Source organism: Mirounga leonina, unplaced genomic scaffold (assembly GCF_011800145.1).
Source record: "Mirounga leonina isolate KUSES-001 unplaced genomic scaffold, KU_Mleo_1.0 Mir_353, whole genome shotgun sequence".
Taxonomy (NCBI): domain Eukaryota; kingdom Metazoa; phylum Chordata; class Mammalia; order Carnivora; family Phocidae; genus Mirounga; species Mirounga leonina.
In genome coordinates this window covers 773,859-893,937 of record NW_023270699.1, presented here as the reverse complement: position 1 = coordinate 893,937, position 120,079 = coordinate 773,859, and the positions used below count along the sequence as shown (strand labels likewise).

Genomic DNA, 120,079 nt, shown 5'->3' with positions numbered 1-120,079 from the left:
CAAGTAACAGCCGGAGTAGCAGCAGTAGCAGCAGGAGTAACAGCAGGGGTAACAGCAGGGGTAACAGCAGTAGCAGTAGGAGCAGAGGCAGCAGTAGGAGCAGCAGTCACAGCAGTGGTAGTAGAGGTTGTAGCAGCAGGACTGGCAATCGTAGTAGCATTAACAGTAGTGGTAGTAACCGTAGTAACAGTCGCAGTCGCAGTAGCAGTTTGAGTCTGTGCAGTTTTATCCCCCGCACAGATTTGCATAACCACCCCCACAATCTAAGATACAGAACTGCCCCCTTCATCACCTGTAAGGAGCTGCCTTGTGATGCCCTTGAATACTCACCCTCCACCCACTCCCGTCTCCCTCCTGGAAACCAGTCTTTGTAATTACGTCATTTCAAAAATGTTACAGAAATGGAGTCATACAGTTTGCAGGCTTTTCCTTTGGCTTTTATCGCTCCACGTAAGGCCCTGCAGATCCGCCCCAGTTGCCGTGCTTGTCAGTCGTCTGTTCCTTTTTCTGCTGTGTTGCGTTCCATGTGTTGGATGACCACAGTCAAACCACTCACCCACTGAGGGACACTGGGGTTGTTTCCCATTTTTGCCTAGTGTAAATAAAGCTGCAGTGTAAGGTCAAGCACAGGTTTTCATGTTGGCATGTTTTTATTTCTCTGGCATAAATGCTCAAAAGTACAATTGCTAGGTTCTATAGTAAGGACATGTTTCATTTTATAATAAATGATTTTCCCAGAGTGGCTGTACCATTTTACATTTCTACCAAAATATATGGGAGATCTGATTTCTACGTGGCCTCACCAATATTTGGTATTATCACTATTTTTCAAAGCTGTTCTAATAGGTATGTAGTGATACTTCATTGTGGTCTTAATTTGCATATCACTAATAGCTAATCATGTTGAACAATATTTTCATGTGCTTATTTTCCATCCATATGTTTTCTTTGGGGAAATGTCTGTTTGTGACTTTGTCTCATTTTCTTTTCTTTTTTTTTTTTTAGTATTTTATTTATTTGTCAGAGAGAGAGAGAGAGAGAGAGAGCACAAGCAGGGGGAGCGGCAGGCAGAGGGAAAAGCAGGCTCCCTGCTGCGGGGCTCGATCCCAGGACCCTGAGACAATGACCTGAGCTGAAGGCAGATGCTTAACCGACTGAGCCACCCAGGTGCCCCTTTTTTCTCATTTTCTAATTGATTTATTTAAACCCCATCACCTATTTCCCCCATCCTCCCACCCACCTCCCCTCTGGTGACCATTAGTTTGTTCTCTATAGTTAAGAGTCTGTTTCTTGCTTTGTCTATTTTTTCCCCTTTGCTTTTTTATTTTGCTCCTTAAATTCCAAATATGAGTGAGATCATACGGTGTTTATCGTTCTCAGACTAACTTATTTCACTTAGCATAATACTCTCCAGCTCCATCCATGTCATTGCAAATGGCAAGATTTCATTCTTTTTTATACCAGTAATATCCCACTGTGTATATACCACATCTTCTTTATCCATTCATCAGTCGATAGACATTTGGGCTGTTTCCATATCTTGGCTATTGTGGACATTGCTGCTATAAACATCGGGATGCACGTCCTCTTCGAATCAGAATTCTTATATCATTTGGGTAAATACCTCATAGTGCAATTGCTGGATTATGGGGTAGCTCTATTTTTAACTTTTTGAGGACCCTCCATACTGTTTTCCATAGTGGCTGCACCAGTTTGCATTCCTACCAACAATATAAGAGGGTTCTCCTTTCTCTGTATCCTCGCCAGCATCTGTTGTTTCTTGTCTTGTTGATTTTAGCCATTCTGACTGGTGTGAGGTGGTATCTCATGGTGGTTTTGATTTGGATTTCCCTGATGATGAGTGATGTTGAGCATCTTTTCATGTGTCTGTTGGCCATCTGGATGTCTTCTTTAGAAAAATGTTCATGTCTTCTGTGCATGTTTTAATTAAATTATTTGTTTTTTGGGGGTTGAGTTGTATCAGTTCTTTATATATTTTGGATACTAACCTTTTACTGAATATGTCATTTGCAAATATCTTCTCCCATTCTGTAGGTTGCCTTTTAGTTTTGTTGATTGTTTCCTGCACTGTGCAGAAGCTTTTTATTTTGATATGGTCCTAATAGTTTATTTTTGCTTTTATTTCCCTTGTCTCAGGAGACATCTAGAAAAATGTTGTTACGGCTGATATCAGAGAAGTTACTGCCTATGTTCTCTTCTGGGATTTTTGTGGTTTCAGGTTTCATATTTAGGTCTTTAATCCATTTTGAATTTATTTTTTTGAGTTGGTGTAAGAAAGTGGTCCAGTTTCATTCTTCTGCATGCTGCTGTCCAGTTTTCTCAACACCATTTGTGGAAAAGACTGTCCTTTTCCCATTGAATATTCTTTCCTGCTTGGTCGAAGATTAATTGTGGGTTCATTTCTGGGTTTTCTATTCTGTTCTGTTGATCTGTGTGTCTATTTTTGTGCCAGTACCATACTGTTTTGATTATTACAGCTTTGTAATGTAACTTGAAATCCAGAATTATGATGCCTCTTTCTTTTCTTTTTCAAGATTACTTTGGTTATTTAGGGTCTTTTGTGTTTCCATACAAATTTTAGGATTGTTCTAGTTCTGTGAAAAATGCAGTTGGTATTTTGACAGGGATTGCATTAAATGTGGAGATTGCTTTGGATAGTATAGACATTTTAATGTTATTTGTTCTTCCAATCCATGAGCATGGAATGTCTTTCCATTTCTTTGTGGCCTCTTCAGTTTTTTCCTCAGCATTTTATAGTTTTCAGGGTACAGGTCTTTCACCTCTTTGGTTAGGGTTATTCCTAGGTATCTTACTATTTTTGATGCAATTGTAAATGGGATTATTTTCTTAATTTCTCTTTTTCCTGCTTCATTACTGATGTATAGAAATGCAATAGATTTCTGTATGTTGATTTTGTATCCTGCAATTTTACTGAACTCGTTTATCAGTTCTAGCAGTTTTTTGGTGGCGTCATTCAGGTTTTCCATATAGAGTATCATGTCATCTGAAAATAGTGAAAATTTTTTATTTCTTCCTTACTGATCTGGATGCCTTTTATTTCTTTTTGTTGTCTGATTATGGAGGCTAGGACTTCCAGTATTATGTTGAACAACAGTGGTGAGAGTGGACATCCCTGTCATCTTCCTGACCTTAGGAGGAAAGCTCTCAGTTTTTCCCCATTGAGTATGGTGTTCACTGTAGGGTTTTCATATATGGCCTTTATTATGTTGAGGTATGTTCCTTCTATTCCTACTTTGTTGAGGGCTTTTATCATGAATAGATGTTGTGCTTTGTCAAATGCTTTTTCTGTGTCTATTAAAGTGACCATATGGTCCTTATCCTTTCTCTTGTTGATGTGCTGTATCACACTGGTTGATTTGTGAATATGGAACCACTCTTGCAACACAGGAATAAATCCCACTTGAGGGGCGCCTGGGTGGCTCAGTCGGTGAAGCGTCTGCCTTCCGCTCAGGTTATGATCTCAAGGTCCTGGGATTGAGCCCCACCTCAGGCTCCCTGCTCAGCGGGGAGTCTGCTTGTCCCTTTACCCCTCCCCCCACTCATGCTCATGCTCTCTCTCTCTCAAATAAATAAAGAATATCTTTTTAAAAATCCCACTTGATTGCAATAAATGACTTTTTAAGTGAACTGTTGGATTCTATTTGCTACTTCTTGTTGAGAATTTTTCATCCATGTTCATCAGGAATATTGGCCTATGGTTTTCTTTTTTAGTGGAGTCTTTGTCTGGTTTTGGAATCAGGGTAATGCTGGCCTCATAGAATGAATTTGGAAGTTTTCCTTCCTTTTCTGTTTTTTGGAACAGTTTGAGAAGAATAGGTATTACCTCCTTAAATGTTTGGTAGAGTTCGCCTGTGTAGCCATCTGGTCCTGGACTTCTGTTTGTTGGGAGATTTTTGATTATTGATTCAATTTCTTTGCTGGTTATTGATCTGTTCAAATTTTCTCTTTCTTCCTGTTTCAGTTTTGGTAGTTGGTATGTTTCTAGGAATTTATCCATTTCTTTTAGGTTGTTAATTTGTTGGCATATAGTCTTTCATAGTATTCTCCTATTTCTGTGGTGTTGGTTGTTATTTCTTTGCTCTCATTTGTGATTTTATTTATTTGAACCTATTCTCTTTTTTTCTTGGTATGTTTGGCTAGAGGTTTATCACTTTTATTGATTTTTTTCAAAGAACCAGCTCTTGGTTTCATTGATCTGTTTTACTGTATTTTTAGTTTCTATACCATTTACTTCTGCCCTAATCTTAATTATTTCCTTCCTTCTGCTGGTTTTGTTTTATTTGTTGTTCTTTTTCTAACTCTTTTAGGTGCAAGGTTAGGTTTTTTATTTGAGACTCTTTATGCTTCTTGAGGTAGGCCTATATTGCCATTTTCTTTCTTTTTTTAAAGATTTATTTATGTTTTTTAAAGCTTTTATTTATTTATTTGTCAGAGAGAGAGAGAGAGCATAAGCAGGGGTAACGGCAGGCAGAGGGAGAAGCAGGCTCCCTGCCGAGGAAGGAGCCCTATGCAGGACTAGATCCCAGGACCTTGGGATCATGACCTGAGCTAAAGTCAGACGCTTAACCGACTGAGCCACGCAGGCATTCCATAAAGATTTATTTTAGGGGGGGGAGGGCAGAAAGAGAAGGAGTGAGAATCATCAGGCAGACTCCCCATTGAGTGCAGAGCCCAACGCAAGACTGGATCACAGGACCCTGAGATTATGACCTGAGCTGAAATCAAGAGTCAGACACTTAACTGACTGAGCCACCCAGGTGCTACAGTATTGCCGTATTCTAATTGATCTTTGAAAAAAGTTTATTGTTCAGTTTTGAGTATGCTTTATATATTCTATATGCTAGTCTTTTGTTGGATATGTGGTTTGCAAATGTTTTTTCCCAGTTTATAGCTTGTCTTTTCATTCTTTTTTTTTTTAAAGATTTTATTTATTTATTTGACAGAGAGAAAGCGAGAGAGGGAACACAGCAGGGGGAGTGGGAGAGGGAGAAGCAGACTTCCTGCTGAGCAGGGAGCCTGATGCAGGCTCGATCCCAGGACCCCGGATCATGACCTGAGCCAAAGTCAGACGCTTAACAAGTGAGCCAGCCAGGCGCCCCTTTTCATTCTCTTAACAGGGGATTTTGCATAGCAAAAGTTTTTAATTTTCATTAAATCCAATCTATTGATTTTTCCTTTCACAGATTATGCTTTCTGTGTTAAGTCTAAGAACTCTTGTTTACCCTAGATTCTGAAGACTTTTCTCCTGTGCTTTTTTCCTAAAAGCTTGTTTCTTGTTTTATATCTAAGTCTGTGATCCATTTTGAGTTTTAATGTGTGTGTAAGGTGTGAGACCTAGATCAAGGTTCATTTTGTTGCCTAACCTATTGTCCCAAAACTGTTTGTTGAAAAGACTACTTTTTCTCCATTGAATTTTTTTTCCACCTTGTCAAAAATCAATTGGGCATATTTGGGTGGGTTTATTTCTAGGTTCTCTATTCTATTCTATTCTATTGGTCCATACTATCTTGAAAACTGTAGTTACAAAGTAAGACTTATTATCGCATTGTATGATTCTTTTTGCTTTATTCTTTTTTTCTTCCCAAGATTTTTAAAGCTACTCTAGGGTCTGCACCTTTCTGTATAGATTTTAGAATAAGCTTATTTATGTCTACAAAAAAAATGTTACTGGGATTTTTTTTTTTAATTTTAATTTTTTAAGTAGGCTCCATGCCCAGCATGGAGCCCAAAGCAGGGCTTGAACTCATGACCCTGAGATCCAGACCTGAGCTGAAATCAAGAGTCAGATGCTTAATGGACTGAGCCACCCAGGCGCCTCTACATTGCTGGGATTTTTATAGGACTTGCATTGAGCCTTTAGATCACTTTGGAGAGAACTGATATTTTTATATGTTAAGTTTTCCAAACCATGGATATGATATGTCTCCATTTATTTAGATTTTTAAAATTTATTTTATCAGCATTTTACAGTTTTCAGCATACAGATCCTATATATATTAAGTGTATAAGTATTTCATTTTATTTTGAATGATTTTAAATGATACTGTGTTTTAAATTTTGGTTTATGTGTGTTCACTGTTAATATCTAGAAATGCAGTTAATTTTTGTGTATTACTCTTATATTCTGCCTTTCTGAACTCACTTATCAGGGCTAGGAGTTTTGTTTTATAGGTTCCTTGGGATTTTCTAGGTAGAAAATTATCATCTGCAAATAGAGATAGTTTTATTTCTTCTTTTCCAGTCTGTATGTCTCTGGTTTATTTTTCTTGCCTGTGACAGTGCTGAAACTCCCGGTGTCCTAAGAATGGTGACCGTGGACAGCTTTGCCTTGTTCCCAGCTGTGGGATAAAGCATTCAGCCTGTCACCACTAGGTATGATGTTAGTTACAGGCTTTGTAGATGCTGTTTATCAAGTTGTAACTTTCTTGTGTCCTTAATTCACTGGTATTTTTTATCACAAATAAGTGTTGAATTTTATTAAATGCTTTTTATGCATCAATTTATGTGATCATATGATTTTTATGCTTTAGTTTATATATATGGTGGACTATATTGATTGATTTTTCAATATGGAGCCAGCTTTGCGTACCTGGATAAACCCTACTTGGTCATGGTGTGTAAATCTTCTATACATTGCTGGATTTATTTGCCAATTAAAAGTTGTTTTAGTTTATTTGTGTCTATGTTCATAAGGCAAATTGCTGTGGTTTTGGTATCAGGGTGATAGTGGCCTCACAAAATGAGTTGGGAAGAATTCTCCATCTGTTTTCTCTAAAAGATTGTCTAAGGTTGGTGTTCATCTTCTTTGAATATTAAAATTCTCTGGTGAAACCAGCTGGTCCTGGAGATTTCTTTTTCTATATCTTTTTATTATAAATTCAATTTCTTTAATGGTTATAGGGATATTGAGATTGATGATTTCATTTTGACTGATTTCTGGTAGTTTGTTGTTCTTCACAGCTTCTGTTTCTTTGTGAGTTTTTAGAGATGTGCTTTAAGCATGTTCCTAAATACTCACTAAAGCGTTCTTACGATGGCTGCTTTAAGATCCTTGTCAGGGGCTCACACATACCTGTCATCTCAGTGTTCAGCTTTTGTTGATTTTCTTTTCTTGTTCATGTTGAGATTTTCTTAGGTTTTGGCACAGTAAGTGATTTTCGTTTGTATCCTGGAAATTTTGGTTACAGTGTTCTGCTATTCTGTGTCTGCTGTAAATCTCCTATCTTAGCAGGCCTCTGCCAACCCCATGTGGGGGCACCTTGTTCACATCAGACTGGGGTGGAGGTCCAGGCCCTGCCCTCAGGCTCCCTGACACCTGGGTGGGGGGTGGGGGGTGCCTTGGTTCTGCCAGGTGGGGGTAGGAGGCTGGGCTCCGCGTGGGGCAGGTAGGGGTGTGTGTGTGTGTTTCCTGTGGGCGCCGCCTGCAGGAGGGCAGTCACTGTCAGAAGCCGTCTGGCTGCCTAGGCTTCCTGTTCCCAGTCCTTGGCCTAGAAAGAGAGCAGACTTCTCTTGAGACTTGTTTTTCTGGGTCCTGCAGCATTTTTAGGCTGCAGGTTTCTCCAGTGACCAATCTGGAATATATAGGAGGGAAATGAGACGAAACAAAACAAAGTGGTGAGCTCATTCCTATGTCATTCTTCAAATCCTGAGCACCGTAGCCAGTCGGCCTCTCTCTGCTTCCCCAAGTTTTCCCTTGTTTGTTTCATGTTTAATGTCCAGTTCGTGTGCGTAGCAGGAAGAATGGGAGGACTGTGTCTACTTGACTGTGTCCACAACCAGAGGCTCTGGTCTTCCAGCCACTAACACCGTCTGTGCCTCTTGATTATTTCCCTCTATCAGTGTCACCAGAGGTTTGTGTATTTCTAGACCTTTGTTAAAGAACTAAATTTTATATCTGTTCATTTTCTCAGTTGGCTCATGTCTTTTCTTCTGATCTGTTCTTTATTATTACCTTCTCTTTATTTTCTGTGGATATTTTCTAAATCCTTAAGTTGCATTTTTTTACTCACTAATTTTTGGCCTCCCTTTATTCTTAATACAGGCTTTTAATTCTGTAAATTCTTTTTTTTTTTTTTAAAGATTTTATTTATTTATTTGACAGAGAGATAGACAGAAGAGCACAAGCAGAGGGAGTGGCAGAGGGAGAGGGAGAAGCAGGCACTGCACTGAGCAGGGAACCCGATGCGGGACTCGATCCCAGGACCCTGAGATCATGACCCGAGCCGAAGGCAGACGCTTAACCATCTGAGCCACCCAGGCGCCCTAATTCTGTAAATTCTACCGTAGCCACTTGCCACAAAGTTTGGTGGGTCGCAAGTTTACTGGTCTAGTTATTTTCTAATTTCATTATGTCATTCCATCCATTTCTTATTTAGAAGCTTTTGTTGTTGGGGCGCCTGGGTGGCTCAGTCATTAAGCGTCTGCCTTCGGCTCAGGTCATGATCCCAGGGTCCTGGGATCGAGCCCCGCATCGGGCTCCCTGCTCGGCGGGAAGCCTGCTTCTCCCTCGCCCACTCCCCCTGCCTGTGTTCCCTCTCTCACTGTGTCTCTCTCTGTCAAATAAATAAATAAAATCTTAAAAAAAAAAAAAGAAATCCAGACTGTGCTGAAGAGGTCAACCTTCATGGATGGGTTAGGAGATAAAATTCAGGGGCACCTGGGTGGCTCAGTCGTTAAGCATCTGCCTTCGGCTCAGGTCATGATCCCAGGGTCCTGGGATCGAGCCCCGCATCGGGCTCCCTGCTCAGCGGGAAGCCTGCCTCTCCCTCTCCCACTCCCCCTGCCTGTGTTCCCTCTCTCGCTGTGTCTCTCTCTGTCAAATAAATAAATAAAATCTTTAAAAAAAAAAAAAAGAAGCTTTTGTTGTTATTATTATTATTATTATTGAGAGAGAGAGAGTGAGCACACTAGCAGGGTGGAGAGGGGCAGAAGGGGAGGGAGAGAGTCTTAAGCAGGCCCACACCCAGCACGGAGCCCCATGTGGGGCTCCATCTCACGACCTTGAGATCACGATCTGAGCCTAAATCAAGAGTCGAACACTTAACCAACTGTGCCACCCAGACACCCCCAGAAGCTTTTTAAAAATGTTATGTTCAGGGGGATTATAAAGTTATCCTTTTGCTAATGATGTCTAATTTAATTGCCTAGTGGGTGGAGAGCACAGTCTGTTGATTTCATGTCTTCAAAATTTGTTGAAACTTGCACTGTGAGTTAGAACATTGCCAATTTTTGTTTTGTTCTCTGAGAGCTTTAGGGGGGCGTGCACCTCCAAGTGTCGGGTGCAGAGTTTCACGACACACAGTGCCGTGTCTGTGGTGTCCCTCGCGTGTTCTGCATCTTTACTCCAATTTCACTACACTTGTATGGGCTGTTCTGAGAGGTATGTTGGCGTCTCCGCCCAGATGGACAGTGTGTTGACCCGGCCTGGGTTCCCTCCTCAGACTGAATCCCTGGTGATGGGCCCTCACAGCATCTGTGTTCTTCCTCACTGCCCATGGACAGTTACGTTATCTCTGGGCTGGATTATGGCTTAGCCTCCTAAATTTTCTCTGGGCTTTTCCCCTGTACCTCTTCACCTTCGGTCTGTTTTCCACCCCAGAGCCAGATTGTTTGTATTAAAATATCAGGATTTATCATTTTTGTCTGACTTGTGTCTTTTTGTCTCAAAGCCCCCACACAGCTCTGTCTTCCACGGACTCACCTGCCCCCATTCTTGCAGAGGCCTAAACACCCTCCTGAGCTGGTTCCTGGTCTGTTCTCCACACCCACCCCCACCTCCTCTCTCCTCCTCACCCTCTTCTATACTCACGCTCCTGGCAAGAGGAGAGCGTGGAGGAAGCCCAGCAAACAGCAGGTGGGATAGCACTTGGCCTTGTAGTTGTCTGACATTTCAAACCTTCTGGTGAAGCCCCAGCCCTTTACTGAGCTCAGATAACAGTGTGCGCTGCTTATGCCCCATGCACACGTGTGTGTGAGTGTGTGTGCACATGTGTAGTGTGCAGCTGAATGGGCTTCTTTTGTCTCGACTGTGCCAGAAGGGGCAGTGGCATCCCTGGGGACTCATCCTTTGAAGCTGATTTGTTGTGGCGGCCTGTTCAGCAAGACGTTGAAACCATTGCTTCTGTTGTTGCTAAGTGGGTCGTACAGCGAGGGAAGGCCGTGGAGGTGAAGAAAGGATCATGTCCCTAACTTCATCTCCGTCTCCTTCCCTTCCTAACACCAACTGTGTTTGAAAAGAGAACAGCGGCGTTATTTCCTCTCTGGGATTCTCCTCATAACTCATGTCTAACTCCACAGAATGCTTGGTGTCCCCGGCTCCCGAAACATGCTGGTGATGTTGGAAGAAGTGGGTCATTGCATGAATAGGTCTGTTTGTCACACCACTTTAAAGATTTCTGGTCTCATTGTGTTTCCCGCCAGTTTAGTGACATGTCAGGGCTGTATGTGTTAAGTAAACTAGTTCCCTTTAGATGTTTCTAAAATGACATGAATTGCAAATAGAATGTCCTTTGGTTAAAGTTCATTAATTTCTGGTTTTATTGCATTGTTATCAAAGACCGCTGTCTACTGTTCTATTTTATGTAACTTGTTGAGATAATAATCCTGCCTGCTAGAATTCTGAGAGCCTCTTGGGAGAGGGGGCAGGAGTTCTCATTGTTCCATTTGTTTTCTCCCGGGTTACACTCCCGTTTTAATTTTGGCATTTCACTGTCTGCAGAACCACTTGTCATTGAGTCTGTATCCTGAATGAGTCACCCTCTGCAGAGGCGAAACCTCCTGTTATCCAGGGAAGAAAAGAGCCAGAGGATTTCTGGGGCCAAATGCCTTACAGAAAATTCTAATTACTACCCCCATCTTTACTCACCTGCCTCCGGCTCTTCCCTTTGCAGCCATTCTGGAAGATGTGCAAGAATTGGCTGGTTTCCTGTTGGCCTCTCCCCTTATAGGCGTGGGTTTCAGCTTTCCGGGCTTTGCCAAATTATTTACCACGTTTTCATCCACTTTTCAGAGTCTAGTATTGTGCTGACAACTCATGTTGGTTGTTCCGTCTTCTCCTGACCTTTTAGTACTTGTGAGTTTGTGCCTTTTTATTTTGTGTGATTTAAGTGCACCTTCTGTGAGAGTGGAGGTAAGCACATGTTAGTTCTGCATGTTTCATGGGAGGTTTCTTTCATTACTTTTTTTTTTAACTTTTAAGTATTGATTACCTTTGTTTTCTTTTAAAGATCTTATTTATTTATTTATTTATTTATTTATTTATTTATTTGAGAGAGCACACAAGCCGGGGAGCGGGGAGGGGGGCAGAGGGAGAGGGAAAAGGGGAAGCAGGCTCTCTGCCGAGCAGGGAGCCCAACGCAGGGCTCGATCCCAGGACCCCAGGATCATGACCTGAGCTGAAGGCAGACGCTTCACTGACTAAGCCACCCAGGTCCCCTGCCTTTGTTTTTTTTTAAGTTGAGTATAATTCACATAACATAAACTCCACACTTTTAAAGCATACATTTTAGCGGTTTCTAGTATATTCACAAAGGTGTGCAGCTGTCACCACTGTCTAACTACAGACTAGGACATTTCGTCGGCCCAAAGGAAGCCCCATGCACATCACTAGTCACATCACTAACCCCGTTCACCTTTCCTCAGCCCTGGGGTCCACGAGTCTACTTCCTGTCTCTGTGGATGCACCTCTCCGTGCATCTCATCTACATGGGATTACAGTGTGTGTCTTTCTGTGTCTGGCTTCTCTCACTCAGCATCAGTGTTTCCCAGGTTCATCCATGTTGCATTTTGAAGGCTCATTCCTTTTTCATGTGGCCAAATCATATTCCATTGTGTGGACAGACCACACTTTGTCTATCCCTTCATTAAGCGATAGGCATTTGGGTTTTTCCACTCGTTGGCTGCTATGAATATTGCTGCCATGAACATTCATGTGCAAGTTTTTGTGGAACATATGTCTTCATTTCTCATGTGTAGACCCTTAGGAGTGGAACTGCTAAGTCATAAGGTAACTCTATGTTTAACTTTTTGACAAACTGCGAGACTGTTTAACAGAATGGCTATGCAATTTTGTATTTCCACCAGCAGTGTACAAGGGTTCCAGTTTCTCCACATCCTGGCTGACACTTGTAATTTTCTGTTTTTCTTCTCCTGTCTCCTTCCCCTCCTCCTCATTATTTTCAATATCACAGTTGTACTATTATTACTATTATTGCCATCCTAAGTGGGTGCAAAGTGGTATCTCATTGTGGTTTTCATTTGCATTGTTCTAATGACTAATGATGTTGAGCATCTTTTTCATGTGCTTTAGCCATTTGCCCATCTTCTTTGGAGAAATACGTATTCAAATCTTTTGCACATTTAAAATTTTTTTTTATTATTGAGTTGCAGGAGTTCTCTATGTGGTCTGGATATTAATCCCTCTCAGGGATTAATACATGATTTGCAAGTGTTTTCTCCTATTCTGCTGGTTGTGTTTTCTCTCTCTTGTTAGTGCTCTTTGATGCACAGAAGTTCTTAATTTTGATGAAGTCTACTTATGTGTTTTGCTGTCGTTGCCTGTGCTTTTTGGTGCTGTATCCATGAAATCCTCATTGCCAAATCCAGTGTCATAATGATTTTTCCCAATGTTTTCTATAAGCGTTTGTAGTCTTAGCTCCTAAGTCTAGGTCTTTGGTCCTTTTTGACTTAATGTTTGTATGTGTTGTAAGGTTCACTTTGCATGTGGATGTCCAGTTTTCCCAGCACCATATGTTGCAAAGACTATTCTTTCCCCCATTGAATTGTCATGGCATCCCTCTTTAAAATACTTCCAGTGCTTTCTGATGAATTCCCACTGACTGACCTTAAGACCCAGCTCAACAGCTTTGGCCTCTCTCATCCTCCAGTCAGTAACACATTCATCCTTTTCCTGCACTCGTGTGTGACTATCATCCCAGCCGAGGCACTGTTTACCCATATGAAAGATGGAGGGTCTTACTCAACAGTACCTTTCCTGGAATTTCCTTGAATTTGGTGTTTTCCAATTAGTTTCACTTTGAATCGCAATGTATTACACGGACAAGACATTTTAGCTTGGAACAAAGCCAGTCAGTGCTGTGGTTTATTGACTAAAATGGTTACCTGAGTGACTTGGAGAAAAGCAAAGACATTGGACATAGGTTTCTAATTATTTTTGGTGCCATGACCTCACAATTCCAAGTGTTGGATGCTGTCGTAGATGAGCCTTTTAAGGTGTCTGTAACCATAATTCACGGGGAGATCATAAATACACGCTTACAGAGTAGAATTATAACACAGTAAAAAGGATAATGTATGAAAACAGGTACTTGTGACCAGGGATTAAATTTCCAGTTTGCACAACCAATGTGAATTCAAGACGTAAAACATCAGGAAACTTAGATCCAGGCAAAACTGACACTCTCTGGAGAAACACCAGGCAGCATGGAAAGCAGGTCTGCCCGGATGAGAGTGTATGCCAAGACACGGGGTGGGGTATGATGGATGGCGTGGTTACCTTTCCTGCCGGAGTGGCAAACCAGCAATGCATTTGCGTTAATATGTAACTTCATGACTGTTACTCTTAAATTAGTGGAGGGGGGAGGGAGAGGGAGAGAATGGGACTAAATATTGTCAGTAGCAGGTTGACTCTTCATTTACATTCTCAAAAGTTGATATAGTTTCATCAAAAAACTTCTTTTGGGCTTCTCATTTATGAAATGGAAGCCTTCTCATGTTTAGAGCTGCCTCATTTGGGGCATATTGGGCAGTATTCCCAGGACAAGTTCTCCCTGGCATTTCGTCTCCATATCCTGCACGTGCCTCATACATGAATGCTTAAGACATGTCTACTTCTCTGTCGAATGCAAGAAACAGTTCTGCGGGAGCTCAGTCCTAATGGACAAGGTCATGAACGTGCACACTCACATACCCTGTGTTCTGTTTTAGGTAGGTGAGCCGTGGGACAAAGTCAGCCCTGTCAGTCACCACTTCCAGCTATGATGCTCTAAGTCACAATAGTCTGAACACTTGCTGTCTATGGATCTGCTCTGACTCTTAGAGCCTGCTTATGGGGGAAGGTGAGTGACTGTAAATACCTTTTGTTTGTTTGTCTGTTTACCAGGAATGTAGGTGACAAAGTCAGCCTGAGAACAATGAGGCAGTATGTGTTTGACCCTCTTCTGTCCATGATGTGGTATCACTGGGGCGCAGTGCCAGGACATGGACGCCGGGCATGATCATGTAGGAGTAGCTTTCCGGGCTGGCTCTAGAGTTGAGGTGGAGTTTGAAGAAGCAGGTCTAAGCTGAGACAGAACGTTTATCCACGGCTTTTTCCCTTGAATGTTTGAGGAGGATGGGAACCCTTAGAACTGTTTTCCCTAAATATTCCCTGCTTTTACCCCTCCTGGCCCTCCTCCCACCATTTTCTAAAGAATGCTGGGTGAGGACTCTGAAGAGCTGGGTCTGTTGTCACCTTGTTTGTTGGGCCCTCCATAAATGAGCGCCAGCCTGCTATCCTGGCCCTCCCGACAGTCCTCCCATGTGTGCAACGGTGCAGCATCGTGTGTGTGGGTGTGCTGGGAAGGAGCGTACACGTACAGATGTAGGAGCATGTTTGTGCATGGGTCCAGGATCATGCGTGGCCAGCGTGTGTGTGCGTGCATATAGGAGCACATGTGCAGAGTGGGGGGGGGGGGGGGCCGGGGGGCGGGGGGGGGGGGGGGGGGCGGGGGACGGGGGGGGGGGGGGGGGGTGTGCGCGGGGGGGGTGTGGGGGGGGTGCACGTGTGCGGGGGGGGGGGGTGCACGTGTGCAGAGCGTGTGTGTTCTGTGAGCTCCTGGACCCTGAGGTCCAGACTCTCTCCCCGAGCCTGCAGAACCCACTTCCTCTGGCCTCAGATTGAGACCTTGAGTTCCTTCCATGGCGCACACGCCTTGCTCATTCCCAGGCCAGTTGTAGTTTACTCATCTGTGTCTTTATGTTGCACAGGCTTTGCTCAGGCCTTGAGAATACATTCTAGGGTGCTTTACTCACCCGGAGACACAAAGGTAGCCACTGAGAACGTTTAAGCCGTGTAGTTCATCAATCCAGATTCACAACACAAATACTATATAGGTTCTGAGTTAACATACCCCCCAGGTGGCTGTCAAAGAAACGTGCATCTTTTAAAAGTCACAGAACTTAATAATAAGGGACACTGGGCTCCTCACTGCCTTTCCAGATGTTTTCATTGTTCTCAGGAGCAGCTTCTCTTCTGCCGGCATATTGTCTGTCTGGGTTTGTTTGTTTGTTAATTGCAGCTCAACATTTTAATCCTGTGGTGCTTGACCCAGTTCCGTAAGCCTGTGGCCTGTGTTGTTTTGCTCTTGTCTTTGTTCTTCCCATTGAGGATGGTTAAAACCATCTCAACTTCCAGGTGTCTGTTTGGGCTGAATGTCCATGACTGGTCACAGTGGACTTGAACTCTGCTGGATTTGGATGGGAGCCAAATGGGAAGGCTCCTTTGTCATGACTGGCGTGTCCCAGGCTGTGGTCGAGAGTGAGGCCAGCTATGTAAACCAGAGCCAGGGCTGACCGGGGTTCTTCAGGCCCCCCTGGAGCCCAGGCCCGGCTGCGGCTCACCAAAGCTGGGAGCCGAGGGGACCCCACACAGGGCTTTCTGCCTCTTTTCCAGTCCAGGCGGATGCCTGCTGGGGAGCCCTGCACTGCTTGTCAGCCTGCCCTCTTCCTGGCTGCATTTGCCAGGTACCCATGTGCTCAATGGTCTGGGCATCTAACCCCATGTCGGGCATGGGACATGGCTGCAGAAGCAATGGGTGGAACCCATGAGAACAGGAAACCCACAGCCATCCAGGAGGTGACTGGCCACTGAGCCTGACACGCATCCCGATGACCCTGAAGCCCCTGAGTGCCCCCAGCTGGCCAACCCCTGGGTGGTGTGGTGCTTGCAGGAGGGGATCCCCCCACCCCATTTGCAATGCGCCCTCTACCCTGAAACTGCCCAAGGTCACATCCTCAGTTCTCACCTGGCCTGGTTTCTCTTGGCTGCCCCTGACACCCGGGGTGCCCCCGTCCCTTGATTTCTCTGGACCTCCGGGCTGCACCCCCTCTTCTCTTATGTGGCCCCCACACCCTCAGCCACTACCCTTTGGCTTGTGACTCTGGTCCTTCATGTCCCTCCTTCGTACCACTTCCTTTCCGTCTAGGCTCTCTCTGCTTCCCACCTGCACAGAACAGGCTGGCGTGCCCCGGGCAGTTCATCTGCTTGTGGTGACCCCCTGGATGGCTAGCCCCGCTGTCACCACTTGCTTACCTTGCACCAGACCTGCCTGTCGAGGGCCGAGGCCTGTGCTGGCCAGACCCAGCAGCCAGCGTCCGGTCCTCCCCAGGCCCTCAGCTGCACTTGGTGCTGTCGGCCGCCCCGTGGGCAAGGGCCGGGTTTCCATGGCCCGAGCTCTGTGACCCGGAGCAAGCCTGCTGCTCCTTCCCTCGCCTCCCTGCGGATCCTCCACAGACACCTGCTGCAAGGTGGGAAGTAGCCGCCGGGGCCAGACACACGGCAGGGCTCTCTGCGGGCCGGCTCGCAGCACCCTCCTGCTTGCTTGGCCACTAGCGGCTGACGTCCCCGGGACTCAGGGCTCAGTCGGGCACTGAGGACAGAGCTGCCCAGGCTGCGGGGCGCCCAGGGAGCAGCCCTCATCACGCAGTGTCACTGACTGAGCCAGTTTGTCACTTTGTGCCGAGCTTCAAGCACGTGTATCCTTCCACCCAGGAATGATATCTGTAAATATGTGCTTTGAGGGAACAAGAGAGGGGCAGGAAGAGGTCCACCCAAAGAGGACTGTGGAAACATTCTTTGATATAACCACTCAGGGCGCCTGGCTGGCTCCGTCAGTAAAGCGTCTGCCTTCGGCTCAGGTCATGATCCCGGGGTCCTGGGATCGAGTCCTGCATCGGGCCCCCTGCTCAGCGGGGAGCCTGCTTCTCCCTCTCCCTCTGCCCCCTCCCCTGGCTCATGCTCTCTCTCTCAAATAAATAAAATCTTTAAAACATATATAACAAATCAAAAATCTGGAAATACAAGCATTACAGATTGGTTACATTTTTCTACATAAAAATGCATAAAATTTTATGCATAAGAATAGAAAAATACCATGGAGAATTTGATCATTGTTATGTAGATTTAAATATGTTTACATAGAAAAATATTTCATAAGTCATGTTAAATGAGAAAAACAGGACAAATGTGGGCGGTTTGGTCCTAGTTTTGTTAAAAAATATAATGACACACACCTCTTAGTCTGACTAGGTGGACCTCAAAATACCCCACTATCACTGGTGGTCTTTCTGAGTCATGATATTACAGGTTATTTTTTGCATAAATGCACTTCTTTTTTCTGTAATGAGCATCCAATATTTGTGCTATTTTAGATTTTTTCCTGTAATGAACAACCAGGCTGACTTTGGTCAGTAGGGCCTGCATGCCCCCACTTTCTGTGCCCCTTTGCTGACTCCAGAAAGCCAGAGCCTGTCCTCACGGGCAGCGATTCTTCTCTGCATCCACGTTTCCGCCTCTGCCTGTTACGGGTTTTATCGATTATCTGCATCTGATTTCATGTGAGCTGGTGAGCTAACGGTGCCAAGTAGAAGGTGGACTGAGGGCGACTTTCTCCTGCTCGGTGGCAGACGTGCCTTTCCCACCACCTCTCACGGGGCCCCGTCAGCCCTCCGGTCAGCACTGCCCACACCAGAGCCCTGCATCGGGATGGCTGTCAAGGACACACAGTGCTCACGCGTTTCTAAGCTTAAGTATGCGGTTTGCTTCTAGGCCTGGACCTAGCAGCTCTAGATCGCCAAAAAAAAAAAAAGGAAAGGAGAGAATTTGCAATTGGTGCTGCTACAAGCGCCTCATCCTGCAGCTTCAGGACCAAGTACATCAACAGGACCAGCTTTGTGTGAGGCCCGGCCGCACAGACCGCTGCCAGCAGCAGTGACCGCTCCGGCCCTAGGAGCTGCGTTTCCATCACTGGGGCCCACCCGCACTTTCCTTTCCGAGGGCTGAGCTGCCGTAGCCCGTGTCCTGCAGGCATGCCCATGTGTGCGCTGGCCCCTGTTTGGGGGAAGGAGTCATTGAAATGACAGCACATCCGTGCCGGGTGCACCCCTCCAACGGAATGAGGGGAGTTGGGCGAAAAGTAGGTCACATGTGCCCGGTCCCATGTCACGAGGTTTCCAACCTGAGGCCAATGGGATTTGTAGCCTCCTTTGGTTAGGACAAAACCCACTCTGATTTTTCTCCTTTAGCATTTCATCTTCTCTAGACAAGGAGGGTGGCCATCTGTCTGATAGCCGCATCCAGCCAGCCCTTCCCGACCTCCCAGAGCCGCTTTGTTCTGAGGTAAGGGGTACTGGGGCTGGGGGAGGCTGCTCTGGCCAGGAGAACAGGCTGTGTGTCGAGCAGGGTGCACACAGGTCCTCGGGAGCTGTTAGCAGGGCCTGCTGCGGCAGGCACAGCACTTTCCCTGTGACATTCAGAGGAAGAGCCTCACATTAGGTTCTATTTTAATATGGCTCCTTTGTAGGGATCACGGTCAACTGTTACCACTCTCATGTTAAAGTGTTAGTGTGTAGAAAAGTGAGAGTGCAGTCTTACAGCTGTCCATTGGTGACACTGGGGGGAGGGGTGGGAACAGGTCTCCCCCTAAGACACACTGGCCACCCCGCGGTCCAGGGCCCTGTGCTCTCAGTGCGGCCAGCGCCTTTGTGTGGGTCGTCAGCCTCTGCGCCGAACAGGTGAGCTCCTGGCTTCCATTGGTACAGAAGCCCCGTGGAATCCACGTATCAGAGCCAGGTTAATACACGTATGGTATTTGCACTATCGGAGCTTGTTACTTCTACTGAGAAATAACGTGGTTCTCTTACGTATGGGAAGACCAGCAAATGTGATTCCTCCATGACCAAGCAGATGCGGAATGTGTATAAATAACAAACATTGATTGACTGATTGATTTTGCTGTCCCATAAATGAACTAAGATACCCGTTAGCTCAGGATCCTTCTGACAGACCTGTTCTGGCAGGTAATGAATGGGCTATAAAATGTTTGCAATGTTTGTATGATGGGCACCACTGGTGCTGTATTTAGACAAAGAGGCGCTCCTCTCTGGGTGTGCCGGGGGAGGGTGCCTCCAGAATAGTCTTCCAGAAGCGAAGTCATAATGGTATTTGATTGGAGGATGTTCTACAGAAGAAAAGCTTTTTGCCTTTCTGAGATAAAATATTTAAAATTTGTATTTTAAGTAGCTTTCCAAGAAACACGGGCCCATGGCTATGTTCACAGAAGTAGGTGTAAACACATGTGGATTACGAATTACTTGACGTTTTAGATGTAAAACAGCAGTTGTACCCATGGTAGCAAAAGAAGGGTGCTCCCCATCTCCTTCCACCTGCAGCCTCTGAGCGAATCGCATGTAATATTTCTAAAAGGCTCTTATCCATTTTACCGTCTGGAAGAAAGAGAGGTTTTTTTTGCTTTTTCATTAAGATAGGGCAGAAAATTCCAAAGTTGTTATTATTTGTGGTTATAAACGCTTCTGTTATGTCTGTGGAAAGCCGCACATACTTCGGTGCCGTGTTTAACAGCTCGTTTTCCTACCTTGCCTAGCGTGCATCCCCAAGGCCAGGATAACGTGCACATACGGTCATCCTGGGTGCGAGCAAGACTAAGACATGCGAGAAAGACAAGCATGTGTGTTCATGTGAAATTATACAATCATAAACCCCCCCTCAGTTTGTTGCCGTTGGGGGAAAATGAGAACTGTTGTCTCGAGAAATAAAACCAGCATTCCGTCAAGTGTTATGGGATGTTTATTTTCCCTTACTTACCGGAGGAGTAGATAATTTTTTTCCCCAGAAATAGCATAGGTATAACATTGCAGAGGCAATGGCTACATCCCTTCGTACTTCTCAAAAGAGTGTCCTAACACAACGCAAGAGGGTGTGGAGCTCTGAACTCGTCCCCGAAGTCCCGCACTGTACACGGCCTTCTCTTTCCTGCCCACCCGGGCAGAGAACACACAGCGGGCAAGGGGATGTCTCTGAACAGCACACTCAGCGCTTTGGCATTGACTCACCTGGGAACTGAAAGGGCCACGCTGGTGTTGGGCCTGGCTGGCTGGCCTGCCGTGCTTGGCTTGCCCGGGGCGTGTGCCGTCTCTGTGAGGCCCCGGCTCTGCCTAAGAAGGCAGACGCCCACCACCAAGAAGCAAGGAAGCCTCAGGAAGATTTGGGGTCCTGCACGCCCCACAGCTGGAGCCTCTGAAAGACATCTTCATTCTGGCTGAGGTCGGGGCATGGGCAGAGCTGGTGTGTGTGGGTGCCTGTTGGGAGAGCCCTGGGTTGCCTTCTCCCTGAGCACCGGCTGCGTGCAGGTCAGTGGTTCTCGGAGAGGGTCGTAGACCGCCATCACCATCACCCGAGAACTCTCTGGGAGAGGCAGGTTCTCAGTTACCCCCGGCCACCTGTCAGAACCCTGGGTGAGCCCGGTCAGTGATTTGTCAAACCTTCCGGTGATGCTGACGTCCATGTAGGTGTGGAGCCACCGGGGCCGACCACACAGGAGCGAACGTGTGGATGGTGGTCACACACGACCCGGCAGTGAGCGTGTGGTCTGTGGATGCAGCCAGATCAGAGGCGACCGTGTCCTAGCTGAGCACGAGTCAGGCTCCAGAGCACAGGGGTCCAGTGATCTGTCGGGTCAGATGGGAACCAGACCCACCTGTGGGGAGCCCCTCGGTGTGGTTCCGTGTTTTATATGGTGGGCGACCCTGGTGTGCAGGTCAGGCCTTCCCGTGCTGGAGTCTTACAGCCTGTCCTGCCTCTGCCTTTGCTGTGCAGCAGACCCCCCTACCCAGCAGTGCTCCATCTGCCCCGCTGCTGAGCAGAGACCCCTGGAAAAGCAGGAAAGAAGGGACCCTCGCCTGGGAAGGGGGTGAGCTTGGGCAGTCTGCTGGCTGGCCAGGGGACCCCAGGAGCCACTGTGCTGTCCAGCATCTCTGGGGTGCTGGCTGTGGGCAGGGGACGAGCCCCAGAGAGACGGGACCGCCAGCTCCTAAGCCAGCCGTGCACATCCTCTCCCGGCCTGGGGCCCCTCCCCTGAGCAGGCAGCCCCCACGCGAGCGGGTGTGGGGGGGGAGGGGCAGCATTAAAAACATCCAGAACCCAGAAGGGAAAAGAAGACGCGTCTGTGTAAAAAGCATACTACTGGGTGCGGGAGATGGAATTCCCGGGTGGGGGACAGAGCTGCAGGGAGGTGGGCTTGCTTTGTTTTAGTGAAAGTGGCATTTGAATCAAAAGGAATGGGTAGACTAGTCAATAAATGCTGTTGGGTTAATTGGGTAGCTATTTAAAAAACACCAAATTTAGACTTTACCTGACACCCAGCACAAGTGTAGTTGAGAGGGAGTAACAAGCTAAAGGTAACAAAACTACAGAAGATTCATAGAAAATGCATGTCGGGCTTTTTAAAACAGTCTTTTCTGGGGAAGGGCATCCTCAGCAAGGCACACATCGCGTTAGGCGCCGACGGAGGGACCAAGCTCACACACCTGCGCGGAACGGCCGGCCAGGGCCCAGGAGCGGCTCAGTAAAGGTGATCGCTCAGGATGGGGGCAGCAGCCGCCGAGCAGTGACCGTGCAGTTCTTATGAAACGCAGACCGGGCCCACGCTGAGCGCCTGGGATGGCAGCGTCCCCAGGAGGCCCGCCTGGAGGGCAGTGAGGTCTGCGCCGGCCCCGCCAGGCAGGCGTCTATGCAGACAGACCCCGCAGCTTTCCCTCCAGGAGTCCGTCTCCCTGCAGAGGTGTGCGCAGTGTTGAGGAGGTGCCTGCTGTCAGGACGGCGGGAGCTGTGAAGCTGGGAAAGTGAGTGGACTGTCCTGCATGGAGACCTTGGGGGAGGACGGCCAGGCCCCCGGCAGGGCCCGTGTCTCCACACAGACGTGTGCACCATGCACCGACTTTGTTCCTCAGCCCCAAACTGGAGAAGGGCCAGCACAAGTGCCCATGTTCACGCCCGGAGTCCCAGAGAGAACCCGACTGCCGCTCACAGCACACGGACGGCTCTCGGGAACATGGCTCTGTGTGAGGGACGCCGCACACAAGAGCGTGGGGATTGTTGGGGTTGCAGAACAGGGCAGGCACCGCGGGGACGGCAGCCAGCAGGGCTGGGTGGGCTGGTGGGGTCGCAGCACTGGGCCAGAGGCACCTCTCTGCAGGTCTGGAATGTTCCGTGCCGAGAACTGCTGGTCAGATGGGTGAGTGCAACGTGTGAAAATCAAGCTGTGCCTTTTCATGCCTGTGAATTACACCCAGTCACAGGGCACACATCGTGTGAGATTTACGCACAACAAAAAGGCAGCGTGTGAATGCAAATGCTAAGGGGAGGGTCAGGTGAGAGCGTCCCCCTCGGTGGGTGGGGTGTTCAGGGTGCTCTGTTTCCCCGTCTGCCTGTCTCCGAGCCCCTGGGGCCTGCTCTCTCATGCCCACTCACACCTTACCTGGACCAGCTCTGCTTGTTTGCCTTCTTATTTTGTTCTTTTTACTGGTTTTGAAAAGAGGTCTGCTGCTTTATAATCAAATCTTTAAAAAGCCACTGGCCCTGGTGACTGAGAGATGTGTATCTTTGACCTTCGTGTCTGTTCCTGAGCTCCTCCCTCAGGCTGGGTGGGGGGAGGAGGGAGGACGCAGGGCTGGGAGGCATTCCTGCTGACCTGTCCCGGGCAACACCAGCGCCCCCTCCCCCTCCCCGTCCCCTGACCCCCAGGTGTGCAGAGACCGTGGCTGAGCGGGAAGGAAGCTGGGGCCGTGTGTCCTGCCAGGGGGCCCGTGGGGGCCGGGTCAGCCCTGTCGGCCAGCTCAGAACCTCCCCTGCATCAGGTGACAGGCTCTGCTCTAGCAGAGTCCCTGCTTCCGAGCTCGTGGGACACAGACCCGAGACTCTGGGCGGCCCGCTCCGCTTGCTCCGTCAGGTTCACCTGTGCACGGATTCATAAATCTGCCCTTGAGTGTTGACAAGGGGGAAAGGGCAGAGGTCGCCCGTGTGCCCATCTTTCTCTGACACACCCTGAAATGATAAACAGTCAAAGCCGCAGGCTGCTGCAGGTTTGCAGGATTAAGGGGCCGTCAGGGATTGAAGTCAGAGGATTAGAGCTCATCAGGAGCATCAGCTGGGGGAAGGGGTGCCCGTGGTCAGTGAGGTCAGTGACTCGGGAGGTTGTGGCCTCACAGCCCCCCCTTCCACTGCTGAGGCCGCCCCGGCCCCTACACCAGGCCACGACCACTCAGGTGCCCAGGGGGCATTGCAGCTGTTCCCCCCGCCCAGGGTGAGTCTGGCAGAGGGAGGGGACCGCCCCAGCAATCAGGCCGTGCCTCGGGCTCCCTCCCGCGTGACCCTCGGTCGGCTCCCACCACGTGGGACACGCTTCCAGGTGCAGACCCCTCAGTAGAGCGAGGAGCCCGTGGGGGCAGGCGCCCCCTTGCCGTCTCCTGACCCGTCCCCCTCCTGCCCTCCAGGTTCCTCCCCGGACACTCGGGGCCCTCTGCCGTGGGCAGCATCTCACCCGGCAGGGGACACGGGCTGGGGGCTCCGGTGGCCAGACCATGGTGTGAGCGCGTACGCTCCGCAGAGCTTGCACGCCGTGTCCACAGCTGCACCTCGCATGCGCGTCCCGCGGCTTCATCAGAGACGCTGTCAGGTCAGCGCTGCCGGGCTCAGGGTCCAGGTCACGGTGTCCATAGGCTTTTAATCTGGTTTTCTGTAGGTTTTAGTCGTACTTTAAACTTGAATTTTTTGTCTTTCTTGTTGTTTATCTAATTTGCTTTGCTTTTTCCCCGAAAAAGCACCTCCCCAGTGGGAAGGTTTTTCCTTCCTTTCCTTCCTTGCTTTTTCCTCGTGTTTAATGTTTAGTTCTGTGCCGTGGCCTCCTTCATCCTGCGGAGCTTGTCTGCTCTCAGCGCCTCATGTCCTCGCGCCGCCGGCTTCCCCCCGTCGTGGTTCATTCCTGCACCGACGTGTGTTGTCTTCCTCTTTACCCCAATTTTCCTTCCCTTCATTTGGGAAGGGTCTTAATGGTTTTAGTTGCTTTCACTTATATCTTTTTTTGAAAATTATTTTCTTTTTAGCAGATGTCACTTGTCGCATTGTAATTATGTTATTAAAATATTAAGACGATGGGGTGCCTGGGTGGCTCAGTCAGTGAAGCATCTGCCTTCGGCTCAAGTCATGATCCCGGGGTCCTGGGATCGAGCCCCACATTGAGTTTCCTGCTCAGCGGGGAGCCTGCTTCTCCCTCTCCCGCTCCCCCTGCTTATGTACACACTCCCTTCTCTCTTTCTCTCATTAATAATTTTTTTTAAATCTTTAAAAAAAAGACATTGAAAGAAATGACCTACTCAACTAATTTTAGCTTATTTTTCCACATAGTTGAGAGTAATCTATGGTTTTGCCTGTGCTGTTGGAAGAATCCTCCAACGGCGTCAGTCCGTGTCCAGGAGGCCTGCCAGCACGGCTGTGGGGAACTCCGGGCTAGCGCCGGGGAGCGGGGGCCCGGCCAGGCCCCACAGACTCGCTGCCTGTTGCACGGCAGCCGCATAAGGACTGGCTGGGCCGGGGACAGCCGTCATCTGGCTGCACGATTCTGGGCCCTGAGGTGACAAGGCTGGTCCCCCAGGCCCCGGGCCCTCCTGCTGCACACCTGTGACTGAGGGCAAGCCACTCGCTGCCTCTGGCCTCTGTGTCCCATCCGCGTGCCGTAGGGTTGGTGATCCTGTTTTCAGTGCTGTCACATCTCTGTGCCCATGAGCTCTCATATCCTGGGGGCTGAGGTGACCCTAAGTCCTCTTAGGGAAGGGCTGCTGGCCCTCACGATAAGGGGAACCCTTCACTGTGCACCCCACAAACACACCTACTGAGGAAGGGGGCTCTGGGTGGCCCTGGGCAGAGCGGTGGCCAACACTGGGCTGGGCCGGCTGCACGCCCCTTCTGCACTCTGGGCCCCCTCAGGTAATAAGAACCTCCTCTCTGGGGGGCCTGAGGGCCAAGGGGGCTCTGAGCTCCTCCTCTGGGGTTTGCTCTGGTGCCCTTATGGGTGCTTCCCCTGCCCTCCCTGCCAGCGGCTGCCTCACCCCTGCATCCCAGGGCAGGGCTCCAGAGTGAGCGAGGGGTCCCTGACCCTAGCCAGGCTCAGAAGGATGAGGGGCGCCGCCACCCCGACGGACCCTCCAGGGCCGCACGGTGACCTCTCCTCACACTGGGATTCTGTGGGAGACAGTGATGTGCAGGACCGGCTCCTCCCGTCCTCAGAGCCTCAGACCTGACAGAAGAGGATGGTCCCTGGCGCACCCTTTCTTTTGTTGTATTTATCTAAAATTCTTCCCAGGTTCTCACAGTTTTCTTGGTATAAGTGACCACTTTGTTATAATAAAAGCTAGAATTAGGAGCTCTGTGCTCTGCCTCCTCCCCAGTAAAAAATGGTCATGAGGACACAGACTTGAATTTTGGGGGGATAAGTGCTCTTTACCGGAGGTGTTTCTCCTGTCCCTCTTTCCCCTCGTCGCGGCGGCTGTGGGGCTTTGTTGCTGGCCTTTGCAGCACCTGGGGACAAGCAGCACGTGCAGAGCTGGGCGCCCCTGGGCTCTGTTTCCCACTCCCCAGCTGTGAGCTGCAGGCTCCTCCCTTGACCCCCGCCCCCCGCCCTGGCCTAGAGATGCGCCTTCCCTGCAGGGCTTGGGGGAGGACTGTACTTGCACCCGGGAGACTCGGGGTCAGTGTTGGGTACTGTTACTGTTTGTGTGGTTACGGAGCCCTCCTTGTTTTACGTTGGGAACGGAATTCCTGCTGCTAAGTTACATACATTTCAAAAATAAACCTCATTCAGGTATTGTGTACTGTTAGTCTTCTTATGTTGCTGATCCTATTTGTTAATATTTGATCACAATATTAGAATTTCTAGCTGATCAAAGGCACGTGGCGCCCCTCCCGGGTGGGACCAGCTTGTGCACTGAGTGTGCTGGTGTAAACGGGGGGGGGGGGGGGGGGTGGCTCAGCCCCCAGCGGCCTTGCGCTCACCAGCTCCGGGAAGTAGGGTCCGGCTCGTGTTGGAGTTTGTGCCGGCCGGTGTCGCACTGTGACTGCAGTCTGTGCTTCGCTCACCCCGCTGATGACACCCACTGCCGTCGGGCGCAGCTGCTGCCGTTTGGGCTCCGCCTACGTTTCCGGGAGCAGCGTGGAAGTGTTTTCCAGATGGGAGCCCCGAGCGAGTACATGAGCTGCAGAGATCTTCTGCCCAGTTCTGGGCCACTGTCCTCTCTCCGGTCGGTTGACAAACCGTGATTCTGACATCCTGTCAGCCCGTGTGTTACCACGGAAGCTCTCCGTGTCTCGTAAGCCCCTGTCCTTCTGTCCGCTCATGGTGTCCTACGCAGTCTTCTCTTTGAGGGCCCCTGCGCCCGGAGTTTATTTGGGGGTGGGGCTCCGGTCTCATTTTCCCCTCGCAGTGCTATGCACTGGGCTTGTGTGTTGGGAGCCCTGCGCTCTGCTCCCCGAGTGTCCGTGCGTCCAGACTCTTGTGTCCTGGCAGCCTGCTAGTCTCCTCCTGTGCCCCCAGCACATGGGCTGAAGTACTTTCTCGTAAATAGGACTTTTCCCTTCGTCCTTTTTCTTAGGGAAAGCCTTGGCTGCTCTTGGCCTGATGAATTTTTCACAGACATTTTGAAACAAGCTTGTCTATAAAATTGAATCTGCAGATCAATTTGGGGAGAATTAACATCTTTATTAAGTGTTTGAGTCTATTATATCTTCTTTAATTTTTGTTTAGTCTATTAGGTCTTCTTTAATTTCTGTTAGTAATATTTTATAGATTTCTACAAAAAGGTTTCACACACCTTTTGTTAGATTTATCCTAACTGATTTTATGTTCTTGTAAATGGTATCTTTTTTTTGAAAACCCCCTTAAACTCACCCACCCTTTCTTGAAGTTATTTGTAGATTATTCTGGGTCTTGTGTGCCCATTCACAGTGTGGTGGCCCCTCCTTGCTGGCCTCTCGCTGTATCACTGGGCACGCTCAGAGGGGGCCTACTTACCAGGGGCCCTGAAATTCAGGATATGCAGACCCACCGTGCAGGTAACGACAGGCAGGGGTGCTGTGCGGGTGCGGGTCACGAAGCAAGTTCCTAAGCCCTGTGCCCGGATTATCCCGACTCAGCGTCTTCTGTCCCCAGAGCCCCCCGGCTGGTACGGGGCATCTCCACCCCTGGGCTGTGCCACATGACTGGCTCCTTGCTGTGTCCCAGGCGGGACGCCCCATCACTACAGATACCTCGGTAATCAGGTCAGGTCCCGGCATCGTGTTGCCATCCTTGTAAGTGGAGGACGGAGTCCGTAAGCACAGCTCTGTCCCTCTGCCTCCAGCGGCTGAGTCACAGGACATCAGGAAAGGGGGCCGTTCCTTGACTGGCACCTACAGAGTGCTGAGTCCGCAGGCCCCTCGGCTAGGTGGGCCGCATGTGTTTCTGCCATTCTCCTGGCTTCTCTGGGCCCAGTTCGCCCAGGCCTGCTTCTCCCTGTGGTCTCAGACATCTGCCAGCAACAGGCTGGGTGATGTCCCTGACCAGGGCCAGGGCAGGAAGGAGGGACGTCCCCTGCTCTCCTACTGCAGCAGAAGCATGGGACCATCCCCCAGCCTCTCCCCCCTTCACATCTCCTGGACCCTGAGGTTGTGAGAAGCTGTCCCTTCCTCCCTCCCAGAGGAGGAAATTTCGGATCTCTAACCTATCTAGAACGTGTATCTGGAAGGTGAGGTAGGGATTGAATGTTGAGTTTCAACCTTTTGGATTGCTGGCTGTCCCAGCCTGTAGTTTCAATTTCTTCTCCAAACTGTGAGCTACTCAAGGACTGTGCTTCCCCGTCCTGCACCCTGTGCCCGGCACCTGGTGAGAACAGAGTGTCCGGTCACGTGTCGCTGCCGTGTAGGCTTCCCGCTGTGGCCAGAGGGTCTGTGGGAAGATAAAAATGTGTGCAGACGGACTGAGCATGGGCGCTGGACACACAGAAGCCAGGGCTCTGTTACCCATGGCCTCAGGGAGGGTCAGGTTCACACACAGCTTGTCACTGCAGGGCGGGTGGGGGTGTCAGAGACAGGACCAGACACAGGTCTCAGGAGTCCTGCCCTGTCTCCACAGCAAAGATGTTCTAAATCTTGAATTGCATATTTGAAATAACTGGAGCATTTGTAAGAGATACACTCTGATGTAGGCTATACCCTGGACCCAAAGGGAGGCCTAAGAAATCTCGGCATCCCTGGATGAAGCCCACACATTGCTAGAAAGAGAAAAGCTTTGCAGCATTCTAGACATGAAGCCAACACGCGGTGGCCTCTAGAGCAAGAAGGGAAGGTGAGCAGGCTCCCCAGCCCCATCACATTTGTCTGTCTGGACACCTGAGTGAGGAGCCTGCAGGCCATGTAGAATGCTCACTGATGTCAGGGTTGCATAAGCGCTGAAAATCTTCCGAATGCCGAATGCTAACTGTGACTGGCAAGAGCATTACATTACCGAAGCCTCCCCTCCCCTTCATGGCCTCAAGGACATAATCTGCGTTGTGAGTCTCTCAAGGAGCATAAAGCAGCTAATAGGCTCTGTCGGTTTCTGCTGTCCTGGCCTCCTGCAGCCTAACGGGGCACTGAGCTGTTAAACACGATAAATCAAGTCTGTGGTTGTCCCTCGAGGTTCCTTCCACGGCCACCTCCCCCCAGACAGCGGAGGCCCTGGGTGAGCCCTGGACTGAGTACCACTAATGGGGCCACGGCAGGGCTGTCGGCCCGGCCTGGCTCTCCCTGCAGCCACGTGGGCTCAGCTGGAGGTTTCTTGGCGGAAGACTGCTCCCTTCTCTGAGGGTGAGAGGCCTCATGTCAGGAGAGAGCGGGGGAGTATGCTTGAGTGAGCGTGATTGCTGTTGTGAGTTCCACAGACAGCTGTGAAACTTCTACTTTAATATGCAAATCTACTCACTCTTTCCTTGAAGAAACAAGCCTTACAGTGGGACGTTACGTGCCACTTTCAAACATGACACTCTTTCCTTCACGTCTGAAACACCACCACTGGGTTTTGTATTTGACCAGCATGAAAATTGTCTAGTGGTCCGGAGCATGGGCTCTCGAACTAGCTTGTCATTCACTGTCGTGCGCCTGCTTTTCTCGTAAAACGGGTGGAAGCGGCCCCTCCAGCATGAGGACAGGGTGGGTCTACTTGCGTGTGGGCACTGTCACTCATCCTGCTGCTGTACAGTCTTGCGTCTCGTTAGGACAGTGTTTTTTTTAAGATTTTATTAATTTGAGAGAGGATGTGTGAGAGTGAGCACGAGCGAGGGGGAGGGCAGAGCGAGAGGGAGAAGCAGGCCCCCCGCGGAGCAGGAAGCCGGACGCGGGGCTCGATCCCAGGACCCCGGGACCATGACCTGAGCCGAAGGCAGACGCCGAACGACTGAGCCCGCCAGGCGCCCCTGACAGTATTTATTTTACTAGAATTCTGTTGATTTGAATATTCTTTTAAGAAAGAATGATTGAAAATTTGATTTATCAGAATTTCTCTAAGTAGTATTGATTATAAACAGATTTTGCCAGTTTAATCAATATGAGAGACTGAACGAAGTTTTGGTTCTGATCAAAACCGAATAAGCTAGGGGCACCTGGGAGCCTCAGTCGGTTAAGTGTCCAACTCTTGGTTTCAGCTCAGGTCATGATCTTGGGGTCATGAGACTGAGCCCCGCGACTGGCTCCATGCTCCCTGCTCAGTGCAGAGTCTGCTTGTCCTTCTCCTTCCCCCTCTGCCTGTCCCCCAACTCATGCACGTTCTGTCTCTTTCAGATAAATATTTCTCTTTTTTAAAACGTAATAAGCTATACCTACCAACTAACATTATAGTTAATGGTGAGAGACTAATGCTTCCCCCTAAAATCATTAGCAAAACAAGGGTGTCTGCTCTCGCCACTCTGTTGAGCATCGTGCCCCCAGTTTTAGCCAGCTGAGTATGGCAGGAAACAGAAATGAAAGGCAGACAGATTTGGAAGGAAGAAATAAACCTATCTTCTATTTGCAGATGACATGAGTGCCTGCATTAAGTCTACAAGAAACTCCTGGAACCACTAAGCATGTTCACCTGTTTAGGAATGCAAGGTCAGCATACAAAAGTCAATACTGTTCTGCAGACCACCAATGAGCAATCAGAAACTGAATTCAAAACCCAATACCATTTACAAGAACTCTGAAAAGTTAGATACTTGCTCTGGGTCTAACAAAATATGCACAGGATTCTGTATACTGAAAACTACAAAATGCCAATGAGAGAAATCAAAGACATCGTGTTCACACACAGGGACACTCAACATTACAAAGATGTTGATGTCTCCCAGACAGCTCTGTAGGTTTAATGCTGTTCCTGTCAAAGTCCCAGTGGGAGCGTTTATAGATATAAACAAGTTGATTTTAAGATTGTTCATGAAAACACAAAGGAACTAGGTAATCTAAGACAGTTTTGAAAAAGAAAGTTGGAATAATTCTAGGACACGGTAACAGTATAGTAATCAAGATGTGGCGGTGGTGAGTAGATAGGCACATACATAAATGAAACACACCAGGGGCCAGGGTACACCCACATGGGTGTGGACAATGGTAATAAAGCAATTTAATACAGAAAGGCTAGTCTTTTCAAGATATGGCATTGAAACTTTTAGATATCTATAGACAAACAATAAAACCCAAAACAAAACAAAAAACCCTTGACTTAAACATCATAGCTTATTCAATAGTTAACTCAAATTGGATCAAATATCTGAATGTAAAACATAAAACTACTCTTTAGGAGAAAGAGGCACATCCACTAAAGATAAAATTGAGCAATTGACCTTTGTCACAATAAAAACCATTTGCTCTGTGAACGACCCTGTCAGGATGTGAGAAGACACATCAGGAGCTCAGAGGAAATCTTTGTAAATCACATTCCAACAGAGGGTGTGAATCCACACTATACGGAGAGTGCTTCAGACTCCACGGCAAGAAAGCAAGCGCTCTGGATGGAAAATGGACAGAAGACCTACACGGCACATTTCCAAATAGGGTGCGTGGATGGGAAATGAGCACGTGAAGCTATAAGAGAAAACAGATTAAACCACAACGAGGTACCGCTGCCGCCCGTGAAAGTGGCTCCAGTAAGAACGCCCCCCGCCCCAGGTTTGGGCAAGAACGCAGGGCGGCTGGACTGCCTGCTGGCTGCCGGGGGAAGCGGTGCGGCCACTCTAGCCAACAGCATGTCCGTTTCTTACCAGCATCAGCAGGCACTTGACGTGCAATCCAGCAGTCCCGCTTCTGGACAGTCCCACAAACATGTGCACACTGTTGTGCTGGCCGCTCTATTTGTGATCGACAAAACCCGGAAGCAACGCAGACGTCCTTCGTGAGGGGCCGGGCTGTGCAAATGGGTGGCTGCGCAGCAGGAAGCAAGCCCACGCTGCTGTGCCCAACTCCGCGACCTCGAGAGCGTCCACGTGCTGAGCGGAAAAAAGCCCATTGCCAAAGATTGCACGTGCTTGATTTGATTCATACGAAGCTCTTGGAAGGACAAAATGGTAGTGGTGGCCTGGGGCTGGGGAGAGCATCAGGAGTCTCTGGTGCTCCTGCTTTGTAAGTGGCTAGAGAAACCTAAGGTGGGATAAGGCTTCACAGACCTGTACACACACAGGGGCAGATCGTTCACAGCATCTTACCAATGGCAGTGACGTGTAGCAGCATGCTGCAGGTACGTCAGATGGAAGTGAGTGAGGGACACAGAAACTCTATGTTATCTTTGCAACCAGTCATGGATCTAAAGTTATTTCAAAATTGCACACACACCTATATACCTTAGATTGACAATTATTCAGTTTGCAAATATAAAAGAAAATTGTGCAAACAGACCAATTAAAAGTGAGAGATTACCGGGGCGCCTGGGTGGCTCAGTCGGTTAAGCAACTGCCTTCGGCTCAGATCATGATCCTGGAGTCCCGGGATCGAGTCCCGCATCGGGCTCCCTGCTCGGCGGAGAGTCTGCTTCTCCCTCTGATCCTCCTCCCTCTCATGCTCTCTGTCTCCCATTCTCTCTCTCAGATAAATAAATAAAAAATCTTAAAAAAAAAAAAAGTGAGAGATTATCAGAATATATTAAAAAAGATCAGTCAATGTGCCCAACAAGACAGCCACATGAAGTACACCGTTGGTAGGTTAAAAGTTAAAGGACAGAAGATGTGTCACATGAACACTAATCAGAAGACAGCTGGAGAGGCTACATTAGTACCAGATGAAGTGGGCTCAGGACAAGGAAAACCACCAGGGGTGAGGAGGAACATCACGTCAATATAAAATGACCAGTTCACCAAGAAGACCTTTCAGTCCCAAATGTGTGTGTATTGAATAACAGGGCCTCCCGTACTCGAAACAGAAACTGACAGAATGGAAAGGCGGAGAGGACGAAGCCAGAGTTACAGTTGGAGATTCCAAGTCCATCCTGTCAGTAACGGCAGGACAGGCAGAGAACCAGGGACTGGCATAGCCCACCAACTAGATCTCAGCCACCGGACAGGATACCTCACCCAACAACGGGAGGACGCACATATCCGTGTGCACACAGGACGTTTGTAAGGTGGGCCATATTCTGTGTAAAAAAATGAAAGACTAACAAATTTAAAACAACTGAAATGTATTTTCTGAGCAGAGTGGAAATAAACTAGAAATCAGTAACCAAAGGTAACTAGAATTTTTCCAAATACTTAAAAATCAAGACACACACCTCTAAATAATGTGCTGGTAGAAGAGGAAGTATCAAAGGCAATTGCAGAATATCTTGAACTGAGAGCAATATTTGTATATAACAGAACTTGTTGGATACAAGTAAATCAGCACCTCTAGAGAAATCTGTAGCCTGAAATGCCAACATGAGAAAAGAGCTCAAGACAATAATCTAAGGTCCCACTTTCAGAAACTAGAAGAAAAGAACAAGAACAAGCAAGCGGAAAGGAAGAAACAATCCAAAGAGACCAGAAACTAATGGAATTGGCATCCCCACAGCCCTGCACAGGCCGGCCCCCAGCAGACCCTCAGTGGCCACATGAATGAGTGAAGAGGTGAGGGCCTAGGAGGAATGGAAAGCCAATCTTGGATGTTTCATGAGTGTCCAAGTTTAGAAATCACTAAATTCTGATTTCAGAATGTCCTGTGAGGCCATGGAGACGGACCTGGGCTCAGTGCTCAGTATACCTGTTCACCCGATCTTTGAATGCTGCTGAATTTGCTCTGCTCTCTTGTAGGCCCAGGATGGTGCTGGGAACTGCGGGTTCAGTATTGAATGAAGGTAAATGGGTCCTCTGCCCACAGGGTGACAGGGCCAGGCCGGTGGGGGAAGACAGCCCAGGAGAGACTGGGTGCAGGTGGAGGCCTGGCTGGGAGCGCCCTCAGCAGAAGGCCCAGGGCACAGCAGGAGGCCCAGGCGGCGGGCATGGACTTGGCCTGTCCCGGGGAAGCAAGCGGTAGGGCTGGGGAGTCTGGCGCCAGAGGCCTGGGGCAGCGTTCTGGGAGGGAAGGAGCCTAGCTGGAATTACCTGGGTAATGGGAAGAGGCCCACAAGTTTCAGCAAGGGGATGATGGCCTGATTTGAGGTTCTGGAAGGTCGCTGGTGATGTGCGGCAAGACACACCCTCCACGTATCCCGGGGAAAGCACCCTGTCCGGGCGGCCAGTCATGACCACAGAGTGTGACTGTCAGGAGGCCATGTCCTCTGCACACTGTGTCCAGAACCAGTGGGTACACACACTCTTCTACCTGCCCTGGAGGGAATCAGTGCAGAGTCTCTATGCCCCCAGGGGCACATGGGACGGACCCTGCATGGGTAGGCCTTGGGCTCCGGCCTTATGGGAAGGGCTGGGAGTCCTTTTTCCTTTTGTTTGTGATGTTTGGAGGCGCAGTGGCGTCCCCACCACAGACTGGGGCAAAGAAATATCGGCTGTGTGCGGTTCTCAGAGTCGTGGGTACGTTCCGTGTGCCCCTAACATGCCATCCACGCCCAAGGTCCGTGAGATACACAGAATGGTGATGGCACAGGGCATCCTCTGGCCAGGCCCCATCTCCCGCGATGGCCAAGGCCAAGCTGGTACTAGAGGTTCTCAAGGGACGTGCCTGCCATACCTCCTGCTTGCTCAGGACCACACAGACTGGTGAAGTGGGCAGGGCACGGGGAAAGACCCACATGTGTGCGAGTGTGTGAGCAGGTGTGTACAAGTAGATGGGCACATGTGTGAAGGTGAGTGTATGCGTGAGAGTGAAGGAGTAGGTGAGCGTGTGTCAGTGAGTGGGTGTGTGGGTGGTGGTGTGAATATGAGAGGGTGTGTAGATGAGTGTGAGTGTAAGGATGTGGGGATGAGTGGGAGTGTAGGAGTGAGTGTGTGAGTGAGTGGGTGTGTAGGTGAGTAGGTGGATGTATAGGGGTGTGAATGTGGATGGATGTGTTGTGTGAGAGTGAGTGGATGTATGGGTGGGTGTGAATGAGTGCGTGTGTTAGTGTGGGAGTGAGTGTGAGAATGGGTGTGTAGGTGAGGGTATGAGTGAGTGTGAGTGTGAGAATGTGTAGGTGAGAGTGTGAGTGGGTGGATGAGTGTAATGAGTGGGTGTGTTGGTGAGGGTATGAGTGAGTGTGGGTATGAGTGGGTGTGTAGGTGAGAGTGTGAGAGTGAGTGAGTGGGTGGGTGGTGAAGGAATGAGGTGGGTGTTCTGACTTAGCATCAAAGCCAGGGACTTGGTCGAAATGCTTTCCCTCAAAAGGAGCTCGTGAGTTTTTGCTATCTGGCTTTTATTTTTTTTATAACTTCAATCTCCTCACAGTGTCAGGATAGTTCTTTTGTTGGAATTATCTGAGCAAATATTTGGCTCCCTTTCTCTTTCGTGAATTAATAGTTGCCTGGTACAATCTTGGGTCAAAGCAGCTGCTTTTTTTTTTTTTTTTTAATTTTTTATTCTTATGTTAATCCCCATACATTACATCATTAGTTCTAGATGAAGTGTTCCATGATTCATTGTTTGTGCATAACACCCAGTGCTCCATGCAGAATGTGCCCTCCTCAATACCCGCCACCAGGCTAACCCATCTTCCCACCCCCCTCCCCTCTAAAACCCTGTTTGTTTTTCAGAGTCCATCGTCTCTCATGGTTCGTCTACCCCTCCGATTTCCCCGGCTTCATTCTTCCCCTCCCGATACCTTCTTCTTCTTCTTCTTTTTTTTTTTCTTAACATATATTGCATTATTTGTTTCAGAGGTACAGATCTGAGATTCAACAGTCTAAAGCAGCTGCTTTCTTTCATTATTATTAAATTGTGTATTTGTGGTAACCGTTCATTCACATGCAGTTGTAAGAGGAGTAGCACAGAGGGATTCCATGCACCCTTTACTCAGTTTCCCCCAACACCAGGATGTTGGTGCTGATGCAGAACCACGGACCCCCACGCGGATCCCCATGCTGTCCTCCCAGAGCCACAGGCATTGACCTCCTGTTCCTACCCCCTCCTTCACCCTGGAGACCAACAATCTGTTCTCCACTCCTGTAATTCTGTCCTTTCAAGACTGTTACCTAATGAAATCACAGTGGGTAATCTTTGGGGATTGACTGACTTCACTCAGCCTGGTTCCCTGGAGCTTCATCCAGGTTGTCGAGTGAATCAGTAATCTGTTCTGCTTTATAGCGGAGGACTTCTTGCCCGGTCGCTGCTGCGCACGTCCCATATCCCATGACTATTTAACCAATCGCTGGTTGAAGGTGCTTCCAGTCTGGGGCAGTTAAGATAAATAAAGCTGCTCTGAAAATCACGTACAGGTTTTTGTGAGGACGTAAATTTTCATTTCTCTGGAATGAATGCACATGTTTGGTTTTTAAGAAACCATGAGACTGCTCTCTGGGGTGGCTGCACCTGTTACATTCCCACCAGCCGTGTGCGTGACCCGCTTCTCCGCATCCTCGCCAGTGTTTGGGGTGGCCACTGTTTTTTATTGTAGCCATTCTCACAGGTGTGTGGTGGTATCCCGTGTGGTTTCGAGGTGCATCTCCCTAAGGGCTGATGACATTGAACACCTTCTCATGTGCTCGTTTGCCATCTACAGATATATCTTCTTTGGTGAAATAACCATATTTTTTGCCCATTTTCTAATTGGATTGTTTAGTTTTTTACCGTTGAGTGTGATCATTCTTTATATATCTTAGAAGTTAGCTCTTTGTCAGAAATGTGGTTTGCAAATATTTTCTCCCAGTCTATGGCTTGTCTTTTCATCCTCTAAACATGTTTTTTTTTTTTTTTTTTGCAAAGGTTTTTACTCCTAAAACATCTGATTTGTCAGTTTTTCCTTTTGAACAACATGCTTTTTGTGTCAGTCCAAGAATTCTGCCTTGCCCTAGATCTTTAGAATTTATTTCTTTTTTTCCCAGAAGTTTTATAGCTTTACATTGTACATGTAAGTCTATAATCCATTTGGGGTCAATTTTTACATAAGATATGAAATTTAGGTCAAAGGTTATTTTTTTGCCCACGGACATCCAATTGCCCTAGCACCATTTGTTGAAAAAGCCATCTTTCCTGCAATGAACTGCGCTTACATCTTTGTCAAAAATCAATTGGGCATATTTGTGTGGGTCTGTTTCTGGGTTCTCTGTTCTGTCCCATTGATCTGTGTGTCTCTCCCTCTGACAGTACCACACAGTCTTGATTACAGTAGCTGTGTAGTAAGTCTTAAAACTGGGGAGACTGATTCCTTTTTTATTTTTCTTTGTCAAAGTCATTTTAGCTATTCTAGTTCCTTTGCTTTTTCATATAAATTTTGCAATAATCTTATCTATATCCATGAAATTATTGCTGGATTTTGATAGGAATTAAGTTAAAACTGTATATCAACTTGGAGAGAATTGACATCTTTATTGTGATAAATCACAGTTCATGAACATGGTATATCTCCCCATTTATTTAGATCTTTGATTTCTTTCATCAGCACTTTGTGGTTTCCATCATGTAAGTCCTACACATGTTTTGGTAAGTTTATATGTAAGCATTTCATATTATCTGCAAATAGGGACAGTTTTGTTTCTTCCCTTTTCATCAGTGTGCCTTTTATTTCCTTTTCCTGCCTTGCCATACTGGCTAGAGCTCCAACAATATGTTGAATCACAGTGATGAGAGAAGTCCTTGTCTTGTTCCTTGTCTTCAGAGGGGAAAGGGTTCAACCCCAAGTGTGATGTTAGATGTGGGGGTTTTTAAACCTCTTTATCAAGTTGAGGAAGTTCCCTTCTATTCCTACTTTTTCCCTGAGAGTTTTTATCATAAATGGGTGTTGACTTTTGTCAAATGCTTTTCTGCATGCGTTGGTATGATCGTGCAATATTCTTCTTTAGTCTATTAATGTAATTGATTACATTAATTGATTTTCAAATACTAAACCATCCTTGCATCACTAGAAGAATAGCTTGTAATTCTTGTATTTTGCTGAATTATATTTGCTAATGTTTTTAAAGGATTTTTGCACCTATATTCTTAAGGGCAGGATTTTTTTTTTCTTTTGTACACTTTGATTTTTGTTTTAGGGTAATACTGACTTCATAAAATGAATTGCAAAGTGTTTCTTTTTTTCTTCTACCTTCTGAAGGAGATTGTGTAGAATTGGTGTTAATTCTTCATAAAACTGTTGGTAGAATTCTCTACTGAAACCATCTGTGTCTGGAGTTTTTTTTGGGGGGGGTTAAAATTATGAATTTAATTTCCATAATACTAATGTAGGACTATTGAAATTATTTATTTCATATTGAACGAATTGGGGTAGTTTGGGTCAGTTTGTCTAAGTCGGTTTATTTGTGTAGCGTTGTTCTTAGTATCCCTCATCCCTTTGATGTCTGCAAGGCTCTTCGTGATAGCTGCTGTCTCATTCCTTGCATTTATATTTTGTCTAACCTTTTTTCTTTGTCAGTCTTTGTATTAGTTTGTCAATTTTATTGATCTTTTCCAAGAATCAGCTCTTGATTTTGTTGATTTTCTCTAGTTTTTCTGTTTCTAATTTCATTTTATTTTTTTTAGAGGGGGGGTAGGGGCAGAAGGAGAGGGAGAGAGAGAATCTTAAGCAAGCTCCACGCCCAGCATGGAGGCCCGTATGGGGCTCCATAACTGACTGAGCCACCCAGGCGCCCCTCTGTTTCTAATTTCAGTGATTGTTTTTATTTCCTTCCTTCTGTTTGCTTTATTTACCTTGTTCTTCTTTTTCTAAGGTCTTAAAATTAGAGCTTAGATTATTGATTTGAGACTTTCTCTTTTCCAATATATGTATTTTGTGCTACAAACTTTCCTGTAGGCACTGCTTCACAATCTTTGGTATGTTGTGTTTTTATTTTTTTTTTTGAAGATTTATTTACTTATTTATGTGACAGAGAGAGAGACAGCAAGAGAGGCAACACAAGCAGGGGGAGTGGGAGAGGGAGAAGCAGGCTTCCCGCTGAGCAGGGAACCCAATGCGGGGCTTGATCCCAGGACCCCGGGATCATGACCTGAGCCGAAGGCAGACGCCCAATGACTGAGCCACCCAGGTACCCCTGTTGTATTTTTATTTTCATTCAGGTCAATGTATTTTTTTTATTTCCTCTTTTCCCCAAGGATTGTTTGGATGTGTGTTGTTTTAGTTTCCAAGTACTTGGAGATTTTCCTGTTATCTTCTATTACTAATTTCTAGTTTGATTCCATTGTGATCAGAGAACCACACTATATAATTTTGATTCTTTTAAACTTGTTGAAGTTTGTTTGATGGTGAAGGAGATGGGTGTTAGTATATATTCTGTGGGTGCTTGAAGAGAACGTGTATTCTTCTGTTGCCAGATATAGCATTCTATAATTGTTGACTAGGCCCTATTGAATGACGGTGGTGTGAGTTCTTCTATATCCTTGCTGGTTTTATGCCTGGTTCTTTCAGTTGTTGAGATACAGTATTGAAATCTTCAGCCATAATTCTAGATATGTGTATTTTTCCTTTTAGTTCTGTCAGTTTTTGTTTCACATATTTTATAGCTCTGGTGTTTGATTCATACACATTTAGGATTGCTCTTGCTTCCTCATGGATTGATCCTTTTACCATTATACAATGTTCTTATCTGTCTCTAATAATTTTCAATGCTTTGAAGTCTATTTTTTAATTGAAGTATAATTCATATACAATATCCTGTTGGAATCAGATGTACATAATAGCTTTTAATATTTAATTAGATTAATAGGTTTAAATTTTTTTAGATGTAATATTTTTATATATTACAAAATTATCCCCATGATAAGTCTAGTTACCGTATGTCACCATGCTGTTATTACAATGTTACTGACCATATCCCCTATGCTATACTTTGCATCCCCATGACTTACTTATTTTACAACTGGAAGAAGGTACCCCTTAATCCCCTTTACCTATTTTGGTCCCCCCACCAACCCCTCCCCTCTATGGTAACCAACAGTTTGTTTCCTCTATCTGTGAGTTTATTTCTGTATTGTTTTATTGGTTTTGTTTTTTAGAATCCACATACATGTGAAATCATACAATACTTGTTTTTCTCTGTCTGACTTACTTCACTTAGCATAATAGTCTCAAGGTTCATCCACATTGTCACAAATGACAAGCTTTCATTCTTTCTTATTGCTGAGTAATAGCCCATTGTGTATGTATACTGCATCTTTTTTGTCCATTTATCCATTGATGGACGCTTAAGCTGCTTCCACGTCTTAGTTATTGTAAATAATGCTTCAGTGAACCAGGGGTGCATATATCTCTTTGAATTGGTGTTTTCACTTAATTTGGGATAAATACCCAGAAGAGGAATTATTGAATCATATGATATTTCTATATTTAATTTTTTGAGGAACCTCCATACAGTTTTCCAGAGTGGCTGCACCAGTTTGCATTCCCACCAACAGTGCATGAGGGTTCCCCTTTCTCCACATCCTCGCCAACGCTTCTTATTATCTGATATTAATATAACCACTCCTGCTTTCTTTTGATTAATAGTTGCATGACACATCTTTTTTCCATGATTTTTTTCAATATACTTATATTGTCCTATTTGAAATGAGTTTCTTGTAGAGAGCATATGGTTCAGTCATGTTTCTTAATCTACTCTGCCATTGTCTGTTTTTTAATTGGTGAATTTAGACTATTTCCATTTAGTATAATTATTGGGATGTTAGGGCTTAAATTTGCCATTTTATTTTTTCTTTTCTTATTTCCTGCCATCCTGTAGGTTACTGAATATTTTTTTAGAATTCCATTTTGGTTTATTGATAGTGTTTTGTTGTTTTTTTTTTTTTAAGATTTTATTTATTTGAGACAGAGAGAATGAGAGAGAGAGAGAGCATATGAGAGGGGGGAGGGTCAGAGGCAGAAGCAGGCTCCCTGCTGAGCAGGGAGTCCGATGCGGGACTCGATCCCGGGGCTCCAGGATCATGACCTGAGCCGAAGGCAGTTGCTTAACCAACTGAGCCACCCAGGCGCCCCTATTGATAGTGTTTTTGAGTATACCTCTCTGTGTAGCTTTTTAGATGTTGATCCAGATATTACATTATATATACAATTTATGAATTCTATTGGTGTTTACATTTTACCAGTCTGAGAGAAGTGTAGAAACTTTAACTCCCTTTATGATTCTTTACCCTCCCCCATGTATAATATAATTTTTGTAAATATTTCCTCAACATACTATTGGAATCACATCAGGCAGTACTATAATTTTTGCTTCAACCATTAAACATAATTTAGAAAGCCCAAGAGGAGAGTGAAAGCCTGTTGCATATGCTCATGTTTTTGCTCACTGTGTTCTTTCTTCCTTCTTCATGTTTTGAGCTTCCTTCTGTATCATTTCATTTCCATTTGGAGAACCTCCGTTAAAACCATTCTTGTAGAGTGGGTCCGTGGGCAACTAACTCTTAGTTTTCCTTCCCCTGACAATATCTCAATTTCTCCTTCATTCCTGAAGGATATTTTCACTGGATATATAGTTCCGGGTTGACAGTTCTTTCCTTTTAACCACTTAAAGCTATTATGCCACTTCCTCTGGCACCAAGGCTTCTAATGAAACCCACTGTCATCAAATTTTTCTTTTATACGGTGTCATTTCTCTTACTGCTTTCAGTATTTTGTCTTCAGTTTCTAAACATGTGACTGTATGTGTCTGTGTGGATTTCTTTGGGTTTATCTTGCTTGGAATTTGCTCAGCTTCTTGGATATGTAGGTTTATACCTTTTGCCAAATTTGGGAAGTTTCCAGGCATTATTTCTTCAAGTCCTTTTTCAACCCCTTTCTGTTCTTCATCTGGGACTCTAAGAGGGTAAATGCTAGATCTTGTGTCACAGTCTCATAGGTCTGTGAGGCTCTGTTCTCTTTCTTTTTTAAGTCTATTTTTGTTCTATTGGTCAGATGGGAATTGTTCTGTCTTACAGTTCACTGCTTCCTTCTTTGGACCCCTTCATTCCATTACTGTATTTTTCACTACTGTAATTTATTTAGTTCTTTACATCTTCTGGGGGTTTTTTTGTGAGAAATTCTATTTCTCTGCTGAGACTTTATATTTTTTCACTTGATTAAAAATATTCTTACTTATTGAAGCATTTTTATCATGGCTGCTTTGAAATTTTTGTCAGGTAATTCTAACATCTCTCTCATCTCAGTGTTGGTGTCTGTTGATTTTCTTTCATTTAGTTTGAGATCTCTCTGGTTCTTGATATGAAACCTAGGCATTTTGGATATTATGTTATGAGTCTGAATATTACTTAAATCTCCTATTTTAACTGGTTTCCTTTGATTCTATTCCAGCAAGGGAAAGGAGGGGTGCTGCCTCATTACTTACAGGTGGGGTGGGAATCCAGGTTCCCCACGCAGCTTCTGTTGGTGCCTGGAGATTGAGGAACTTCTCATTACTTGTGGTGGGGTGGGGGAGTTGCGGCTCCCCACCGGGCCTCCACTGATACCTCCTCGGCCAGGACACCGTGGGGTGGAGTGGCCTGTTACTGCCTGGTGAGGCCCCTGCTCCCCGCTCCGCCTTCTCTGGTAACACCCAGCGTGAGATTACAGAGTGTCGTTCTGGCCTGGTGAGGCCCCACCACCACCACTGGGCCTTTGCTGGCGTTGGTGGGGCTGGGTTAACAGTGTCTTCCATGGTGCTGGCTGGAGCAGAGCCACTGTTGTCTCAAGTTTTCAGTCTTTCTGGGCTTTCTCTTTTCTGGTCATTTGGCTGGAGGCAGCAGGCTTTGTTGCAGCTTTTTTTGGTTTATGCCCATTGACGTTTCCAGGTTGCTGGCTCTCCTCCCCCAAGTCTGAGATAGAGATGCGAAAAAAAACCAGGAATTCACCACCATGCCACTCCATGGGCCACTGGTGTGCTAGTCTGCCTGTTCCTCTCAACATTTCAGCATCCTCCTATGTTTGCTTTGTATGGAATATCCAGAGGTTTTCATTGTTTTTAGGGGAAGGGACCTCTGCTCCATCTTGCTGGAAGCAAAAGTCCTGCTGCTCTTTTAACCATCACAGTTCAGAGCACAGATGCTGGGGCTGGTTGGCTGGGCCCTGCTTTAGCACATGCTCTTGGGCAGGTCTTTTACCTCTTAAAGCATCAGTCCTTCCGTCTGTGAAGTGGGGCCAGGTGGTACCCACACCTCCCAGTTGAAAGGGGAAGTAAAGGCATCAGCAGATGCCAGCCACCGAGGCAGGTCCAGCCGGAGGAGGGCTCTGGGGGCCGGCAGGCCAGAGCTCTCCAAACGGGGAGGCCATCCTGATGGCCTTGCTCATCAGCTGTGCACATGCACCTGCTGGTTTCCAGCGTAGTCCATGTGGACAGCAACAGGCAGGCTGTGTGACTCCACAGAGCTGGTCTCCAGGGGCCTCAGCAAGCATTCTCGGGCACCTTCCCCACCGCAAATAACTTGCTCAGCGGCAGCATCCCCTGTGTGGTGACTGCGCCTTTGGTGTCATGTGTAATGTCACCTGTCATTTTGTCAGCCCTCCTGAGTGCAATCTCAGCTGTGTACACAGATCCCCCATGGAAGCTGACTTCTCGAAGCCATCCTGAATTTAAAGTGAAATTCAAGTGACTGCATCTTACATATGTGGATAGAATCTGCATGTGGTGGTTATCGAGTATGCGTAGCAGATAACCCTGGCGTGTTTGCTTCCTGAAGGTTCCTTCCTGGGTCTGCTTCATCTTTGGAGACAGAGAGTGCTGACAGGGAAGCTCAGAGGAGCTGCGGGGGGTGGAGGGCAGAGAGGGGCCACTGGACTGCAGTTCAGATACCAGCACCTTCGGTTTTGTGTTTCCTTCGACTAGCGAGAAGTCAGTAAGTGACACAGAGCCTGGGGTGTATTTAGGAATTGTAAGGACTTTCCCCTCCACCTCCCTCCTGATGCCTCCCCTGCAAAGACGTGGCCTAGATGTGAATGTGGGGGTCTGAGCATCTGGCTTCCCAGCAGCCCAACTCAGAGGGCCCCTCCAGCTTCAGACTGGCTTCACGGGAGCTAAGGAGCAGAAAATCTGATGGTTAGCATAGACCCACCCAGTGCTCCCAACAGGGACTCCATCTGCTCACCCTAGGTCACAGCAGCCCCTCCCCCTGACCTCCCAGCACCCCCAGCGTTCTTCTCCCCGTGCCCCCCCAGGCCCTGCCGTGCTGCTGAGAGACCTGGCGCTTCGCCACAGGCCTTGCGACTGTGAGCAGGCTCCCCCACAACGCGTGTGGGAGGACTTTGAGAATAGCTGCAAATACATGTTGTATGTGCTCCTCAGCCTTGTGAGGGAAGAACATTTAAGCACCTGGAGCCTTCTCCTAGACAGAGGATTACATCTCCCTGTGCTCACCTTGGCCCGCCAGATTCCCTCCAGCCTGGCATTAGAGGGCAAGGACCTTTGAAAAGCAGGAACTCTTACAAGAGAATGCACACACGAAGGCTTCTGATGCCCTGCCTGGGAGTGAGACCAGCTCCAACCAGGGCACCCGCTTGCTCTGGAAATGCTCCACCCAGAGCAGCGGGTCCCGCGTGGACTCTGGGCCATGTGACCTGGCACCTCGGACCTCAGCCCATGACCCACACCAGGACAGCCAGAGTCCTTCCTCAGGACATTGCGGATGGGAACTGTCTGTCCCTGCCTGGTGGCAGGAGACACAAGACATGTGTCAGGAGCCTTTGCAGTGGCCTCGTCCCCAGGCTTTCTCTGCGGAGCGGACGGAGCACACTGAGGCCTCCCGTTCCCGGTTCTTGCTCCTGCAGCCCAGCGTCACCGCACACCTTCCCTAATGTTGGCTTCAGGCTTCCCGCCAGCAGCGCCAGGTGACCTGCGGCTGCCCGGCAGACTGGCTCACAGGGCAGTTGGAGATGGGGTTCTGTCTCACATGTACTTGGAAACCAGGGGGTTCAGATTTGGACTGTTGCATTACGGATCAAGTTGAGCTGCGTAGGGCCCTGTGTCTGCCCTTGCACCCCAGCCATGTGCCCGTGCACAGGACAGAGGACAGAGGGAGCGGCCGGGCTGGAAAAGGTGACTCTGTGTGCGGGCCCCTGGGAGGCCGCGCTTTGTCTCCTTGGTTTCCGGCTTGCTGACGGTGCGGCCCCAGGAGACCAGGTCTGACTGAGGACCGCAGAGCACCTGCTATCTGAGCTGCAGAGAAAAAGCTCTTGCCAGAGTCAGCAGGGGCCTGTGCTCCCCCAGCTCGGTGTTCACCGCCGTGACCTAGACGCAGAAGTGATGATTGTACACCTGCGGGACGTGGATGTTGAAATCATTATCCAAAACTGTAAACCGCATGATCAAGAAGCAAAGGGTCAAGTGTGTTAAATGGGGACATGGAAGACAGGACCCAGACTCAGATTGAGTTTCTAGAGTGAAAAACACGTGTCTGAGGTGAAAAGTGCCCTGGGTGGGATTAGCCAGAGCATGGGAGTTGCAGCGCGGAAGATTTTAAACTTCAGGACGGAAACAGAACCTGTCAAAATGAGACACAGAGGCAGAAGGCAGAAGAAAGTGACGGGAGCATCAGTGAGCTCCCTCAACTTCAGGCAGAGAACAGACATGCCTTTGGGGGCCCTGGGGGTGGGGGAGGGGCAAGGCAGAAAGTGTATTCGAAAGACAATGGCCACAATTTTCCAAACTCAGTGAAAACTCTTAAGGCCACAAATCCAAGAAGCTCAATGAGCACAGAAAGTCATGAGGAAACTGCAGCAAGGCACAGGCTAAGTAAGTTGTTCAAAGCCAGTGATTAAGAGAAAATTCTTACATGTGCTGTGGAAAAGGTGTCCTTACAGATGGTGAAATGAAGTGAGAACGAATGCAGCGGGCAAGGGGTCGGGGCAGCAGCAGGGGTCAGGGGACAGCAGGGGTCAGGGGTCGGGGCCAGCAGCGCAGGTGAGAGGTCTGGGGCAGGTCTCTCCGGGACCCGAAGAGCGCACTGCTGACCTGGAGTTCTGTGCCAGGTGAGACCCGTTCGTTGCTGAAGGGGAAACAGACCTTTCCAACCCACGGAAACAGAGCTCCATCGCCAGCGAACTTGCACTACAAAAATTATCTTGGGGAGTTCTTCAGGTAGAAGAAGAGCGAGAGCAGGCAGAAAGCTGCCTGCACGCGGCGGGCTGAGCGTCACGTGGGTAAGCAGAAAGACATGTTTCTTGTCATCTACGTCCCTCTAGAAGATAACGGACTGTTCACGTCCGAAATAAGAACGCTGGTTTATAACCCAGGAGAACCAAAGTGCGCCACAGCAACAGGGCGGAGGCCAAGAGGGGAAACAGAGGCACAGCTAGCACCCATGTCAGGTGCTCCCACACTGCCCTAAGTGGCAGGTCACTGACACTGTACTGTGACAAGCTGAAGGTGTGTGCAGGGCAACCCTCAGGTAACAAAACAGAGGGTCGTAACCAGTAAGTGCACAAAGGAGGGAAAGTGGAATCATAAAAGGTATGCAGTTCATTCAAAAGATGGTGGAGGAGAAAGTGATAGAAACGGGAACGAAGAACAGATCATAAAGCAGAAGACAAGCAGTAGAACGATAGCTCCAGACTCCACCATGTCACTGTCAGTGGTCGAAACACCCCAATTAAAAGACAGAGATTGTCAAATGAGATAAAAAGGCAAGGTTCAACCATATGCTGCCTACAGGAAACTCACTTTAAATATAAAGACCACAGATGGGTTCAAGATAAAAGATGGAAGGAGGTACACCAACACCAATCAGAAGAAAGTGGGGTCACTACATGAATAACAGACAAAGAAATTTCAGAGCTGAGAACGAAGCCAGACATGAGGAATGCCTCACGATGGCAAAGGAGTCCGTCGGTCCATCAGCTGGAGGCAACGATGTGGTGGTACAATGCTGCTGACAGAGCTTGAAGTGCAGGAAGCAGGGCCCTCCCCAGCGCCCCCGGGACCCGACGAGACCGCAGAGGACCGGCAGTGGTACCATCCAGGCTTCGAGAAGGTTCCACCCCAACACGGGAGCCCACCTTTACCAGGACAGACCACAGTCTGGCCCACAAGCAAGTCTCAGGACATAGGACGTACCTGAGGTGTCACAAGCCACGTTTTCTAACCATCAGAGAATCAACAGGAGAAAGACATCTAGAAAATCTAAGTATTTGAAAATTTAATAACATACTTCACAATACCCCATGAATCAAAAAAGAAATCAAAGAGAAATTTGATAGTATTTTGAAATAATCAAAAAGAGCACAAATATCAAAATTAGTGGGATACCGCTAAATCCACATGTTGAGAAGGATTTTATAGAACAAAACACCTTTATTAGGCAAGAAGTAAGAAACTAGAGAAAATGAATTAATTAACTCTGCATCTGTGTGTTGGGATTTGCTAATGAAGGCGAATTACTTCATTGCTAAGGAAGGAGCTATTGCACCCCCAGGTTTGGGCCTGTAGCCGGAAGGCAGGACTGCAGAGACGGATGGATGGACGACTGGGAGGGCTGGCTGTGGGAATCGGGCACAGGCTGCGTTCCAGCCGAGGCACATCTGTGGACGGTGTTGGCACGGGGCCACACGGGCGGGCCTCCTCCCGGGCCCTGCAGGGGACCGTGCCTGTGTCTCCTCTTCCTCCCACTGGGTGAATTACAAATATATTCAGTTCCCAGCACTGCAGAGAACAGAAGGTGGGGTCCTTACTGGCGAAGAGATTTTTTGGTTTTGGGTGAGTGTGGACTCTCCTGCAGGGGTGGCTGCAGGTGGGAGCAGGCCCGGCATCCTCGGGCCCGCCCCCGATGAACAGCTGTCCAGGGCCCAGCAGGACCGATAGAGGATGACCCGAGGTCGTGATCCTGGCGGAGCCACCGCCCGGTGCCCCTTGGCGGCTGGCATAGGTGGGTTCTTCAAGGTCAAGGGCGCTGAGTCTAGGTGACCTTCACCACCACCCAGGGCCGCTCCTTGTCCCCAGCAGTCTACAGAGGGCACCGTGCTGCTCGCCCTCAGCCTCGTGATGAAGGCGGGCAGCGGCCTCCGTGGCAGCTCGCTGGCCTGTGTGACTGATGGCAGTCGACAGCCTGGACCCTGAAGCTCCCCGGCACTCACTGACCCACTTTCTCCGCTGTGGCTGGAAACATTTACGTAACCACAGCTGCAGGGCCCTGCCGCCCCACACAGGAGGAGACGTTTCTAATTAAACAGGAGGCCTGGCATCCCGCGTGCCCAGCGCCCGATCCGCTCCACTGGTGCTGGTACCCCTGCTTGCTGCAGGGTGTCTGTGCGGGAGGGAGCGTCGTGAACTTGGTGCCGCACCAATCCCTTGAGCTGGAACGTCTCCTCTCCTGCCCGGGGTCTCTGTCCAGAGCGCCCTCTTCCAGCCAGACCTGCTGCCATGTCCACGTGCCCCGTGCTGTCCGGTAGGACCACCGTGCCCGAGACCAGCGCTCTCTGTTGTGCCCTTCCCCGCGCAGCCACCAGCTACATGGGGCTGCTTGGTCAACTCTGAGTGCGGCCGGCGAGTTTCTTATTTCAAATACAAATAGCCACAAGTGGCCAGTGGCTCCGTGTTGGGCAGTGGAGATAGACCACATTAATTTGTAGGGGTGGTTTTTAAAACTTGCCTTTGCCAGGTCTTAGGTCTTCATGTCAGAGTCCTTGTTCAAAAGCATCGTTGTCTAATCCATAACGAGGACTAATAGTTTGAGTTGCTACGGCACGAGTGGATACGTTGTCATGTGCGCGTCTGTTAACGCAGAAATGTGTCTGCCTCTGTCATCTGTGACGCGTCCACCACCACCAGCAGACAGAATGTGCTGTTCTGTGCTTTATTTTGTATTTTCCTTTTCAGCAGAAACCAAAACCTACAAGGTTAAAGGAAAATCTTGCTTTTCTAACTTGTGGTCTCTCCTGTGTGTGGACGGAGCCTCCCATCCTTACAGGTCACATCAAAGGGCTGGTGTCCAGACCCCCAGATGGGGGGCATGCCCAGGTTTCACTATTCCTGAGGGACCTAGACCAAGCATGGGGTCGTATGTGGGGAGTGCTGGCAGAGTTGGCCCTAGGCCTCATCCTTCCTTCATGGCCCAGGCACCCCACCCACCTCTCAGGTGTGCCCCCGGGCAAGTCTGTGCAGCTGCAGGAGGCCTGTGGCACTCTCTGTTCCGTGGGGTCCACCTGGTGCCGCTCCTGGGAACCCCTGGCCCTGGGTCATCCAGAATCTCCCCCAGGCAGGCCTCCTTCCCTCCCTGTGCCCCCGGCAGCACCCTGCTGTCAGACCCTGTGACCACTGCCCCACGGCCTACCCACCCCCTCCAGGACTGGCCACTCCCCGCTCCCCTGGGGGTCACTCATGCCCCGTGTCCCATCCTGCCCTCGTTCCCCTCCTCTCTGACCCTTGTGGACCCTGGCACCCAGCAACTTCCCTGCACTGTGAGACATCCCCACGCACCCAGGCAGGTGGCTCTCCAGCTCCCATTTGCTGCCCTGACTGCTGGCCCTCCCAGGAAGGCTACCCAAACAGCCCACCCCCTGTGACCTGTGTTGCCTGCTGAGTGAAGCATCCCTTCCCAGGCCTGCAGTCAGGTCTGGTGTGCCCTTGGGGCCCCCCGCATCTGGGCCTGGGCTTGCCTGAGTACCTGGTTCTGCAGACCTCTCCCGTCTATTCTGGAACCTCTCCTGGTCCTACCCTCTCCCCTTGCTGTGCCCTGAGCCCTGGCCCCACCTGACCTTCACTTCTAATCCTCACTGGTGCCTGTCTTGGAGGCCACCCTGTACACTGTGGTGGGCTGACCTGTCCCTCGGGATCCAGCCTGGAGGAGAACCTGGACCCTCCCCACGCCCACGCACCCCCAGAGGCCAAAGGTCCTAGCAGGCCGGGACACCCCGACCTGTGTTGGCCATTGACCGTGTTCTCAGCTGGCAGCCGCTATGCCTTCCCTTTCCAGGTGACGCCATCTGGGCCCCATCTGTCCTTCCTCACGGCACCCTCGGCACCTTAAGCCACTACTCCCAGCCGCATTTTGGGAGAAAGATGGAGTCGAAGGTCTCAGAAGGTGGCCTGAACGTGACCCTGACAATCCGTCTGCTGATGCATGGAAAGGTATGGAGCCCAAGGCCACTGTGTCAGACCAGCTGGGAGGCAAGGGAGGGCGTGCCCACCGCCGGGGTCTGCTTTGTAAACCCTGAGCCGTCTCAGGCTGACTAAGCATTGCAGCCCACTCCAAATTACATTTCTCCTGGAACCCTTGGAGACTCATTGCAACCCGATGCCCGTCACTGAACACCTTAGTGTGTATTTCCTACAAACGAGGGCGCAGTGCCCCATCCACGTCAGGATACCAACACCAGTACGTCCCAGCCCCTCGCCTCGGGCCCTGTTCAGGTCACCAGTCGTCCCAGCCTGCCCTTCACCACAGGGCACGCGGTGAAGGGGGAGTGGTCAGGACTCCATATCCCAGAGCGTCTCTGGTGGTCTCCAACCTGGAGGAGTCTCCCTGCTCTTCCTTTGCATTTCACCTCTGAAAGTGCCTGCCCTTCCTCAAGGCGGCTTTTCTGAGGTTTCCTCACTGTTGGTGGGAGTCACAGGAACTCTCCCATCAGGGGCGCAGATCTCAGGGCCTCCGTTACTGAGCCCTTGGTCCTTCACCCAGAGCTGCTGTTAGATGCTGCTCGGGGCCCACGGACACTGCGAGAACCCCTCAGCGGCCATTCATCCGCTCATTCATGCACGTCTGCATGGACTCAGTTGCTGTCATGACTCATTTTGATGCTCGTATTGACCCTGACTCAGCCACCGGCAGCCCCTCCAAGCTGGCTCCTGTGTCCTCATGACGTGGGCTGTCATTCACCCAGTGCCAGCTCGCTTTCTGGCACAAAACACTCTCATGACGCCCTTGTGCTTTCCCTGCCGTGGTCCTGGAGTCAGCCATTTCTCCAAAGAGCCCCGACTCTTGTGAGTGGGGGATATCTACACGTATGTGTTTATTGAACATGCGTGTGTATGTACGATCACAGTGTGTGTATACACACATATGCATAAAATTTATTTCCATGTTTATAGACTGGACCCCGTGAGTTCCTATCCCCCAACTCCAGCCCAACAGCACAGGGTTCGCACCTCCATCGGGCTGTGTCTGGTGCCCTTGTGGTCTCCTTGCCGCGGGGCCGGTGGTGCTGCTCCTCCCAGATCGCCAGGCGAGGCGCCCTCCCTGGGGGGGCGGGGGGTCAGGGCTCACACCCAGAGATCCCTTTTTGCAATGGAGAGACGGCGACCAGCTTTGCGCCTCCCACGGGTGGGTGGCATTTGCTCAAGGTTGTCAGAAGCTGGGAGTGCACCACAGAGGGCCCCCACGTCCGGGGGCCGCGGCAGCCTCAGGCACCAACTCCGCCCCAGGAGGAGCGGCGCCGCGGCCGCCGGAGGGCTCAGCTGCCCTTTGCTGCCTCAGCCGCCCCTGCGGCACGCACCCTCCCACGGCCCAGCAGGATTTCGGGCCTCCACCCGCACTGTTGTAGCTGCTGAGGACTTCCGGTAATAAGGGAAAGGAGTTTGACTTTGAAAGGTCACTCCCGGGGCTAGGAGCGGGCTGGCTCGCAGTGCCGAGTGGGCCTGGCGAGGCGGGAGGTGCCGTGAGGAGCAGGCCTGGCCAGGAGCGTGGGTCGCACCATCATGGGCTCCAGGCTTCGGAACTGGGGCGGTATGTTCAAGCGTGTCTTTGCGTAGTCTACTTTCTAAAAAGTGAAAAAGCGGTAGCAGTGCTTAATTACCTTTACATCACAAAATCGGGGGAGATTCTGTTTTATCTGTTCCTTGCAGGGTTTCTTGAGGCCTTAAGTGGTGCCTCCTAACTTGTTTGTAGGGAGCCGGCCGCTCTGATTCTGCTCGTCTGTGTGTCTGTCAGAGGCAGGGCCTGGGACTAACTGAGGTCAGACGGGCACCCAGGAGCCCCCAGACTCAGGGCCTTTGCACAGGTGGCCTGGCCACGCTCGCGCCTGACTGTCCTGACCCCCGTCCTCGCTCCCAGCACACATGGGTCTCTCAGGGTCTGTCACCGGCCGTCTCTCCTTCTGCTCTATGACATCATCTTTCTGTGCTTCCTTTCCTACAGGAAGTTGGAAGCATCATCGGGAAGGTAACTACTGAGTGAACTCTGCTCTGCTGGGGTCCCTGACCAGGTGACACGGTGCACACCACGCACAAGGATTCCAGTGGAATCCCGCGGCCCCGCCTGCAAGGCCCCGGCTGGTCACCGGGCAGCCCCGCCCCCACTGCCCCACCGCCCTGTGGCCCGTCCTTCCCGGGGGTGAGGGCCCGGTGAGCGTGAGTCACTGGCATTCTCCAGCGCAGTATCCCCCCTGGTCAGTGGGTGGTGGTGGTCTCTCACGTCTCCCTCCAAATTAAAAGCGCGCCGTGGGGAAAGTGAGCGCGGATCTGGGAGTTGGAAGCCTGTGGCGGAGGCTGGGGCAGGGCGCCACCTACCCGTGGCTGGCGTCCCACCGTGTCCAGGCCCCCTGGTGTCCAGCGGGCGCCTCTGTGCTCTGAGTCCAGGTCTTCCCACCAGGGCCCTGGGGTGTGCCCCCCCCGCCCCGGCCTGGCCCTGCTTTGCCCGTGACGAAGACGAGGGATATGAGCACCACTGCAGAGCAGGAGCCGAGTGGGCCAGCACCCGGCGCCTCCTCTGAAGGGCCCCTCGCCAGCTTGTGGTGGGGCTCGGGGCTGGGGGTGCGTCAGGCTCTCGTCCCCGCCACCCCCGCCCCCCGCCCCGGGACTGCTGCTCGCTGGCCTGGGGCACCTGGTGCACGAGGCTGTGCTCCCACCTCGTGCTGCCACACCAAACCCTCTGCACGCCTGTGCCGGAAGCCCGGAGTGACGCCTCACCCTGTTGTCTGAATCTTTATTCCAGAAAGGAGAAACTGTGAAAAAGATGCGTGAAGAGGTGAGGTGGCTGGTCCTCAGTGGTGTCCCGTTTGTGGGCAGGCGGGAGGTGGGAGGCCAGAAGTCCTGTCCTGCGGGAGCCCCTGCCGTGCCCACGGCCACCTCCCAGCAGCAGCAGGCCCCTTCCCTCTGACCTGCACACCCCCACGTCCGGGGCTCTGTTGTGGGGGGCTGTGGGGGGCACAGCGTGGCAGCTGTCGGCACTGTGAAGGACGGCACTGGGGGGGCCTCACCGTGCAGCATGGAGGCTTGCCCGTGGCTGTCAGGAGGCCTGAAGAACCCAGCCCGGTACTGCCCGCGACTCTAACCCTGGCCCGGGTGTGCTCGCCTCCTTCCAGAGCGGTGCCAGGATCAACATCTCTGAGGGAAACTGCCCGGAAAGAATCGTGACCATCACGGGCCCCACGGACGCCATCTTCAAGGCCTTTGCCATGATCGCCTACAAGTTCGAGGAGGTAAGATGCGCCCCCAGAGACCCTGTGTGCGGGGGGAGGGCATGGTCTCCACTGGTCCTCCGGCCCCACGTCTCCTGTGTCTGGACGTGGGCACAGCCTGGCCCACCAGGGATGTCCTGCTTGGCTGCAAGGACTTCTCTTCTCCCCTGTCACCTCCGCCGCCCAGGGGCTCCCCCGGCTGCTGGCCATCTGGGGACAGGCCCGAGCATGAGCTCCAGCCGCCCCCCACGGCTCCTGCCCCCGCATGGGAGCTTGGCTACAGGCTGGACCTGGGGGCTCTGCTGCCGGCCCATAGAAACACGCACGCACTCACATGTCTGGGGCACGTCTGTGCGCTCTGTCAGCGACTCACATCGAGGTTTTCTTGCGTTTCCAATATTGTTCAAGTTGCCAAAAGTTGTTTAGAGCACATTCAGAGCGCTCGCGTTCCCACGCTTGTCCTCCCCCCGCCTCCACTGGCCATGGGCCTCGGGGGCAGGGACCCTGGCCCGCCAGTCCTTGAGCACATGCAGCTGCTTTCTCACGAGCCTGGCCTTTGCGCTCACTGGCGTGGGCACAGCAGGCGCACCCGTGCCTTTCTCCTCCCCAGGACATCATTAACTCTATGAGCAACAGCCCTGCCACCAGCAAGCCCCCCGTGACGCTGAGGCTGGTGGTCCCCGCCAGCCAGTGTGGGTCCCTGATCGGCAAAGGCGGCTCGAAGATCAAGGAGATCAGGGAGGTAGGAACCTTCTCTGGCTGCCGGCGCCCCTCCGCTGGGTGGGTGAGGCCCCCCCCGGGAAGCTCACCCTGCCCCCGGGGAGGCCCAGCACTGCGAACCGTGCCAGTGTGGAACTTACAGTAGGGGAGAGCCATCCAGAAAGCAAAGGGTGGGCTCTGGGAGCCCCTGGAGTGTGCACAGACCACTCACAGTGTCATGCAGAGGGGCTGGGCCCCTGCACGGGGAGCTGTGCAGCCCAACCAGGGACAGGCAGCGCGCCCCCATGACGGGGCGGGGGGCCACACCCTGCCACCCAGGCATGTGGCTCTGGGCCATGGAGGCTGTGCCCTCTGCCCCCAGGCAGGTGCCTTCAGGGCCCACCAGGCCTGAGCAGACCAGCAGGGCTGGTGAGGCGCAGACTTATGTTCATGTTCCTTTATTCAAAGAAAGGACTCCTTCCCTCTCCCAGAAGAGAGGCCCCCTGTCGTGATTCCGTCACGGCAAGACAGCCACAGAGCTTGGGCCCCTCTAGAATCCATCTTCCTCTGTGACCTACAGCTCCACAGGGGAGATAAAGTATTTGAAAAAAGTGACTCCATTTCTGTCTCCATCTCTGCAAATGCCACTTGCAGGTTAAGACGCCTCTTCTCCAGTGTCACTGTCCCTGCGCCAGGCCGTGCTGGGCAGCGGTGGGTTGAGGCGCGCAGCCCCCCCACGGGGCCCCAGGGAACAAGCAGAGGGCTGAGGGGCCGGGCGGGCGTGGTGCCCTTGGGGTGGGTGTCCATGCACTGTGCCCTCGACGTGATGCCCTCCCCAGCACCCAGGAGCTCTGCTTCAGCGCAGGCCGCCGCCGCCACCAGCCCCTCCCCTGCCGTTCCCCTTCCAATGTCTTGTTTCTGCAGTCCACAGGTGCCCAGGTCCAGGTGGCCGGGGACATGCTGCCCAACTCCACAGAGCGGGCAGTGACCATCTCGGGGACCCCTGACGCCATCATCCAGTGCGTCAAGCAGATCTGTGTGGTCATGCTGGAGGTACAGTCTGGGCACCCAGGGCTCACTGCCAGCCTACCCCTCACGCCACACTGCCCATGGCTTCTTCAGCCTTGGCTTCTTCGTGTTGGCTGTGGCATGTGCCTGGGGCCCTGAGAATTCACACGGTCAGGGCCGTGTGGGGGCCAGGGGTCAAGAGCGTGACCCGAGACCGCACCCAGGCCGCGCTGGGTGTGCGGGTAGCTAGTCCTCTCAGGCATGTCCATCGTCTCGGCTGGGGGGCCGGGGAAAGGGTGTGTCAGGAGGCAATCGGATGAGCAGTCATTAGTCTGCAGTGGGAGGGGCGTCCGGTAAAGGGTCGGGCCTTAGCCTCGGTGCAGGTCTGTGCTGGACACGCTGCCCACTGTGGGCAGGCCCTGCTGCCCTGGGCCTGTGAGGGGAGGGGAGGCAGGAGGCCCACGCTCACCACGCCCGCAGGCGTCAGAGCCCCACCAAGGCACAAAGGAGGAAAAGCACACGAAAATGCCCAAACTGTAAAGACAGAGAGGAATAAACAAAATGGTTAAAACCAAAGCAGAAGCGAAGATACAGCTGAGCAAGACAAAAGCCTCTCTTGAAATTTTTTTGAGAAAAAACCCTGAGATTTAAATTTCAGCGAATACCCCAAATGCAGCAGGATTCACTGAAGCTCCCACAGTTGCTGGTCTTCAAGCTACAGTGAAGTACTTCGGCCTCTGACGAAGGCTCCTGTGCCTCGGCCGGTGTCTGTGGGCTCCGCCCTCTTTTGTCCTTTGTTTGGTGCTCAAACCCACGTCCAGCTCTTTAAAAAAATTGCATAGATTTATTTTCCCAAGTATACTATTTTGTGAAATCAAAACTATGTTTCTAAATACTGGTGTCCTGATGGTCCCCAGCCACTGGTCATGGAGACGGTGCCGGTCTGTGTTCCTTCGGGCCCCTGCCGCCGGGAGCCCGGTGGCGCCATGTGGGCACGCGGTGAGCAGGGCCGTGCACTCCCTTGCACTGGCAGATGCCCGAGGCGGCGAGAAAGCACACGCATCTTGAGCGGCAGCGGCCACGTCAGAGTGCGAGGTCGCATGAACAGTTCCAGGAGGGACACAGCCTCCCATGTCCACGAACAAGGGTTAGAATAAGACTGTCCTCAGGACTCCTCCCAAGCGGCGTTGCTGGCGCCACGTGCATGGTCAGACGTGGCCCATAGAAACAGGCTGGACCCCACTGGCTGTGGGTGCTGGTGCCCCAGGGCTGTGTTCCCGCCGGCTGGAGGCTCACGCGAGACTCAACTTCCAAGTGAAGCAAGCACGTGTGGCGAATGGGAACGGCAGACCCAGGGCCAAGGCGATGCTTCACTCTTGCTCGGGCCATGGAGCTCTCAGAGGTCGGAGAGCTGGCGTCTCCCCAGGGGACGAGGAGCCACTGCACCTAGAAATGGTTGGGCCCATTTTTAAGTGAAGAATAGCTGGACAAATAGAGCAAAAGATTAAAGGACTTCCAGACTTAGTTCTGGCCAAGGTCATACCCTTGAAATGGCTCTGCGAGGGCTGCCCTCAGGTGGGGGCAGGTCAGTGGGGCCCCGTGGAGAGCACAGGTCTCACGGCAAAGCCTGCCCAGCAGTGCCCACTGTGCCCCAGCGGGCACCGGGGGCGCCGTGCTCACAGGGCCTCTCCTGTCAGAGGACATCGGCGAGCGCGAGAATCACAAGCTCATGGTGCTGGGATGGAGGGCGCTGCAGTCCGTGGGGCCAGAGGGCACGGAGCGAGGTGCCCGGCTCAGGGACGGGGCATACCTGGACTGAGTTCCCTGCTGGTGCAGTGAGAACCTCACTCCCCCAAGCTCGGTTTAGTCATGGGTCTGCCACCATGAACCGAGTGTCCTCTGAGGCCGCAGTGACCCCTGGCTGCACAGAGATGATTCTGGAGGCATCTGGTCGTAAATAGCAGGAGCACTGAAGACCGGCCTACCCTGGGGGCCCAGCATCACCCCAGACGGGGTCAGCTCTCAGGCCCCTCAGCAGCCCTTCCTGCCTTACAGCGAGGCTGCACGGTGTTCCCAAGGTCATACAGCTCGGCCAAGGCCACACAACACACCTAAAGGCAGGCAGCATGTCCAGGTCATGTAGTGGAGTCAGGGTCACACAGTGTGCCCATGATCACACAGCATGGCTTGGACTGCAGATTGAAGTTGCCACCCGGTGTGCTGAGCCTGCCCCACATTGCTTTGTGTCTCTCGGGGGGCACTATGAGGTCACACCCAACAGCCCAGGGTGTGGGCTGGGCCCGAGGGCACCACGGTCTCGAGACCTCCCAGCAGGGACAGGCTGTCCTGGCCCCCACCCTCTGCCTCTGGCTGGTGGTGTTGCTGACCCAGGCCAGCCCTGTGGCTTCTGTTCCCAGGGAAGACTGCCACGTGGCCGGACTAGGGAGGACCCTGATTGCCTCTGACCAAGGAGTTCGGTCGACTCAATCAGAATCGGGCCGACTTCTGGTACTTGAGAATATCATTCACCCCAAGATAAAAATCCTATACTTTTGGGCACAGAATAAGCAAAGGAAATTATAGCAAAGCTCATCACGACTATAGAATACTGAATTTGGACTCTAAGCTTTTTTAAAAAGTTGCTTCTTTTTATGAATAGTGAAATCGGATGTTTCTAGCTGTCCTGTGATGATGCCTACTGAGCATCACAAGCCTGGCCCTGCAAAGCCTTTGGGGCACTGGGCATGAGCCCCCATGGCCAAGCCGCCCATAAAGCCTGGCTTTCCCCTGAGCATGGGAGAGAGGGAGGGAGATTTTCTCAGAGGACAGCAGCCAGGCTGACCCAAGTGTGGAACGACAGCACCCTGGTCCGCAGGCAGCCACCTGTCCATCTGCGCACGGGCAGGGTCTCGGCCTCCGTTCTTGCTCGTCAGGAACTGACGGTGCACACTGCCACGGAGCCCCCGCCCCCCGCCCCGCATTCCGCGGGGGTGGCGGCGCCAGGTGGGAGCGTATTTAGGGCAGTGGCTACCCGGAGGAGAGAGGTGGCCCTGTGGAGGGTCCCTCTCAGGCTGCCCTCCTGCTGCAGGGTGTCCCCACCCTCTGGGGCCGCTGCAGCCTGGGGGACAGGGCAGGGCGGGTGGTGCAGCGGGGGCGGGCTTGGGAAGGAGGCCCCCGTCAGCAGGTCCTGGTGCTGGGAAGCCGCTCTAATGCTCTCTCTCCCTCTCCTGTCCCTTTTCCTAGTCCCCACCGAAAGGTGCCACCATCCCCTACCGCCCAAAGCCCGCCTCCACCCCTGTCATTTTTGCAGGTGGTCAGGTAAGAGCCGACCCGCTCGCGGCCTCCACTGCCAACCTCAGCCTCTTACTGCAGCCCCCGCCGCTGCCCGTTAGTGCACTCAGGTTTTCTCCCCTGTCACGTGCACGTCTCCCACCCCACCCACGCTGGACGCAAAGCTCTCCCAGCCCGCTGCCGGGCACAGGGTCGGGCACACAGACAGGGCCACGGCAGACGTCCCGTAGACACTGGGCCCTGGAAGCGTCTTCTCCCTGACCTGGCACAGAAGGACCCTGGTTCTGCCTGTGCGACGTTCAACCCAATCTAGCTCCTGAGCGTCCTGAAGAAGCCTTGGCAGAAGGGCCAGGAGCGTTACCGGTGACCCTGTGGCTCCCAGTCGAAGCAGCTGGAGCTGCAGGAACAGGTCCCGCTTCCCCTGAAATGCACGTTCCTGACTTTCCACAGAGGAGTTTCTGGGAGCAAGGGAAGGGAAAGGTGCCCAGCCAGGCAAGAGCCTTGCCGGCCACAGCAGTGGCCCTCGCGCTCCACCAGACCCGCATCAGCCAGGTCAGGAACACCTGCTCTGCACACCTGTGGCTATGGCCCAGAGCCACCCACCTCCTTTCTCCCCTGCCGGCGAGGAGCCTGGGAGGCCAGGGCTTGCAGAGAAATCTGCGTCTGAGGCCGGCAGTTCATTAGCAGGGCCTAGAGAGAGCCCACGAGAGGGGGTGTAGCCACTGCCCCACAAGGGCCCACCTGCCGCCATCAGGCACCTGGGCCACACCCCTCAGGGGCACCACGCGTGGGTAGAGGCCCTGGAAGATGCCCGGCCAGTGGTGCCTGGAGGAGCTCTGCGTCCAGTTGGCGGTGACGTGTGTCCTTGTTCGAGGGAGAGTGAAGACGGGCAATTCCCAGAGGTGACCCAGGTCAGGCGAGAGTGATCATGATTTACAAAGCATGATTAACAAAGCAGCAAATAAAGATTTATCCACACGTTAAAGGAATCTTATCAGATCCTGCAGGTTGACTTCACACGTTAGGTGAGAGGCTGGGGCCTGCATTTCCAAGAGCAGCTTGTGGGCCTCTTCCCACAGGGAGGGACCCCCATGGGGCCTGCGTGGTTCAGGGCAGGCCACTGTCCACGGTGCCCGGCTTCCTCGGGCATCCGCTGTGGGCCTCCCTCCCAGTCTCCCAGCAGCCCTGCCCGCTGTCTGGACCCTTCATGTCCCTGCTCCATCCTGTTGCAGCCCCAAGATGTGGGCACACCCCCATTTTACAGGTCAGAAGGCAAGGCCAGAGGAGGCAGGGGAGCAGACACAGCGGGGCCCCGTGCAGAGCACTGTGTCCTTTCCCCTGACACGTGGACAAACCCGCAGTGGCACCATGTGGGAGAGCGCAGGTCTTTATTGAAAAGGGAGGCCCCGCGGGCCCCGCCCAGCACGGCCCCGGCCATCAGGGCCGTCATCTGCACCTGTGTGCCGGGACAGCGAGGTCTCGCCAGTGGCTCTCCCTGGTTGCGTGGGGACAGAAGAACCACAGCACACGCTGAGCAGTGGGGTGTGAGTGGGATTTAGTGCAGAAGGCGGCCCTCAGAACCCGACCCCACTGCCACAGAACCTAGACCTGAGAGACCTGCGCCCCTCTCCCTGGCTGACCTCCGGAGGCATCCCTCGCCCTGGGGGCCCGCCCGGGAGCACCAGCCCTGCCTTTCAGGCAGCTCACAGAGGGTGAGGGTTTCATCCAGACGGAACCTTTGTCTGTCAAGCTATTGCCGCCATCCAGAGAGCCTGGTAAACTGCCCACACACTTCAAGTAGGATTAAGAATTACCTACGTGAGTAAAAGATAAGTCAGAAACGTCTGGGGTGAAGAATTGCACCGTCAGGAAGTGTGAGCAATTCACTCGGACGTGCGGGGCCGTGAGGGCAACAGGCCCCGACCTTCACAGACCTGCCTGGTGGCATCTCCACAAGGCCTAAAGACGAGGCCTCGCAGCTCTGTGTACAGAAGTACGGGGTGGGGGGCGCCCACTCGGACACTTGCTGCATCTGATAAGATCCCTTTACTTCTCCACGGAACGCCATCGGCGGACCCTGACCCAGACTGGGGCCCTCGCCTCCTGGGGTCCCTGTCCAGTGCCTGGCTGACCTGTAACTCCCAGGTTGGGTTGTTTATGACAACAGCTCTCAGCAGATTCAAAAGATGCGGTTTGGCAGAACCTTGGACACCACCCCTCAGTGTGGAGTCTACGAAGTGACGCTCAGACTGACCTGGGGTTTCCCTCTTGGGTGCACACGTGCAGACACAGGTGGGCATCACGTGTCCACTCAGGATGTGGCACGGGGACCCACATGGCCAGGTGCCAGAAGCCACGTTCCTCCACACCTGTGCCCCCAAGCTGGGGCCTCAAATGTGGCTTTCCGGGGCTGCACGCGGCACGTTCCGCATCACAGCACGTGAGGCCTGACGGCAAGACTTTGGTCTTTACTCTCCCTTGACACCTTGTGGTTCGTTTGGTTTTGGCCGTGAGTTTCTGGGAGCATCGGAGCCGGTGGACTGTTGAGGCAGGAGGGGGCTGGTGGGGGGAGGAGGCACGGGGCCCCCACTCGAGCTGTGGCTGGTTCTGAGTCGCTGGCTTGAAGGTGAAGCCTCGGGGACCCTCGCTGGCCCCCGGGGAGCAGTGCCGTGCACGTGCAGCCCCCCGTGAGAATAGCTGCCCGGCCCTCTGAGGCTGCAAGACAAGTCGGTCCCTCTTGTGACTGATTTGGGTGCATTTCTTCATCTGCTTTCACAAAATTGGTCTTGAGTCACCTTTTAAAGGTCCTTTGTTGGGTTTTGGGATAAATACTCTGTAAAAGTGTTTACTCTGAAAGCTGATGAAATTTCAAAAGGTTAACAATTAGTGAGTCTATAACCGGGTGGGATCCTTTGCAGGGCTTTTCTTTTAAGAGCCCTGGGGGAGCGGGGAGCCTCCTCGCCCTCCCTGCTGGCCGGCCAGTGTCCGAGCCTGCAGCTGTGGGTCCTGAGCCCAGCGAGGGGGCTGTAGCCCCCCTGGCTTATGCGTCTGGTTGTAGCTCCAGACACCCGTGGGCACTGGTGAGGCCTGGAGCCAGGACGCCCCCAGTCTGCACCTCCCGGTGCCCTGAGCTACTGGGGGCAGGTGGGGACGCGCTCGGGAGGAAGCTCTGACCACGGGGCCTTGGGCCTGTTCACGAGAAGCCCCTGCCCTGAGAAAGCCCTTGTCCCGGGGGGGGGCCGCCGGTGGGCACAAGTGTGGCTGGCCGCTTCCCGAGCTGACGGCGTCTCTCTCTTTCTAGGCCTACACGATCCAGGGACAGTACGCCATCCCCCACCCAGATGTGAGTCTCCACTCTGCCTCCCTGGCCTTCTCTTCTCATCACCGTTACCCCCTGCATGCCTCTGTTACTTGCTACTAATATTAATATTACACAATAATATTAATACCGTTCTCTCAATGTTCCCGACCTGTGTCGTATCCATATGACCTTGAATAACCTTTAACCTCTTAGCACTAATTCTGCTCCTTGGAGGACTTGGCCTGATGTCAAATTGCTTCCATTGTTGCTGCACTCTGGGGCTTTCCTCCGCACACAGGGCCTTCGGCGGTGGCCACAAGGCTGCTTTGCCCATGGCACCCGCCCCAGCGGGCAGGGACCGCGGGGTGCCCTACGCCCACCTGAGAAGTCAGGCGACGCGCTATCAGACAGGTGCTCTAAGAGATGCTGGAGAGGATGTTTGGACATCCGGTAAAGCTACACTTTCCAGAGCCACACGACACCTTCAGCACCCCCACGCCCCCCACCCCGAGAACAAAAGCCAGCAGAAGGGGCCTTGGTTTTCACTATAGCCTTGAAGCCGTGCTCCGCCGTGGGGCCTGCTCAGCCGTCCCTGAGTGCGTCACGGTCTGAGGATGGTATCAGAGTTGAGGATGGGGACGCCCGAAAATGCACTGTGCGGGGGCCCAGGGACCGAGGGGACAATGTGCAGCGGCTACGGGGCAGCAGCTGTGATCCAAGGTCGTCCCTCCACAGGGATCTAGACGCGCGCCGGGCACGGGGCCAGGAGGCCTGCAGGAGCTGGTCGCGAAGGGAGGGAAGGGGGAGGGAAGGGGGACCAGGCCAGGGCAAGAAGGCCGAGCTGGGGATCAGCAGCTGCAGCAAACCCAGAGTTCATTTTGAGAAGCCTTTTTCTAATCTAAATCGTTGTGAAGATCGCCGAGCTTCGCAGCCTCTCCCGAGAAAGCGTTTCCGGCCTGTGTTCTCTGTGATCTGAGACTCGTATCTGGGAGGTGCCGCCAGGCTGACAGGGCTCGCCTCTTCTGCAAACCCCTGCTCGCTTGAACTGGGTGGGTGCGGACGTGGGCAGTGAGACGTACGGGCAGAGCGGGCAAGGGCTTTTTAAAATGAAGCGAGGCTAAATAAGAGTGGGGGGGGGGGTGGGGATTCAGTTCACTGCCACGGCAGGGAACTCTCCTCAGAGCAGAGAAGAGATACTGGCAAGGTTTCCTTTTCTTGAAAAAATTCCCAAGGGCAGTCTGTGGAGCAGGAGGCTCTCCCCGCCCCAGGCACAGCCCCGAAGCCGTTTTCCGTGGTTCCTGGGTTTAGGTGGTGACTGCCTTTAGCACTAAGTCACCTGTCCCCTTACCTGCCCGTGGCCACCCCCACTCATGAAGCTGTCCTTCTCCTCCTGCCCAGGACATGCTGCGAGGGCCCTGGCTCCTTGCTGGATAGAAGCCGGGCGGGGACACAGCTGTCTGCATTTAGCTGGTTGGTGGGGTGACACCAGTCTGTCCACCTGCTCACTCCCGTCCCCCGCCTGCCCACCCGAGCGCATAGCCACCTCAACCTCCCCCTTGAGGACACGTGTCGAAGCCTGGCCTCTGCTGCTGACCCCCACATACCGTTCCGTGCTATCAGGGATGCTCTTCATTCTGCTGTGAGTTTCTTAGAGATCCCAGGAGTGGGGAAGGTGGCGAAGGTGTGAACCCACTCAGCCTTCTCAAAAGAGCCATCAGCAGCTTTAAAAAATTGTTAAAATTCTTCCACCATAAGGAGGTTGACAGCATTGCCCAAGAAGATGAGGGAGCAGTGGAGGTCGGTCTGCAAGACCCCCCACAGCAGGCAGGGGCAGACCCCTTGGCTCCAGGTGGGTGACGCCCCATCCCTCATCATCTGGGCAACCGCCAGCTGTGACCGAGGGGATGCAGGTGTTAGAGCCTGGGAGAAGGGGTGGCCTGCCCCCAGCGCAGGAATGCCGTGCAGAGTGTAAGTGCTCAAGGGGTGGGTCCCACACTGCGATGGTAGGCTCTACGGCCCCTCACAGACAGACGGCCCTGAGTGGGGGTGATGGGCAAGCAGAACGGAAGCCAAGTGGGTCACAGGCCTAATTCCTGGGACGGCACAGTCTTCATTTAACGTGGGGCCAGACAGTCTTGTGTCACCAGAAGTGCAAGGGCTGATTGGAAAACCTGGCTCGTTGGCTTTTTGAAAGCTCAGGAACTCAGGAACACAGGGGTCTGGCCCCTAGTAAAGGGCAGTTGGCCCCAGAGAACAGCTCTGGTTTTGAGGCGGGAGCCACAGACCCACCGACAAAGGCCTGAGGTTTCCTGCAACCTCTGAGCTGACAGAGAAGTGTTTCTGGCCTGAAGTTCCCGGGGTTGTGGGCGTGCACGCTTCAGTCTGGCTGACTGGTTTTTCTATTAATTGGTTGTTGTGTCTTTCCAAGTGGTTTTCTCAGAATCTCTTCAAAGTGGGTCGTTTCGCAGGTTTTTTTCTCAGACTGGTTAAACTGACTTATAACCAAGTGTTGCATAATTGCCTCATTACATTTGGGAGAGACCTGAGGTACTCGGTTCTCCTCAGGAAACGGCTGTCTGTGCGGGACCCTCTGCTGTGCAGACTGGCCCCGGGGCCGGGCAGCTGCTGGGACTCGGTAGCGGGCAGTCTGAGAAGTGCGCGGCTTGCAGGCTCGTGATGTCGAAGGCGGGACAACCATGCCGATACTCCATCCAGAATAAGATGAAACAGCGTGGGGTGACATCGGTGATTATGGCCAGGAGGGCAGCTCTTCTCTGAGCTTCGTGTTCAGTGGGGGCCTGAAGGGCTTTGTGTCTTAGAGCTCAGATGCAATAATGGTGGGAAGCGCTACTTTATTTTGTAACGTAACTGAATGCGGTTTGAACACTTGAGCCACGGTGGCTGACGCACAGCACAGGATCTTCCAGCCGCCGGTGACCCGAATCACAGACTGAGAAAACGTGTTCCTTGGAGCTGAGTGTTACTTTATCTAGATCTAGACTGTACGTGTTTTTTCTGTGCCCGGTGTTGGTGAGCATTCTGGTTCACCCTCCCTGGAGACTCACCAGTTTCCCTGCAGGGTTGCGCTGCCACTCAGTTGTCTTGCCCGAATCCTCCTGGACTTGCCCAGGACAGGCACCAGGACACCGGGTGTGGGGAGGATGGCCCCAGCGATGGCCTGACCGCCGCAGCCCTTGGGCGGCTGCCCCTGACCTCCACGCAGCCTGCTCAGGTCCGCGTGACTTCAGGCGTGGCAGGGGAGGCAGCAGGGACTCGGACGTGGGAACCGCCCTGTCCTCCTGCCCACCCAGTACCTGTGTCTCTTCACTTACTTGATGTGATCACATGGGAGGGGTGAGTCAGCTTCGAGCCGACCCCCACGTGCGATTCTTCTATGCGGCTCTCCAGAGCATTCGTCACTCCCTCCGTAACACGCCCTCATTTGAGGGGCACTGGAAGCAAGCAGAAACCGAGCCGTGTGTTAGAGGTGACAACAGAGGGTTTGCCACCTCCGCCCCTTCGCCTGCGCCTGGCACTGACTGCGGGCAGCAGTCAGGACGGCCACCTGGTTTTACACAAGGAGGTGCTCGCCGCAAAAGCTCACTGCCCAAGCTAAAGAGCCACTGGCTTCCAGCGTGTTCTGGAGCTCCAGGAAGCGTGTCCTTCGGAGTGAGTAGCGGGAGACGGTAACACGGGAGTCGGAACAGAAGTAAAAGAGGGAAGATGCACGTTAGGTCCTGCGTGGAAGATGTTTCCCAGCTGTCCACTCACGTGTCACTGTGAGTGCAGGAACTCCCCTGATGACCACCAGTCACCTCCTCTAGATCCCCGTGGGGATGGTGCAGAGGCCGCTCCTGACACCTCGAAGTGGAAACAGTGAAGAGAGCAGCCAGCACTCTCAGGCCACCCGGCTGCTGGGCCTCACCCTGGCCCTGCTCTTTCCTCAGGATCCTGCAGCTCGGAGTGGTGGGGAGGTACCCACACACCGGACCCGACCTCCCGGGGTGGGAAAAGCAGGAGGCCAGCTTGCCTTAGATCTTCCCTGTCTCCCTGCCCCCACCCCAGGTGAACTGTCACTCTCCTGCTGAGCCATCGGGTGCCTGGCTTCCTCCTCCCAGCCTGCCCCTCTTAGGGGCAGAATCTGCATTTTCATCCCATCGAAGTCCCAAGAAGAGGTCATCACACAGAGTGAGGGAAGGTTCTATGAGGTAGGCACTGAGAATTTCTCAGAATTAATAAAAGAAGCCAATCTTCACATTCAGGAATCCCAACAAATCCCAAACAAGATAAATAAAAAGAAATCCACTTTATACATATCAAAGTAAAACCACGTAACATCAAGGCCAAAAGTAAATCTCCAAAGTAGTCAGAAAAGGAATGTTACAAAGGAGCATGAGAGAAGGTGCAGGGACGTCTCACCAGCCGCCCTGGAAGCCAGAAGGTGATGTCATGATGAAATAATTGTCAAGCCAGGCTTCTGTCTTAAGGGCATCTTCCAAGGACCTAAATCCAAGCATTTTCAGACAAACAGCTGTGACCAACAGTCTTCGCCCTTCAGGAGGACAGTGACTGTGAAGGGAAGACTAGAGATGCAGGACAGAGGGGCTTGTTTCATTCACATAAGAACAGGCCGAGGAAATATTGATGGTTGTGACTCCATTAAAATGTAAACATTTAGGTAAATGAAAGCAACAGTTGTAAAGTCAACATCAAGGCTGTCTAATTTGTGGGATTGACAGAACAGAACAAATGGACAAAAATAGCAGACGTATGCTTCAGATGGATCCAGGGGAATTCGAGCTTCCTATCGGTCACTGTGTTGTCCCAGAAGAGGCAAAGCTACGGAATTTAGACTTTAAACATATGTGTTAAAATGTCAAAGTGACCGCTGACAGAAAAGACTTTACTTAAGTGACCTCCCCCCAGATGCAGAGGGAAGAGGGGTGGGGGAAATTAATCCATACAAAAGAAGAAAAAGAGTGAAAACACGAAAGAAGCTTTAGAAAGTCAGGACAGTTACAGGTGCAAAATAAAATAAAATGGCAGAGGGCGCCTGGGTCGCTCAGTTGGTTAAGCCACTGCCTTCGGCTCAGGTCATGATCCTGGAGTCCCGGGATCGAGTCCCGCATCGGGCTGCCTGCTCAGCGGGGGGTCTGCTTCTCCCTCTGACCCTCTCCCCTCTCGTGCTCTCTGTCTCTCATTCTCTCTCTCAAATAAATAAATAAAATCTTTAAAAAAAATAAAATAAAATGGCAGAAATTAGTCCCTATATGGGTAATTATGATCAAAGTAGAAGTAATGTTCCAGTTAAAAAATAAGACTGTCAGACTTTAAAAAAGAAAAAAAAAAAAAAAAGCCCTAAACAAATAGCAAACAAAACAGGGGAAAAAATCTAGCATTTTTTTCCCCCAAGAGACATACCTAAAGAATAAAGACCCAGAAATACTGAAAGGATAGGAAAAGCTATCCTGGGAAAAGACTAACCGCAAGAAACCTTACATACCAACATTAATATCAGTGGGGGAAAACAAAACCTTAAGGCAAATTCTATATTTATAGTCATTTACGTATTGATAAAGGCTCAGTTCACCAGAAGATATAAACTCAAAACTTGTATGCACCTGAAACATATCTTCAAATACATGTAAAGAAAAACTTAACAAATCATAAAGGTTTGTTAAAATTTGACAGACATGTAGGGAGCCTGCCCATGACTCTGCTGTGACTGATACAGCTTGAACCCAATTCTACACAACGGGAAGTAAGTCCCAGAAAAGTCTACATTCCTGGATCACACATTACGCTGTAAAGAAAACTCACCATCTACCAAAAATTGGAATCATCGAGGCTATACTCTCACCACCAAGCAATTAAGTTGAAATCAATAATTAAAAGATGACTTAAAAAAAAAAAAAACTTGTCTTTATTGAAAGTTAAAGCAGCCCAAAAACAAAAAAAAAAGGAGGGGGGGAACATACCAACTTCATGGATAGGAACATGAAATATCTTTAATATGTCAATTCTTCCCAAATCGAGGTACAAATGCAGTACCATTCCAGTCAAAATCCTGACAGGGATTTAACATGCTGTTTAAAATTTATATGAAAGAGCAAAGGCCAAGAATCACCAAGATACCTATGAAAAGAACAGACGGTTGGGAGAGCTGTCCTGACAGATGCAGGGACTGGCCGTGGAGCCGTACTGCTGGAGACGGGGTCTGGGCGCCGGGGGCAACCCTGGGCCAGTGTGCCCCCCAGAGAGCCGGGGCCTGCCCACGCCGGCCAGGGAGCTGCCGGTGCAGATGGCAGGGGCGAGGACGGGCCGTGGTCATCCGTGTGGGAACAATGACCCAAACACTTCTCATGTGTCAAGAACGTCAACACAAGGGAGGAAATCAGCACTTTTAGAAGAAAATAGAGAAGATCCTTCTGTTCTCAAGTCAGGGAAAGGTTTCGTAAACAAAATAGCACAAACCATGAAGAAAATATAAATGAATTTGACTACATTAAAATTTAAAAATTATCTTTCTCTAAAGGCACCAAAGGAGAGTGGGAAAAAGATCTTCTTAGCACATACAACTGAAATAGGATTAATATCTGAAATATAAAAGGAGTTTTTGTGATTGAGCAAAAGTCAACCCAATAGAAAAACGGGCAAAGACACAAGCATTTCACAGGAGAGGAAACATGAACGCAGCCTGAGCCCACACAGTGGTCTGTTCTTGACAGTGAGTGGCAGATGCAGAGCGCGCCCGTCTTGTGATAACTCAGTGAGTTTTAGCCTTTGTCGGCATTTAGGATTTGTCTGTTTTTCTATTCCAATCCAACCTTCAGTGGAAAAGACAAGGGACAGAGAGCCGTCCATCTCAGGACACCTGCCCCTCCCTCCCCCTGCACCCTCCCTTTCCTTCCACCCTGCCTCCCTCCCTCCCAGTGTTTTGGAGGCACTTGTGAGTACTGGGAGTCTGATTTTTTAATGGCAAAAATGTCTCAAAAAGTAGGAATCCCCTTAGCACTTTTTCTGCTCCTTCCTTAAAAAATGTAGAAATTACATCCCAAGGAGATGAAGTGCTGGACTAATTAAGGACAGAACCAAGACAAGAGGGAGGCCAGCTGACACCATCCATCCGCCTCTCTGCCCGTCTGCTTGCTGGACCACCGTGTGCCCAGCCAGTCTCCGCCGGACATCACTTTACATTCTTGGTGCATGGGTGGAGGGAGACTCACCGCTGGGGTGGCCGTTTCTTCATGAAAAGCACCCAGTGCCTGGCAGTAGGAGAGCTTAGGGCCAGGACTGCTGATGCTCCAGCCTCGGGGAGCATTCGTCCGCCTGCGCCTGGAGCACGTGTGCTCGTGGGCTCTGTGCCAACCCGCTGGACGCACCGCATTTGCTTACCTGCCAGGGAGGTGATGGAGACACCAGGGGAGCATTGAGGTAACGGAGCTGCGGACAGGTGGGTGGGGAAGCCCCAGGTTGTTCTCGATGGTGATGCTCCCCAGCTGAGGTGGACAGCACTTGGTGGCCGGCCGCTTGCTCTCCTGATTCCCCCATCCTACAGATCAGGACGGAGGTCTGCGGAGACCAGATGAGCTGTCCTCCCCAGCTGGTTGGTGCTGGAGCTAACCCAGGCCAGTTCCGCCGCCAGGGCCCCGCTCTCCACTGCTGTCCCCTGCGGTCCTGACCAACACACAGCTGTGCACTCTTGGGGCCTCGGGACAGACAGGAGAGGACTCTGCCCATGGGAGGAGCACAAGCACCTGACGGGAGAGGTGGCAGGACAAGAGCCCCGAGCAGCCAGGCCAACAGACCTCGTGGCCCCAGGGTCACCCCCAGGCTCCCTGCTGGCCCGTCCTCTGGGCAGAGGGCTGGAGCCCTCAGGGGGCTGGTCATGCACCAGGCCACTGTCCCTGTGTGAGCGCTGCGTCTCATGGAAACCCGAGTGGCGGTCAGAGCACACTGCATGCCCAGCCCCCCACCGCCCGGCAGCCCTGAGCCCGACTCGCACAGCCTCTGTGCTTCAGCTTCCCACGTGCTGTCTCCAGAAGTGGGGTCTTCTCCTCCGACCTAGGAACTCGTAGTTACCGCCTTGAAACCTTAGCCAGGCTCCAGCTCCGCCTGAAGGTGGGTTCAGGCGCACCCCTGCCAGGTGACCGCTGGGGCTCGGGCCTGCGGCCGCTGTGGCTCCTGGTCGCGTCAAGCCAGACGCAGGTTCCCGGGACCAGGTCTGTGCGGTCCGGCTCCCAGGCAGCTCCCCAGCCACAGACAGCCTCACCCTCTCCTCATTCCTCATACCCCAGGGGGCCATGGGGTACTTGCCATCTTTCCCACTTGTTCCTGAAAGAGGAGCCTTCGCTAGGCTGCCCAGGCCATGCAGCAGGCTCTCTGACCTCCAGGCCCCTTTCCTGCAGGGTCATCTTGCCTGAGGCACAGCGGGTGCAGGCCACGTGTCACCTCCTGTCCCTGTCACTTCAGCGGGTGTCCCCATGATGGTGTTCCCTGGGTGTGCTCTTCTGGCATCTTCCTCAGGGGCCTCCGACGAGTGGCTGCTCAGGTCAGAAAGCTCAGTGGTGTTAGGTCATGGGGCAGACGTGACAGGTGCAGGGTCAGCCCTCAGCCCCAGGTGCACCCTTGACCCGCACCACCTCATCAGGGACTGTCATTGCTGGACCTGACTCCAGGTCACCACACCCCCTAACCTGTGCTTCTCAGGACCCCGGGGCATGACAGATGCCCCCAGAGTGGGCTCATCGAGTCAATGTGGCCGGTGCTCCCTGGGCAGGCCCCCCCCGAGAGCCACAGGTCAGGGAGCACCCCAGAAGACAGGGAGAAGCCTGCATTTAGAGGCACTTGCCCTCTCCAGGAAGAGAGGGGGAGAGGGAGGCCCTCTGATAGCTGTGTCACGGGGGCCGGCCAGGAGAGACCAGGCGTGGTCACTTCTGCTGCAGCAGCGGCCCGCCTCACATCCCGGGGCTCACACGGCAGAGGTTCCACCTCGAAGGCATGACCAGGAGGCCACAGGTGGCCGTGGCCTGGCTCCCAGCTGCAGCTGGGGTCCACACACCTCGCGCTGTGGGAGCTACAAGAGCTGGACAGAGCGCCGACGCACCGCGCACCCCTGCGCCCGCACCGCGCCCACAGGCACGGCACACGGGGCAGCCATGGTCCTCCTCAAGCTGGAAGGGGCTCTGCTGTTCGTCTCTGTGTGGGGCTAAGTTGCTGAAGGCCCACAGCGACCCGCTCCTCTCTTCGAGGTGCATCTGTGAAGGCTCCTGGGCGTCGGGTGTTTGTGTCTCGGACACAATCACCGCCTCCCCGACACACCTGTGTCCAGTGGGGACACCAGCTCCTCCCTGTGTGCCCCGCCCGCTGACCCCGGGGGCTCCGGGGAGGCCCCGTCCTCGCCTCCAGACAGGAGTCCAGGGCCGGCCCCAGAGCAGAGCTGGGACACGCTCGGGATGGGCCTGCTGTCAGGAGGAGGTTAGGAGCTGAGTGCACTTCCCGGAGTGTGCGGTGTCGGCCCTGCAGGTGAGCTAGGCTGAGGGCATCCCTCTGAGCGCCCAGCAATTAGCCTTCAGTTCCCAAAATATGGCCAGGACTCACCACGTTTACCTTTACCTTCTGCTGTTTGGGGTTTTTACTTAAGAAATGAGGCCCAGATGGGACGCCCTGGGTGGCTCAGTCGGTTGAGTGTCTGACTCTTGATCTCAGCTCAGGTCATGATCTCAGGGTCATGAGTTCAAGCTCCGCATCAGGCTTGGGCTGGGCGTGGAGCTTAGTTAAAAAAACAAAGAAAGAAAAAAGAAATGAGGCCCAGGTAAAAACAACTGAAGAAAGCCCAGTAGGTGGGGGAAAAGGGGAGAGAGAGCGGCCTGGTCGTAGTCGTGAGACTCTAACAGCCCTCACAGCCTCTTGGAGGCGCTCACCTGCCCCCTACAGAACCTTCCAGCACTACATTCTGTGATCCTGGGAGTCCCAGAAGACCAGCTTGGGGAGGCCCTGCAGGGGAGGCAGGGCTGGCCCAGGACGAGGTCCAGGCGTAGCTGGGGCTGGGGCTGGGCCAGGTTTGCAGAAGGGGGCATCAGTCACAAGGTGCGTGTGTTCTGTGAGGACAGCATGACCTGATCTTGAAGCCCCTAGGGGCCCAGCAGGTCCTGTTCTGTGGCTCTCAGACCCTCCCCGCCGAGCCAAGGGGCCTGGTGGCCTCCGCTGGCCTCCCTCGCCTGCATGCAGTCTGGGGGTCGCTGCCCGCCAAGCCTATGTGAGCTGCCAGGGAGCCCAGGAGAGGAAAGGAACTGGGTGCGCCCGCCCAGTGGCCCATTGGTTTCCCAGGCCAAGTCCTTGTGTTCTGCTGCGTCTGCCATGTGTCCGCATGGCCCCCTCTATATCTATTTGTACAACGTTCTGTTACTGCCTTTTTAATTTGGTGTGACTTGTGCTCGATGACAATAATCTTCTTAGCTCTCATGTCCCTCCTACCCCAGCAGTTGACCAAGCTCCACCAGCTGGCCATGCAGCAAACCCCCTTTCCTCCCCTCGGACAGACCAACCCCGCTTTCCCCGGTACGTACCCAGCTGCCCTTTCTGACCTCCTCTCTTCTCACCTGGGGACTCTCTTTCTGAACTGTCATTATTCAGGGTGGCGAGCAAAACAGGTACAGTTCTAGTTGAGGATGCCGAGGACGCAGTGTAGACACGCAGCAGTGTGCACGTTGCAGAGGGCCGGGCGGGGAGGTCTGTGTGTCTACTGCGGTAGGCTGGTCACCTCACGATGGCCTTCTTGCGAAGCGACGTCTGCTGCCTCGAGGGTCCACGCCTGCCCTCCACTGCGCACAGGCATCCTGGGAGGGCCCCTCCTGCTGAGCACATCCATTTGGCCAGCCCCGAAGCCTGTTCTCTCCAGGAGCAAGAGCTCAGACAAGCAGACGGGATGCCCTCCTGTAGGAGGCCCGTGCCAGCCCAGGAGTGACACCTGCCCAGGACGGCACCCGGCCCCGCCCCAGGGAGAACTGAGATGAGCCAGCCCCCAGCCCAGGGCACGGTCACTATCGGCACCCACTTGGCACGAGGGTGGGGGTGGGCCTTCGCTCCGCTGCGCCTGGCCAGCCGGGCGTTCCTTCCTCCCTGATACGGGCAGGGCATCGCCTCGGCAGCCGTGCAGGTGACCACACACTGGACACGCTGGTCTGCTGTGCATGCGCCAGTCAGATTTTGAGCTTCCCTAGTTGAAGTGACCTTGCTTATCTCCTTGAGGGCAAAACATTAAATCTGTCTCTTCTTTGCTCTCCAGGAGAAAAGCTGCCTTTACACTCCTCCGAAGAAGCTCAAAATCTGATGGGCCAGTCGTCAGGTAAAACAGAAGCACACTAAACGGAGAGAGGGCAGGCCCAGAAGGCCGTGCATCCGCCCCTGCCCGGGCTCCGGGTCACCGACCTGGCGGGAGGAGGGGCAAGGAGGCCCAATCGCGTCTGCCATGGGGACTGCGAGCGCCTCAGTGCTGTCAGGGGACAGAGCCCGTGTGGCCGGCCCGTGGGTCAGCCCCGGGCGCTGCTGGGAGGTGGTGGCAGCTCACAGGCTCGGAAGGTGCTCAGAGCGCAGCTGCCCGTCATCGAAGGCCCCAGAGGTGACGGGCCGATGCCTGTATTATAACAGCACGGTGTGGGGGGCCTACAGCGAAGAATTGACCGTGACGTGTGCTTTGTGGAAATGCATTTCATAGGAGATAGAGCACAGGGTCAAGGAGCAGAGTGCCCTGGGCCAGATTTGTCTGCACCCAGCTGGTTGCATTAACATGCCCCAGGCTGTCGCAGGGCAGGCTCGGGTCTGCAGATGCCATTCCCCCGGAGGTTTGGGGAGTGACGCCACCTGAGAGCTGGTGGCCGGGCAGAGCCGGTTCCCCGTGAGGGGGGACCACCCGCTCTCCCGTCCCACTCGGGGTCAGAGCAGAAGAGCAGGCGTCCAGCTGAAGGGGAATGCAGGAGGGCAGCGCTTCCAGCGGTCACTGGCTGTCACCCCATCGGTGGGTTCTGGGCCCCAGAGCCTAGCTGTGCGCCCTGGGCCAAGACACGGGCTCTGATGCTCCATGCGCCCCAGATCGGTCCCGTCGCAGTGCAGCCCCTAATGCAGTGAATGCAGAGTTTAATGAATGATAGGTAGAGAAAAACGTATAGGACGTATGTGATTACGAAATGGGTATCAACCCTTATAAAGTTATTTACTTAGGTGATAACACACATGTGCCTGTAAGTCCTCAGCAGTTTATACATGATTTCATACAATTACCCAGCAATGGTCTCCCAGAGACAGCTGGCGACCCGAGGGCCTGGCTTGCCGGGGACACACAGCGCCCACCCGGCCAGCCGCCCACAGACCCTGCCCTGGCTCCCCCAGCACCACCTGTGGGCCTCAAGGGTGTGGCACATGTGTGCGCATGGCCTCTTTAAGGCGTCCTTGTGATGACCTCCCACCCCGAGGCCCCGTGGGACCCAGAGGGAGAGCGTGCACACGCATGCGTGTCCCACACACATGCATGGAGACTGGGGCGATGTCACCGATGCTCGCAAAGCGTGGTGAAGCTTGATTCCTGTCCCGGTGTGCACGGCATCAGCATCTCATGAGGGAGACTCACCACCAGGGCACGTGGCCCTCAGATACAGGAATGCCAGTTGTAAACAGGTGTGTCTCCGGACCAGCAGTTTATGTCAGTGCCCTCTTGGAAAAGAAGTCTGATACTTTCCTCCCCTGGATCAGAACCCATCAAGGTGAACGGATATGACTCGCGGCTTTATGTCCATCCCAAAGCAAGCCATGCAGGAGTTTCCTGTCCGGGGCTCACAAAGGACTGAGAAAATTTCGTAGATGACATTTTGCATGTCACTATTTACGGAATGTATGTAGACGGTCGAACAACCAGATAACTGTATTGAAAATACCTCTCTGAAAAGAAGATAAAGCACAGAAACTCTAGATTTAGCTGTGCAAAAGGAAATGACAATTGGGGATGAACTGGTTCATTCAGCACTTGCCAACTGACCCACCAGCACGGCGGGCCCTGGTGGGGTCTCTCGTGGCAGAGACTGATGACCACGGTGTGTCTAGTGTTGGGGACACAAGTGCGGTGGAGGAAGAAGCAGGAAGAGGGGAGGGATGGGGGTGGGCGGGGAGGCCAATGGCAGGAACATGGGGAGGCAGGGTGGGCTTGGCACAGTCTTGAAGGCGTCTGACTTGTGTTTCCTTAGGCCTCTCTGGGCCTGTGGAGAGTAGACTGAGGGGCAAAGGCAGAGACAGGAACCAGGAGAGAGGAGAAGAGAGGGCTCAGGCTCCGGAATATTCTGATGGTATGAGCCGGGCTGCGATGGTGGTTCTGCAGGTGGAGGCTCCAGGCACGCGTGGGGCCTGCCGGGAGGATTGGGGGCATCCGCTGTGGATGGACTTGGTGCTCTAGATGCCTCCGGAGACAGAGACAGAAGTGCTGAGGGCAGGGAGCCCGCTGGTCCTATCGAAGCCCACCGCATGTTCTGTTGTCCCTGTTTCGGGAGCAAGAGTAGATCTCGTCCTATGAGAAGCTGTTCGAGAAGTTGTCTCTGATTTGCTAGGCCCCGAGCTGAGATTGTAAAGATAAAAACTGGGGGCCTGGTGATCAGTTAGGCCTGTGTCTGCACTTTCAGCACAGAAGCACATGGTCTCCACTGGGCCTCACGGCTTACTGGTTGACCATTGAATCCATGGGGCTGTCGGGGTGGGAGAGCTGCCTGTGTGGTGGGGCCACGGGGCTGGGCTGCGGGGCTGGCGGTGCGGGGCCCGTGGCTCTGCTGGGGCAGAGGGGGAGGAGGAGCAGCCGGCCTGGGGGTGCACAGGGGGCCCAGGACACACACTTGGCCGCTCAGCATGGTCCCCCAGAGGTCTGTGAAGGGCATCCCCACATCGCACGGCATGGCACAGGAGTGAAATCACCATGTGCCCAAAATGAAAACGTGGAACGTCACTGTGCGGAGGCTCTTTGTCCTTGTTTTGAGAGAAGCTGGGACTCCAGACATTGGTTGCAGTTTGGGACTGAGAGCTCACAGGGCCTGGGCCCCCGGGCGTGCGTGCCCCACCCGTGGGCTCCATGGGGGCGGGTGCCGGGCGCGATGTGAGCAGCCTGCTGCCAGCCTAACCTTGTCCCCTTGGTGTGCCCAGGTCTGGACGCCAGCCCCCCGGCCAGCACTCACGAGCTCACCATTCCCAATGATGTGAGTATGCCTGAGTCCTCAGCCAGCCCTGACTTGCCTGGGACCGCTCCCCGCCCTTTCCACAGCTGGGTATAGGGGCCACAAAAGGCACGTGATGTCACGCTCCCTAGAGACTAGACAGGAAAGGAGCTAAGGGGACTTCGGGGTTGACCCTTGAAGAGCAGGTGGGCCAGGAACGCTTGGAGGGTCTGCTGTAGCAGGATGCCCACACCTGGTGCCCACAGCCCGTCCCTGCCCAGGGCTCAGCTGCAAAGTGGCCTTATGAGCCACCCTCCACATGCTCAGCCCTACCTGCCCTGTCCTCCGAACCCCTGGGTTATCCTAAGGATGCTGACTCCGATCGGAAACTGAGACACCAGGGTGGGTGTGGGCCACATGTCCTTGAGGGGCAGCGGCTCAGTCGCACAGGAAGGCGGCCGCCTGGGGGACATGGCCTTCCCAGCTCACGTGTCAGCTGGCCTTTCCTGCCCTAGAACTGAGGCCTTCCAGACCTTCACCGGTTTGCCCCTGGAACCAGCCGGGCATGAAGTCCTAAGAGAAGCACAGAGTTGTGGCTTCAGGGGGATGGCCCATCCCAAGTACGGACAGGGATGAGCCGCAGGGCGGGAGAGTAGCGAGCCGCAGGACCAGAGGAAGGGACCCCCCCCCACTCCGCACGGAAACGCCGCCCTCATCAGGGCCCTGGTGGCCGGCTGCAGGTGACGCGCTCCTGCGTCTCAAGGCGAGAGTGTTTCTGCTCTTGGGAGCTCCCGACACTGCCTTCCCACGTGATGATCCTCGAGCAGCTGGGCTGCAGGCAGCCCCCGAATCTTCACCCACATGCTAAATGCAGGGGCCACACTGCACCCATGGGGCTTCTCCTCTGAGCCTTTACCGAGACCACTTCACTAATGACAGGAGTCTTCTTGCCCAAGCCTTCCTTCCAAAAGTGAGATGAGCCCAGAAAACAAGAGGAAGAGGATGAGGCTCGTTCGGAGAGCGAGCAGGGTGCCGCTTCGTGGGGCCCCCTGGAGCACATGGGCGCCACCTCGCCCGCCTCCTCCCGGGGAGCCCCTCAGAAGGAGGCTCCGAGGGGGCCCTTCCTGGGAGGAGGATTTGGGTGACAGCACTGCTAGGGGGCGTTCTCATGCTCACCCCGGCCCCCCAGGGGAGGCGTGCGTGCATCAGCCCGTGTTCAGATGCGCATCTCCCATGATGCCCATCCGTGCCCCTGGTCAAAGCTAGGTTGTGCGGAGGGGAGTTTGCCCACACCCACAGGCCGCCACAGCAGGACTTTCCGGATGGCGGGAGCGTGTGGTAACCGAAACCACGTGCAGCTTCCACAGCAGAGCCACCTGCTGGCATGGTGACGGGGACCCAGGCCGGGTCAGGGCCGGCAGCTGTGTGTGGAGCTGCCTCTGGTGGCGTTCTGGGTCCCGTGGCCGATGTCGCCGTTGGGCCCTCACTGTCCCTGTGCCTGTGGTCACCCCACACTTGGGCCCTGTCCCTGGTCCCAACCCCAGAATCACCCAGAGATCTAAGGGCTCACCCAGGCGGTACCGGGATGAGAGAAAGGTGTGTTCCCACAGAGCCCTGGGGTGCAGCCCTGAACCCAGTTAGGAGAAGCCACAACTCTGTGCTTCTCTTAGGACTTCGTGCCTGGCTGGTTCCAGGGGCAAAGCAGTGAAGGGGCCACGGTCCTTGAAAGTCTCTGTGACTTCCCTTCAGGCTCCCGTGGAAGCCCACCGGCTGAGAGGAGAGAGCTGGGCACGGCTGCGTGCGCCTGGGGTCAGGAGGCCCCGGCAGCCCAGCCGTGCAGGCCTGCGTGGCCCACGGCTGCAGAGCAGGGCTGGAGGGCCCGCGCCCGCCGGGTCCGAGGGCCCTTCCAGCTGCCCAGGACACTGCTGCCCGCAGGAGAGCCGTGGGCCAGCCCGGCGTCTGCACCCCTCTGCTCTCTCTGGAGGAGGGACGCGTTCCACAAGAGTGGGGAGTGAGGGGCGGCTTCGGGAGCCCCCGGGCCGGCTGGGGGGCAGCGCAGGGCCCCGCAGGGGTGAGGCCCCAGGGAAGACGAGAGGGCTGGGCGCGAGGACGTCCTCAGGAAGCAGTTTGAGAGAGCGTGGGGACTGCGTGCCAGAGAGACGTCTCCTCAGGGTTATCGGAGAAAACAAGCCGCTCTGCAGGAGCCTCGCAAACGCCACTTGCACTGAAGGGGGAAGGTTCTGGAAGGGAGACTGGGCTGCTAGGGGCCACGAAGTGTGAGGATCCTCCTGAGGGCGGGCATCTTCTGGGGACTCGGCTGGCCCACGTCCCCCTCCGTCAGGGGCCAGGGCTGCTGCCCCCATGCAGCCCACGAGCCCAGCAGCCCCTGCCTTGCCCGGCGCGGTCGGAGGGCAGCGCTCCAGGTGTCTCTGCTGCGGGACAAGGACTCCGGGCCAGGGAGGGACAGTAGCGGCTCCCGCCCCGACCTCGGGGTGGGGCGGGGCCTGGGAGCTGGGGGCGGGGCCTGGGGGACAGGGGCGTGGGCTGGGGGCGGGGCCTGGGGTCAGGGGCGGGGCCTGGGAGCTGGGGGCAGGAGGTGGAGGAAGCTGAGCAGCCCTGGGGTGGAGGCTTCTCTGGACATGTGGAGAGACTCTAGTGAGGCAGCCGACCTAACCGAGGAAAGGAGAGGACTGAGAAGCTGGAGGTCACCTCCGGGACAAGAGCTGGTGTCATTAAATAGGTCCAGAGGTGTGTGTGATTGTAAATGGGCTTCCTTCCTCTTGCCATCCCACAGAAGCGGGCTTCTAGCCCTGCTGACACTCTCGGCCGGCTGCTTACCCCCCGGGCCAGGGGAGGCCGACTCAGAAGCCGCTGCACCGGCCCTGCCCTGCTCGGTGCCTGCTCTCCGAGCTGACCTCAGCGGCCCCGGCTCAGGGAGGGACTCGGTTCTGCCCACAGTGAACATGGAGAGGTGCAGCTGCCTCCTCCGTGGAGGCTTCTCTGGGGCCCGAGTTGCCCCCCCAGCAGGGTGGGCCGCCTCAGAGAGCTGGTCTAGAGCTCAGGCTGCAGCCCAGCCCTGCGCGTGGCTCCTTGTGTGTCCCGAGCAGCCCTGGCTCCTGTCCTTCTGGCTGCTTGATTCTTGATGACCGCCTCTTCCTTCAGATGGCCCAGGGCGGCCAGAGGCCACACAGTGGGAAGGATAGGGAGCATCCGACATGTCCTGAGAACTTCACCCAAGTTCATCAGAAGACGGGTTTTAGGCAGCAGAGAGCTTTAAACTCTGGCTTCAGACACACATTTCTCCACCTCGAGGACACGGCCAAGAGGGCCCTGGTGCTGACGCCTGCATGCTCCCCATCTCCCAGGTCCCCGAAGGACACCAGGGGAGGTGACGCAGCGGGTGCCCCTCCCCTCTGGGACTTGTCAGGACTCGCTGCAGCAGGCAGAGCCCGGGCATCCGCATCCTCACCCCCAGCAGGAAAGCTGCCTGGCACCCTGCCTCCTGGATGGGCAGTGCCTCGTCCTTCTGGGAGGGCGGAGTTTGTGGAGTGGGGTGGACACCAAGGCTGGGCTGTCCTCCCTCTGGGGCCTCCCTAGGGCTCTGCACGCACTCAGCTCGGGGTGAGGGGCTCTTCTCTAAGGAAGTCCTCCGTCCTTTTTTCTAGCTAATAGGCTGCATAATTGGACGCCAAGGGACCAAAATCAATGAAATTCGACAGATGTCTGGAGCTCAGATCAAAATTGCCAATGCCACAGAAGGGTCATCCGAGCGCCAGATCACCATCACAGGGACCCCAGCCAACATCAGCCTTGCCCAGTACCTCATCAATGCCAGGTGAGTGTTCACAAGGCCCTGTCTGATGTGTCGCTGGCCGGACAAGACTCTCAGAGGGACTGGCTCACCATGGCGAGAGCCCAGACCCTGCCCGGTCCTCCCTGGTGGCTTCGCTCTCCTGGCTGGGCATGGGGGTGGGATGTGATGGAGACAGTCTCCACATAGACGTGGGGCCCTACACCCGCTCCACACGTTCACACCTGACCGTTCACCCTGGACATTCTTGGGGGGGGTGAGGTGGTTACAGCCTAGAGCGTTTCCAGAGGGGCCATGGCTGCACGGCCGAGGTCACACACTTGGGCTAACTGGGTTAGGGAGTTTCAGAGAGCGCATTACTAGACCACTCTCCTCTCACACGCCTTGTGGTTGTAAAGACACTGCCGCTGCCACCCAGACCCTTGCCAAGCAGCGAATCTGGAAACTGTCAGGGTCAGAGGAGTACACCAGGGGCGGGTGAGCTCCTGGGGCTGAGCATGCGCCTCAGCTTCCCTGCCCAGGGACGTGTCAGAGAACATAGTGTGACCACACCCGGGGCCAGACCCTGCTCTTTAACTCAGAAGATCAGCTGGGCTCTGGGGAGGCCCAGGTGGACGTGGGAGGCAGCCTCCCCTCCGTGCCGTGGGCAGTGCGACCCTGGCTCCCCTCCAAGAGCAGCTGCTGAAGAAAGGGTCGTGGTGGCCGATGCTTGTCCAGGTGGTTAGTGTCACACCCCTGACGTGGTGACAGGGAAGGCAGACCCCACCAACCTGGTCCCCGGTGGGTCCTCTTCCCTCCACCCCACTTTGGTCTCCAGCTCATGGCCACACATCTAACAACCGAGAGGGAGGTGGGTTCGAAGGCTGTGAGAACACACAGAGCGAGCTGTTCGCTTCTGGTCCCGTTTTATGAGGACACTGTGACCTGTCCCCCTGTGCCTTTGTGTCTTCCAGGCTGACATCTGAGGTCACTGGGATGGGTGCGCTCTAATCCTGCCCGATGGCCTCCGACCCATGAACCCTGACCTCCACCCGGCTTGCACACTCTGTACAGACCGCCCGCCCGCCATTCGTCGCAAATATAAATAGAGGTTTTCTTTACTAACAAGTCGTCTATGCCATAGACATACACACGCTAACGAAGCAGATCTATATTATATCTGTGTGTCAGCTCCAGGCTCTGTCCCTGATACTTCTCTCGGAATTAATTTATGCTCACGTGTTCATGCACTGGCATGCGGTGTTAATTATTTTAAATGCTTTGGGGGCACTCCCATCTGTGACATTTTAGAAATACTGTCCGTTAGTGTCCATGTACCTGTTTAAGAATTGTTTTGACGTTTTGACAGCACTTCCCACAAGCCGTCTCTCCTAGACCGCCTAGAACTGTGGTTGCTTTGAGCCGGTTTGCTCCCACCCAGCACCCCCTGCTGATTCGGCCCCCCAACCCCCCCCGGAGCTTGTGCTTGCTCGGCCCACGTGTCCACACAGGTCTGCACTGGGGGCAGGGGAGGGGGAACGGAGCACCAGGTCCTGGGTCACAGTGCAGGCGAGGTGGGGGTGCTGGAGTCCTGACTTCACTGAATGGTCACATGCTGGGGACGCACACGTGGGCCCCCAGGCGTCTTCGGGGGGCTGGCCAGGAAGCGCCTCTGCACCACGTTGTAGTTCAATAAATACCATGCGCTGCCCCTCACCGGCTCTGGCTCCTGTCTGCACCCCCCAGCCGCAGGGCTCGTGTGCGCACGCACACACACCCTAGGCTGGCCTGCCGGCTGATCACACCGATCAGCATCTCGTCTCTTCCCCGACCCTTTTTGAATGTCTGATTTGCAAGGTCATTCTCGTGTTGCTTTTGCAAACTGCAGAACTGTCTGCTCACCTGTGCTTACCTTGAAAGCCTCTGTGCCTCTTCTGGACACTGAAGCTCTGGGTGGGACACGGGCCCACCGTGGATAGCCCCCACACTCGCCCAGGGCAAACAACAAAGGCCTGAGGCCCTTCCTGTGTGCCCTGTGGCCCTTCCTGTGTGCCCTGTGTGCCCTGTGTGCCCAGGCCACCTGGCCGAGGGCAGGTGCTCAGGGCCCAGGAGCTGGTGGGGCTGTGGTGAACCCAGGCCTTCTTCCGGGCACAGGGGCAGTGGATGGCCAGTGGATGGGTTGAATAAGTGTCTTAGAAAACAAAAGGTGCCACAAAGTAGGAGAAAGCCGTGGTGGGGAGGGCGTCAGAAGTGCAGTGCTACGTGGGTAGGCAAGGTGTGGCCCCTGAGGTGGGCGTTCTGGAGAAGAGCAGGTGGAGGGGGCAGCTGGGGCTTGTGCAGGTAAGAAGAGGAGGGCAGGAGGCCCGGGAGTGGAGCCCGTGGGGCCAGCTGAGCACGGGAGGCTGCAGGGACTGACGGAAGGTGCGGCTTGGGCTGGGAGCGCTGGGTTCCAGAAGTATCTTGAAGAAGAACTAAGGCTTGCTAACAGATCAGAAGTGGGCTGTGAAAGAGGGGGTGCAGGCAGGCAGGAAGGCTCTTGGTCTGAGCTCTGGGAAGATGACTCTCCACCCATGAGCAGCAGGCCTGCGGCAGCAGCCAAGAATAAACACTCAGCTGGAACTTGCTGGGGGTGACATGAGACAGGGGCTCTGAGGTTTGTGATGGGAGCACAGTCTGAGCCAGAGAGACATGGAAGCAGTGGCCCAGGAGTGATTTGGGGAGCACTGCGGGGTCTCCATGCAGGACCCCCACCAGGAGTCAGGAAGAGGGTGCCTGGGTGCCCAGCGTGTCACCGACCCCAAGGGTTGCCTGGTACGGTGAGGAGCTGGGCCCCAGGGAGTGGCTCCAGACCACAGCAAGGAGGTGTTAGTGGGGCAGACTCACGCACACACACACGCACACACACACGCACACACAAGTGCTGTGAGCATTCCCGCACGAGTCTCCGTGTGGATGCCTACTTTTGTTTCTCTTGGATAAATAAACAGCTGGGAGTGGAGCGACTGGACCATGTGATAGGTATATGTTTAACCTTTTAAGACCTGTCTACACTGCTTCCCAAAGTGGCTGTACCATTTTACATTCTCTCCACAGTGTGCGGGAGGGCCAGGTACGCCCCGTCCTCAGCAGCGTGTGGTGCAGCTCAGTCTTGGTCACTTCAGCCATCCAAGGGGGCCTGGGGCGGCCGCTCGCCGTGCATCCTTCCTTGTGCTCATGGGACATCTACACCTTCTTTCTGAAGTATGTGTTCGACGTTTTTGCCCATCTTTTAATGTGTTTTTTTAAAGTATGAGGTTTGAGAGTCTTTACATATTCTAAGTGTGAGTCCTTTATCAGACGCGTGCTCTGCAAGTATCTCTTTCCAGCCTGTGACTTGTCTTTTCGCTCTTCCAGTGACGTCCTTTGAATAGCACAAGTGTTTAGTCTTGATGCAGTCCCAGTGATCAGTTTGTTCTCTTACGGGTTCTGCTCTTAGTGTCGTATCTATGGAATCTTTGACTAACCCAAGATCCCAACGATTTTCTTGTATATTTTCATCTAGAAGTTTTGTAATTTTATTCCCCCACTGAATTGCCTTTGCACCTTTATCAAAAATCAGTCTCCATGGATGTGCAGGCCTATTTCTGAGCTGTTTTGTTCCATTGATCCATGTGTTTATCTTTATGCCAGCACCGCGCAGTCCTGGTTGCTTCAGCCCTGTAATGAGTTTGAAATCAGGTAGTGTTACTCCTCCAACCTTGTTCTTCTTTTCAAAGTTGTTGTCACTGTTCTAGGTCCTTTTGCATTTCCACATGAATTTTAGAATCAGTTGCTTATTTTCCACACAAAAAGTCTGCTGGGGTTTTGATTAGGATGGTGTGGGACTTGCTGATTAATTTGAAGGTCGATGACGGCCTAACAGAATGGAGCTGTTGGACCCGTGAGCCAGGTGCCTCTCTCCACTTCGGTGTGTCTCATTCACAGGGTCTTGTAAGTTCCCAAGGTACAGGTTACAGATCTTTTGTCAGACTTATCCTGAAGTGTGCCATGTTTTCTATACTGCTTTAAATGTTTTAACGTTAGTTCACAGTTGTTCATTGCTAGTTTATAGAAAAAAATGGATTTGTGTGTGTTAATCTTCTATCTTACAACTGATGCAACAGCGTAGCATGGATTTGTCTGTCTCTCCTTGAAGTTCTATCCATTTTAGCTTTGTTTGTTTTGAAACTCTGTTGTTGGGTGCATAAATGTTGAGTGTTGTCATGTCCTCCAGAGCAGTTGGCCGCTTTATTATTACAAAATGGTCTTCTTTATCTCTCGCAGGGTCCTTCTGTCCGCAGTCTACTTTGTCTGATGCCAACACAACCACTCCGGCTTTCATTAGATTAGTGTTAGCTAATTTAAGGTACCTTCCTCATCCCATTAGCTAATCTGAAGGGTATCTTCTCATCCTTTTACTCTTAAGCTATTTGTGTTTTGTATTTAAAGTTAATTTCTTGTAGGTCTGGATTTTTTAATACAACCTGATAATCTTTCCATTGGGATACTCAGACCATTTACGTTCAACGTGATTATTAATGTATTTAGATTTAAGTCTGTCACGTAGCTGTTTGTTTTCTATCAGTCCCCCATATTCTTTGTTCCTTTTTCCTTCATTTTCTGACTTCTTCTGGACTCACTTAACATTTTTGTGATTCCCTTGTATCTCCTACGTTGGCTTCTTAGCCATAACCCTTTATTTTGTTATTTTTGAACTTCGGTTTATGAACTTCCCGCAGGCCACCTTCAAGTGACCCTCCACAGGGATTTAGAGACTTGGGCGTGTACTGTCTTCTCTCCCATCCTGGCCTTCACACTGTGTCACACATCTCACGTATACACGGGTCATATACTCCACAGTACAGTGTCATTGTTTTTGTATGAAAACTCATTCTTATATTTTTAAAAGAGATTATATAAGAAAAAATCTTTTTTATTTCCCCACCCACATAATTACCATTTGTGGTGCTTTTCGTTTCTGTGTACAGACTCCAATTTCTGCCCAGCACCACTGTCCTGCTCTCAGAACGTCCTTTACCACTGCTCGTCGCATGGCCCGCTCCCGATGAACTCCTTCAGGCGTCCGATGTCTGAACAGATCTGCACTCAATCTTTGTTTCTTTTTCTTTTTTTTGTTTTTTAAGACTTATTTATTTGAGAGAGCGAGAATGAGACAGAGAGAGAGTACATGAGAGCGGGGAGGGTCAGAGGGAGAAGCAGGCTCCTCGCTGAACAGGGAGCCCGATGCGGGACTCGATCCAGGGACTCCGGGATCATGACCTGAGCCAAAGGCAGTCGCTTAACCAACTGAGCCACCCAGGCGCCCTCAATCTTTGTTTCTGAGAGAACTCTTGCTGGGTTCGCAGTTGTAGTTTGACAGGTTCATTTGGGTTTGGTCTATTCGACACTTTACAGATGTCCCTCCACTGCCCAGTCACTCACCTTGTTTCCCACAGGAAACCTGCAGCCAGCCTTGTCTTGGTCTGTGTGTGAGACGGGGGATGCATCAGTGCATTTTCTGTATTGCTGGGTTTGAGCATCTCGGTACGCCGTGCCCTGGTGTGGTTTTCTGTGGCTTGTGCTCGGGGTCCTGCAGGGGCTCACAGTTTTCATCTAATTGGGGGTATGTTCAGGGCACCTGGGTGGCTCAGTCAGTTACACGTCTGCCTTCGGCTCAGGTCATGATCCCGGGGTCCTGGGATCAAACCCCACATTAGGCTCCCTGCTCAGTGGGGAGTCTGCTTCTCCCTCTCCCTTTGCCCCTCCCCCCTGCTTTTGTGTGCACGTGCTCTTTCTCTCTCCCTCAAATAAATAAAATCTTAAAAAAAAAAAAAGAAAAGAAAACCAAATTGGAGGGTGTTTTCAGCCATTATTTCTTCAGCTATATTTTCTGCCCCCACCCCATGCCCTCCTCTCTCTCTCAGGGTCTCCAATCACACATCTATGAGATGCCTTGAGTTGTCCCCAGCTCCCTGCTGCTCTTTTTATTGTTAACCCTTTTTTCTCTGAGTATTTCATTTTGACAGTTTACAGAGATGCCTTCAAGTTCATCATCTTTTCTGCAGGGGCGACTAGGCTGCCCTTCCCTCCAATCCTTCCAGATGGTTCTTCCATTTCTCTTGAGTACCTTCCTTACACTCATGCACTGACGGACCTGTGAATGCGGCCCAAGGCCTCTCCCTTCAGCTCTGTCCTTCCCTGCTGTCTGTCCTGCCGACTTGAGTTGCCCCGGTCTGTCGGGCGGCTGGCGAGGTCTCGTTCTCTCTGTCCACACCACCGCTCAGGGACGCTCCAGGCCTCCAACGGGGACAGCTGTGGGGCTCACTCCCCTTTGCTGCCCATGTCCAGTGTGTTGAAAATCATTGTTCCGTGTACTCTGTTTTCTGTATTTGTTTTTTTCTTTGTTTGAGGCAGGAGGATGAATCCATTCCTTGTTCTGTTTCGGTCAGAAGCGGAAGTGCCCTGGTTTGTTTTATTTGCCACTGCATGTTATAGACGTTCCCCATTCTTTTGATTAATTCTTCATAAACTGTTTTGAATAAATGGATCATAGTGTTTATTTCATGTTTACATTTCTCTGAGGGCTCTGACAAATTGTATCAAATTCAGGGATAGTTTACTCATTTCTGTTACTTGAAAACTGCCATTTTTTTATCATGCCCCTGGAAGATAAACCTCTTTAAAATGTAGTCACTGTAGCAACCCTGATGCTCCTTCTGCGTCCAGTGCGTCCTCTGGGACGTCTGTGTCATTCGGATGAGCGGAGACTTTTGCTTGTGGACGTACCTGACATGTGAGGGTCCTCAGTCCGACAGCCACGACACAACCAAGCCCACCGCCTGGGACACGGTTCACACAGAAAACAGGATTGGCAGCCATCAGTCCCAGCACGGCAGTTGGGATCTCAACATGGTCTGACCATTTTTAGTTTTTTACAATTATCTGTTTGAGAAGCATCTCATTTGTCCATTGTTGAAATCTCTGAAAAATATTACTGGGATCGTGGTTTTGTAAAATGAAACTGCCTTTTTTTTTTTAATGTTTTTTTTTGATTGAAGTACGGTGGACACACATTACACTAGTTTCAGGTGTAAACACGGTGACTCGACGCGCCTGCAGGCCGTGTGAACCCTCTGACCCGTGCTGAGCCGGCGTGGGGCTGGTGCGTCCCCGTCAGACGAAGCCCGTCCCCGCGGAGCCCGCGCAGCTGCGCCTCTGGTCGTCGTGCCTGTGTCCTCGTCCCGAAAATGCCCCTCGTTGTCTTCTCTCTTGTTACTCGAACGTCCTCTATTTTCTCAGCACGGTTCTCGTCTGTACCACTGTGGTCTTTGACCGTCACTTGTTGGCTCCTGTTCTTACAGGAAAAGCTTTAATGTTTTGCAGGCTGCGCCAGCCTTTTTCTCTGGGTGATGTTCGGCCTCGGCTGGAATTGCAGCCAGGGAGTCATTCTGGAAATACACGTGCTGACGTGTACGTGTGTGAAGTCCTAATGAAGAGCAGTGCTGACCACTTTTTAAATCGCGGCTGCACGGCTGCATCCGGCCACTACCTGACGTGTGTGGGGGTCTTATCCCCAAAACGTTTGCCTCTTCACACCATCTCTCGGGGTGTCCTTTGCTCATCAGGTCCTCTTGCGCCACGGACCGCAGGCGTGCTGAGGTCAGCCGGCGCCTCACCTGTGTGAGCCGCCCGCGTGCTGCCCGCACGCTGCTGCCCTGCTGGAATGTTCCGACGGGGGAGGGCGTCTCCTTGGACCGGGAGCAGCTCGCACGTTCACACCCCTGGGCCTGGGAGGATGTTCCACCACCGGCTTTGATGCTGTGCCATTCAAAATGTGTTTCCCTGCACTCCCCACCTGTCCTGACGCCACACACCTCGCTCCCGGGGCTGTTTCCCTGATGCAGGGCAGCTGCCCTCGCCTCGACGCTGATGAGCGTGTTCGACATTGCCCGTCGAGCCTCCTCCCTCTGCTCTCTCTCTTTCCGGCGCCCGTCTCTCCTTCCAGTTTGGAAATCATTCATTTCTTTGGGTCTAATCGTCAGACTGATCTTTTGAGTCCTTAACTCCATTCATTGTGTTTTCCAATTCTCAGATGTCCATTCGATAGTTTTTATGGATTTCAACCACAGTGCACTTAGAGTTCTTGTCCGGAAACCATAGACTCTGGAACCCCATGCGTCTGTTTCTCGTGTCTGTCTTTTCTCCCAGTTCTTGGTGTCCCCGATAGGTTTCGACAGTGTCAGACACCTGACGCGTGTGAACGTGGTGGGCGGCAGGCTCCGGCGGCGCCGGATGATTGCATTTTCCTCTAGAGAAGGGATGGGTTGGCTCTGCCTGGCGAGGACGGGTTACAGATTTTGTGCGACTTGTCTACGTGGGCACAGCCCTCAGACGCCCCACTGACGGCCCCGGCTGTTTACCAAGGCCCTTCCCCCCGGCAGGTTTTGAACTTGAATTATCTCCCCAGCACCACCAGGCTCTGGAAGGCCCCACCCAGGTTTGAGCGGCTTTCTGGGCGGCCGGCTGGCCTTTGCTGGGTGAGGATCAAGAGCTGGCAAACGTCCTGAAGGGAGAGCCAGTGTGACGAAGTGGGGCCTGTTCTCTGAGCCCCCGGTTCCAGAGGGGAAGCTGCCATAGAACACCAGCCTCCCCTCCACAGGCTTCCCGTCTCCCCAGGACCGCAGCGCCTCCACTCTGGGCCACTTCGGGACCTCTCTAGTACCTTTGATAGTGGTTTTTAAACCCAGTTTTTCTCATTGCTCTTGGTGGGGTTCTGCCTCCCGTGAGCTGCCCTGTCCCAGCTCGGGAACTTCATGGTTGATGTATAAACCTCAGGAGGCAGGATTTTTAGATTAAAAAAAAATTAAGGCAGTGAAGATATTAGTATTAAGTGGATTAAACCTTGTTAGGAGCCTGAGAACATCCTCTTACCCCAGACGGACAAGGTCTGGGGTCAGCGCCCGCCCCCGTTATGTGAGGCTGTGCAGGAGGCAGGAGGTCCTCCCTCGGGACAAACGTGCGGTTCACCAGACCCTGCCGGCGCCTCTGTCTCGTAAGCTGTAGACACGGTGGGAAGGAGGGCAAGAAGGTCGGCGGAAAGAGGGGGGTGGCAGGCACGGGCCAGCCCCGATCCCCTGGCGGACCCAGAGGTGACGGGGTGGCTGGACGTTTGCTGCCAAGTGTCAGTTCACTTGTTTAGGTGTTTCCACTGACAGGACCAACAGGAGCTGGGGAAACACATGACACACGCCGCAGCTCAACGGGGGGCAGCACCCCACATTCCTGGCTCGTGTGTTTGCTGTGTGCGCCGGCCCCCGATGTAACCCTGGGATGTGTCCCTAGACGTGGACGGTCCACAGAGGGCACGTGGCTCCGGTGTGAGCCGGGCCGAGGGGGTCAACCTGGGCAGGAGGCTGAGAAACAGCGCTGTGCCCTGGCGATTCCTAATTCCCTCCAACTTGGGGTGAATTCCCCTTGCCCGAGAATGAGGGGCAGGGAGACTCACCCTTCCAAGGGGAGGAGGCACAGCCACGCCGTGGGGCTGGGGCTGGGGCAGGGCCACAGACCAGCGCCACAGCTTACGCCAGGCACCCCGGCCTTGTCTGAGACGCAGGTCCATGCTTGTTTGCCACACTGTGGAGTGCGGTGCCCCAGGTGGTGACGGCTTGCGGCTTTGGTCCGAGAATGCACAGCATGGTCAAACATACAGCATAAAGTCGGGCAAAACTAATTTTGGCAGGAACAAGAAGTCTTGTGCTGAAAGGATTGAGAGGCGGCTGTGTTCAGTTGATTAAAGGGTGTGTTGCCACGGCGACAGATGAAAACAAGTCTCGCCTGAGCAGAGCTTTGCCTCCATTAGGCAAAGTAGGAGCCCCTATATTTGGCATCCCGAGATTTCCTAGCGTTCCTGGCTGTCCCCAGCTTCGTTTCTCTTCACTCCACAGATGGAGACAGAGCCTGACCGCGGCCCCTTGCTGCTGTCCAGGTCGGGTCTCCGAGAGGCTCTCCGGTCACGGGGACGGGGCCCGCTGTGAAGGGCCGAGGCCCGTCCTGTGTCTCCTGAAGACTTGGAAAATATTTAGGATTATTGTTTAACTTCTAGTCTCCACCTGAGAGGCACTGGGAGACCTTTACCACCCTCAGGAGCCTGGGCGGGGCATCGGCGTCCAGGTGCCACCATGTTGCTGGGGGGGGGGGGGGGGGGGGTGACCAGACCCAGGGTTTCCTGGGACACAGGAAGCAGGGGGAAGGCAGGACGGCAGTCACTCTGCCTTCGGTCTTACATCCGGTCAGATCCCTTCGCCTAGATGGACGATGTTTCATAAGGCTTCGGAGAAGCTTTCTGATTCCAGCCCAGGGCTTGCACAGTAGTGGGAAGGCAGCTAGTCGTGCTGTCTTCCCCAACACTTGGGATCTGACCTTCAGAAACTTGCTGGGTTCCTGGCTGAGGTGGTGGGTCTTGGCGGGAGGCCTCCCAAACCTGACTGGGCAATGCTCACCTCGGCGCTCCTCACCGTGGGACCAGTGCCCCCTTCTTGATTCTTGGGAGGCTGCGGGGGTTAGACGTGGGGGACCCAGCGGGCATGGGGTGGTGGGTTGTACACGAGCTTGTGTGCCGAACCCAGACGTGGTGCTCACCAGGTGTGCACCCTTGACGGGCTGCTCAGCTCCCTGGGCCCCTCTTCCTAATGCCCTTGCCCACTCCTTTCTGCCACCAGACTGGGGGCCAAGCCGCAAGCTGGTGCCAGCCGGAGAAAGTGCCCAGCAGGAAGGTTGTTGGCTCTCAGACTCAAGCAGCTCGATGTCAACTTAATGGCCAACTCAGTGGTCAAAACCATCAGTTCCCTCCTTGCTCACTTCCCTGTGAGCCCCCAGGTCCCCCTCTGTGGGAAGGGGTGTCATACCTTGCCTTGTGGCTGGGGGGAGGGTGGGCATGGGCCCTCCCCTGCCCTCTAAATGTGGCCTTAAAGGGCCTTACATCTCAGATTGCCCCATCGCACCCCACCCAGGGAAGGCTGAGGACCCACTGCTGCCAAGACCCTAGCTCAGCAGAAGCTTCCTGCTCAGCCCCACACAAACAGCGCCAAGGACAGAAGCAAGACCGAGAGCAAAACACATGCTTGCGTTGGTATTTAGAACTTTCCAGATGCTGAGCCTATTAACAGGGAGAACATCCATCAGCTTGGAAGGAGTAACTGGAAAACGCTGTGGAATTGTTTTTGCTTAGGAATTTAGAATTAATTTCAGTCCCAGATACTAAGACCTATCTAAAATTATTTTTCCCATGGCATTTAAAAAAATATACTTTGTATTAAAATTTTTGAAACATACAGAAAATTTGAAAAATTATATAATGAAAACCCACATACCATCCATACCAGGTTTGCTTTAGTTCTGCCTCTGCATCTATCTGTGAATCTCTCCCTCCCTCTCTCATTATTTGAAAGGAATTTGCAGATACTTTGACACGGCCCCCCTGAATGTGTCAGTGTGAATCTCCTTTTCTCCTAAGAACAAGGGCATTCTCTTACAAAAACACAGACTTGTCATCACAGCTCAGAAATTCATAAGCTCATATAGTTTCTAGCGTGAGAATTAATGAAGGTAAACCTCAGCCAAGCGGAGTCTGGAGGCTGGGAGGGCCCTGCCACTCAACCCCAATCACAGGAAGAATCACAGACCCCACAGAAGAACGCTCCGCAGGAGAGAACCACCCGCGACAGGCCCCAACAGCAGAAGTTCACGGAATCCCCTACAAGAAATCAGCCACCCCTGAAACTCGGCCATCGGGAAACCGAGAAACTGAGAAACCGTCATCACCCTGAACTCTTGCTTTTCGCCAGTGGACTTCCGTCCAAAACAACCCCTCCCAACTTCCTCCTCCTTCCCCATAAAATATGTCCCTCTTCTTTGCTGGACTTGCCAGAGCTTGCATGTCCCAAATGGCAATTGGCTGCCATTCCTGAATATGCCCATTTTGCAGGTAAAATGACTGACAGTTTTATCTTTAAGGTAAATGCTCATCTATCTTCAGCTGTCCCCACTTGTCACCAGCATGTCGAGTGTGGCTGCATGTCTCTGAAATGGGGGCCAATCTAGGTTCATACATGGCATTGTTACACATGCCTTTTAGCGACTCCTAACCTGCCTCGGGACACTGACTTTTAGAATTTTTATTTTTAGCTTATCTTCTCTAAATCCACTCTTTGTGATGTTGAGTTCTGTGAGTATTGACAAATGCACCAGACCTCAAGATTCAAACCAGCCACATCACCCCTCGAAATGCCCTGGTGCTGCCCTTTCCAGTCCAGCCCTTCTCTGTTCCCAGTCCATGCAGCCACGGCAGCCACAGGTCACCTGTCCTTCTCCATGGCTGGTGTTGGCCAGAGAGCCGTGCAAATGGAGTCCTACAACACACAATCTTTGAGACTGGTTGCTTTTACTCGCATGACCCAGTGAGATTCAGCCAAGGTCTGCCGTTTATCAGTCATACGTCCTTATTCTGGGCAACACTCCGTGGCGCGTTTGTTCAAATGTTTACCCACAGAAGGACACCTGGGTTGTTCTAGCTCTGTGCAGGTTTGTGTGGACGTGGGTTTTCACTTCTTGGGATAAATGCCCCGGAGCAGGTTTGTTTTGGTGTGTGATGTGCGTATGTGTGGCTTCTGAAGAAACTTGCCAGGCTGATTTTCAGAATGGCTGTTCCAGCCCCCGTTCCCACTGGCGGGCAGGCGAGTTCCCGGCTCCCCGCATCCTCTTCTGCACCTGCTGTGGCCAGGCGCTGGTTTTGTGCTTGGCCGTTCCAACAGACACGTAGTGGCGTCTTACTGTAGTTTTATGAGGGGCATCTTTTCATATGTTTTTTGCCATCCATATGTCTTCCGTGGTGAAGTGATGGTTAGAATATTTTGCTTTTTTATTGGGTGGCTTATTTTCATATTGATGAGTTTTAACAGTTCATTATATATTCTGGATGCAAGTCTTTTGTCAGATATGCGATTTGCGTATCTTTTCCAGCTACTGTATTGTTGCTAAAATTTCCATTTGGTTCTTTTGATCATTTATTTTCCTCTGCTGAGGACATCTACCTTCCCCTTAATCTCTCGTGTTTGCTTTTACCTGATAGGAGATCATTGTAACTGCTGTGTTAAATTCTTTGACAGTTCCAACATCTGGGTGATCTTGGAGTTATCATCTGTTGACTGTCTTTTCTCTTTAACATTTGGGGCTTTCACTGTTGAGTAATTTTGGGTTACATGCTGGACATTGTGGATTGTGTTTTGAGATCTTGGGTCCTGTTAAAGTCTTCTGGAGAATGTTGCTCTTATTGCTGTTTTTAGCAGGCACTCAGTCAGCTTAGATTGTGACCACATGTTCTGTGTGGGGTCCCAATGTCAGTTCAGTTTTCAAAGCCTCTGCTCTGCTGTTTTGAGTCTTCCCAGCAAATGTGCACCTTGGGGGTTTGGTCGGGACTTAGGTGGTAGGCAGTTTGTGTGGTAATTCAGTTCCTGAAGGAACACTGACTCCAGGACAGGTGTCTTGTAGGATACTCCACATCCTAGATCTGTCTGATTGATTCCATACTGATAAAATGAAAATACTGAAGTAAAAATCATAAAAGAATTAATTTTCTAAAACATTTGTATTTGTGTATTTAGTGATTCTTGTTTCCTACCCCTCAAGCACGGGGCATGTGGCTTAGCCCAAGCAGTGATGGCCAAGAGCTGTCTCTGGTGCACACTCCAGGGTCTTCAGTCTCTGTTTGACAAACTAAGGCATGAAGGACAAACTGGTGGGTCCACGTCACTGGGTCTGCGCATGAGTGCCAGGCTGCTGATGGGCGGTTCAGTGACCCACGAGTGTGTAATGCTGTGCGCGAAGTGCCACTCCACCGGAGGGCCAGCTGTGCACCTTCCCTCCGGACTCCTGGTCTAGCGACCTCATGTTCTTGACTTGAAATCAGCCATCTGTGGAGGTATTTACATCATAGAAACAGTCAAATGCTGCAGGCTGTTTTCACCTTCAGGAATGTAGATATTTCAGAATATGCTTTTTTTTCTGATATTTTAACTGTATCCCATAGGTTCTAGTGGGCAGTGTTTTTATTTATATATTATTTTCTAAATTGCCTACTTTTGGGGTCTTTATTTCTTTTTAGAACCAGTAACTATTGGAGAGGGTTTTTTCTTGGGGGGGGGGCTCCTATTTTCATTATTAGTGCTTTTTAAAAATTTTTACACTTCAAGTAGAGAATGTGGTCTCTAAATTTGCCACGGTTTCCTTATCTCCTTAAACGCTTGAAGAGAAAATTATATCCTTTTTTTCAGGGTAAGGGATTCTCAGATGAAACGGTTTATAATAAAGATCTGAAGAATCCATTACCCTGTGCACGAAGGTTTTGTTGCTCTAGGTGGCCCACTGGGGCTGGCTAGGATTTGTGCTTCTGCGTCCATCTGTCTTGGACTAAGAGGGAATCAGAGTCTGTTCCTTCACCTTTCTGTGCTCCTTCTTACTTGCTGCCTCTGTCCTGTGAGTTTTGATGCTATTACCTGGTGCTTTGCCGTTCTGAGCTAAATCTTAGCTGTGCCAGTTCCTTCACCATCTGAAGTGTCTCCCTGTCTCGCTTGACTGGACCCCAGCTATCGTGACCTCCTCTCGGCCCGTGTTCACCACCCCCACCAGGGACCCACTTTCAGATGTGCTTCCTGCAGAACGATTGGCCTCCCTAGAAGTGCTTTTCTTTAACAAGCAGAGAGCAGGAAGAGGAAGGACGGCAGGCAGGCAGCATGAGACGGACTCCCAGGGACGTCTGGGGGTGTTCAGAACCCAGGCCTCACTGCTGGACCTTGGGACCCCCACCCATCTGGGCCACACCAGAGTGTCCACACCAGGATGCCCCATTAGGGGCTGATGTCGGCTTTCTCCTTTCATTCTCTTTTTCAAATTTTTATTTAAATTCTAGTTAGTTAACATATATGGTAAAATTGGTTTCAGGAGTAGAATTCAGTGATTCATCACTTACATACAACACCCAGTGCCCATCACAAGTGCCCTCTTTAATGCACATCACCCATCTAGCCCATCCCCCACCCACTTCCCTCCACCTACCCTCAGTTTGTTCTCCATCATTGTTCTCCATCTTCCCTCTCTCTTTTTCTCCCTTCCCATATGTTCATCTGTTTTGTTTCTTAGATTCCACATAGGAGTGAAATCATATACTATTGGTCTTTCTCTGACTTATTTCACTTAGCATAATACCCTCTAGTTCCATCCATGTTGTTGCAAATGGTAAGATTTCATTCTTTTGACGGCTGAGTAGTATTCCATTGTATATATGAACCACATCCTCTTTATCCATTCATTGGTCAGTGGACATCTAGGCTCTTTCCACAGTTTGGCTATTGTGGACATTGCTGCTATAAACATTGGGGTGCAGGTGCCCCTTCGGATCCCTACATGTGTATCTTTGGGGTAAATACCCAGTAGTACAATTGCTGGGTCGTAGGGTAGCTCTATTTTCAACTTTTTGAGGAACTTCCATACTGTTCTCCAGAGTGGCTGCACCAGCTTGCATTCCCACCAACAGTGTAGGAGGGTTCCCCTTTCTCCACATCCTCACCAACATCTGTTGTTTCCTGACTTGTTAATTTTAGCCATTCTGACTGGTGTGAGGTGGTATCTCATTGAGGTTTTGATTTGTATTTCCCTGATGCCCAGTGATGTTGAGCACCTTTTTCATGTGTCTGTTGGCCATTTGTATGTCTTCTTTGGAGAAATGTCTGTTCATGGCTTCTGCCCATTTCTTAACTGGATTATGTGTTTTTTGGGTGTTGAGTTTGATAAGTTGTTTATATATTTTGGATACTAACCCTTTATCAGATATGTCATTTGCAAATATCTTCACCCATCCACAGGCTGCCTTTTAGTTTTGTTGATTGTTTCTGTCATTGTGCAGAAGCTGTTTATCTTGATGAAATCCCAGTATTTCGTATTTTCCCTTGCTTCCCTTGCCTTTGGAGACGTGTCTAGCAAGAAGTTGCTGCAGCTCAGGGAAATCCAAATCAAAACCTCAATAAGATACCACCTCACACCAATCAGAATGGCTAAAATTAACAAGTCAGGAAACAACAGATGTTGGCGGGGATGCGGAGAAAGGGGAACCCTCCTACACTGTTGGTGGGAATGCAAGCTGGTGCAGCCACTCTGGAAAACAGTATGGAGGTTCCTCAAAAAGTTGAAAATAGAGCTACCCTATGACCCAGCAATTGTACTACTGGGTATTTACCCCAAAGATACAAATGTAGTGATCCAAAGGGGCACCTGCACCCCAATGTTTATAGCAGCAATGTCCACAATAACCAAACTGTGGAAAGAGCCCAGAAGTCCATCAACAGATGAAAGGATAAAGAAGATGGTGTGTGTGTGTACATATATATATATAGAATATTATGCAGCCATCAAAAAAAAAAAAAAAAAAAAAAACCACCGAAATCTTGCCATTTGCAATGACATGGATGGAACTAGAGGGTATTATGCTAAGCGAAATAAGTCAATCAGAGAAAGACAAGTATCATATGATCTCATTAATATGAGGAATTCTTAATCTCAGGAAACAAACTGTGGGTTGCTGGAGTGGTGGGGGTTGGGAGGGATGGGGTGGCTGGGTGATGGACATTGGGGAGGGTATGTGCTATGGTGAGTGCTGTGAATTGTGTAAGACTGATAAATCACAGACCTGTACCTCTGAAACAAATAATATATTATATGTTAAAAAAAAAAAAAGACGGGGCGCCTGGGTCGCTCAGTTGGTTAAGCGACTGCCTTCGGCTCAGGTCATGATCCTGGAGTCCCGGGATCGAGTCCCGCATCGGGCTCCCTGCTCAGCGGGGAGTCTGCTTCTCCCTCTGACCCTCCTCCCTCTCATGCTCTCTGTCTCTCATTCTCTCTCTCTCAAATTAAAAAAAAAAAAAAGTAGGAAGGGGAAAATGAAGGGAGGGAAATCGGAGGGGGAGACTATGGACTCTGAGAAACAATCTGAGGGTTTTAGAGGGGTTGGGGGGATGAGTTAGCCCGGTGATGGGTATTAAGGAGGGCACGTATTGAATGGGGCACTGGGTGTTATACACAAACAAGGAATCATGGAACACTACATCAAAAACTAATGATGCAATGTATGGTGACTAACATAACATAATAAAACAAAATCTTTAAAAATGCAAAAAATAAAAAAGAAGTTGCTGTGGCTGAGGTCACAGAGGTTGCTCCCTGTTTTCTCCTCTAGAATTTTGATGGTTTCCTGTCTCACATTTAGGTCTTTCATCCATTTTGAGTTTATCTTTGTGTATGATGTAAGAAAATGGTCCAGTTTCATTCTTCTGCATGTGGCTGTCCAGTTTTCCCAAAACCATTTGTTGAAGAGACTTTTTTCCATTGGATATTCTTTCCTGCTTTGTCTAAGATTAGTTGACCATTGGGTTGAGGGTCCATTTCTGTGTTTTCTATTCTGTTCTATTGATTTATGTGTCTGTTTTTGTGCCAGTACCATACTGTCTTGATGACTACAGCTTTGTAATACAGCTTGAAGTCCGGAATCGTCATGCCTGCAGCTTTGCTTTTCTTTTTCAGGATTGCTTTGGCTATTTGGGGTCTTTTGTGGTTCCATAGAAATTTTAGGATTGTTTGTTCCAGCTCTGTGAAAAATGCTGGTGGTATTTTGATAGTGATTGAATTAAATGTATAGATTGCTTTGGGTAGTATAGATATTTTAACAATATTTGTTCTTCCAGTCCATGAGCATGGAATGTTTTTCCATTTCTTTGTGTCTTCTTTAATTTCTTTCATAACTATTCTATAGTTTGCACAATACAGATCTTTTACCTCTTCGGTTAGGTTTATTCCTAGGTATCTTACTGGTTTTGATGGAATTGTAAATGGAGTCGATTCCTTGATTTCTTTCTCTGCTGCTTCATTATTGGTGTATAGAAATGCAACAGATTTCTGTATGTTGATTTTATATCCTGTGACTTTGCTGAATTCATGTATTAGTTCTAGCAATTTCTTGGTGGAGTTTTTTGGGTTTTCTGCATGGAGTATCATGTCATCTGCAAATAGTGAAAGTTTGACTTCTTCCTTGCAGATTTAAATGCCTCTTATTTCTTTTTGTTGTCTGATTACTGAGGCTAAGCCTTCCAGTACTATGTTAAATAGTAATGGTGAGAGTGGACATCCCTGTTTTGTTCCTGACCATAGAGGAAAAGCTCTCAGTTGTTCCTTATTGAGGATGATGTTAGCTGTGGGTCTTTCATATATGGTCTTTATAATGTTGAGGTATGTTTCTTCTATCCCTACTTTTTTGAGGGTTTTTATCAAGAAAGGATTCTGTATTTTGTCAGTTGCGTTTTCTGCATCTACTGAAAGGATCATATGATTCTTATCCTTACTTTTATTAATGTATCACATTGATTGATTTGCAAATATTGAACCACCCCTGCAGCCCAGGAATAAATCCCACTTGATCGTGGTGAATAATTCTGTTAATGTACTATTGGATTCAATTTGCTAGTATCTTGTTGAGAATTTTGGTATCCATGTTCATCAGGGATCTTGGCCTGTAATTCTCCTTTTTAGTGGAGTCTTGGTCTGGTTTTGGAATCAAGGTAATGCTGGCCTTGTAGAATTAGTTTGAAAGTTTTCTTTCCTTTTCTAATTTTTGGAACAGTTTGAGAAGAATAAGTATTAACACTTCTTTAAGCGTCTGATAGAATTTCCTTGGGAAGCCATCTGGTCCCGGACTTTTGTCTATTGGGAGATTTTTGATTACTGATTCAATTTCTTTGCTGGTTATGGGCCTTTTCAAATTTTCTATTTCTTCCTGTTTCAGTTTTAGTAGTTTGTAGGTTTCTAGGAATTTATCCATTTCTTCCAGAATGTCCAGTTTTTTGGCATATAATTTTTCATAATATTCTCTTATGATTGTATTTCTGTGGTGTTGGTTGTGATCTTTCCTCTTTCATTCTTGATTTTATTTATTTGGGCCCCTTCTCTTTACTTTTTGATAAGTCTGGCTAGGGGTTTATCAATTTTATTAATTCAAAGAATCAGCTCTTAGTTTTGTTGATCTGTCTTACTGTTGTTTCTATATCATTTTTTCTGCTCTAATCTTTATTATTTCCCTTCTTCTGCTGGCTTTAGGCTTTATTTGCTGTTTCTTTTCCAGTCCTTTAGGTGTAAGGTTAGGTTGTGTATATGAGACTTTTCTTGTTTCTTGAGGTAGGCTTGTATTACAATGTACTTCACTCTTAGGACTGCCTTTGCTGCATCCTAAAGGTTTTGGACTATTGTGTTTTCATTTCATGTGCTTCCATGTATTTTTTAAATTTCTTCTTTAATTTCCTGGTTAACCCATTCATTCTTTAGTAAGATGTTCTTTAGTCTCCATGTATTTGTGGGCTTTTCAAGTTTTTTCTTGTGGTTGACTTCAAGTTTCATAGCATTGTGGTCTGAAAATATGCATGGTATGATCTCAGGTTTTTTGTACTTGTTGAGGGCTCTTTTGTCACCCAGTATGTGATCTGTTCTGGAGAATGTTCCATGTGCACTTGAGAAGAATGTGTATTCTGCTGCTTTAGGATAGAATGTTCTGAATATATCTGTGAGGTCCATCTGGTCCAGTGTGTCATTCAAAGCCCTTGTTTCCTTGCTGATCTTCTGCTTAGATGATCTGTTCGATTGCTCTAAGTTGGGTGTTAAAGTCCCCTACTATTATTGTGTTATTATCAATGAATTCCTTTATTTTTGTTATTAATTGATTTATATATTTGGGTGCTCCCAAGTTGGGGGCATAAATATTTACAATTGTTAGATCTTCTTGATGGATAAGCCCCTTAATTATGATATAGTGTCCTTCCTCATCTCTTGTTACAGTCTTTGGTTAAAATCTAGTTTGTCTGATAGAAGGATGGCTACTCCAGCTTTCTTTTGGCGTCCGTTGGCATGATAGATGGTTTTCTATCCCCTCACTTCAATCTGCAGGTGTCTTTAGGTCTAAAATGAGTCTCTCGTAGGCAGCATATAGATGGGTCTTGGGTTTGTTTTTTTTTTAATCCATTCTGACACCCTATGTCTTTTGATTGGAGCATTTAGTCCATTTACATTCAGAGTGATCACTGATAGATATGAATTTAGTGCCACCGTATTACCTGTAAAGTTGATGCTTCTGGTGATGCTCTCTGTTCCTTTTTAGTCTTTTTTGCTTTTGGTCTATCTTTCCCACTTAAAGGATCCCCTTTAATATTTCTTGCAGGGCTGGTTTAGTTGTCATGAACTCCTTTAGTTTTTGTTTGTCTGGGAAACTCTTTATCTCTCCTTTATTCTGAATGACAGCCTTGCTGGATAAAGTATTCTTGGCTGCATATATTTCATTCAGCATGTTGAATATTTCCTACCACTTGTTTCTGGCTTGTCAAATTTCTGTGGGCAGATCTGCTGTCAACCTGATTTGTCTTCCCTTGTAGGTTAAGGACCTGTTTTTCCCTTGCTACTTTCAGGATTCTTTCCTTGTCTGTGTATTTTGTGAATTTGACTATGATATGTCTTGGTGTTGGCCAGTTTTTGTTGATTTTGATGGGAGTTCTCTGCACCTCTTGGATTTTGATGTCTGTTTCCTTCCTCAGATTAAGGAAGTTTTCAGCTATAATTTGCTCAAATAAACCTTCTGTCCCTTTTTCCTTCTCTTCTTCTTCTAGGACTCCTATGATATGAATGTTATTATACTTTATCTCTGGAGCCACTGAGTTCCCTAAGTCTATGTTCATGATCCAATATCTTTCCCTCTTCTTTTCAGCTTCATTATTTTCCATAATTTTATCTTTTATATCACTAATTCATTCCTCCTCTTTGTCTATCCTCGTTGTCATGGCATCCAGTCAGTTTTGCATCTCCGTTATAGCATTTTGTGTGTGTGTATGACTAGTTTTTAGTTCTTTTGTCTCTGCAGTAAGGGATTCTCTATGTCTTCTATGCTTTTCTCAGGCCCAGCTAGTATCCTTATGATCATTGTTTTAAATTCTAGTTCAGGCATCTTACTTATATCTGTATTGACTAAATCCCTGGTGTTACTTCTTCCTGTTCTTCCTTTTGTGGTGAATTCCTCCATTTTGTCATTGTGTCTAGGTCACTGTTTTTTTGTGTGATTGTTAGGAAGGCTGTTACATTCCTGCTCCTGAGAGTAACGTTTATATCAAGAAGAGGTCCTATACTGTCTTGGACCTGGTGCCTCAGGAGGTGTTTCAAAGTGTATGCTCTGATGTTGTGTTTTGGCTGCTCCTTCCCTTAGGTCAGTCCTTTCCAGAGTTTCTTCTTGCCTGCAGGGGGGAGTGTTTGGACCTTGTCCAGTGTGTGGCAAGTTTTGACCAAGTGTGTTTTGGTCTGCTTGTTAGAAGAAGCTAGATCCTATTTCCCCTAGAGCTGAAGCTTGGCAGCGCTCTATGGTCAGTAGATGTGATGCATGTGAGGGGTTTGTGCTGGTCTTCTGGGGAAGGGGCCTGCTGTGCTGATTCTCAGGGGGACTTGCCCTGGTGGAGATGCACCTGCAGGATGCAGGGAGGTGGGGCTTAGTGTAAGCTGCTCTGGCCTCCCCTGGGGGACACTGTGTTGCTCACTGAAGTCAGCCAGTGCTGATTGGGGCGGGGCAGGGTGGGGGAAATGGTGTTGCCCCACTGTCACGACCCCAGAGTGGGGAGTTTGCACCTGCTGCTCTTCAGGAAGCCCTCACAGAAGAGCAAACAATCCCCCCTCTTGTGTCCCCAGCTTCTTTCAGATCCCTGCCCTCACCCTGTCTGCATCCAAGCTGTCTGCCTGCCAGGTGGCACAGCATTCCTGTGGTTTATCTCAGGCACGCAGTTGGGTTTCAAAACCCCATATTTTAGGGACCTGGCATGACACAGACCCACACTAATCCTATGGGCAGGGTCTTGCCGTGCTGTGGCCAGTGCCGTTTTGTCCCAGACAAGCAGTGACGTGACTGCACGGGGGCTCATGGTAAAGCGCAGCCAAAAGTCAGCACCAAGGTTTGCTGCCCTCAGCAGGTGCTTCTGTTCCTGTGCTAATGGACAGGGCGGCACGATGGTGCCCACCACCTCCTTTGTCTCCGGAGAGGTGGGCCGCCTCTTCCAAATGCACTCCAAGGAGGGGAGCTGTTTCTCTACCATGCGACCCAGGGATCCTCAGACTGCACTGCCCACTTCCGGTCTCCACCTGCCTTCCCCGCAGGAGTACCCCTAAGCCTGCCAGGCACAACCCCAGTGATGCTACGGACCTCCAGAACTTCAGACTTCGCAGTCCGCTGTGTATAAAGACTTGTGGTGGTCAGCCCCCCCTTGCCCAGTCAGTGGTTTGGGGAAGAGTTTTTCTTGTGCAGTCCCCTGTGTACTGCTTCGCTCTGTCTCTCTGACTCGCGCGCTCGCTCTCTCTCTCTCTCTCCGTGATCAGGGCTCCCTCCCCTCTGCAGCACCCACAGTTCTTCTCTCCCCAAAATCAACTCTCCACAGTTCCTACCCTCCACAAGGTGGCCATTTTTCTACCTCTAGTTGTGCAGTCTGTTCTCTCAGTCCTCAGATCAATTTCTTGGGTGTTTAGAATGATTTGATATTTATCTAGCTGTGTTCCAGGGACCAGGAAAGCCTAGGGTCCCCCTACTCCCCACCATCTTAACTCCTCCTCTTCACTTTCTCCTCTCAGTTGTGAGACCTCCAGCCCCACACGAGAAGTATGTCCACTGCCTGGTGGGGGTGACAAGAGAGAGGAGAAGCAACCAGGAAGGACGCTGACTTAGCTCCCTGCCTGGGAAAGAGGACTGCCCCCTTAGTGTCTGAGCTTGGGCCAGCTGTCTCCCCTGGCCCTAGCTGGCCCCTGCCTGGCCCCATCAGGCAAACCCAGCCCCGTCTGTCCCCACCTGCCACCCCCAGCTTCGGGCCTGTCCCGGTGGCCTGAGTGGATTCTGTGCTTCTTCTCTGAGGAATCATAAGTAACAACCCTGCCCAGATAACCCCCCATGCTCAGTGGAGTGGCCACTTTTCTTCCCACTTTGTCGGCATGTCTTCCTATGGCCGGCAGCTGAGGACATGGGGCCACGGCAGCCACGAAGTCTAGGATGACAGGTCCTTTCACTGTGTCTGTTCTCATACCTCAGTGGGGGCCCAACATTGGGCAGGTACAGTTCCCTTTGCCTAGAGAACCCCTCATTGAATAAATTGGGGGCTTGGAGGGGCCTCGGAGCAGGACCCCAGCTAAGGACCCAGGCCAGGGTGTGGGTGTCTGGCTGCCTGTGGACTGGGCACCCCCACGCCCTCCATCTTCTGTCTTCAGGCCGTCTGTCCCTTCCCAGCACCCCCTCGCTGTGCCAGGCCCACTCCTTCCACACACCCTGTTGCGTGGGGAGGAGGTGATGGTGACTTTGCCCCAGACCGCTGGGAAGGGAAGATAGGAGCAGCTGCCTGAGCAGGTCTCAACCAAGGCTCCCCTTCTGGAAATGCCCTTGTGAGAAAAACAAGCTCAGTGCTCCTGGGATTAGCCCTTTCCCCAGCAGCACTACGTGATCTCAGACGTGGCTTGTCTGTCTTATCCTTGAGCATCTTTAGCAGGAACTGGTGCAGAGTCAGCCACGTTCTGGGGCTCAGGGAGGACAGGCACCCTCCACAGTTTACGGAAGTCCTGGTGACCATCCTCAGGGCACACGCTTCGAGAGGTCCAGAGACGCTGCTGTTACTTTCAGCTTGCTCACAATTTAAATGACTGAAGTGTTGATTTTTAAGGCAGAGATTTCCTACCCCACAGCTGAGCTCCATGGCACATCCACAGTGGGGGGTGGCCCCAGTGGCACAGTGGGCGTGTCTGCAGATCACGTCCCCAGCTTCCTCTGTGGCCTGGGAAGCAGCCCCTCTGCTGGGTGTCCTCGGGCCAGCCAGGCCCTCACCTGTGGGCACAGAGATATCAGGTCAGGCTTCAGCCAGAGGCCCTCCCATTACCCCATCCCCTAGGAGGAGGAGGTTGGGGATCATCAGGTCCTCAGACTCTGCCTGGACCAAAGGCCACAGCACCACCTGGAAACACGTGTCCACTCCCAGAGAGCCCCACAGGTAGACCCCTCAGACCCTTCCTCAAGGCCCCGTCCCTCTGGACGTCCTGGGATGTCCTGGGGTGGCCAGCCTCCAGCCCGGCAAAACTCAGTGACTGAAGCCAGTTGCAGAGGACGTGGAGGCCCAGGGACTGGCAGGCTGTGCCCAGTCCTCCCCCTGCAGAAGAGGAGGTGAGGCTGCCCCATCTGTAACAGTAGGGATTAGACCAACTCAGGAGGCTCAGACCCACAAGAAGCCAGGGTGCTCAGGTGTGTACTCAGCAGGTGGCACCTGGGACAGCTTCAGAACGCACTCATTCACAGGGCGGAGGCCTGGCGGGGCCAGTTTGTGGAAATTGGAATTTTTATGTGAAAACTGACATTGATACATAATTGAATATTTTTACTGCCAGCCTGGGCCACCCAAGGGGCTCCATGTCCCACCCAGACATGGGGCCTGAGATGTGCTGGGCCCACCAGGAGCTCGCCTGAAAGTGCCCGTCTGGGGGGCAGGAAGGTCCGGCCCCACACCACCTGGGTCTCCGTGTGGTCAGAGGGAGATGTGTTGGTGGGAATGGCTGACGCCCAGCACGGTGGCTGGAGGCCAGCAATCCTCGCAGGCCACAGCGGCCCCTGGGACTGTCCAGAGGGGGTTTGCCCGTCATCCAGGAGAAGGTTCCTGGAGGAAACCATGACCCTCGGCCAGTCCCCGCCCAGCAGGGGCCTCTGGAGGACAGCTGGGCTCGGCCCAAATCCGACTCCGGAAATGCCCGGCCCAGCAAGCCCTGTCAGAGCTCCAGGGAAGGGATGGAAGAGAAAGGAGAACAGAATGTCAGAGGAAAGTCTGTCTCTTCTCTTCCCAAACAGCAGTGGGTGGGTGGGGCTGGCGCCAAGGTTTAGGGGTGCTCAGCCCAGAGTGGGCGGGCAGGGTGCCCAGGCCTGGCCGAGCTGCCCAACTGCTTATGACGAGGCCCAGTGTGGGGGTTCTGATGGGAAATCTGAGGTGGGCGGAGGGGGCGAGGCCCTGGGGCAGGATTCTGGCACAAACCCCACTGAGTCAGGCCAAGGCTGTGGTCCTGCCGCCTCCAGGAATGGCCGCAGTGGTCGGCCACACTGCCCACGGTGTCCCCCACCTCTTGGCTCCGATCCCCACACACAGGAGGGGCTACCCAGTCCGACACACACATACAAGGGCCCTTGAGGCCCCTGGACAGGCAGCCCCTACCTGATTTCCTATGGCCGGGAGAGGCTGATCTAAATTACAGGCAGGAGCTCGGCTTCCCTCACACACGGCGGACAGACTCTGAGTGGCATCTGCTCGCACAGTGACCGGTAAGGACGCAGGTCACGGTGCCACAGGCTCCAGGGCACCCAGCCCTTTCAGGAGCAGTGCGTGCTACCCCCTCTTGAGACACACGTAGCACGCGAGCCCACACTCAAGCTAGAGACACTGAGGAATCAGAACCAAGTCACCCATTCTGCAATCAGGATGCAGAGCTTGCTCCCCACAGGGAGACTTTGACCCCAGACAAGTGGCCTTTGATATCAAGAGGGTTGGGGCCTCAGATGGTGACCTGGTGCCCCAGGAACAGTGTCTTCATCCAGTGACCTGGGTATGGGTTCTAGCTCAGTCTGATCAGGTGGCCGCCACCGGGGGTTATGCTGGTGGCCCGTTACCAAGCCTTCTGCACAGCCCCAGCCTCTGTGCTGTGTTCCAGCCCCTTCTGCCCACAAACCCCTTTGGCGGGGCTCTCTGGCCACATTTCCCAGACTTCCCAGGAGAAGCAAAGGGTCCATGGAAGCACCCTCCGGGGCTGCCCCAGAAGCACGGAGGAGCTCCCATGTGCTGGAACTTTGTTCTGTCCAGCCCCTGGTCATACATCCCCGTCACATCAGAGATAGCAAATAGGGAGGGGTGGCCCAGGCTGGACGGAGAGTTGGCTCACCAGGACGAGAGTGCTCAGGTCAAAGGCCAAGCCCACAGGACCTGGCCACTCCACCTCAATTCCTCCAACAGCCACCCCGGGACAGTCAGAGGGCTTGGTCTACACGGGCAAGTGTAGGCAATAGCCCCATGGAGCTGTCCAAACTGTTCGGATCCCAGGAAATGATCAGAACTCCCCCGAAGACTTGTGACTGGCACCAGGTGGCAGGAAGGCCCCAACAAGCCAGAAAAGCCAGGAGGAGGATGGGGACCCAGCCCCTCGACCCTGGTGACCAGGGGAGGGCATGAAGGAGGCTGGGTAGGTAGACACAGCTTTCCCCTCTGTCCCTGGAAATGTTCTCTGCTTCAGGGTCCAGCCAGGCCAACCCCTCTCCTTGAGGCGATCACACCAGGAGAGGGAGAGTGCCAACGACCCTTGGGGACAGCACGGGGGCCGCAGGGCTCCGCCTGCTTGTTTCCAGCCCAGTCATCACCGCCGCCGAGTGCCTGGCTGCACTCCTCATGGCTTCTGTGGAAATCCTGCCGGCAGTTTCTGGACAACTCGTCATGCTCGCAGACAAAGAATTTTACAAGATCTCTAATCCCCGGATCATGTGGATTCCTTTTTCACAAGCTTTCCTAGGCTTTGTTTGCTTCTATTTGTGCCCTAAGGACTATTCAAAATGAGATCCTGCCAAAGTGTAAATTTGGTTCTGACTTTGAGAACTTGGCAAGAACTCAGCCGCCCCCTTTCAGCTGCACAAGCTCACAATGGGAATCTGTGAGCTGACCCAGAAGGGAGGTTCCCGGATCTGCAGGCTCCCTGGGTATGTTTCAGATCTTCAAATAAACAAGGTTTGAAATGCCCATGGTGAGGACGGGGAGAGAAACTATTGACACAAACAGCTGAAATGAAAGCGTGAATTGCGGACAGATCAGAGCAGGCAGGGCAGGCAGGCTGTCCCTGGCAGGGGCCTTGGGCTGACAGGTTCCCACAGGCCAAGGGGCTGCTGGACTGGGTTCCAAGCTAGCCTGAGCCTGACCTTCCCTCAGCAGCACTGCCCTCGTCCAAACACTGCCTGCAGCTTCCTCCAGATGGGGCGGATTCCTATTTCCAGGCAGCTCCAAGCCAGGCAGTCCCTGAGCACTGAGGGCCCGGAGTTGCCTTTGTCCTCCTGGAGGGAGAGAATGGGAACATCTGGTGACCATCAGGCACGTCTGCACATACAGTCAGAGAGACAGACTGCTCCACTCCCAGGAGCCCAAGGCCTCCCTGCCCCAGAGGCTGAGGATGCATTGTGTGCCTCAGTGGAACCCCAGAAAGTCAGGGGTGCCTCCTGCAGGGGCCTCGTGTCCCAGCACCAACCACACAGCAGAAAACACACCTACCACCAACCACCTCGCAATGTCGAGACATGTCAGCCAACCTCAAGTCCACCCAGGGAGGAGGGTGTTTTTGGAAAGACCCAACTTCTGGCACAAAGAAGTCCCGAGAAAATACAGCAGGTTGGAGGACAAAACTTACGGGGAAATATTACCAATCTTGAAATAAATGGGGCTGGGGTGGGGAAGTATTGTCACATGTGGGAACCAGCCACATGGGGTAACACAGAATGTAGGGGTAGCGGGTCAACTCCTTTAGCACCACACGTCCTAACATTGAGATGAGATTGTTTCTTCTTTACTGTTTAAGCAGTCTATATCCATTTTAAAATTCAAATAATTAAAAAAAAAAGATATTCAAAAGGTTTTTTTCCTTTAAAAGATACGTAAACTGGTAGAGGGGACTCCTGAAATGGGAGTGTGCAGAGCTTAGCAAAACTCTCCCCCAAAGAAGTATATCATCAGTCAGAATTAACAAAGGCAATCATGTAAAGTCTTTGGAGATTAATCAAAGGGCCCAATAGACAAATTTAAAAGCATTCATTTCACAAAATCTATGGAAATTCAGCAAGAGCAGTCGAGGCCATTTGGGCTAGGGATACAACCAGCCAGCTCTGGGTTGTGTAGGAGACATTCTGTGGCTCAGGTGCTAAATGGCAATGCCCATCTCCCCAGATGCCAAGGTGGAAAAGCCAGCATGAGAGCCAACAAACATTGGGAGGTCCTGCTTCCCCACCAAATGTTGTGGGAAGAACTGTACTGTGTGGGTGGGGGTACCAGTCTCCCCCACACTAAATAGCCCCTGCTCCACAGGGAGAACCCTATCGTCAAGACCGAGTCTCTTCCCCTCAGCTTCCACTCCAAAACACAGAGGGTCTTCTGGGGGCCAGGGGTCAGAGCAAGGTGCAGACATTGGTAACACTCTGGCCCTGCCTGAGGAACTTGACTTTATTTAGTCAGCCTGGGGAGGAATTTATGTCTGAGAGCATTGCAAAAAATCCAGAACAATTGCTAACAATCCATGGAAGATAATGGCTGAGCATAATACTGAAAGACAGACCAGCCAGGAGTTTCACAGGGAAATCAAGGAAATAGACAGGAGACCCCGGCTAAAAGTGCGGTCACTCCTGGTCACCCATAGGACTGTGCATATGCTTAAGGCCGTGTACTCCTAGGAGCAACCAAAGAGGGAATTTCTGAGCTGTTGGTCCCCGGCTGAACATGGGGCAAAGCCTACACTGTGAGAGCAGTCTCCAAGCCAGCACAGATCCAATAATAAGGGGTTAAACCTTGCTGGCTCCAGGGCTTCCACAATTTCTGAGGAATCCTGGCTGACAGTGAAGCCATGCTGACACACCAGTAACTTCTGGGAAGCTAGGCTCAAAGATAAACACAAGAGGAGGGTTCTGAATATTGATGTGGAGACTGCACCCTGTGGGAAGATTGGCTTCCCTGAACCGTGTCACTAACAGACAGACAAGCTAGGTGAGGGGACGGAATCAGTACCCAGAGTGGCTACAGTATGTTGACTGACATGTCCAATTTTCAATAAAAAATCATAAGACATTTTCAGAAACAGAAAAATGTGACCTATACACCGAGAGAGAACTAGACACCAGAAACTATCCCTGAGGGGCCCAGAATTTAGCAGATAAAGATCTGAATGCAAATATTATAAATATGTACAAAGAACTAAAGGAACCTATGTTTAAAGACAAAAAGGAAGATATAATAGCACTGACTCATCAACTAGGGAATATAAAGAAATAGAAATGATTTAAAAAATGGAAATTCTGGAGTTGGAAAGTGTAATAGTTGAAATGGAAAATTCACTAGAGGGACTCAACAGTAGATTTGAGCTGGCAGAAGAAAATAATCATTGAACTTGAAGATATATTAACAGAGATGATTTAATCTAAGGAACTGAAAGAAAAAGGAAAAGAGAAGAAGGAGAAGAGCCTCAGGGAAATGTGGGACACCATTAAATGCATCAATGTGTGCATAATGAGATTACCAGAGGAGAGGAGAGAAGGAAGCAGAAAAAAATACTCAAAAAAATGGCTGAAAACATCCCAAATTTGATGAAAAACAATAATCTACATATTTAGGAAGCTCAACAAATTCCTAATAGGATAAACACAAAGAGCTACACATCTAGACACATTATAGTAAAATACTGAAGTCCAAAAATAAAGAGAAAATCTTGAAAGCTGGAAAATTGACTGTCACCTACAAGGAATCCCAACAGTATCAACAGCTGATTATTCATCAGAAGCAATAGCAGTCAGAAGGCAGTTGAATGGCTTGTTCAAAGTACCCAAAGTAAAAACCTGTCCATCAAGAATCTTGTATCCAGCAAAACTGTCATTCAGAAATGAACATGAAATAAAAATATTTGCAAGCAAACAAAAACTGAGAAAATTTGTTGCTTGTAGGCCCACTGTACAATAAATGCTAAAGGAATTTCTTTGAGCTAAAAGCATGTGACCCCAAACAATAATTCAAATTCACACACACACAAAAAAAGAGTACCAGTTAAAGTAATTGTTTACATAATTATAAAGACATTACAGTTACATATATCCTCTCCTTTCTCCTCCTAATTAACTTAAAAAATCAATTGTATAAAACAATATCTATAAAATTGTACTGTTGAGCCTATGACATATATAAACATATGCTATCTGACAAGAGGAGCACAAAGGAGAGACGTGGGAATGAAGCTCTATTGGAACAGAAATGACACCAGATAACACCTCAAATGCACAGGGGAAATGAAGAGAATGAAAAATAATAAATAATTGTGTTAATATTAAAAATCAATAAACATATATTTGCTTCCTTTCTTCTCTTTGTTTCTCTAAATGACACATTATATACATCAATAATTGAAACAGTGTAATGTCAGGTTTTTAACATATACAGTTATAATATGTATAAAAATAAGGAAGAAGAAATAAAGTTATATAGGAATAAAGTTTCTGTATCTTACTGAAATTAATATAAATCTGAAATAGAATATAACTTAAAATGAATATTGTAAGCCCTAGAGCAACCACTAAGAAAATAATTTATATAATAAAAATCATTAAATAAACATAAATGGTACAATAACCAGTTAACAATAAAAAAAATACAGTAAATAGGAATAGAGGACCAAAAAATACACGAGACATGAAAAAAAAAACCAAAAAACAGAAGGCAAACTGGCAGGCAAAAATTAAATGTGAATGGATTAAACAATGTAATCAAAAGGCAAGAGATGATCAGACTAGATAAAACACAAGATCAAATAGATGCTCTCTACAGGAGATACACATTAGCTTCAAAGATACAAATAGTTGAAATTAAAAAGTAAAAGTCTGAAAAAATTTATCATGCAAACAGCAAACATAAAGGAGCTGGAATGGCTATGTTAATATAGGACAATATAAACTTTTAAACAATAAAGTTACTAGGGGCGCCTGGGTGGCTCATTCGTTAAGCATCTGCCTTCTGCTCAGCATGATCCCAGAGTCCTGGGATCGAGCCCCACATCAAGCTCCCTGCTCAGCAGGGAAGCCTGCTTCTCCCTCCCTCACTCCCTCTGCTTGTGTTCCCTCTCTCGCTGTGTCTCTCTCTGTCAAATAAATAAATAAAATCTTAAAAAAAAAATAACAAAGTTACTAGAAATAAATAGGGACACTTTATGTTGGTAAAAAAAAGCCAATCTATCAGGAAGATATAACAATTATAAACACATATGCAACAATAACAGAGCCCCAAAATACATGCAGCATAAACTGAAAGAATTAAGAGAGAAATAGACAATTCAACAATAATGGATGGAGACTTCAATATCACACTTTCAATAAAGGATAGAAACACTAGGTAGGAAATGAACAAGGTTATAAATAAAAACTTGAACAACACTATAAAACCAGACATCATAGAGACTCCCCAAGCAGCAGAATGAATACATTCTTCTCAGGTGTACATGGAACATTCTCCAGCACAGATCACATGCTAGGCCATAAAACCAACCTCAATAAATTTAAAAGTATTGAAGTCCTATAAAGCATGCTCTCTGATCACAATGGAATCAAATTAGAAATCAGCAAGAGAAGAAATTTTGGGTAAATTCACAAATATGTAGAAACTAAGCAACATACTCCTAAACAATCAACATGTCAGAGAAGAAATCGCCAGAAAAAATAGAAAATACTTCAAGATGAATGAAAATGAAAACACAATATACCCAAAAAAGCAGTAGTTAGAAGGAAATGTATAGCTCTGATACTTATATTTTAAAAAAGAAGGAAGATCTCAAATTGATAACCTAACATCCCACTCTAATAATTTAGAAAAACAGGAGCAAACAAAACCCAAGCAGAAAAAGTAGTTGGATCACATCCTGATTTCAAAACTTGCTATGAAGCTACAGTGATGTGACACTGGGGTAAGGACAGACGTACTGATCAATGCAAGAGGACTGACAGTCCAGAAATAACCCCTTACATTCACTATCAAGTAAGTGACCTTCAGTGAAGCTGCCAAGACAATTAAATGGGTGAAAGGAGAGTCTCTTCTACCAAGGGTGCTGGTCAACCAGATATCCCCATGTACAGATTGACTTTGACCCCTGCCTCACACCAAACACAATAATTAACTCCAAGTAAGTAGTAGACCTGAATGTGAGAACGAAGACTAAAATCCTTAGCAGAAAACACAGGAGTAAATTTGCGTGACCTTGGATCAGGCAGTGATTTCTTAGATATGACACAATAACATGTTATAAAAGAAAAAAATCAGTAACTTGGATTTAAACAAAATTGAGCCTTTGTGGTTCAAAGAACACCACTGAGAAAGTGTCAAGACTTCCCATAGGCTAAGAGAAAATATTTGCAGATTGAATATATGAGAAGGAAAATGAGAAGGAATTTGAAACCAGAACACATAATGAATGCTTACAATTCAATAATAAAAAGACAACACAATTTCAAAATGGCAAATAATTTGAATACATATTTCTCCAAAGAAGATAAACAAGTGGCCAATAAGCACAGGAAAAGACAATGAACATCATTAGTCATGGGGGAAATGCAAATCAAGACCACAACGAAACACCACTTCACACCCACTAGGACGACTCTAATCAAATGACAGACTGTAACAAGAGTTGGTGAGTGTGGAGAGAAATTCCGTCCTCACACATGGCTGGTGGGAATGTAAAATGGTGCAGCCACCGGGGAAAAGGTTTTAGAGCTTCTCAAAAGATTAAACAGAGTTTCTGTATGACCTGGTAATTCCAGTCATGTCTGTCCAAGGGAAGTGGAAACATGTCCACAGACAACCCTGCACACATATATTCATGGCAGCATTATTCGTAACAGCCAAAAAGTGAAGACAACCCAAATGTCCACTAACTGCTAAATGCATAAACAGAATGTGACATGTCACACGATGGAGTATCATTTGACCACAGGAAGGAGTAATGCTTGTACACACTCCAACGTGGGTGAACCTCAGAAGCGAGCTAGGGAGAGAAGCCAGCCATAAAAGGCTGCACATATCGCATGGGTCCGTTTGTATAGATGTTCTGAATAGACAACTCCTGGAGTCTAACGTGCATGAGTGGCAGCCAGGGTTGGAGTGAGAGGGGCTGTGGGGACCACTGCCAATGAGTAATGGGTTTCTTTTGGGGATGATGAAATAGTCCAAACTCAGAGAGCTGCCAGCTCTGTCAATAGACTAAAACAACTGAACTGTGCTCTTTTTTTTAAGATTTTATTTATTTATTTGAGAGAGAGAAAGAGAGAGAGAGAGCACAAGAGAGGGGAACAGGAGAGGGAGAAGCAGACTCCCCGCCGAGCAGGGAGCCCGATGCGGGACTCGATCCCGGGACTCCAGGATCACGACCTGAGCCGAAGGCAGTCGCTTAACCAACTGAGCCACCCAGGCGCCCCAGAACTGTGCATTTTAAGTGGGTGAATTTCATGCTATGTAAATTAGATCTCAGTGAAGCTGTTAAAATACCAAAACAAATGTCTGCACCATGTCATGCGTTCACGAACATGCACAGTGTGAGGAATGGAGGACCCGCTGTGTGCCGTGGAATGTCCATCCTCTGCACCAGCTGGAGGCCACACCTGAGCTTGGTCTCATCATTTTATCGCTTGCCCTTTATGGTTTACCTCGCATGGAGGCATCGTGCTTAGCTTTTCGTGTTCTAAATGTTGACAGGTAGAGCTGTACTGAGTTCTCTGTGGCCAGCATCTTCCATGAGGCTTTGTGGGCGTGAGCTGACACTGCATCCCAGGCTGTGGCCGCATGCATCTGGGCCGGGGCACACGTTTCTGTTTGGTTTTGCTCTTATGAAGATTGCTAGTACAAACATCCTTCTGGGGGCTCCTGGCACACGGGCACAGCGTTCATATTCCACAGAAAACACGAACATTTGGACTGCCCCACGTACAATGAATGAAGATGCTTGTGGCTGCCCCTGGGAGGCCTGTCTGGGGGCACCTGCCGCCAGCCGAGGGGCCGCCCCCTCGGGGATGCTCTGGAGGCTCTATGCCCAGGGAGTGGGCGTGCTGGACTCAACAGCATCATGCCTAGCTGTTTCCCAAAGTGGCTGTGCAGAATCTTACGCCCATCACCAGAGGGTCACGGTCCCGGGGATTGGTGGGTGTAAAATACTTATCGTGATTTAATCTGCATTTCCCTGATTCCGAATACGATTCTGTCCTTACGTTAGAATACCAATCGTCTTTCCTTTTAGTGAAGCACCTGTTCGTGGCTATTGCCATTTCTCTGTCAGATTGTTTGTCTTTCTCATGACTTTTTAGGAGCTCCTTATAAACGATGGGTTTTGCCACAGTTCTATTCCCCAGTTTCCGGCTTGCTCTAGGAAAATCTTCAGCATCTTTTGATGATTATATCAACAAGTCCAATTTATCCATCTCATCTTTATGGCTTGTGAATTTTTAGCCTCATTTGTGAAATTCCTTTCTTACCCAGAGGTCTTATCTGTATCCCCCAGTATTTTCTCTTCCAAGTTTTCCATTTGGGATCTGACACATAAGTGCGTATTCCATCGGAAACTGGTCCTGCTCACAGTGTGAGGTGGGACCTCCTTTGTGAGACATCTTGGCGTCCACATGCACTCACATCTGCTTCCAGGCTCTTTTCTGCTTGCCCGGACCAGACTGTATTAATAACCACAGACTCATCGTAATCCTTAATACCCAGGAGGCCAGTATTCCAAAGAACCATGATGGGATTTTGGTTAGAAACGCCTTAAGTCTTGGTACCTGCTGTTTTCAAATTCCTTTAGCTCTAAATAATCCATATGCAAAGTGGTATATTTCGGAGCAGTGTATTTTGCCTTCAGCACCCGGCAAATAGAGGAACAATTCCCAAGGATACAGAGAAAATGATGGCAAAGTAAGTATTTAAGTCCTCAGAAAAGTGAGGGGGAAACCAATATCCATGAAATAAGAACAGCAGACTATGAAACAAGCATAGATAGGTGAGGGAAACGTGACCGTAAGTCAAAGCGAAAGTAATGGTAACAAGAGCAATCTCATTTGTAAGTTGTCAATAATACTTTAAAATTCCATTTGAAGGGGCGCCTCGGTGGCTCAGTCGGTTAAGCATCTGACTCTTGATTTCGGCTCAGGTCATGATCTCAGGGTCGTGGGATCGAGCCCCAAGTTGGGCTCCGTGCTGGGTGTGGAGCCTGCTTGGGATTCACCTCCTGTAACCACCCTACAGGCACCCCGAGTCCTAAAGCCCTTTGCTCCGGGTCTGCAGACTCGGGGTGCCTGTAGGGTGGTTACAGGAGGCGCAGAGCCCGGGGGCGGGGGCCGGGGTCCGCACTGCCTTTCTGACCCCAGTACCGGCCAACTTGTGCTCTTACTCCTTCCAGAGATCCCGGTACGCAGGAATTAAGAACAAGGCGTGCTGGGAAACGGGGCAGCAGAGCTCAGGATGTGGGCAGATTCTGGCTGAGCAGACTTTCGGATCTGGGAACCTGTGATTTGTATGCGTGTCCCAGAGCGGCCCGCCCCAGACTGTTTGGGGCAGAAAGTGTCCTCTCACACCCAGCTGGCGCTCACGCCTCCCGAGGGTTCCTCCAGCGGAGCTGAGAGCGCACCGACCCCGCGACCCGACCGGCAGGGACCGCCGGGCCCCCAGCCACGCAGACGTGTGTCTTGTCCACTCTTGGCTCCGCCGACCACTTCTTCTGTGATCCCCCTCATGCGGCCTCGGGGGCGCAGGACGGCACTTCCTCTGGGAGGAGCCCCGTGGAGACGCAATCCCAAGTGGGCCGAGAGGGTGGTGGTTCCCACAGCAGTGGGGATGAGCTGACACGTGAGGCAGGAAACCACCTCGCCAGAAATACGGGAGAACGCTAGGGACCTGCTCTTGGGACACGCACGTGGCAGAGGGGCTGGTGCCAAGCGGGGTCGCGCTCCTTGAGACGGCTGGAAGTAGAGTTGGGGTCCGGAGAATCTAACTCCTCTGGGTGTCATCACGGGGCCTTCCTGCCACTTACTTTTTATGTAAATCGAGGCCGGGAGCATGAACACTGTCCTTCCTGGGCGGTGCGATTATGGAGATTTTGTTTGTTCCCCTTGTATTTTCCAAATTTTGTGGAATGGCTTCTTTATTATCGTCTGTCGGGGGGAGATGCCCCCGCGAAGGTCACTTTCTAGAAAGAGGTGCCCAGCACTTTTCAGGCAAACCAGGAAGATCGGGGCCGGCGGCTTCAGCCCCTGATCCAGCCGCACGCACGTGGGCTTGGGAGGGCTCGCGGCCCACGGCCCACCGTCCAGCCACCCGCAGACTCTCCGACCGCCGGCCGAAGGCCATCACGGCCCCCAGCACCCGCCGGGGCTAATTCCCGCACCACCTGCGGTCAACGCCGGGAAGTCAGGGAAGCAGCCCCAAACAGAGAGCGATGGGACTGTCTGGAAAGATGGGCAGTTACGGAAAGAAACGCCCAAAACAAACATACAAAATCAGCAGCTCCTTATGCACCAGCAGCCATCAGTTACCCACACTGGGCGATGTTTCCTGCTTAACATCGTCGTTAAGAAACAAGGCAACGAAACGCCCGCGAACAGACTGACACCGCAGAACTGCACGTCTCCACCGCAGCCCAGAAAACGCTCGGTTCCTGGACTGCTGGCTTCTCCAGGGTGAAGACGCTGGTTTTCCCTACATTGTTCTTGAACCCATAGACCGCGGGGAGCCCCTTAGTGGGGGGCACCTGGGGGCTTGTCCTGGGCGGGATCCTCGTCCTCCCAGAGGATCTGGACAGCGTCCCACAGGTCCCAGCACCACCTAATGCCTTCGGCCAAGGAGACTTCCATGATGGGGTCCGTGTTCTAGAAGGTTTCTGTAGAGGAGAAAAGAGGGCTAACTGAAGAGTGGGGGCGGCAACGGGAAGGCGGCAGGTGTGCGAAGGAGGGGAGGAGGATAGGCAGGTGCGTGTCCAGCGTCCAGGGACACCAGTGCAGGTGGCTGAGCCCCCCCTCCCCGGAGAAGCGCAGAGTAAACCCCCAGCAGGGCTGTGGGTGTCACCTTGTCCCAGGACGATGGCCTGACCCTGGTGTGACCTAGCGTGAGCTGTGGGGGTGGCCCCGCTCCAAGGTGTCCTCCGATGGGGCCACAGTGTGTGGGAGTTTTCAGAGGCAGAGGTAAGTGTGTCAGGAATTATAGACAGACACTGTACCCTTTCACAGCTGGGTAAACTGAGGCCCAGAGCCAGGATCAGACAGGTACGTTATGGAGCCTGGGCAGGAGACAGACCTCCCTGCTCAGCTGACTGCTTGTCACATGCCCCAGTCGGGGCCTCTATCAACAGCGTGGGAGTGCTTCTAAAAACCCTAATAAAGAAAAACTGCTTTCCGTCTACATATTTCCTATAGTGTCTTAGTCTGCTCGGGCTGCCCTAGCAAACTCCCAGAGGCCCGTCCGGGTCGCAGACTTCCCGTGGGCTCTCATGCGTGGGAGGGGCGAGGGGTCCCCTTTCACTGATTCCTTCCACTCACCCTGTTCCTTAGAGCTCCCCTCGAGCACTAATCCTGGTGGGAGGGACAGGTCTGGTCTCTTGCTGACCTGCCCTCGCCAGGGTCTTGGAACCCAGGGGGGAGAAGAGGGGCTCCACGCTCGGCCTGGAGGCATCACTGACCTCTGGAAGTCTCCGTCTCATCAGTGAAGCCGGAAGGTGAGGGACATGTTCCCTCAGTGGTGACAGCGATGTGCCATCTGACCAACACCCCCCACTCACAGAAGCCCCCACCCGCCCTCCTGGGTTGTGACCCTAGTCCTGGGGCTGGTGGGCCCCCCCGAATGCCCCCACGGCCGTGGGGCCCAGGGCGCTGGGTACTTCGGTCCAGTACTGTGGCCGGGAGTGACCAGGGAGGCCCGGTGTAGCCAGCGCTGGTCGGGCTCAGGGTGATGCCTGACCCAGCCATGCTGCACCTCGGCAGCACTGGGGACCCAGGGCTCGGGGGTCACACAAGCCCCTGCCCCACCCCGTTGGCAGCCTCTGCCACCTCCTGTCTTCTGGGCAGACTGGGTGTTGACACGGTTCCAGGGCTGCCCCCGATGGGCAGCAGAGGGCGCCCCAGGCCCTCCACACTCGCCCCTGCCCAAAATGTAGGCCCTGTTATTTCTGGTCCTTGTGTCCAGGGATATCAGGGAGGGAGAAGAGGGTACCCCGGCTAGATCGACCCCCCTCTGGGTCCCCAGGGACAGGGACTGCATCTAGCTGGGGGACAGAGTCCCACACTCACATCAAAGCCCTGCTGTCCTGACCCACGTCCCTCCTCCCACTGCAGGGACAGCCTCCCACCCGGGGCTGGGATTCCTGGGATGGGACCCCGGGGCTGGGATTCCCGGGCTGGGTGCCTGGCCTGTGGAGCAGACAATAGGGTCCCCAGGGGAGGTCCTGCAGTCCGGGCCCACTCCAAGGAGCAAGGCTCCCACATTGTGTGACGCTTCCCTCTGCTCTGACCCAACAGTCAGGACCTTACGAGCTCGCTATCATGTGCGGGGAGGACACGGGTCAGCCCAGCATCCATGGAGACCCCTCAGCTCCTTGCCGAACACTGGGCCAGACTGTGGCCCAGAACCGGATGACCCCGTTCCCCTCCCTGCCCGCTGCACAACCCCGGGGACCATGGGGGCATCAGTGGGGACCAATGGAAGGGACCCTCTTCCATGGAACAGTGCATTTCCCCCGGCACCCTCTTCGGGGTTCGAGTGGATGAGTGGGAGCCAGGGAGACTCCAGCCGTGTTCCTAAGAACACCAGATGTTCCCCCAGAGTGCACAGGGGACCTCGCCCAGGCTGACCGGCCCTGGGGTCCCCGCGGCAAGATGCCCGGCACTTTCCTGACCCATGCTGCGGTCGGGCTGAGGGATGGAGGGTCTGAGGGGCTGCGGGCAGATGCGGTGGTCCTGGAGAGTGTCTGGGAAGGAAGTGAGGGGTGGGCTTGCCCGGATGCAGTGAGGTCACCGTGCCTGGCAGAGTTGGGGAGCACGCTCTCTTTTCTCCGGGTCCTGCGGTCTGGGGGAGCCGTCTGGGAGCGGGGCGGGAGCTGCTGGTCTGTGACGGGTCCCTGGCCCACCCTCTCTCCCTTCCCTGCTGATGGGGCCTCATCAGAGCTCTGCATAATTTGGGGGACCCCGGGCCAAGGCAGCCCTGCGGCAAGCCCCCCAGCTCTGACATCCCCTTCAGCCCTCCACCCTCGAGGAAGCTCAGGAGGGGAGAAGAACTTGCAGGTACTCCCTTGCCCCCCACCCCACTGAGGAAGGCAGCCCAGTGGGGCAGGGGTCCCAGGCCCCATCCAGTGGGTGAGAGTGGGAGCCCCACCCTTGCAAGGTCAAGGGCAGCAGGAGCTGGGGAGCCTTGGAGGCGAGGGGGCAGGGGTGCAGGCCCCCAGACACGCAGGTCCCATGGGTGACCTTAACCCGCCTCAGGGCTCCCCACCCCCACCGCTGAGGGGCCAACCAGGGCCCCCACGGCAGCCCCAGTGCCTTGGGAAGCCCACACAAGGGTCAGCAGGGCAGGAAATGACTCGAGTGCGCAGGAATCTCTGGCCTCCCTGGCTGGCCTGGCCGTGGGGACCCCGCAGATGGGCCCTGGGCCTGGAGGTGGGCGGCCCCGGGTTGTCGCCTGCCTGGGAAGCCCCCTCCCCCAGGGGTCCTCTCCACATCTGCACTGGGTTCTGGGGAAGGCAGCCAGCCTTCTCCCACACGGTTCAGACAGCCACTGAAGAAATATCATTGCCAGATGTTTGCCTTTTTCCATGGAAGCTGAGGCCAGCATGAGGTAACCGGAAAAAGTTTAACCCGTCCAGACCCACAGCCAGAGTCCCCGTGTCTGGGGCGGTTGGGGTGGGTGCCCCGTGGAGACGTGCCCTGCGCAGGCCTGGGTCTCGGGCCCCACGTCTGGCCCCCCGCCCAGCACATGAGGCTGGCACGTGCCTGCCGGCTTCCCTGCAGGGTCCCTCGGCCCCCCACGTCCTGGAGCCCTGTCCTGGGGACCACCAGATGCGTCCGGGTGCCTGGCGAGCCCCGCCGACCTTGGCCTGTCCTCCGTGGAGTCCTTGTGCCCACACCAGCCCCAGCCCACTCAGAGCCAAGAAATACCTTCTCACCTGGGGGGGCACCCTCCCCGAAGACGCGAGGCCTCCATGATGCTGGGAGTGTGGGGGCTGGGGAGAGAACAGTCGGCCCTGGAACCATCTGTCCCACCGTGCCCCGTGCAGGGAGGCCCAGGCGGGGGGAGCTTCCCTAGGGCGCCGGAGCCCCCCGAGGGACCCAGCGATGAAGGTGCGCCCACGGCCCTCATGCCTCAGGGTCTCCACCACCCAGGACCCTCGAGGGGCGACCGTCACAGGGAGTGTCCTCCAGACACGCCCCCGGCCCCCTCCCTCCCTTTCTGCCTCTCTTCCTGTGTTTCCTTCAAATGATGGTGCTCACAACCTGAGCCTCCAGGTCTGATTCGACCAGAAAATAACATTCTCAGCTCTCGGGCAACAGGACAAGAAGAAAGGAGGCCGGCGCTCGCGGCCCCGGCCGGGAGGTGGGCCACGTGGATCCCCGCGTCCCCGTCCGGGCTGCAGCGGCCGTGGCAGGACGCGCGGAGAGGTGCGCAGCGCACCTTCCCCCCGAGTCCTGCGGACGCGCGGTCATAGTTTACGGGAACAGAAGAGGCCGTGAGCACAGCTCCAGGACAAGGGCGAAGATCCTGGCCCTGGTCCCACCCTCCCCCAGAAACCAGAGTCTGGGTGTCCAGAGACTCTTCCGGAATGAGCCAGGAGCCGCGGCGGCTCTGCATGGACGGACACCATGCGCCCTCTGAGCGCCGCTGACCGTCCAGCCCGC

General features: G+C 51.7%; 1 protein-coding gene across 3 annotated transcripts; it reads left to right on the top strand.

Annotated features, from left to right (window-relative positions):
• Nucleotides 1–13,301: 13,301 nt before the first annotated feature.
• On the top strand, nucleotides 13,302–81,374 carry PCBP3 (poly(rC) binding protein 3). 3 transcript variants are annotated; one of them, XM_035030022.1, is made up of 14 exons: nucleotides 13,302–14,117; nucleotides 49,562–49,716; nucleotides 51,722–51,745; nucleotides 52,517–52,549; nucleotides 52,887–53,003; nucleotides 53,593–53,724; nucleotides 54,606–54,734; nucleotides 57,933–58,007; nucleotides 61,282–61,323; nucleotides 71,763–71,841; nucleotides 72,569–72,628; nucleotides 75,457–75,509; nucleotides 79,133–79,302; nucleotides 80,232–81,374. In XM_035030022.1, the coding sequence occupies exons 1-14, from the start codon at nucleotides 14,108–14,110 to the stop codon at nucleotides 80,266–80,268; spliced, it is 1,116 nt and encodes a 371-aa protein (XP_034885913.1). In that variant the 5' UTR covers nucleotides 13,302–14,107; the 3' UTR covers nucleotides 80,269–81,374. The 3 variants fall into 3 exon arrangements, with proteins under 3 accessions (XP_034885913.1, XP_034885914.1, XP_034885915.1); XM_035030023.1 differs by lacking the exon at nucleotides 13,302–14,117 and adding an exon at nucleotides 26,082–26,406; XM_035030024.1 differs by lacking the exon at nucleotides 13,302–14,117 and adding an exon at nucleotides 26,371–26,475.
• Nucleotides 81,375–120,079: the final 38,705 nt, after the last annotated feature.

Excerpts from the sequence above, each read along its gene's own strand:
- PCBP3 (XM_035030022.1), top strand. Across the intron at positions 49,717-51,721 it reads GTCTGCTGATGCATGGAAAG|GAAGTTGGAAGCATCATCGG; the intron begins GTATGGAGCCCA and ends CCTTTCCTACAG. Across the intron at positions 53,004-53,592 it reads TCGCCTACAAGTTCGAGGAG|GACATCATTAACTCTATGAG; the intron begins GTAAGATGCGCC and ends TCTCCTCCCCAG.